At 45.4% G+C, this 124,367-nt stretch overlaps 6 protein-coding genes and 1 long non-coding RNA gene across 8 annotated transcripts; 4 read left to right on the top strand and 3 right to left on the bottom strand.

Moving 5' to 3' along the window:
- Positions 1–9,823: 9,823 nt before the first annotated feature.
- c16hxorf65 (chromosome 16 CXorf65 homolog) lies at positions 9,824–13,497 on the top strand. Its single transcript, XM_036548471.1, has 6 exons — positions 9,824–9,848; positions 10,728–10,814; positions 12,178–12,306; positions 12,587–12,652; positions 13,193–13,290; positions 13,411–13,497. The coding sequence occupies exons 1-6, from the start codon at positions 9,824–9,826 to the stop codon at positions 13,495–13,497; spliced, it is 492 nt and encodes a 163-aa protein (XP_036404364.1).
- A 570-nt stretch (positions 13,498–14,067) lies between these two features.
- On the bottom strand, positions 14,068–17,592 carry LOC118790605. Its single transcript, XR_005005506.1, has 3 exons — positions 17,460–17,592; positions 17,106–17,310; positions 14,068–14,142 (listed from the first exon to the last, which is right to left on the bottom strand). It is a non-coding gene; the product is annotated as an uncharacterized LOC118790605 (long non-coding RNA).
- A 528-nt stretch (positions 17,593–18,120) lies between these two features.
- Positions 18,121–21,507, bottom strand: LOC118791188 (cytokine receptor common subunit gamma-like). The gene is made up of 4 exons (XM_036548470.1): positions 21,428–21,507; positions 19,115–19,205; positions 18,750–18,925; positions 18,121–18,149 (listed from the first exon to the last, which is right to left on the bottom strand). Exons 1-4 carry the CDS (start codon positions 21,501–21,503, stop codon positions 18,121–18,123), a joined length of 372 nt encoding a protein of 123 aa, XP_036404363.1. The 5' UTR covers positions 21,504–21,507.
- Positions 21,508–35,748: 14,241 nt separating this feature from the next.
- On the top strand, positions 35,749–53,919 carry si:zfos-80g12.1 (sestrin-3). Its single transcript, XM_036548509.1, has 9 exons — positions 35,749–35,883; positions 47,705–47,905; positions 48,128–48,310; positions 48,655–48,900; positions 49,022–49,118; positions 49,442–49,563; positions 49,696–49,862; positions 50,551–50,695; positions 50,987–53,919. The coding sequence occupies exons 1-9, from the start codon at positions 35,818–35,820 to the stop codon at positions 51,074–51,076; spliced, it is 1,317 nt and encodes a 438-aa protein (XP_036404402.1). The 5' UTR covers positions 35,749–35,817; the 3' UTR covers positions 51,077–53,919.
- A 10,604-nt stretch (positions 53,920–64,523) lies between these two features.
- Positions 64,524–72,789, bottom strand: foxo4 (forkhead box O4). Its single transcript, XM_036547870.1, has 3 exons — positions 70,204–72,789; positions 66,043–67,560; positions 64,524–65,367 (listed from the first exon to the last, which is right to left on the bottom strand). The coding sequence occupies exons 1-2, from the start codon at positions 70,633–70,635 to the stop codon at positions 66,073–66,075; spliced, it is 1,920 nt and encodes a 639-aa protein (XP_036403763.1). The 5' UTR covers positions 70,636–72,789; the 3' UTR covers positions 64,524–65,367; positions 66,043–66,072.
- Positions 72,790–76,016: 3,227 nt separating this feature from the next.
- On the top strand, positions 76,017–85,536 carry LOC118791312 (sorting nexin-12). 2 transcript variants are annotated; one of them, XM_036548626.1, is made up of 6 exons: positions 76,017–76,256; positions 80,433–80,528; positions 80,926–81,050; positions 81,495–81,585; positions 82,529–82,539; positions 83,555–85,536. In XM_036548626.1, the coding sequence occupies exons 1-5, from the start codon at positions 76,092–76,094 to the stop codon at positions 82,532–82,534; spliced, it is 483 nt and encodes a 160-aa protein (XP_036404519.1). In that variant the 5' UTR covers positions 76,017–76,091; the 3' UTR covers positions 82,535–82,539; positions 83,555–85,536. The 2 variants fall into 2 exon arrangements, with proteins under 2 accessions (XP_036404519.1, XP_036404518.1); XM_036548625.1 differs by lacking the exons at positions 82,529–82,539; positions 83,555–85,536 and having other exon boundaries at positions 81,495–81,597.
- A 17,993-nt stretch (positions 85,537–103,529) lies between these two features.
- slc7a3b (solute carrier family 7 member 3b) lies at positions 103,530–120,964 on the top strand. Its single transcript, XM_036548262.1, has 12 exons — positions 103,530–103,630; positions 112,726–113,153; positions 113,780–113,941; positions 114,277–114,448; positions 114,712–114,830; positions 115,334–115,556; positions 117,073–117,212; positions 117,313–117,415; positions 118,272–118,501; positions 118,994–119,160; positions 119,421–119,529; positions 119,933–120,964. The coding sequence occupies exons 2-12, from the start codon at positions 112,784–112,786 to the stop codon at positions 120,076–120,078; spliced, it is 1,941 nt and encodes a 646-aa protein (XP_036404155.1). The 5' UTR covers positions 103,530–103,630; positions 112,726–112,783; the 3' UTR covers positions 120,079–120,964.
- Positions 120,965–124,367: the final 3,403 nt, after the last annotated feature.

Raw genomic sequence — 124,367 nt, 5'->3', positions numbered from 1 at the left:
CCGCTCTCTGCAAATAAACCTCTACTCAGACATCCGATTGCTTACATGTGAGCATGAAATTGAACACTTTAAATATGACATAGCAGGAGAGAAATGAATAAAATGACCTCGTTTCCATTACTGATATTTCAGAATTAGAAGAAGAGTTGTAATCATGTGGTGCCAATTTGGGGAAAATTATGTGAATGCTGAGAGAAAATGGCAATCAGGCGAATCTCACTAGTCTCAGATGAGGGCTTCATTCCATGTGGAATTCTTTGCATAAAGATGCATTTACAAATTGAAAAGACGCCAGTGACAAATGACTATGCTGTGCAGAACATGTTTTGGCTCAACACTGTTTTCTCTAGAGAAGGATAGTATTTGTTTTTATTTCTTAAGTAGCACACTTGCATAGGCTAAAGTTTTCACAGACTTTTTGTTCATATAACTGAATGGTTAACAATGTAACCTGGGCTAAGTACATTAAACATGAGCACAATGTTGTCCCAGCAAGCATTTGAAAATGTCACCTCGTGATACCAGGTCCAGGTTCATTTGTCACCATACCGCATTGCTGATGTGACATTGCTTCTGCAACATGAACTCTGTTTTCCTTTAATAAAAATTAAATGATGGTTTAATGCACTTGTGTCCCTACCAGCTAGCTTGTACCGTGTCTGGCCAACTATTGAAAATTGGTCATGCAGCACTTCTAATGTTGTGACTCCTTGTATGGCTTTCGCTTGTGTTATACTCTGTCTCACTTGTAAGTCGCTTTGGATAAAAGCGTCTGCCAAATGAATAAATGTAAATGTAAATATGATGTTACATCATGATATATGTCCGTGTGAGAGAGAGTATGTGTTTGTATATGCAATGGTTATTATTGTTATTATTATTATTATTATGGGTCCAAGTCAATTTATATAGCAGCCAGCTGTGCGTTCAGTACTGTGTTAGCTGTAGATACATGACAATATTCAAAACTCATTTGGCCATAGATGTCATATTTACAAGCGTCATCCAGTCTTCTGGAGTAAGATATCAGAATGACATGCATCAGGGCAATTCCTTACCGATTCAAAACAGAAATACATACACCATGATCTAATACATGGAAATTCTACAGGGAAACGAATAATTTTACACATGTTTTGGCTCATGTTATTCACAAATTACAGCTGGAAATAAGTTTAAGAGAGATATGGCATAAAATCAATAAAAGAGAATTAATCCTTCCATCGTCATAATGATAGCAGATCTATGCCCTTGTCACAAACATTTGAGTGCTAAGCTGAATAATAAACATTTCAATTACAGGCAGACAAGTCCTGCCTACTAGAATTGACAAAATAGAGAGCCAAGTAAACAGTTGTTCCTCTGTTTTAACATACCTTCATTTAAAGACAGCAACCCAGTTATTAGAAGTAATTCACAGCTGCCTCATCACCTCATTTAACTAAAAACATTCATTCCAAATTAAGAACAGTGATCACATACCGAGAAACAAGCTTGTACTAGAACATTGGATGCCTTCAAATTCTATCTAGCAAAGGCAATTGAAACTGAATTAAATAATCAAAGTAATGATTTAGGCAAATCTGGAAAGTCCATATATTTTTTTCAGGTAAAGGAAATGCATTTTCACACATCCTCTCCTGCCTCTCAGCTCACTGCTCAGGTTATGGGTGAGTCAGACAAGGTACTGGAAAACCTGTGAACAGTCACAGCATTTTGAGCAAGCAGCCAATGCTAATGGTACATTAGTACATGTGTACCAGACAGCAATACTTATTTATTTATTTGCTTACTTTTATGGGATCATGCCTCCAGATGCACATGGAAGGTAACCCACCATAGCACTAGACAGCCAGCTCCTCAGTTACTTACAGAGTCAATAGTAATTAAATTGGCTTTAAAAAGCTGACTTACTCCTCTTTTTCTTCTGCTTATTCCATCTTTTTCTGTAATTAACTCCTCCTACAGCTTTTTAGCGTTTAAGCTATACTTACAAAACTCAGCCAATACCTTCAGCTAGTTTGGGATTGCATTGCACAGTGTTAATACCTAAAATATTTTCTGAGATATTTACCATTTTACAAAAATTACATACAAAAATTTCCCCTCGACTAACTTGTATAGTACATTCAGAGTCTCAACATTCTAACACATGCAGCTGACGTCACAATGACACTGCTACAACAGCCAAAGGTACAGACCTTCTCTCAAGCAAAGCTTGTAACTAGTAGATACTACCTTGCTAGGCTTTTAGAAGCCAACCTTAAGTTTGTTGTCAAACTTTCTCTTCTAGTCCCCCCTGACAGTGTACTAGTCTACTGTCCGGTTCAGGCCACAAGGCACCTTTCCCCTGCAGTCCCCAGCTGCTTGCCTGCTGATCCCAAGGATTTCTCACCTCCCAGGCAGCGACAGTCACAGCTCCACCCACAAGCCACATATGTCCTGCCGAGTTCCTGAGCTGCACCCTTTCCTGGGCAAAAGAGCTCTCCCTTGCATAAAAAGCTTTTGTGGACATCACCTTGGTCTGTATCCAAATGAACCTGCCCAGTACAGAAGATCTTCACCGCCCGCTGTGTGTAGCATTGACTGCACTGAGCAAAATTTCTTTATAATTCAAGCATAAATCGTTGTGCCTAAAACATTCTGTCAAAATGAATAATGAGTAGGAACAAGAGCCTTAATCCTTAACTGTTGCCATCTTAACCTAAATTTGCATGCATTTTCAAAATTCATTGTTTAAAATGTAATTATACGAAACGCTCTTATGCTGATATTGATGTACATACTGGCATTATTATCCCGGCGATAAATTCCATTATATATTCAGGATTTATATTTTCAGTAAGTGTATGCTTCTAACATACACTGTTGCTTTAAGGAAACTATTGCTGTTTGTATAGACTAGGCTATTTCACAATGAAGTGTGCAAAATGTTGATGAAGAACATTTCAGCTACCCTTTTCTGCTGTCCCATCGTCACACTGGTATTCCCTTTATTATGTCATATGAAGCATGGTTACTTGCGAGAGCCGGGATTTGGCAATGAGGGAGGGGCTTTGGAATGTCACCGTGATCTGTTACTGTGAGACTCACTCCACAGCACCGCTCTCATTCCAGCACAGTCCAGCAAGTCTGTCTGCAGAGACTTTTTTTTTGAGAGCTTTTATTTTTTGGCAGGAAATCGACCAGCACTTTGCATATAGTTTTTACATAGTTTTTCATGATGATTTGGATCAAAAAAGGAAAAACCTGCACAAGTAAGAAATCATTAGTGGTAAAAATAAGCCATAAAGACTTATACATTTTGCCAAGCCACGCTTTGACTTGAAATTGAAATATTTTCGAGCTGTATTCATTCTACTAGAGCCATTAAAATTTAATGTAAATTTTATTTTCCTTACTTTCAATGTTTGCAGGCATGCAAAATGGAATTAGAAAAGGCAGGAGGACACTTTCCCGTGTAAAATGAGGGGTTCCCTCTGGTTATGAGTGCTTATATTTTCTGTGCCAGAGAGTGGTGCTCAAACACTGCCCCCACACTGCCTTTCATTTGAAAAACTGAGTCCTTGACTCTTTCCTGTAAGAACTCAATCAGCCCACCATGTGTATTTTCTAGCAAGAGTCAACATTGCAGCACACAGATAGAAGCAAGGGAATAAATGCTCTTTCCTGTTGTTTTTAATATGTTAATAGAAAACCAGCCGGGAGAAAAGAACCTGTTTGTTTTACAGTGCTAATTATACTGCCACCTAGAAGCAGCATGACAAAGAGCACCCTGTTTTTGACACAAAGTTTATTCACTCTTGTGCTGGAACACTGTTCTGGTATAGTGCCGCTTAGTGGACACTCAGAGTCAATGCAGTTTGTTGATCCCCCCCCCCCCCCCCCCCCCCCCCCCATCCAAGTACTGAAAAACAATTCAATAGGCTCATGATATTTTAGTACAGCGCTCTATGAAACAAATTCAGAATGAATGCCAGTTTAATACTGTGATAAAGAAGTGTGTTATGTAATAATTTCAGATAATAATTAATGACAACAAAAGAAAGTATGCAATGTATACCCATATTATGTGATGGTGGTCAGGAAAAAAAGAATGACACAGTCAGTCAAACATCCTAATTTTTTTTTAATTAATTTTCAATTACACCCCACCATGTAAGAGGAAATGTTCCAGATACATTGCTAAAGCCTTCAGGAGACTTACAGTGGCCTCAGAATAATGTGACCCCAACTTTGACCTTATCCTGCCATTTCTGACCTCTCCACAAGACGAATGGATACCTTTGATGAATGGTTAAACACCATGGAACATCAAAGGTGTGTTCTGGGACAGATTTGCCAATTAGCTTTAAAAAATGTTGCAGTACACTGATCTTATCAGCAGGTGGTACTGTGGTAACAACACTAGAGTCTGACCTACAACAAAGCGATACCATGCTTTCATATCCACCTTTCATATCCATATAAACCTTTGGCTAAAAGAAGTATTCCAACTAAATATATTTTTTATCTATAACCACAACATAAAATAGACTGACAGCTGAGAATCTGAAAAGTTTATGCTGATATATTTCTTAAACTTTGACTCTGAATGCATTAGTAACTCTGGGGTGGTAGCCAATAATACCACTCTTCTATTGTATTCAGGAACCATCATTATCATTATTATTAGTGATAATAGTAGATAGTAGTAAAAGTAGATAGAAGTAGATGCCATTATGTGAAATATCTGAAGCTGATGAAAAAACTGAGTGTTGTTTCATGAAACATTTACTTATAAGCTTGGCTACAAAATAATTCTACCCACAAAACTATTCAAAACAACACAGAGGATGCATTTTAAAGACATTTTTGATAGTTATTGAGACCTCTGGTTTTGAAAACACTGAATTTATTTCTCCCACGTAAAAATATCTGAAGAAATCCTGAAGCATTAAAAAATATATAAATTATGGACCAGAAGTTGTGAGGTCAGATAAAATAAATGGATCTGGCAACATTCTTTCACTCTCACAGTGCAGTTTAAGGAATGAAATGTGTACAAAGGCTATAGGAGACATGCCACTACAGTACCTACACCACAGTGTAATATTGCTGACTGTACTTAGTGATCCTGGGACCCAAAAACACTGTTGACTGTCCTCTCATATACCACAGACTGCAAACATGAATTTCATATGAGGGAAATAAAGTGAGGGGAAAAAATTCAACTCATTAATCATCCTAAAAATACATTTGAAAAACATGGTTGAAGTTTAGCTAGTATCTCTTGAATGCCTGCCTGGAAGCTGTGGTTACAATGAGATTTATGGACCTGAATAGCCACCCAATTAGGCGATAGTGAAAACTGATCTTGTGGCTGAGGTACTAAGCATGTTGCCAGTGTTAATTGTTTGCCAAATTTAATTCTAAGACTTATTGTTAAGCATAATTGCACATTATTTTCTGGGAGGCAATATTGCAACATTAAGAACCAAACATGTACAGTTAATGAAGCAAATCTTTTGGCATTACGTCTTACACAATAAGAGTGTGGCGGGGGAACATCAGACGACATTGTTTGGGCTTGCATGAACGACGTCGGATACTGTATACAGCGTCGTCTTTTTCGAATGGAAAACCTTTTTTGGAATGGCTGTCTCATTGGAACTAATAATAGGGTAGCTACCGATATCTCGATATGTATTTGGTTTATTTATTTAACACAATATATTTTGCATTTACAAGTTCGGGTAGCTTTTTTCTTCTTCACCTCAAGGGTAATTCCTACACAAGCAGTGTGATTATAGCATTTAGGTATCTGTCACCTGGCCTGCAATTTTTTTTCCATCCATGTGAGCACCGTAACCAGACTGAAATATTTAACTAGCTAGGCGAAAGCAGCGTTTTAACGTAAGGTTAATATGTGGCCTGTTAGCCTGGGTTGTACAAACGCTACGTACAGTTTAGCTATCCGAGCACTATGCTGTAAAGAGTCACTTTAGGGCGGGGTTGTGAATCAAAAGCAGTACACACGATTGTATCATATTTAAAAGCAAAATCTATAGGGTTTTTTAAAATATGTATAATGGTCAAAAGCATGATCAAATCTTTATCAAATACTTTTTGATGTTCAACCTCAGTCATAGGAATGCATGTATTTTCACACCTCGGATGACCGGGTTCCAGTTTCTTCCTGTCCATGGCTCCCAATTATGTTGTCTCTTCGTTCATGGCCTTGCATGGTCTGATTGTCTGACTCATTAACGGACCAACACAGGAGCTACCAGGCCAGTGCGGAGCTTGGCTGATAAAGGAATTGTGTGTTGAGCTTTTCTCAGGTAAGAGAACCGATCAGGACACGTGCACATTGCTAAATAATCTATGCTGGTGACTTGCAGCTTTTTTATTTGTACTTCCCGTTACTGATGGGAAACCTAGCTAAACGACATTGTAACGTCCATTTTGGAGTTTTAGGTTAAGGACTAGACAGAAAATGACCCAAACCCAAAAAGAAGAACAACAATTGATTATCTCTCAACATTTTATTCCTCTTAGCAGCAAAATGTAGGCATCTCATTCTCTGTGAACCACTTGATTGGAGTTTGTGCCTTTCCACCTCTATTTATAAATCTGTGTTTTTTTAAACTGAAAAAATATCAGACAATGCCACAGGCATTTACTTCCCTTATGCAGGAGAGGACCGCCCCAGTGGAGAACCCTTCGTAAAGCTGGAGACAGAGTAAGACCTGAAGAGTGGAGTCAAGCAGGACAGAGAAGCTGTGGGTCACAGTGTGTGCCGGTCTGTGTGTAAAGTATTTATGGTGCTTTCAGGCAACGAGTCCTCTGGTACCCTGGCCTACATCGATCGCAGAGACAGTGGATCGGTACGCTTTGATTTCAGAGCCAGCGTTTCAGCCACACCTGGGGTCTGGCACAGAACATCTAGCGCAAATGTAATGCACTCTCAACAACATTTCCCCATTATACTTTGATCTCCTGGCATGGCTAAAAGCCATTCCATTTCCCTTTCGCTCTGCGTTACTCCCCTGCTCACTTTCAAAGTTTTGCCTGTTTGTTTTTTTCTCTTTCCTTTCTCTTTGGTGACGCCCACTGAGGGGAAGAGGAGAAAGTAAGTTCCTTAAGGCACTGAGGTAAACAGAGGGCCCTTGCTCCTTTGAACTTCATCCATTTTGTATGAAATTGCTAGAAAAATATGTCATCCATGACATGAAAATTTGAACAAAAAGTCAATTTATAGTTTTTAAGGAACATTTAAAGTGCGTCACTTCTTTATGAACTATTAAGTGAAAAAATCTGTAGGATGCCTGCAGTTGTGGTTAAAATATAATTAATTTGTATTGTGCTGAGCTACTGTGCTCTTGCTGCTTATAATGTTTTACAGTGGAGGGAATGTCCTGGTTCCTACATATGTCTCCTATGAAATTGGCATCATCCTTAAGGTGGTGACCAGTTATCAATTTCTGGGTCACAGAGCATAGACGACGTAGGAATTGAGTTAAGGACATGATTTAGCACTTATATGTGATAAATCTTTATATATGTCATAATGCCATGTTTTCAGTTTGTTACTGTTCATGTTGTGTCTGATGTGATTTTGCTTCTCTGTCTAAATAAAATAAAATAAATAAAAGTCTTACACGGAATATGTCACACCATGAGCAAGCATCCATACAGAGCATTTGTAAACATTTAAGTGTTAACATTGTGTTTGTATCTAACATGTTATTTCATATTATACGTCTTACATTATTGGGGTTTGTGGGGTAATGTTGAAGATATTTGACATCCTGTTAGATGTGCAGATTCTCAAAAATATGTATTGAGAGTTTTTAGTGTTGATTGATAACTGTATTAATCAATTAAATTGTTGCATTAATAAGCTTTCTCTTTCAAATCCAGTCGCAGCGTTGAAAATATGGGGGTGGGGGGGGGGGGGGGGGGCACATGATTTTGTAGACACCATCTCATCTGTTAGTTCTCTCCGACCGGGTCACCGAAAGCAACTGAAGTTCCTCAAAAAAACGAGGTAAACAATATGTGCAGCGTTTGACTTTGTGGTTGACATCTCTGCCCCCGTATCAGCAGATTTCAGTGAAACAAACAGAGTGTGACCAGTTGTTTGATACAGGATGAATCTGTTCAGGCACTCAGCTACTCCTTCTCTTCCCTCTCTTCCCTCTCTCACTCTCCCTCTCTCATTATTTGTCCTGCCTCTGTCATTGTCTCTCCCTTGTCCTTTGTCTCTGTTTCCCTTATTTTCCATTGGTGTGGTAACTATAGTACATATCTGTTGAAAGGTTTGTAAATGTAGTAAAGTGTCTGTGAAGGAGAGCCTCCACCATTTCTCCCTTAAACCTAATTGTTAATTGTTGATCATTTGTCAATTGTGCTCACCTGTGTTAATTTGTATAAGGACCAGCTCATTGGCTAACGCGCCACACCTGACTAATTAGAAGGCAGTTTAAATACAGGCATGGCTGCAGAGCAGGAGAAGGCTTGTTTTGTCTCTGCTGTTGGTGTAGGCTGGTTTCTTCATCTTGTGTTCATTGTATTTTAAAAATAAATTATTGTTTTGTTCTTCTTGGGCTTGTTTATGGAGAAGTGTCGGCCTGCTTCTCTACAGTGTCTTCATGCACCTTGATTTGTCACGGTGTTGATTTCTGTATGCTGTTGGGTATGCTGTAGGGTCGGACTTCAGTTCGTGTTTGAGGCAGTATTGCTCTGTGGTGAGCTGATTCTCCCTCCTCCCTCCCTCCAGGTTCATGTCTTTCATGTCAGCCTGTCTGAGCATTACAGTACCTCTGTCTTATTGCTTATCATTCTGAATGGCACTGGTTTCTATTTGTGTTCATTTAAAACACGCTCAAAAGACGATAACCTCTGATAGTCAGAATGTCAAAGCTGCGTGAGAAACAATCAAATTTTTTAAGTTAAAACTTTTGGAGATTGAAATAAATGTGGCTTCAAAAGACACATGTATTTGAAGAAGTAGTCTGCATGTCAGGATTCCCCCAAGTTCCCCCAAGAGCTGTTGGGTATATTTTAAGTCTTTCCCCAGCACAGCAGATGTGACAGAAGTTCTCACTAAATGGTTTTTGTCATTCACTCTTGTCAGGAAGCTGCAAGTTCCCTCACAGGAAAGACAGATTTCATTTGGCACAGAAACTGATCTATTGCCTCCCTTTCAGTCACGCATCTGAAGTTACTGCTACTTACTAACACTGTTTAACTTACCGAATGAACACTTGCATTAACATTTAACATGTTAGGGTTAATGTTAACTAATTAAGAATATTTTGTATTGTTGTAATTGTAATGAAGTTCTAATAAATTTACCAGTAACAATCGAACACAAACTGTAATTTTATCTGGAAATGAAACATTGCCCATGAATCCAACTGCTCAGACACATTATCATATCAAGTGACACTTCAGGCTGTTGCCAGTAGCCCAACATGCACCTTTAAAATGGAACTTCAATCAATTTAGGACTATTCAAGTGAACAGTGGATTTGCACGCAGATGTAACAGCTGAATAAAACCATCCCTCTTATGATTATGGTATCCAGAAAAAGGTTTCCTCAATAAAAGGCAAGCCGCAGCTAGACGGAGGGGAAGAGAGGTATGACAGTTTGTCTTGGAAGACCTGCAAAGGCAGCGCCACGTTCTCACATGACAGGCAGCCAGGTAAGACATCGTGGAGATATCCACCTGGTCACACCCACGCAGCGCTGCAAGTAGCCAGCTCCCAGCTCACAGCATCTACAGCCGAGCGCCGAGCCACCGAGGACTCTGACCCTGTGGCCTTCCTTGCGTGATGTTCGTTTACCTCAGACATGGAGGTAAGGACCACATTCAGGCTTCTTGCTTGTGTCTCCATACCAGAGCCGTCCCCTTTTTTTGTCTTTCCCTCTCATTCTCTCCCCCTCTCCTCAGCCTCTGTGACTGCCTTCGGCCTAATTTGTTTACAGAGCTTGTAACCATTGTTTCATCACCACTAGGATGCCCTGCAATGCCACGACCAAGTACTTGGAATATGAATCATTTATTCATTTGATAGGCTTAATTATTCATGGAGGGTTCTTATTGAAACTCACGGCTGAGTTGTCTGTGTGTGTTATCTATCTCCGCTTTTATGGTCATTATCATGCATTAGCTTATTTACTCACTTTAAGCCTTAGAATCTGCGGTTACTGCTTCTGTTTACAGAGGCACAATGGCGTCTATCTTTGTGAAAGCACCAGAGGGGAACTACGTGAGGGCACTGGGCTATGCCTTTGAGGATTGTTGCATGTTTCTGTTTGTGATTTCGTTGGTATGTATGAATGTATGTGTGTATGTATGTGTCCATGTATGAAACTATTAATATTTGTATGTTACTGTTGCATTTCAATTTGCGTGTGCATGTTTGTGTGTGTGTGTGTGTGTGTGTGTGTGTGCACGCATGCATACAAGTCATTTCACATTTGATAAGAGTCTATTACTGCTATGAATACCACTACTAGTAATAACTGTTAGCCATGGAATTACATCCCCGCTCTGTGGCCCCGGGAGAGTATATCATATTGTTGAAATGTTTTCTTTTTTTTTAAGTGAGCCAGCAGTCACTGGCTTTAGTATTATTTATTTATTTGTGTGTGCCACGGGACAGAGCAGGACGTTCTGTTTGCTGTGACGAGATTAGGGTCTTGCTCTCACCCTGTGGCGTCCCACCTTTCCAGACAACCAGCAGTTCCTGGTCAACACCAACTGTCCCATCATCCTACTGCTGCAGCACATCAAGGCAAAGCTGGAGCTGGCCGAGACCGGTGAGAGAGGAGGGGGCAGCCGCGATGTGCCGGGGGGGGGGTGTGGACAGAATAGCCACAAGCTCTGATCCTGGATCAGTCTGCGTTTCACATTAAATGTTCAAGGTTAAAGTAAAAGTAGGTAAGCTGATCCTGGATTGGTTGTTTGTGGGCAGAAACTAATGTACAGGGAGTGCTGTAAGAAAGTTCAGGGGGAAAATGGGTGTAAACAACATAACTTTTACTGAATTTCAATCAATATCCCACTGGTGGCATTTCAAATTTGGGATTTTTTAGAAACTTGCAGGAATAAGCACATATAGTGGACATTTCTACATATGTGCCCATGTATGTAGACTAAACACATTTAATCATTAATCATTTACCTTTGAGATATGGTGGGAGATACCGATGCCCATCTAATCAGTAGCGATGTCATAATTCATGTATACACTCACCAGCAGGGGGCAGTATGCCTCATATACTTGCACTCACATGCAGCACGTAACCCATTGACGGCAGTACTGTGCACCTGGAGCAGACTGCAGAGGAATCAGAGCAGGGGCAGGGGTTGGGTGACCCGGCTGCAGGGCGCTGGTGTGACGGGGCCAGCGCTGGCCAGGACGGGGGCAGGGACGGGCGCAGGGCAGTCGAGCGGGGCGCTAAATATTTCACGCAGCTTCGTGGCGCTCGCCGCCACTGCGGGGTGTCTGCTTACACCTGCGGCGTCCCCGCGGCGGCCGTGGGACGGGAAGAGGGGAATTAGAGCCGCTAATGAAGCCCTCATTACAAGTGTCATCAGCACAGGTTTAATGGAGGACACTTCCATGCACACGCGGGTTTGTGTGTGTGTGTGCGTGTGTGTGTATGTGCGTGTATGTGCGTGCATGAGTGGATGGCACCAGGGGTGACAGCTGAGGGGCGGATGTGCCTCCTCTGACACCTGCCTCAGCCTGCAATCCTATCCCTGTAATGACCCCGACCTCAACCCTAATGTGTGTGCATGACTGGATGGATGTTGGTAGCAGTCATTGGTGTGTCATGGTGTGAATATCCTCCATAGTGTTTATGTGTATAAGTATGGACGTCTGTTGTGTCTGTGTGTAGGAATGTATGCATATTGTCAATATGTACATCTGTGATTGTTTGTATAATGATACTGTTTTGTGTGTGCATGTGTGTGTGAGAGAGAAAGAGAGAGAGAGTTTGGATATTGATATTGTGTGTGCATGAATGTATGAATAATGTGTATCATTAATGTTTGCCTGTGTGTGTGTGTGTGGGTGAGAGAGAGAGAGAGAGCAGTTGGATATTGATATTGATATTGGGAACGTGTGGGGGTGTTGATATTGATAGCACCTGTGTGTGTGTGTGTGTGTTTCAGAGCTGGTGGATCTGTGTGATGACAGCGGGGCCCTGAAGCTGCTCTTCCTGTCCCAGCAGCCTCAGGAGTGCGCCCGGCAACAGCTGCCTCCTCGCTGCTCCTTCACCATCTGCGCTGTCCACCGTGAGTGTGACTGCGCAGACTGCGTATGCAGTACTGTCCACCGTGAGTGTGACTGCGCAGACTGCGTATGCAGTACTGTCCACCGTGAGTGTGACTGCGCAGACAGCGCATGCTGTGCTGTATCATTGTATATATATATATCATATATATATATATATATACACTGGGTTCAGCTGCACTGAAGAGCACTCTGCTGAATGCAATGGCAAATGTTAGCATGTGGATTTACAACACTGACTCTGTCTTTAAGGCACCTACATGTTTTCATTCTGGTGTCTTTCTTTAGGGATGGAGGATGGTGCTTTTGTCTCCATCTCACCCCTACTAGCTGACCCTGAACCTGCACTGCTGGGTAACCTTCTATGTGTGTGTGTGTGTGTGTGTGTGTGTTTTCAGTGATGATAATAGTGTGTGTGTGCATGTGTTTGCACGTGTGTGTATGTGTATTTCCTCTAGTCATGGTGAGAGTGAGTATGTTTGTTTCAGTGATGTTTGCAGTGTCTGATTGTTTCAGCTATGGAGACATGTGTGTTTCAATGATAGTGACATTGTGTGTGTGTTTCGGAGATGACTGTGTGCTTGTGTGTGTTTTAGCGATGATGATTGTGTGTGTGTGTGTGTGTGTGTGTGTTTCAGCGATGATGATTGTGTGTGTGTGTGTGTGTGTGTGTGTGTTTGTTTCATTGATGATGATTGTGTGTGTGTGTGTGTGTGTGTGTGTGTGTTTCATTGATGATGATTGTGTGTGTGTGTTTTTCGGCTAGGATGATTGTGTGTGTGTGTGTGTGTGTATTTCGGCTAGGATGATTGTGTGTGTGTATGTGTGTGTGTGTGTGTGTGTGTGTGTGTATGTGTTTCGGTGATGATGATTGTGTGTGTGTGTGTGTTTCAGAGGCCCTGCAGGCTCAGACAGTCAGTCTGGAGAAGGCTCGGCTGAGGCAGCTCCGCCCTCAGGAGGATCTCAGGGGGCCGGCGGGGAAGGCGCAGAGGGTGAGAGAGCTCAGAGCCACAGAGCCTTTGTGTCTGTGTGCTGAGGTGGTGCAGCAGTGGAGGGGCCAGCATCAGCATGTGAGAGATAACCCCCCCCCCCCCCCTCTCTGTGCTGTCCAGGCCAAGGGGCGTGGCCACGCTCTGCAACCGGACCCCTCAGCAGAGGAGTCACCCCGCAAGACTGGAAGCCGGAAACGGAGGACCTGAGAGACCATACATGTATATATATATACACACAGACACACACACATACACACACACACACTCACACACACACAGACACACACACACACACACTCACACTCACACAGACATACATGCATTTGTATGCACACGCAGACACAGCTTCAGTTCCGTTTTCTGCGCATACCTTTAGTGACATACACACTCAAAGGCAATCTGTCAGTTGTGGCGACAGCACATGACAGTCGTGTGACCTCAAGACCCCCCTCCTTAATGTCACTCAAATACCACTCACACGTATTTAGCATTCTCTCCCACAAGATATGTTCTGCTTTTCGAACAGCAATGTGGCAGTGTCTGCCCCACACAAAGAACAGACATATGTATATTCCAAAATGACATGGATGTACAGTCATATATTATAAACATCTTTGTTTGATTATTATACTGTGCCACAGTGTTTAAAACTGGTTAAATTAACTTCTGTTACAGCATGTACAGCTGTTGATATGCTCTCCAATAAAGCATTGAAAACGTGTTGTAGTCAACATTGACAGCTACAATGCCATCAAAGTGAAGAAGATTCAGCAGGCAGTCAGAGTTCCAGAAACTGCCAAAGCCAGCCAATCCCCAACAGAGTTACAACGGTGAGCTGCTGCGGGCTGGACCCTGCAATAAGACAGACAGAAGCATTGGGTTGACATGCAGTCACCTGCTTTGACAACAGATAGACACCAAAACATGTAACCAGCACCAGGGATTAGATGCTTTTAGCATGGGTATTTAGTCACAAGTAGGGGTGAATGACCAAACGACTAATGAGGTTTTCACGTCAAATGCCATTAATACAGACAGGTACACTGAAGAACACTTCCTGCCCAGGGGCGAGTATGCGGAAGGCACTTAGGTGACAACTGAGGACACCAGTCTCCTCCTGAAACCCAATCCCCTTATCCTCCCTCTCTCTGCAGTTCTAGCCTCATCACAGCAGAAGCAGAGTCCGGAATATTCTACAAGCCCTTAGCTTGGCAAAGAACAAGGCAAGAGTACTGTATATTGCATAACTTTACAGGTTATGGTTGGACATAAACATTTCACTGCCAAAGCACCTGCATTCCCTGCAGTAGGTTTTACTTAATGGCCTTAAAGAGAATGTTAAAAATGAAACTAGGGAAGTGTAAATACCTTTATTAGTCAAACAGGAGGTCTATTATGGATGCTACATGGTAAATGGTATATATCTGTGTGTGTGTGTGTGTGTGTGTGTCTGTCTGTTTGTCTGTTTATCTGTGTCTTTGTCTATGTCTTTGTGTGTGTGTGTGTATGTGTGCGCGCGCGCCTGCAGGTGTGTACACACACTTGCAGTATTTCATGCCTGAATTCTTCCCTTCACATTGTGCTTCCGGATCCCATATTTTGGAAGACAGTACACAGAGGTCCTCGCTGTGGTCATTAAAGTTTACTCAGGGAAATTTGGCAAGTCTTTCTATCCTGGCCAATTTCCCAGTCAAGGTTTTTCAATCCAGACACCTAATCACCCCCCCTGTGGTGAATTGGCTGTGTAATGCCTTCCTTTGCTACCCGAGAGGAGCTGGTGCCTTTAGACACCCCCCAGAGAAAGGAATGGGAGGTCACTCCCAGTCCTCCCAAACACGACCATGAGGATAATGAGCTACGGACCCCCCAGTGAGTCAGACCACTGACCTCACTGACAAGGCGGACTTCAGATATCAATGCTGCCGATGTTCGTTTGAGTAACAGTTTTGAGTTCATAGAATTCTGGCTCTGCCTGAGTGCCGTGTCTAGTGAGCGTGCATATGCATGGGTACAGTGACTTTCAGAGCAGGTAGATTCATGTACAGACATTGACACTGTGGTCTTTATGTTATGCACATGTATTTGGTTGGATACAGATGGTATATGCATGGATCAGTATGTACATGATCTGCTAGTGTGTGGATGGACACGTGTAGCTATTGAGCCAGTCTACAGGTTATATCTGTTCCATGTTATATCTGCGCAGTGGTAGTGAGGGTGTTGGTCTGTGTCTGCGCAGTGGTAGTGAGGGTGTTGGTCTGTATCTGCGCAGTGGTAGTGAGGGTGTTGGTCTGTGTCTGCACAGTGGTAGTGAGGGTGTTGGTCTGTGTCTGCACAGTGGTAGTGAGGGTGTTGGTCTGTGTCTGCGCGGTGGTAATGACCCTGTTGGTCTGTGTCTGCGCAGTGGTAATGACCGTGTTGGTCTGTGTCTGCGCAGTGGTAATGACCGTGTTGGTCTGTGTCTGCGCAGTGGTAGTGACCGTGTTGGTCTGTGTCTGCGCAGTGGTAATGACCGTGTTGGTCTGTGTCTGCGCAGTGGTAGTGAGGGTGTTGGTCTGTATCTGCGCAGTGGTAGTGAGGGTGTTGGTCTGTGTCTGCGCAGTGGTAGTGAGGGTGTTGGTCTGTGTCTGCGCAGTGGTAGTGACCGTGTTGGTCTGTGTCTGCGCAGTGGTAGTGACCGTGTTGGTCTGTATCTGCGCAGTGGTAGTGACCGTGTTGGTCTGTGTCTGCGCAGTGGTAGTGACCGTGTTGGTCTGTGTCTGCGCAGTGGTAGTAACCGTGTTGGTCTGTGTCTGCGCAGTGGTAGTGAGGGTGTTGGTCTGTGTCTGCGCAGTGGTATTGACCGTGTTGGTCTGTGTCTGCGCAGTGGTAGTGAGGGTGTTGGTCTGTGTCTGCGCAGTGGTAGTGACCGTGTTGGTCTGTGTCTGCGCAGTGGTAGTAACCGTGTTGGTCTGTGTCTGCGCAGTGGTAGTGAGGGTGTTGGTCTGTGTCTGCGCAGTGGTAGTGACCGTGTTGGTCTGTGTCTGCGCAGTGGTATTGACCGTGTTGGTCTGTGTCTGCGCAGTGGTAGTGAGGGTGTTGGTCTGTATCTGCGCAGTGGTATTGACCGTGTTGGTCTGTGTCTGCGCAGTGGTAGTGAGGGTGTTGGTCTGTGTCTGCGCAGTGGTAGTGACCGTGTTGGTCTGTGTCTGCGCAGTGGTAGTAACCGTGTTGGTCTGTGTCTGCGCAGTGGTAGTGAGGGTGTTGGTCTGTGTCTGCGCAGTGGTAGTGACCGTGTTGGTCTGTGTCTGCGCAGTGGTAGTGACCGTGTTGGTCTGTATCTGCGCAGTGGTAATGACCGTGTTGGTCTGTGTCTGCGCAGTGGTAATGACTGTGTTGGTCTGTATCTGCGCAGTGGTAGTGAGGGTGTTGGTCTGTGTCTGCGCAGTGGTAATGACCCTGTTGGTCTGTGTCTGCGCAGTGGTAGTGACCGTGTTGGTCTGTGTCTGCGCAGTGGTAATGACCGTGTTGGTCTGTGTCTGCGCAGTGGTAATGACTGTGTTGGTCTGTATCTGCGCAGTGGTAGTGAGGGTGTTGGTCTGTGTCTGCGCAGTGGTAATGACCGTGTTGGTCTGTGTCTGCGCAGTGGTAATGACCGTGTTGGTCTGTGTCTGCGCAGTGGTAGTGACCGTGTTGGTCTGTGTCTGCGCAGTGGTAGTGACCGTGTTGGTCTGTGTCTGCGCAGTGGTAGTGACCGTGTTGGTCTGTGTCTGCGCAGTGGTAGTGAGGGTGTTGGTCTGTGTCTGTGCAGCAGTTATGACCATGCCATGCTTTACCTGTGCAGTGATTGTGACCATGCTGTGCTGGACCTAATCGTTTGGACAGTTGTGGTGGAACCCAGAATAAAGGAGCACTCCAGTCACTCCAGAACCTGGACTGGCCACAGAAATACTCCACTCGTGTCCGCACTTGAAACTCATACGGGAGATCCTCTGAGAAAAACGACATACTGAAAGACTGTCCGGTTATTGGTTTATTGGTCTACAGAGGGAAAGAGAGAAAGACAAAGAGATGACCGATGAGACTGTATTTCACCATCTCCCCCCTCCACCATATTCACATTTAAAACATGGCATCCACTCTGAAGGTTCACGGCACGTCAGCCACGACAAAGATGGCCGCATTCTCACCCTCCAATGGCCTCCTCCCCGCCTGTAGCGCACTGAGCTCTCCACACATTGAGACGGTGTGCTGAAGTTCCAGCTCAGCAACAGCACCGGATGATGGCCATTCGCCTTCACCTGTACCTGCAAGGTGTGAGGAGGGTTCAGCTTCACTGGAAAGAGAGAGAGAAAGGTAGATAAAGAGAGAGAGGGAGAGATGTAGTGTCAGGTGAAAGGACAGGGAAGATGAACTTCTGCCTCAGGTGCACAGACTCTCTGGTTGTTATTTAAAGCAGAATGGTACACCTTTTCTTAGGATGTTCAAACAACATTTGGATGTTAATCTGACAGGATTCTTGTGTCCATTTGCAAACTCCAGTTTAGAATGAACTCCTCAGCAATTTTTTTACATTACATTATTGCCATTTAGCAGACACTCTTAGCCAGAGCAACTTACATCAGTTACAATGTTATCCATTTAAACAGCTGGATATTTACTGAGGCAATTTGGGGGTAAACACCTTGCCCAAGGGTACAACGGCAGTGCCCCAGCAGGGAATTGAACCAGCAACCTTTCGGTTACGAGTCCTGCTCCTTAACCACTATGCTACACAGCCGCCCAGTTGAATATCTCAGGTTTATTATGGGCTTGTGAAGTGTAAATGGGAAAGACTATGGTCATTAAGAATCAGCTCACCATCTTTAAGTACAGGTGAGCTGAAATAATGGGGGGGGGGGTGCACCTGTGGGGTTCAGTAATGGGAAGATTAGCTGTACGTTTTTACTTGCCTGTGTTGTAAAAGTAATTGTGTTTTCGTATACTTAGTGGAACTTAGTATCACTTAGTGATGATCGCACAAGCGCTTGTGATGCACTGTGACTGCTATATAAAGATAAATAGAGACAGATGTACAGGCATGGTGTGTACAGCTACACAGACACATGTATGGGGAAGCAGTATGGAATAGTGGCAAGGAGAACGGCTCATCATTGAAAGGTTGCTGGTTCAATTCCCCACTTGGACACTGTTGCTGTACCCTTGAGCAAGGTAGTCAACCCAGAATTGCCTCAGTAAAACGTCCAGCTGTATAAATGGGTAATGTAAAAATTGTAACCTATGTAAGTCGCTTTGGATAAGGGCATCTACTAAATGCTAGCAATATAAATGTTATGTAATGTATATGCAGCCAGAGAGTATAAAGGTACATAGGGACAGATAAACAGCCACAGTGTGTAAAGCCATATGGAGATGGGGCACAGTGACATTGGAGAAATAAAGCCAGGGGGATAGAGTCACAGTGATGGTTCTGCTCCTACCCAGATCTTTGATATGGATGGCCTGCTCTCTTGCTGAGTGGCTGTTGTTCCGGGACAGTCTGGTATGCAGCGTGCTAAACTTCTCACCCTTCTGATAGGGCATCCTGCAGCCAACACTGAGCCCCCCTTCCAGCAGGTACATGGGACACTCCATGTAGGACCCGCTGACACCAAACCTGGTGGCAAGTACACCATAGCACTGAGTATCCGCACCTCTCAGTTAGTGGCCATACTCTACGTGTCTACGCTACAGGAGGTGGTTATGGCTTTGGACCTCTCTGCACTGGGGTAGGTTCTTTCAGTTAACAGCACCTGTGACAATGTGGCCTTAGGAATGGATTAGAAACTGTTCCTCGGGTGCTCACCTGCTGTGAAAGGTGTAGTTGAACTCAGGGATACAACCTTCAGTCCAGGTGCAGTTTATATATTCCAGGTTTATGATCAGGCAGCTCACATCTGCACAGGTTAAGATATTAAGAAATATACCTGACATCAATACATCATGTTGCAGTCAAACGTAAGTTGAGGTTTAAGACATAGCACGGCTAAACGTTGCTCTCACTATTTCTGTGGGCTTCTGGAAAGACAGTCGTGACACACAAGGCACAGATCATAAATCAAGGAGAGAATCACTTAACCACTTTGAAGTAGAAACCCAGAGAAAGCAGTGGTACAACAATTGTTCAGATTTGTCATAGCTGTGAAAATCATAAACAGCCTTTTGCTCTGGTCACAGTAGTGAAATAATGGGTAGTAAGCTGTGTTTCTGCACTGATGCCTTGTTGTGTGCAGAATTTAGCCTCATTGATCATCGGATTCTTATAAATCGACTAAAAGTATAAGTTGGTATAGCAAGGATGTGTTTTTATGGTTCACAGAATACCTGTCTATACCTATACCTATCGTGCTCACAGGTAAAATCATGTAAGTCACATGGGATCATAACTGCAGTGTACAGGTGTTCTATTCTGATTTTGCATTATTCTTTCTTGCCAGACACCTACATAAGATTATGGATGTGAGTATCCCTGTGAAACTCAGATCATACCAGATCATACCTATCACACAGGTTTCATTTGGTACTAATATGATTTTTCAAGAGGTGAAATATGGAGTCCCACAAACGTCTGGTCTTCTCGCCTTTGGCCTGTGCTTTTCCTTATACAAATTTTACCCTCTGGTAAGTTTATCTATGAACATGGAGTAAATATCCACAGCGGGATATATAGTCATACAACTCTATGAAACTAGATGAAACTTCATCTGTCTAAAAAACACCAGTATGTTTTGGTATCCGGATTACCTTTTGTAACCAAATTCAAACCAGAAATTGTGCATCTTCTGTCACTGATAACAATAGTTTGTCTTAAATATGAATAGTTTCTGAAACTAGGTTAGAGGGGTTAGAGATTAAAGTGTTGTATTGGATCTTTGTCTCTTCATGGCTGAATTACTGAAATACCCTACCATACAGTAATCCAAACTGTGCTTTTTCCACTCCCCTAACAGTCTATAACACTCATACAAGGATTGTAAATGTAACAAACAAAAATCATATGCCACTTATCTGAGTTTCTCTTCTCCCATCCCTCATCAAATATCAAACAGACTTCAGACTGGCTTTAGGTAGAAAGCACTGAATGCATTATTACCACCATACTTATTTAATATTATCCTCATTATTCAGTATAATTCCTATCAATGTTTGTTATTCAGTATATAATCTTATAGGACCCTTACAGTCTGAGGTAGCAGACAGCATTCCAAAAATGCAACAAGTTAAATGGCCTGTCATTTGCAGGGCTCCCAGAATGACCCGACTTACCTGGTGTGGGAATCAGACAGCTTTTGTGTTTACATTCAGACTGAAAACCCATCTCTTGATCCATTTCACAGCTAACCACACTGTTATAGTGCTGCATCAGCTCACACACATCATATATGTGTGGGATGAAATCTGAGACTGAAACTTGCACTTGTTTTCAACTTTCTGTGAAACTGTTTCACTTCAGTTTAAAGCCGTATCTATTTTGATGTTGCTTTTCTATAAGCACTCAGTGACATTTCCTTTGTCCAGTCTTATATTAGGAAAATTTGATTGATTGATTGATTGATTGGCCAGTACTTCCCCCTAGAAATCTCCAATTACATCGTCCTCCATGTCAGAAATAAAATAAAGGATGAACAGGAGGAGGAAGAAGAAGGAGGAAAATATGAAACGGACCACGTTGCACCACAAGCATATTAATATTAATAATAAATATTTAAGCATTAATTTTTTTTACATTGCATGTTACTTTACATTACAGGTTCGACATTATTATTGTCAGTGGGGTAACACTGGAGACATCCTGGTAGATGCAGTGATTCCCTAACGTGTATTCAGAGTTTTTTTCTTTGTTGCTCGGTAACTATTAATCATTCAAATTGCTGCATTCAGACTCTCTCCATAAAATCTATCCTCAGCATTGGAACTCAACATTGATTATAACTCTGTAACATATCAAGAATTCTCCATTGAACTCTTTATCAGCCTGTGAAATATAAATAGCCAACTTACAGAGAACCATTTTCCATGTTCACATCCACTTTAAAGAATAAAATCTGCTTTGTGGAAAAGTAATATTGCCGAATCCTGCCAAACCCACGGAACACTGTGCCCAGATCCCCATACTTACTGAGAGCAGAGAGAGTGCTGTCACTTCCATTCAGTGTTAAAGCCATCACCAGCACGACCACTACCGCCCAGGCCATCTCTCACCCCTCTCTGCCTGTCTCTGTCCCAGTCTGGGGAATGATGAGGTGGGGGGAGAGGATGTCACATGATTTTGTAGACGTCATCTCATCAGTTAGTTCTCTCCAGCCAGGTCACCGAAAGCAACTGAAGTTCCTCAAAAAACGAGGTAAACAATATGTGCAGTGTTTGACTTTGTGGGTGACATCTCTGCCCCCGTATCTCAGGAGGTTTCAGAGAGACAGACAAAGTGTGACCAGCAGTTTGTTACATTATGATTATATACATCTGTCCAGGCAGTCAGCTAGTCGCACTCTTCCCCCTGTCCCTCTCTCTCCCTCCTGCTCTCATCCTCTGCTTCTCTTTCACTCCCTTTCTCCATCTCTGTCCATCTATATTCTTAACTTTACATTCGGTGTCCTCTCTTTCTGAGGGCGGCTTGCCCTCTTACATTTACATTTATTTATTTAGCAGACGCTTTTATCCAAAGCGACTTACAAAAGTGCATACAGCAAGTATAGTGACAGTACGGGGACAGGATGTGTACAGTTCCACAATGAGACAGTTCTCAGCTGAGAGCAAGGTCTGTTTGAGGACACAGTACTATTAGATTTGTACAATTACAGCCTATAGGGCAACTAATACAATACACTTTCAAACGGCAAACTTCAACAACTTCACACGGCGCAATGAGCGTCAGGGTAAAGGCGGCAACAAGAAGCAATTTAAAAAGCACAATTTAAAGAGCAAACAGCAATTTACGACAGCTCTTTGACCGTGTGTGCTTGACTGTGGAGTCTCTCTACATATCCCCCCACACACACCTGCAAAAGCAAAGCACTGTGCATAGAGCTCTTTTCTTATTTCTGCTTCCTTTTTGTAAGTTCTTTTTTTGGGTTTCTAATGTCCTCTGTGAAGCACATACTTTATTGTTCCAGGAAAAGTCAATGACTAATCTTTCTTTATCGGGAGCAAAAAATGCCAGCGTCTGATTTTTACTTTTTTTTTTTTTTTTTTATGAACTTACTTCCCCTTACTTTGCTTTCATTTTGAGGGGCATCTCCAGTTTAAGTGGATTTTTTGAGGCGGATTTGCTGGTTCTCAAGAGGAGCTGTACCCGTTATAACCACAAGGGGGAGATAAGAGATCACTCCACACAAACTTGTTGCAGCAAAGTCTTTGTAGCTCTCAGGGAGCTCCAGTCCAGGTTTGATCCCTCTGCTTTAACTTAACAGTCAAAGTGTCTTTTCATCTGTTCCTACCCTTCAGCTATGTACTCTAAAGTAAGGGTTTTATTGATGCCTCCCAGTACGTTTGAATCGATAGTACAAGGATAAACTTAGGTCACAGACAATCCAAGTGGGACTTTTCATATAGGGAGGAAGGTCAAAATACTAATGAATTCTCTTCCAGTAACAGCATGAAATGATCACTTTTTATGGTTTGCAGAGCAACAAAAAATTATGCATCAACCATGAATCCATTACATTACATTTCAACATAATTTTTGTGTAAAAATCAGAGTTTGTCTTCGATGTCTACCTACATCTTAATGACCGTGTTGCGAACAATTAAATATGCTAATGTTTTCAGTCTGAGTAAATTTGTTTCAACAATTTCCATTTTAAAACCTGTAGAGACCCAAGACTATGATAACATTTAGTCTTATTGATGGGATTTTACGGCTGTTCATGTTTTCCTCTACTGCTTGTGGCTCTGCAAGGGAGAGGAACTTTTCAGATGGCCCCTTGCAATGATGTCATAGATGATGTCACCTCAGGCTGCTCTGATTGGTGGGTATGAATACCTGTTTGTTACCAAGCTTTACACAGCTGTGAAAAATTGGATGGAAAAGTGACAGTAAAGGGATGCATAAATTTAGAAAGGAGTGGGCAATGATGCAAATGTGTCTTCCTGTGTTTGTGTAGATTTCGTCTTATTTTTCAAACTTCTTCGTGTTTTTGCAGTGAGAGCCTGTTGATCCCAATTTGACTCCTCTTTCTTGTTAGTCTCATTTCGATTCTGGCAGAGGGCTCACAAGAAACACTCTCTGTATAGACGGCCTTCTTGAAGCAACCATTTCCTCCAATATCCCAGTCATACTCTCTCACTCTCACGATACTATTCAAAACACCTAAACTTCATGCTTGGGGAAAAACTTAAATGTGAATCCGTTATCCATCTTTCTATCGATATAGTTTGTCTGTTTAAACAAAATGGCCATCACTAAGGAATCTAACTACATTCTATGCACAGTTAGGATTTCTGTTGATGCTCTTTTCAAATGTGTGTCTTTTAATGTTTTATTATAAATTAGGGAGATACATCTAAACGATTTATATCTTGTAGAGACACTGTAGCACATACTGTAGAACTCAGGGCTATTTCTGTGATGGTTGCTTCAGACATACAACTTTCTCTCTCTCTCTCTCTCTCTCTCTTATTTGGTCATGCACTGTCTGTTACCCAATGTCACTGCAGCTCAGCTGGACAGAGAACCAATTCAGTTAACACAGCGGGCAGCAAAGATAACACACCGCCGGCTGTAATCTTGGTTATGGTTCAGCTTGGCACCTGGTAGGTGGATAGTTACAGTTAGACAGGAAGGAGTGGGTGAAATGCCAGCAAATGACTGTGGTTTGCATATACCTTGCTGCACGCTCAGGATGCTATCGCAAGATAGGCTTCCTTCTGAAAAATCTGCCTTTTCAGATGTTTGTCTCATTTCCAAGAATATCTCTGCCATTTACATCGGAGCCTTTTTGTCGGGTGATGCAAACGGAAGCAATGTTACTGCACGGGAAAGGTTGAGAAAGAGACTGCATTGTCCTGTCAGACCACGTCAGCTTCCCTTCACTAACATCATGATTGATCGGTTACCAACAGATCTGGGCCTATCTGCGGTCAGTGAGGAGAGACTAACTTCCCACTCGCCTGGAGCTTCTGGTGTCACTGGGTTCAGCCCTGGCTGTGCCTCTGTCTGACAGACAGGAAGGAAGCTCCAACTGTGAATAAGAACTTTGACCATGGGTCTTTTCTCAGAAATCCCTCCATTACCGCTAGACCACACAAGGCTAGTCTCTATTTGACAGGTGTCTTCTCCAGGCTGGTCATAGCAGGTGCAGGGACCACATGAACCAGTCCCCAGCCCTGTCTAAAGGGACACTGGCTATCTGTCTAAAGGGACACTGGCTACATGTCAGGATTTGCATGCACGCATGGCTGCACACACCGACAGCAATTAGCTGCTGTCCAAGCTGATAGACAGCCAGCATAAATGGAAGACTAATCCATTAAGTAACTCATTCGTCCTTTCATTTCTGGTATTCATTAATCACTGTTGAAGCGTTGCAAGTTTGACTGTGTCCTTACCAATGGTGTGCGTTTCCACATTCTTTCAGCATTTGGGAATGCGTCCTTGAGTCATAGATTCCACATATTCCTCCATTTCTGAGGGACTGTTATGATCAAAGAAACATCCTTCATTTACCACATCTCTATCCCTCTCACTCTGCAGCCTTTCCCAGAAAGCAATGACTCTGTCTGGGGCATTCATAGCCATTCAGTGCTGAGGGGAACAGCTAGAAGCATAACCACAAAGCTAATAATGAATATTTGCAAGCTCACGTTAGAGATACAGAGCCCCTTTCGGAGAAGCCAAGCATGAGCTTTGACGACTCAGCTCCTGTAGCACGAAAATGTCTGACTTATGAATGTGCTCCCGGGACCACATGTCACCCAATCTGTGATCTGTAAAGCCGGGTTTCAAGCCGAGAGGCGACGGATACAATTTGAAAAATTTCTGAAATGTCCCAGTAGAGGCCAAAATCCCATAATATTCTGGACACTACCCTCCAGGCCTCTGGAGCTTAATAGAACATTTATTCAAGCATTACTGGGGGAAAAAAGCCCTTTCAGCTATGGTGTAATGTTATATCACAGGGTAATAATCGATTCTATACAGTCCAGAATGTAGGAATGAATGGGAAGAATGCAGGTGATGTTTTTGGTTACAAAACAGGGGGGGACTTAAAGTGCAAGTTTCCCAAGACTAGACAGTCCTGGAAATTCCAGGAACACCAAAGCCTTGTGAGGAAACAGCTGTAGATTGCTGAGGGGCTTTCTCACTGGACACGGCATCAGACGAGTTCCGCAAAATGGGGAAGTAGGAGAGTCCCTCCGCGGCCTTTGGTGTTTCGCCCTCAATTTTGACAAAGCACATTCTCTAAAATATTTCACATAAACAGTGGTGCCCTTTCCTTCTTTTTTTTAACCAGCACAGATTGGTGCCTGCAACCCAAACGGCAGGTGTGACACTGCTGTCTCCATCACAGAGTTGCTTAGGGTGTCCAGCCACACCGAAATATTCTTTCTATCACTTCCACATATCAGGAAAAATAATTTATGCTCAGCACCCAGTTATTACACTAAATAGATTTATGCTTTGTTGTGGTCACATTTAAAGCAAATCATTCTCAGACCATCACCTGCTATGCTGAGTGGAAAGTCTACCTTATCTTTTATTGTCACAGCGAGTCACTATCCCACTCATGATTTTGAGCTGCGCAGGGCTGGACCGCTGGCTTAAATTTAATCTGATAATGATCCTGAACCTGTTACTCATGATTACTGTTCTTATGCTATCAGCCAGAGAAATTTAATAAAAACAATCACTCTAAGGAATCAGCTGTCGATTGCTTAGAGAGATCATTCTGTCTAATCATTCCGTGGTGTGACCCCAGCTGAAGTTAGCATGCTTATTCATCGAGCAAAATGGTAAAAAGGAGGTTCTGGATATTAATCAAATTAAGGTAAGTTGTCTGCCTCCTCTAATTCCAGCTCATCAGCCAGTACTGGTTTCATGGGAAATTAAAAGAGAAAATGTAATTTACTTCTCAGTTGCCTCAATAACATAAATTGCCCTCCTGTGGTAATTGTGAGGATTGCAGTTGGACACACAGCATGTACATGTTCCACAGAACATTTAGCCTCTTGTCCTTAATTAATTAGTACTGTGTTGACCATGTAAATTCAGACTAATTCAGTAACAAACTAGTTTTAGCTTTTGGGTTTGTGAATGTTTTCCGCTGCAGTTCCTATAAGGAGTAATGCACAACATTGAAACAGCACTGTGACCCATCCACAAACGACCCATCCACAAATGTCTTGGTGAATGACATATCATCTGTAACTAATTCACTTTTTCTATACTCCCAAATGATGAACTTTATGTACTTGTTTATGCCGCCTCTGCTTCTGCAGCGCTCTGAATTAGCTGGATTCAGAATCTCATAAAGCACTCTCTGTTCATTGTTTGGATGAGGGGATCACATGATGTTTGTACGGCTGTTTATTATTCTCATATAAAGAATCTTGAGGAGTTTCCAAATTCATTTCTACTGGCTCAAGCTCCCCCAACAACTCATCTTCTACCTTCACCTCAAAATGCATATATTTAAAAAACCAACATTTTCTGTGCACTAACAATAATTTAATTGACGATAATAGAATTTAAGTGGTTTCCCACCGAGAAGATGTCTTAGCCATTTTCAGGTAAAATATATGTGTAAGGAATAAGGTCTAAAAATATGTGTATAGGGTATAGGGTCTAAGAAACATGTTTAGAGTCCAGCTCTGTTTGTTTAGCCAGAAGATTCATTCAATATCAAATGAAAATAAAGCACTGCATCAAGGGTGTATTTTTTTCAACAGTAATCATCATTAATATTGTTGTCATCACGTCTTGTTTATTTGGTGAACACACTCATCCATGGTAACTGGCTCGCATTGCTTGGTGTGGCACTTATATAAGTGTTATTAAACAGTGCGTGAGAATGTATGATTTCCAGTGTGTTACAATTTCCAGGAACAACGCTCTCTATCATGTCAAATTCTGAATATCAGCAGCAACAATAAACATCAGATCGTGTTGCTTTTGTGAATGCTTGTACTGTGCACACCAGTGTCAGTCATGAGCTCCCAGAGAGCCAGCAATCGGTTCCCCTCTCCCTGTGCAAGGGGAGCCGTAATGGCCGTGCGCGCGGGCAGCTCCTGTGTCCAGCTTCGTCATCACCCTCTACCTCGTTCCCCGCTGCACCCCATCGCATTGTTCCCTCTGTCTGAATCACCCCCGGCCCCCGCCAGGCTTGCGCCTGAGCCAGCCGACTGCTCCAGAGGAGAGGAAAAGCAAAGTAAACTGAAACCTGCTTGTTTGTTCTTTAATAGCTTTCAGCTGCTTACTGCTGCTGAGGGAAAAAAAAAAAGTTACTGACGCCCCCCCCCCCCCCCCCTGCCCCCACCCCCAAACAGATTTGCATGCAGACATTTTGACCAGTAGAGAGTCCACTGCTCCAAAACAGCCACAGCTTACAGGAAGTAGCTCTTCAAGGCTAAACTATACTTCGATTGCCTCGCCTCTCCTTTCTTCCCCAGTCTGGCACAGGCTTTAATGTCTTTCAGAGGAAAATAATTACTGTTTACATAAAGGACTTGGGTTTTATTATATCCCTGTGAACAGTGTAGTTTTTTTTCATTTAGAACTACTACCTACTATGTATTGTTAAAGAATATCAGCAAAGTGGAACTACAAGGCATAAAATGTAAGCATATAATTTAAGAGCATGTGACACACACAGATACACATACACATACGCCAATACATACACACATGTATACATACTTACATACATGCATATACATTTGTACATAGACAGGCACATGTAGAGGTACTCACAGGTAGGGTTGGTCTACCTTGTGTAAGAGACTGTGTAAGGCTTACCACCCATAGCCAGATAAGAGCGTTATAGGTTCTGTGTAACCCTGACTATAGGGTTTGGCATTGACAAGCTTGAGACTGTGATGTGACTCTTTCTTTGTTCATCCAGTAGATGGCCAGGGGTGTTGTATGCATTGGGTTTGGAATCATGGTAAGATCAGGAGGGACAGTGCAGGCTGAGGCGGCTGTGAGTATGTTTCTGCAGCTGTGTGTGTGTGTGTGTGTGTGTGTGTGTGTGTGTGTGTGTGTGTGTGTTTAAATAGGACTTCTCGATCAGTCACCAGGCAAAATAATAATGTGAAAAAACCCTAATAACTATGAGCTCACACGTCGGAACGTATTCAGTAACTAACATTTGTACGTACTGAAGATGTACAGTTATATTCAACAGATTTGACTATGTATGCATTTGGATTTCAGTACGAGTGGATCTATCGACACCCGTGCGACATTCATGTTTATCTGGTTTTGTTTGCCTAACCGGTGTAAGTATGAAAATAAGCCCGAGCACAGAGTTTGTTTACTCTCATTCCTTTAACAAAAACTAAATGCATCAGCACTGTTTTACGCTTTTTTAATATAAAGGGGAAAATCAATGCAAAACTGCATAAGTTAAGTGTACGGTCATTTTACATTTAAAATGTTTATACTTGTAACAGAAGTATTTTAAAAAAATGCTTCTCCTACCTTTTCCTAAAATAATTCCTTCTTTTTACACATTGAGATCATTTTGTTTAAAAGTAATGATAGACGCGTCGCCGGACTCCATCCAAAAGCAAAAAAGGAAGAAAGAAGAGCACTCCTCCCCCTAAATTGGACTAGACCTGCCCGGGGTTACAGTTGAGTCTGCAAGGGTTAATCCGTGATTAACTTCCGGCTGCAGGTACTGCGCAGCTGCAATGAAAGTACCCCTGTGCTCTGATTGGCCCGGATAACCGGCACTACCCTCTGGTTCTCTTGCTGTTACTAGGCGGAACTTGAGTGAATGGACGGCCGCCTGTGGAACCTGCGTCGTTGTATTATCTGCGAGTTTAGCCATCTGATTATCTTCATCAGACCAGTGTTTGGTTTTCTGTCTGTCGATTCTGAGTTGCACGCCTGGGCGTACTGAACGCCCCCCATTCCTGTTACTTACCTTGCGAGCTATTTCTGAGTCACTGGTTTGTTAACCTTATCTGAAGAATTAGAAGGTCGCTAACACAATACAACAGTACAGTAACGTTACGCTAGATAAGAAAAATTGTCATAAGGCGGTATGAGTTTTATCCTTACTGATGATGTGGTTAATTTAGATTTAAGTAGCTAATGAGGCAACTAATCAGCTAATGACAAGAAACACAAAGGTTTAATTAACTAACTTACGCATGCAAGCTGTTAACCGGGAAAGTAACTCAAAAGTTACTGCTTGAGAGTTGCAAATGAGTTTTCAGCTTCTCAGGATCCCTTGTAAATATAATCCACATTTGATCCCGCTCTGATTTACAGCAGTTTTTCCTTAATGGTGTCATCTCTAACATCTATGTAAAAATATTACAATGTTACACACAAAAAAGGCAAGTTGGTTGACTGTACAGTATGACAAATGCTGTTAGAAATATATTTAAAAGTAACGAGCTAGCTAGTACCTTAATTGAACCAATACATGTCAGAGCGCTCATTACATCAGTCCTACGGTATAGGTTCTACTCTGCAGTGAAGCAAACATTTTTACGGGAGAGAAAGTGTTTTCCGTCTGTGTGGACGTGCGCCTTTGTGTGTGCGTCATTAGTTCCCTTTGTGGCAGAGTCAATTTCCCACAATTGCATTGTATTTCAAGCATGGCACTATGCATTCTGTAAATAGGCGGCTAATTGCTTAACCCTAACACAGTTACTTTTTAAAATCTCTCCGGAAAAGAGCGTCTCCCAAATGTATAAACGTAAATGCAGTTTTCCCCCAGTGTACGTTTCACACTCTGAATCAATCGGGGTGTCCTCACAGTAGCATAAGGACGGGAGAGCTTTGCGTGTTTGCTTGGATTTTAATACCCATGGCGAGTTATTATTTGTGTGGCAAAATGAACAGAGACTCCATTGTTAAATGCAAATTGAAACCCGTTCTGACAAGATCAAAATAGGGGGTTAACAACCCCAGCTCAAGTGACAAACGTGGCAGTAAGTAGCAGGGCAGTGTACTGTTAGACTAAAGCAAGGGTAGGGAAGGGGGGGGGGGGACATGGGGGTGTGAGTGCTTTGAACTCAGCAGGATAATTAGTCTCTAATTACTGTTTGTTGCATTGACATACTTGCAAAATATTTGGGCTATTTTTATTCCAGGCCTACTTTCAAACACTACACATTTGGACGCGCAGAGACTGAGGAGATGCCGCAGAAGAGGCAGATGTTCACTGGCAGTTGAAATCAAATGGGACGTCCTTCTACACCTCTCTTTGTTCTGTTCCCTGCCTTCCCCCTCCTCGTCTCTCCCCTCCCCCCTTCAGAACCGTATGCAATGCTATGCTGCTGGACATTGCAGCGTTTTATACTGTGCTGCTGTACGTTTCAGTGTTTTTTTCTTTTAAAGGAAAATTGTGTTATAAGGTTGTTATTACACACTTGGTGGGCTTTTCTTGGAACGCGACCATCTGATTATAATTGGTGACATTAATTTGTTGACAAAATCTGGCAACATTAATTTGGTGACCATAACAGGAAGTAATGTGTAGTGTAGACTGGTAAGAAAGAGAGACTGTGTGTGTGTGTGTGTGTGTTTATTTCTGCAAGCATTTACACATGCAGGACTACTGGGATTGGGGGTGTGGGTTTGTGTGTGTTTTTCTGCAAGCATTCACTTATGCAGGACTGCTGGGATTGGAGGTGTGCGTATGTGTGTGTGTGCATTTTGGGTGGGGGGGTTATGAGTTAAAGAAGTGAGGCATACCAGAAACGTACATAAAGTCTCCACTCTAAAGATTAATCCCACGCTCTCAAAAGCCACGATCACCTCCCTGTACATAAAAAAAGATGGGAGTGGAGTCTCTGGTCCACTGTCCTTTTCAATGGACTGGCTTCTCGGCATTGTCGAAACCATACGAACGAGAAAAGTAAAAGCCTTCAAAGAAAACTTGCCATTTGATTTTAAAAGGCACAAAAAAGCACGTTGATAGAAAATGAAATTAAGTAATAGCCTCTCCCAATCTCATGCCTGGCCCCGTCTCATCCATTAAGTGTATGTCGTGTCTCATGGAAATGATTGAACAGGGCAAAAGTGAACGAGGCACAGATAGTGACTGGTTTCAGAACAAGGACGCTATTCACTTCAGACTAGTGTTGACGGAATTAGTCAATGCAGAATGTAACAAGGGGCAGAAGGTCAATGTTAAAATGGCTCTTTCTGGATGGAGTAAGACTGAGTGAATGTCACATGCTGAAGAGAGTCTGCCACGATATTTTCTAATCTCCAAACAACAGCAATGTGGAACCACCCAGTTAAATAGCACCATTAATAGCTGTAGTGCATTCAGGCACTTGCAACAGCCAAGTGACCCCGACCCCCCCCCCCCCCCCCCCCCCCCCCACACACACACACACACACACACACACACACACACACAAGCACACAGACAACACACTTTTTTCATTACCTGAGTCCAGACCACTACCAGTTGCATGGTCATAGATTGTCTATATTCTTTCCTGTTTTATTGTAATTTTTCAATGGTAATCTTAATCTTAACGGCACTTTCATATCAGCTATCTGGGAGGAGAATAATGCTTTATATTCTGAGGACAGCTATCTGAGAATGTAGCATGGCTGTAGTGTTCAGCAGTGTGCTTCCCCAGAGGCACCACAGTGCTTGTGAAGGGTTTTTTGTGTAATCATGTCATATCACGCACTAAATGGATTACCATGCCCATTGTTTTCTCAGCATGTTTTCCCTGTGCTTGTCTTGAATTTTTGTATTTTACTATCCATTAGGCAGTTCTGGTCAAGGTCTGACTGTTTCTGTGATTTATTATATATTTATCTTGTCATATTATGAATATCCTAGATTAGGCCAGGTGCTTATATGTTTTTTAATATATCTGAAGGTCAGCAACTGTAAATTGATCAGGCAGGTTTACAGAAAAGGGATTTAATGGTTTTCACTTTGTTAATGCATGTATATCACTAACTCTGCCCATAAGACACCTGTGGAAATGAACAGGAGAGGGAAATGTAAATGAGGGAAATGAGAAGGAGAGGCCTGCTGTGGGTGGAGTGTGAATGATTATGCAACAGATATTCTATATTATGACCAGATATTCAGCTCCCCCATTCCCTCCATACTCCTTACAGGGGATTCCAGTTGATAACAGGAGGTTCTAGTACTGTCTGTGTGGCTATGCAAGCCATGAAAATTCTGTTATAGACCATGCCCCTTCAAAAATGTACATACATCAGACATATCAAACATCAAACCAGAACACATATAACTTCAACAAGGACAAAGATAGAACTTTCAATGTGAAGCACACCAAGCTGATTATCTCGCCAATCCACAGAACATCTTTGATCCCGCCATCACTTTCTTTATGGAATGGATTACTTTGCTGTCAATGGACAGAGCAAGATGCTGCAATACTGCTTTCTTCCTTTTCCACACTTGCCCATATTTCAATAAGAAAATAAACAAAAGTTTGTCCCTGTGGAAAATAAATGCTGACAAGTTGCACAACAACTGTATAAGATCAACTTTTAAGATACTGTAAGTATAAACTACTAAGTATAGATGAAGAGGTGTTTAAACTGTAGGTGACTAAACAAGCAAGCTGCTAATGCCTATTAAGGTGAAGGTGCATAACAGAGCAGCTGTAAGTAAATTGTGTTTAAATCAGCCATCTGGTCACACTGAGGGTTGTTTACATCAATGAGACAAACACACTTCATAAAATAGTAATATGTAGCCCTCACCGAACCAAAAACACACCTCCCTCCTGGCCCTCCTCGGCTTCACCTCCACAGCACCCTCCCCCCGCGAGCAGTCCTTGCCTCCTCTGCTCCATCCAGATCAGGGGGTCAGTTACAACTGAATAATTTGTCATTGATATAATTAACAGTCCGGCCGCAGCTTGCGTTAGGGTTCATATTTCATGTTGTGATGAGCATGTGATAACATTGGTCGCTAGGCTGAATGGTGTAAGGAAGGCAGTCACGCGGATTGAGTTTGCTGTTCTGTTTTGAATTTTTTTTTTTTTTTTACCTAACAGCAACGTCATCCACCTCACTGACAATAATTGAGAACATTGACAGGGTGTTGAACTGGACTCCAGGACAGCAATGGACATTGGCTGTATTACTGGTTGCCCTGTCCCCTAACACAAACACACACACACACACACACACACACACACACACCCAGCTAGGCTCTGACCACATATGGCAATCTGAGGACTGCACCTCAGAGATGGGTCCTATGCAAATAGCAAGCTGTAGCAAACAGCTGCTTTGCAAGAGAAAATTCACATTGCTTTTCGCTCTGAGGGGCCTGACACCGCCACTTCACACTGCTTACGAGGCAGGGCATAGAGCTGTCAGAAAAACACTCACTTCATCACGTTCATCAGCACGATTCACCATCACTCTGTCTCTGGCCATGATAACTTATCCATTGCCGCCTGTGTTGGTACATATCTCTTTTTGATCTCTAATTTAACTGACCTGTGTTTCAGAATGCGGCAGTAGCATACATCCTTCTCTGTCTATTAATAGTTTAATTCAGCCCTGCGAATATGGTGTTTACTATCTATTTGGATGAGTTGCATGAGCGTGCCCTGTAGCATGTAGGGCACAATAACAAGGCTAACATGTCCAGGCATGATTCACATATGCTGTCTGTTTTTGTGGGAATGGGCATTTGGCAAACCAATACAGGAATATCCTGAAATGTAATGAGAATAAAAATGTGGCTCTGTCTGGGAGCTATCTGTGTGCGATTTTAAACCATTCTGCAAGCAGCTATTTGTGGTCACATCAGAGAAAATGTTACTGTTCGCTGTGGCGTTGTTGATCAGGGCTGGAGTGTATCTCAACACACCAGAACTTTCTGGAAGATGTTCAAGTGCAACCACAACCACAGAATTTTTGCCCTTCATGGCAAAATCAGAACATTACCACCTAAGAGCAAGGGAAATGCAGAGATTAGCATTTGAAGTGCGCTGTGAAGGGTTGTTTGGACATTTGTTAATTTTTTATTATTGACCTGATTTTTATTGTTAATGTGACTAAATTGCACTAGCATGAAGCTCTGGCTGTTGGAAAAAGCTAAATACATTCAATGCAAATCTAAAAATGATATAGACTTATGCTGCAATTGGGAAGAGGGGAAACAGTCTATTGATTTGACTCTCCCATCTCTGACCAGGGAGGACAGAGGCATATAGTCACCTGTTTTGGATTACTCTGTGTTACTATGCTGTTTTTCTTCTTTCTGGTCTTGTTATTTTCCACTACGAGCCAACAGCAAAAACCTTCCCTGTTGTATGCAGAGGAAGGGGATATTATAAGAACGAGTGTTAAAATAAGTAGTTCCATCTCTCTCTCACATACACACACGTACGTACTTCATTTCCCATTTGTCATGAACAAGCCATTCTGAATGTGTACGTGTTGGTATTCACAAAGGCCAAGCCCTGCTCTGTTCGTGTCTGCTTCCTTTCTGATGTATTGCAGGCATTTTGTCCTCTGTTCTGGAGCTGCATAAAAATGAACTCCTTGCACGCCTTGTATTTCAAGTATATGAGGGGACCAAGTACAATATTTTAGGTGCATAACAATGGACACAGTCACGGTAAAGTTAAGCCTTGGTTGAGATGGTTTGAGGGACTGAGATACTGAGAATGCATAATTCTTGCAGTGATTCTGTGGCTGATGCACAGGTTATGAGGTAGAAATGAAAACAGGTTCTCTGGGTACACAACTACACATGATGTTGAGGACCTTCAGATGCTGCCAATATGAAAAGTAAATAGACTGTGCCCACCTTTGAAAACAAAGAGGTTTGCTTACTTTGTACATCTGGTGAGCTCCTCTCTCTGATGTAACAGGAAGTAAATCAACTTTAAATATATTTTATGTTCCAGTGTGCGTTAAAAATCTATCTAGAGTCAGCCATAGCACTGAAAATCCAAAACAAACAGAATTTGAAGGGTCGGCTAGCTCCAACCTTGGCCTCCACTTTGTAACATGCCAGCAACAAAAAACAGACCAGACTGCAGTGTAGGGGCGGAGGGAACCGTACAAACTGACAGGTAATTTTCCACCAGATGCTGCTGCTGATTGGCTCAGACGGCTGAGAGCTTCTGGACCCTAAAACTACATTTAGGAGAGATGATTGGCTATAATCTTCTCAGAATCCCGCCTCTGAACCCGCCTCTTTTGTGTTCTGATTGGACGTATTGGGACCAGAGCTGTCAGTCTATTTTTCAGTCTTTTTTTCCTGAGCGCTCTGAGTTGTAGATTGCGCAGTGACTCTGCTTTGTTAGCCAGTTGGACATCAAGCGAGACGGAGGAGCTGTATCCATGCACTAACCCAGAGGAAAATGATCATCTGCACGAAAAAAATGGACTACCCTCTCGGAACTCAATGCCAGCGCGTCCAGAACCAGGTATTTAGTTAGCAACCGAAATAACATGCCTGTCGGTATAAAAATGTCAAAGCAGTAAATGTACAATAAATTATCTATTGTGCAGAAGTTGTCCAGTGCTCCGTCTGGAGGCTGTTCATTCATTCGCTGAGTCCGATAAAAACACTTGATGAAATACATTTCGCCCGTTAACATTACCAGTCATTGGTTCCTTACTTATAAAACATTGTTAGAAAATTATTAGACTATTTAACGAAAACTGTCTTTTTTGTCAGTTACTTTTGTTACCTGAAAAGGAGTTTCTAGTTATTCTTCTAGCTTGCTAGCTAAGTAGACAGTTAGCTAGATGTCTAAATGATGTATAACAATAGATAACATTAGCTAACAAGTAGGTATCTGGCTACCGATATAGAATCTGGTGTTGAGAGAGTGTAAAGTACTAAGTTAGCTAGTATTTAGTATCGTCGGTTAGCCTTTTAAAGAAGACCGTTAACCTGCTCTCTAGTTAGCTAAAGGTAGGTAGCTAGCAATTCGCTGACAGAAGGGGGAGGGGATCAATACAGCTATGCTAACAAATTTGGCAGGGAACTTGGCGTTGGGGATAAGTATTTTTTCAGTGTTTTATACAGAATCAACGGTGCATCACTTCTTGACATGAGATGGCTAACTTGGGTAACTTGTTTACTGGCTAGTTATCCAGCTAGTTTATCTATATGTCAAATTATTGACATTTGTACCAGCAGCTAGTTCTCCTTATTTTAGGAGTTGCCTTAACCGGTTAACTTAGATCATGTCATCTAAAGTGGAAAAAGACAGCCAGATAAGGCCAACAGATTGGGTTTTGTGTCCACATTCAGAAAATGTATTCTGGAAATCGTCAAACTTTTACGCTAGCCCCCAGATTATTTTTGCAGCAGTGTCCAAACTCCCACACCGTCTAGTCGATTGCTACCTAGATAGCTAGTCTAGGTACATAAGTAAGCTAACGTTAGGTAGGAAATGAAAAGTTTCGAATAACGTTATGTGGCTACCCACGCAGTGCTAGATTCCAGCTGACTGAGGGTTAAAGTGATTAGCTCCGCTAGCTAGCGTGCCACAAATAGCCAAAGCTAGTTTTTCGATGTTTAGCTAAGGTTAGTTAGTGCAACTCATTCTTACAGGTAGCTCTGCTAAACTAGCTACGATTTACGCCTAGCTAACGTTCGTTGAGTAAACAGCTTTTCTCGACAGTTAGCTAGTTAGCTATTAGCTGGGACCAGCGTATAAACCAACGTATAAACAGATGGATAACATTACATCGAATCGAGAAAGGCAGTGGAACTACTTTGTGTATTGTCCAGACGAAATCTTGACCCTAGACAAATGCATGATTTGAATGTATACACAACTCTTTATGGTACGCTTTGGTTATCTTTGTGAGGCAAAATTCATTTTTCTGTGTGTCAAACAGATAACGGCTTCGTAGGTTGCCAGCTCGATATCTTGCATGTATTATATCGACATTTGTCGTTGAATCTCTTGTCGCGGTGCCAGTATTTTTGTTTGTAATAAACGCAATGGACATTCCAATGCACACATCCTATTTATTGCATACCATCTTGCATTTTTACTGCCACTTAACTGCCAAGTGAGGGTGCAGGGCTCGCATTAATTCTCTGCCCACGTACGCTCATCATTGTGCTTATTGTGTGAAAATACAAAAATGACATCATCTCCATGGATGTGCACGTGCGGGGAAAGTGGGAATGTTGCGTCAATATAAGGTTGTCTAGTCTGTTGATCAAATCGTCTAATATTTTTTCCCCCCTCTTTCCTTTTTCTTGGTGGTTTGGAAAGAGCCGGAGAATCAGACCGAAAGGTCATTGTCGTTTGAGACCCAGGGAAATGACATTCGCATAGGAAACAAGTTATGATTTGCCCATTCGCTGAAGTATGTTGCGTTTTTACACGTTGCGTGGCTGTTGTTGTTTTTTCGTGCTGCTTGGGATTTCTGAGTGACTTTTTCGCTGTAAAGATTCCTGGAGTCTTTTGTGTGCGGTGATGCTGGATATACTGCCAATCAAAGTTGTTTTTCTCCTTTCCGGGGTGTTTTTTCACAGCTGTCCGGCGGGGGGCGCTGCGGACAGGGAAACTTGTTTACTGCAATTTTTAACATCCAGGAGAACAATAGAGGAATGTCATTGGTGATAGATATTCCTTTCTTTTTTACCTGGAACTATGACAGGTTATTTTTTGCTTTGCTCTGGTTCTGAGCGGTTGGTTATTGTTGTTTCCTTATTCTTTCGTTCTTGAAATTTTTTTCTGTCTGTCCTCCATGTTCTCCGTTTCATTCATTCATTCCTGATAAGCTGCGCAGGTCTTGCAGAAAAAGACAGAATGTCAAGTTTGTTTTTAACCTTATAGGAATGGTATGCATTGTATGGGGACCCTTCTCTTTTATCGCCTGGCTTGCCCAGCTTGCAGAACAACCTGAGAGAAAGACAAACAAAGCAGATATGCTAAGCAAGAATCTGGTGGGCAAACAGTGGCATATTTTAATTTTTTTTAAAAGCCTTTTTATTGTATGACTAAAAAACAAGTTCGACTTGAGCCAGAACGGAAAGAAAGGGATGGGGAAAGTGGGACATGAGTGAAAAATGAGTATTGCGTTTTCCTGGGTCATTTTGCATGTGTGCTGGTAGACAGTCTTGTTTTAAGCAGGGAAAGGGGGTGGGGGGGCGTTCTACTTCAGCAGATGGCTGGGGACCGTGTCTTCAGCCTTTGTGGGTGTTGCGTGTGGCTGTGGGGGTGTCGTGTGGGTATTAAGCGTGTAGGCACGAGGCTGTAGTGTGTGTTTGCGGCTGCGGAGATGTAGTGTGTCGGTCCGGGGGCGTCGTGTGTGTGGTTGCGTGTGGTGTGGCTGTGGGGGTGTAGCGTTCGTGGGCCTGTGTGTGTGGGTATGCGGGTTTGGGGGGGGGGTGGGGGGGGTGTAGCGTTTGTGGGTGCGTGTGGTTGTGGGGGCGTTGTCAGACCCCCCCCCCCCCCTCCCCTGTTGAATAGCTCACTACACTCACACAAACAATCTTTCAGCACAGCTCTGAAAGTATAACCTCTCACTCCACCTCCCTCCCTCCCTGCGCGCCTCCCTTTCTGGAGGCCATAAACGAAACACACAGAAATAACGAGTGGTAAAAACACATTCTTATCTGCTGACATAGAAAACAGATACGCCACTGCTCACTGTGCACCTTCTCCTGTGGTGGTGGTGGGGGGGGGTGGTATAGTAAGGAGCTGGGAATTAGCCGTTTGACTGAGCAATAGGAAGTCTTTTATTTCAACTTTCTTTCGGTCGACAACAGCAGAAAGGGGCTCGGTATTGCATAAGCAAATGAATAGTAATGATTTCCGTCAGCTTTTCTCTCTTTTTTTCCCCCACTGCTGTTTACCACACCAGAGCGCCGCCGCAGCATAATAATATGCGGAGCCTGAAACGGACAAAACCGAAAACGCGGATGTGAGTTTTTTTTTTTTTTTTAGAGAACGAAGAAGGGTGGATGCCGTCAGTCCCGAGGTAAACACGCTGCCGCGCTCCAGCGCTTTGCTACGCCGGGAATCGGCAAAACCGCGAAAGGCAGTTTGTAGTACATGGGAAATCAGGTGGTTGTGCCATGAGATTAATGGCATGCAGAAGACAGTGGTCAGGGATCCTGGTCACATCTCATTGGACGCCCGTCGCCCCTGCGTTTCCATATCCCCGCCTACTGATTTGACTTTTTTTTTTTTTTCCCCTCTTGTGTCCTGAAGATCTCCAAGGGTACCTCCCTTAAAAAAAAACATTTGTTTGGTTGGACGTGCCAAGGCTGACAGTTAGTTTCGTGGGGGGTATTGCACTTGTTCTGTGCTCGATGTGCTCGGTTAAAAGGATTGTCCTGGATTTAATTGTCAAACAGGCTGCTTTATTCAGTTTAAATCGAATCACGTTCCAGTTGGAACTTAAACATTATTCCAGAAGCTAAATGGTAATTGTGGAAATCTATTTATCATTTGTAACAGATCGATCTTATGTGTGCTTGAAGTAGACGGTCACCTGTTCCCTAACAAAGCTGTGTCTCTTTAAGGAGATTCAGCAGAACGGTTCTCAGAGCTGGGGTACAGAGAGTTTCAGTGGAATGGTCCTTGGTGTTGAGGGACTGGTAGGATGGATTATGGTGTTTTGGAATAAGGATTCGTCAGCTATGTTCTCTTGCATTTCGGATGACCGTGAGAGTTGTGCTGACGTGGGGCAAGAGATGTATCTGCCAGATTGAAAAGGAACGCGTAGTAAGGACAGGAAGGAAAACGCCAAAAACGGCGCCTATATTCACAGCCGCATTTCATAAGAAGCTCAAGCCCGACATTGAGATTTCGCAATTACTGCTAGTGGTCAGCTACTATACAAGCTCCATGAGCTTGGGCTGAGCAGTATCACTGAGCAGAGAACCATTTTTGGCACTCTGCTTCTAAAGGGACTGAGAACTGCGGTCAGTACTTCCCTTTGCAACCATTCTATGTGTGAACGCGAACGTATTACAAGCAGAAAGGGAGACTCGCAACCATAACTGGGTACTGTGTAAACGAGACCTTGGTCTCTCTGTGTGTGTGTGTGTGTGTGTGTGTGTGTGTGTGTGTGCGTGCGCGTATTTGGGCCGCATGTATGTTTGCGTGTGTTTCAGCGTGCCCCTCCGGACGGCTCTGTGCGTGTCCGTCTCCGCTGATGTCGGGTCCGGGGCCCCGGCGGGTCTCCTCCCCCGGGCTCAGGTTGCACAGCCAAAAGCAGTGTGAGGCGTTTCCGGTGTGGCGGGGCGGCCCGTAACAGTAGCACACGACCCCCCCAAGGCCTTCGGAGAATGCAGATTAAATATCCCCAGCTTCCCCCCCCTTCCTCCCTTTGCAGGGCTCCTCTGGGTGCCCCCACCCCTGCCCCCGCTCCACTCAGCCCCCCCCCCCCCTTCTCTTCACTTACCTGTAAAGCCGGTAAACCCAGGGAAACAGAAGCTATAGAAAACTAACTTGCTAAATCTAGTTTTCTGTTTGTATTTCAGTGTATGTAGTGTGCCCCACTCCCTGAAAGCACAGAGCACTCCTTAATAGCTGCATTGAGTGGATGAAATATTGAAACGTTTGACTTTAAGCGCATGACACTTGTTTTGCGGGTGTGGACCTGAGACTCAGGCACAGGGTGTTGTTTAAAGCTAAACAGGGACAGTGTGTGTCCTAACACAGACAGGGAATGGTTATTCATTTCAATTAGCTATAGCATGACCTGCACCACACATTTTCTCAAATGAGCAGCCTATTTCGGGCTGACCTGTTGCTCTTGAACACTTGACCAGTTGCCTGACATTGCTGCCGCCCTAACCGGTGTTCACGATAACCTGAACACCGCAGCGGTGTAGTCAGCAATGACAAAAGCGTCATTAATTTACCTCCATCGGTTTGCGCGTGTTTAATTTGAAGCTGGCTTCCACACAGACAAGTGCATGTAATTTGCAGGCGCCAAAAATAATTGGAATTTTGCTCGTGTTGCTCTGTTGCACTGAATTACTGGCTGGCATGGAGGGGCAGTCGATCTCGCGGTTACTCCTACGAATGAAAAACGCAAACGGCCATTTTGAGCAGCTCTTGACTTTAACGCGGCGCCGGGTCGGGCACGCCCAAATGTGGCCGGCGGGAACACGACGTGCGTCCCCTCAGGTGCCTCGCCCGGTCTCCGACGCTCCTCCCCTCCTCTGTCGTACTCTCTTTCGTTCTTTCTCCCTCACTCCCTCATCCTCTTCTGCCACCCACTCTCCTCTCTTCCTGTCTGTACTGCGGTGCATTTGACACATACACGTACCTAGCCAGGAGAAACTCATTTATCGACCTTTTATTGAAGAGAATTGGTCCGGGGAGGGGGTTCATAAAGGTTGGCTGGTTTTTTGCATTTCAAACTGTTCATTTTTAGACTAAAGGCAACATGCAGTTTGAATGCATATTAATTCTGCATATATTCATTCTTCTATTGGACGGTTTTTAGCAGTGGAGGCTTCTGTAAGCCAGTTGGTAGGAGAAGCGGTGCTATGGCTCAAGTGTGGGTATGGGGGACAGGTGGAAGCGCAGGCATATTAAATGATCAGCAGTTGCTGTAATCCAGCCTTGTGTCTCTCCCACTCCTGCGTATGGCTACATGCTACACGCTGTGCAGTGCTGAGACCTACTGCAAGCCTTTAGTTACGCGTCTGTCCTGAGCAATAAAGCAGTTCTAGTATGTGACTGTGTCACAGGCATTGTAATGGGAGTGCGTATTGTATTTGGATGAGACATGTGGCTGTTTCTCAGCTTTTGCAGTTGGTTTTCACGGCCCCAGGTGAGCTCCTACGCTGAAGCAGGTCTAGACTGGGTCCATATAGTGCCTTTCAGCTGGGGTCGCAGAGCTTCAGACAGTGGGGGGGGAAGAGTCGCCGCTCCCGGGAAAAGAGTGATGTAATGTCCACCGCCACACTGCGGTCCCGCCGCGGCGGTGCACAGCGGCTCCCCACATCAAAGCGGAGAGAGGCGAGCACTTCAGAGCCAAAACGGACTGGCTTCAGAAAGCCGCCCCAGTTCAGAGTTCCAGGTTTGGGGGGTTTGCACACCGGGGGTCGTAGTCATTCAGGTCACACTCGCATAAAAAATGCCCTTGTATTCCACAGTCGATGTTCACGGGTGAGCTCTCGCCTGTCTCTGAGGAAGGCGTTTGCCAAACCGCCGCTGGGTTCAGGTACGACCTGCGGCCCGTACGATGCGCTGTCTCTGCGGGGGCGTTAGCTGCAGGCCGCACCCGCGGCCGAACGCGGACCCTACCAAAAAAAATCCCTCTTTGTCTCGCCACATTTCCTTCCACATTCTCTGATTACGGACACCGATGGTTAGATTGACACATCCACGTATCATAAAGGCTCACGGAGGAGAAACAGCTGGTAGGACGAACTGGAAAAAGTTGGCACTACCCATCTCGAACGAGCCGCTGGCATACAGCTGAGAACTTCCTGCCTTGTATGTGTATTCCCAGAATCTGAACGGAAAGCAGCCAGTTTTTAAGTCAAAGGTGCTTTCCCAGCTGTTTTGGACCATCGGTGGATGTCTCCACGCAGAATTTGAAGACAGGAAAATAGCTGGCCTTCCATTCCATTTCCAAGAGCTGGTCAGGAGTCAGGCAGAACATCCGCTCTATGTTTGGTGTGAGATATGGCACCTCCTGCAGGTCAGTAAGTGTAATGGGTCCGGGAAGAGAAGTGGCAGTACTGCTGCTGGAGAGGCCGTGATGTCACTTCCTGTGGCGAGATGACTGTTGTCTAGAGCCAACATGCCCTCACATGTTCCAGGGGAGAGCCCTGGAGAGCTAAAAGCTAGCGGCTTGAGAACTCCCTCCTCAGACAGGAGCCCCGTGCCGTGGGAACCAGCAGCACACCCCATGAAGATTTGGGTTTTGGATTAGAGGGTCCTCTCTCAAATTGTGTGAGTATGGAGAAGTGTTTGGACGGCTGTGCACGTGGGTGTCAATGTTGGGGTCAGTTCGATTTCATTTCATTCGATTCAGGGATTGAATTGAAACGGAAAACTCATTAATTGGGATATTATTGCATTATTCTTTTTTATTGTTCTCCATATTTTTTTTTTAATTTTTTAATTCATCAATTGATTTTCATTCCCTGAATTGACTTGACTGAAATGGACCTGACCTTGGCTCTGGTGTGTGTGTGTGTGTGTGTGTGTGTGTGTGTGTGTGTGTGTGTGTGTGTGTGTGTGTGTGTGCATAGGGGTTTGGTTTTTTAAAAGCACTTTACCACACACCTTGCTTTGCTTTTGCATCTGGCGAAAGCAGAATGCCTATGTGCCCAGCTTGTTTGAGTCACAGGATCTGCAGTAAACAGCTGAAAACCAGCTGATCCTGAAATGCGGTGTTGACATTAGCTGACGTTAGCTAAGGCGCTGACGCTAACGTCAGGTGTGGGAAGACGGGGAGGTTGTGGCTGTCGTCCGTGGCGGCGCTCGGAACCATTTCTGGGTCACCGTCAAAACGAGGGGGGGGGGGGGGGGGGGGGGTGCAGGAGGAGCTGTGAAAGGGAAGATGGAGCCGTGCCGTCGGTAAGCACCCGAGTGCTGCTTGGGACGTGCAAGTCATCCTTTTATTCCAGGCCTTCTCCTCGCAGCCATGCTACCGAAGGGTATAGGTTTTGCCTTGTATTGTGGTGGCCATGGACAAAACGGGTGCTGTTGTGTTGAAGTCAAAGTTCACAAAGACTGTGGCTGTTAATGCCTTTAATTTCCCTCTGTATGGCGAGCATGTTCATCACAGGGTAACTGTAACGTGGAGTGTCAGAGTGGTTGGGGCATCCAGCGCGGATTCGGGGGGGGGGGGATATGGGGATTGGGGTCAGAACCCCTGCAGAGACACGCCCACCTGTAGTGTCAGCCGAAACCCCCCACCCCCCTTCCCCACTCAAGGGTATCACCAGGGCAAACTCCCTGAGCTCAGAGGGGTCACCCTGCATACATTCCACAGCCAGTGAAAAATGCCTATCAGCACTTCTAAAGCTGCCCAGTAAACTGGCTATTTTAAACAACCACCGCTCTTGTTTAACTTCCACAGTTTCCACATGGCGAGCTCATTCTAGTAATACTGCTACGCCCAATCTGTTTTGTAATGATTATAAGGTGGAAACACTGCACTTCGATTTGAAATGATTACGACTTCATAAAACTCCACATCGGTCGGATATGTCAGGCTAGTTGCTAGTTTGGATCACTGATTAGAATGAAAAAGTATTGTAATTAGTTTAATTACATTAGTAATTATGTTAAGCAACACAAAGCATGTTGCTACCCGAGGTACCCTGCAGCTAAATAAATCAATTGGCTGTAGGGGGGCTTTAACGTGACACTTTCTATAATCCCAACTCCTGTAGCAGCCGTCACTCCACAGATATGTGAAAGTGACCCGCACTGCTCTAAACCAGGACCAGGTTTACTGTTCCTCCAAAAGGAAATGAGTCTGACACCAAAGATGCAGTGCTTAATGACACTGCTCTATCTGCAGTGGGGGGTGTGAGATGTGCATAGGGGTACATACATACACTGCATTGTGGGCGTGAGATTCATATCTGACACACACACTCACTCTCTCTCCCACGTGAGTGTGGCTTATCTGCTCCTACCAGGCAGACTAGTTTTGTCCGGGCTTTCCCTGGAAGCCGTAGGTCCATGCTGGCTCGCACGTGCGCTCTACCACTGACTAAATGGGGCCTGAGGAGGGACGGCAGCACCGCAGGTGCCCGGACCAGGTGCGCCGCGCTGCCGTGATCGCCTCACCTGTGAAGGAGCGTCCGCGCCCCCCCCGTGCGTTCCCTCAGGATCGGCAGCGCCCGGAGTGCCCCGCCCAGAACCCACGGCGCGGGAGCAGGGCGGGCGACGGACACCTGTTCCAGAAGGATTGATGTCACGAAGGGGGGGTGGGGGGGGTGGGGGTGGGGGCGCTGTATTCCTTGACAGACGAAAGTGGGTCAAGGCCGTCTTACCTCCTGCGTTTTTGGAGACTACTCCAACACTCACCCCTCCCCCCCCCAATCTCTCAGCCTCTCTCTTTCTCTCCTCTCTCTCTCCCTCCTTCCGGTGAGATGGCAGACAAGGGCCAAAAGCCTCACCGCATGCAACAGTAACCCATATCTGTCCCAGTGTGCTGCAGAGCTGGGGTCCGTTCCGACCTGGGTCAGTCATTTCTGAGTCTGTTTCTTCTTCTGAATTGATGTGGCATCAACCCCCGCTGTGTTGTGCCATAGTAACATAACGCAATGTAAGGTAGTCCCACTCGTGTCCCGCACAGTCACGGTCAAGGCCTTTAGACCTCAGAGGCCAGTTTCTACTGGTTCCTGTCAGTAAGGAAGTGTATTAAAGGATGTGAGAGTGGGACTTTTTCAGCAAAATGTCACGTGTAAAGTAAGGAGCACCCCTTAGTGGAAGGGGAAGCACCAGCTGAGTTTTGTAGGGAGATTTACCGAAGGTGTTTATTAATTGCTAATTGTGTAAATTTTGGAGGGCCTGGTTACTGGCATCTCGTCCACTCTTGCAAAGATAGTGTTTATGTGCCTTATGTGTATAACTGCTCTCCCAGCTGTCTGCCCCGGCTATTTATAGCCCTCACCCTTGGATCTGTGTGGGCGGGGCCCCCTGCTGGCAGGAGTTGTGAATTTCATGTCTTAATGTGTGGTAATATTCCATTCCAGTCCATTCCATTCCACAGATGTGTCGAGACAGGGATAGTTTGGCCTGAAGTGTCATCCAAAGGCAGAGTGTCAAAGGGGGCAGGGGTGGTGAGGGGGGGGGGCTTGTGTGGCAAAGTATCTGTGACATACAGTTACTCCATCCCTCCCTTCTCGCACACACACCCGCACACACGCACACACGCACACACATGCAGACACACAATATCCCCTGAGCCCCCAGTTACAGAGGTGGCTTGTTCAAAGGAAGACTTCTGCTAGACCACTCCCCTCACGGAGAAAGACATTTATCTGTGTTCTTATTCTCATATTTCAAATATGAACGACTTTGGTGATACGAAATATAACAGAGCGAAGAACCATATAATATTAAGTGCTGATGAATAAATCAGGACATGAACAGGCTTCATTTCATTTCACAGTAAACGGCGATAAATAATGCTGGCTAGACTTAGTGATCAATATTTCCTTTTCTCTCTCTCTCTCTCCTCTCTCGCTCTCTCTCCTCTCTCTCCTCTCTCTCTCTCTCTCTCGCAGTGTCTTTCCCTCAGTATTTTCTTCAATCCTTCCTCTTATTCTCTCCTCTTTTTATTCTCGTCTTTCTCCTCCCCCTCTCTCTTGTTCGGGATTCTCTCCCTTTTCCTAATCTCGGAACGTCTGAGAGGCGAGAGCTAGATGGGGTTAGACAGAGATTTGTGGGGTGAGACCTGGGGGGCGGGGCATGGTTGCTGCTGATCCCTCATTGGGGAACGCAGTGTAGGCTTGAAGGCACAGTCTCCTCTTGGGCCGTCTCTGCGTGAGGAGTATGTGGGGAAAGGGGAGACGAGGGCACGCATGTCTGCAGATAACTTGGTCCTTTACGACTTGGTCTCAGGTGTGTGAAACGGTGTAGGAGTACGGCTTGGGTATGAGCAACATCGGATTTCAGGCGAAGAAATGGAGTTTCGCTTGAGATACCCCTCAAGGCCAGGCAGGGCACTCTCAGCTTTTGACTGCGGCCGTCACGGTCCTCGAAATGGTATCTGTGAACGCCTTTTGGAGCCGAATCTCCCGAAAACCGCAGCCCGACAGGAAGCCCCGGGACCGGGGTGCGAGGGAAGAGGCTCCGGCCTGGACGCCGGCCTCCTCTCTGAGCGCCCGGCTTGGCCCTGCGCCTCCGGCGTCGAGTCCAGCCCTTGTTTGTTTGTGTTTGCGAGTGAATTATTTGAAGAATGCTGCTAGCGGTATCGCTGCTGTTGTTTTAAGAGCGGTTCCCCAGAGACGGACGGCGGCTCTCTCTGTAACCGGGAGCAAAGTCACGGCCCGCCTGCTTTCTAAACTGCACTGCATAGTCCAAGGCTGTACAAAACTCAGATTCACATCGGTGGGCGAACGACTGAATCGGGGGAAATAAACTTGTGCTAATTAGTCAGGCCAGCGCCGGGCGCCGATGTCTAACTTCATGAGCCGATTCCATGGTGGGGATTGGCTATTAAGATGAGGAGACGGAAACTAATTTAGGTTCTGACGTGTCATCATTAATTACACTGTTAGCAGTCCACTCAACCCGCTCTCCACCCCCACCCCCGCCCCCTTGTCCTCCACAGGTGATGAAGGTGAACTCTGAGAAGGAGCGTGCCTCGTTGCTGTGCATGAAGGCTCTGGCCAGCAGGGGGCGCCTGGACGCGGTGTCGCAGCAGATGGCGTGGCACCCGCAGTACCTGGAGAGCTTCCTGCGCAGCCAACACTACATCCTGCACATGGACGGGCCGCTGCCTCTGCAGTACCGCCACTACATCGCCATCATGGTGAGTTCACACCGCCGCGCGTTCGGCTCGGACGGAGGCGGAGACACACACACACACACACAGGCGTGCGTAGACTCAGACATGCGCACATGCCCTTTCTCCATTCCTGCTGGGTCTCTGTCCTCTTTCCTGCCAGTAGCCGAACACAGCCCCACTGTATTGACCGTGACGTGAGGTGACTGTGATTGACCCTGACCTCTGACCTCTGACACCCCCCTCCAGGCAGCGGCGCGGCACCACTGCGGCTACCTGGTGTCCCTGCACGCGGCGCAGTTCCTGCGTGTGGGCGGCGACCCGCTGTGGCTGCAGGGCCTGGAGGCCGCCCCGCCCCGCCTGCGCCACCTCGACCACATCAACAAGGTCCTCGCCCACCGGCCCTGGCTCACCGCCCGCTCCCACATCCAGGTACGCCCCACAGGGGGCAGCTGTAGAACCCGCGTGAATTAAAACTGACCTGCTTTAGCAGATATCCAGCTGTTTAAATGAATGCTATGTATGAATTGACACAAGCTGCTTGCGTTTGATGGTCTGACATTTCCTGTATGTGCTGTTGTCCTTGTGGACTCATTATATTCACTGATGTACCATTGTGTTGTAAGCTGCTCTGGGTGAGAGCATCAGCCAGATGATTAAATGTGAATGTAGAGGGGTAAGGGCATCTGCCCAGGGTATAGATATCTGCTGTAGTGCTGGTAGGAGGTGCAGTGGTGTGATCTTCCTCCTCCCTCTCCCCCCTCTCGCGCCGCCAGGCCCTGCTGAAGACGGGCGAGCAGTGCTGGTCGCTGGCGGAGCTGGTGCAGGCCGTGGTGCTGCTGGCCCACTGCCACGCCCTCTGCAGCTTCGTCTTCGGCTCTGGCTCGGACGTGGACCCCCCGCAGACACCCAGGGTCCCCCTCGGCACTCCCCCCGGGTACTGCTACTGCGACGCCGCCAACGGCAACGCAGCCGTGCCCCCGCCCCTCACCAACCCTTCCGACAGGACGCCCCGACGGCGGGTGAGTCACGGGGGTGTTCCGACGCTAGCGGGGGTGGGTGGTTTTTCGGGGTGAGGTCATTGGGTGAAACAGGACGCGGGGTGTGCCGTTTTGTGACCGTGTCGCCTCTGTCTCCCGGCAGTCTCTGGACTCCAGCTGTGAAGTGGCGTGTCTCAGGGAGAGGATTCAGAAAGCACAGGAGGAGAAGGAGAGGAGGGGAGAACGCCTGCTCTACACAGGTACCTGCCCCACGCTGCTGCACACACATAGCTACCGCTGTGAATGGATATCCACATGCCTACCGCTGTGAATGGATATCCACACGCCTACTGCTGTGAATGGATATCCACACGCCTACTGCGGTGAATGGATATTCACACGCCTACTGCGGTGAATGGATATTCACACGCCTACTGTGGTGAATGGACATCCACGTAACTGCTATTGTGGATCGATGTCTTGGGCTCATAGCTGTGAACACTGTTCTGTCTATAAGTTTTTCGACCTCTCTCACTGTTTTTCTGTCTCTCTCTCTTTCTCTTTGTCTTTCCGTCTCTCTCAGACGTAGAGGAGGAGGAAGAGATAGTGTGCGCAGCAGACCCCTCTCGTTTTGACTCCGACCCCGAATTCGGCTACCAGGAGTTCGCCCGCCGTGAGGAGGACTTCCAGGTCTTCAGAGTGCAGGTGAGTGGGGGGGGGGGGGGGGCTACGGTCACCGCCCGGCGTGCTATCCCGCGGCTGGCTTACCCCAGTCCGGCCAGCTGTGGAGCGTCATGCGCACGGCTCACTAACACAATGTCTGTCCTCCTTTGGCAGGACTACTCGTGGGAGGACCACGGCTTCTCACTGGTCAACCGGCTCTACTCGGACATCGGGCACCTGCTGGACGAGCGCTTCCGCAGGGTGGCGGCCCTCCCCTCCAGCCGCGGGCCCGACCTCAAGCGGGCCATCTGGAACTACATCCACTGCATGTTCGGCATACGGTGAGGAGAGACCCCCCCTGCACCCGGCATGCGACAGCACTGCCGAAACCGGCCCACCATGCACTGCACACGGTCCACGGTTCTGTCCCGAGTTACTCTCAGGACTGTGTTCTTCCAGTGCGTCTGTGACGTGCCTGAGAAGTTTCCCCCTCAGAGAAAGAGCGGGGTTTATTTGCAAGGTGCAGCCCCCCACTGTTCCAGCTGCGCCCCGCTCCAGCTGACGCCAGAGTGAAGGCTTTAAAGCCGTTGTCCGTTTTTAAAACGGTCAGCGCACCTGGGAAGGCGACCGCAGCGTGACCTTCAGTCGCACGCGTGTCCTAATCGGAGCCTGGGAGCGGTCGCTGCTCCCAGCTCCCCCCACCGCATCTGTGCTTTCATCTCAAAGGGGCCAAGACTCAGCAACAGATAGTCAGATGTGGCCTGGCTTACAGTCAACCACTGCGCTTACTGGCGATTGGTTGTTGGGTGTAAGTCACAGAGACAGTTCTATCATTGTTCCCCTTGCTTTGGAGATATCTGCATTTGAATAAATGCTCTGTCTTGTTCCGGACGGAATATATTCACTGTAACACCATCTTGATCTTGAGCGGAGGGAGAGTGGATAAAGGCAGTTGTAGAGATTAAAGGGAAGTTTTGTGCCTGTTTTCTGATTTTGCCTGTGTGTGTTGGTGTGTGTGTGTGCCCGCAGGTACGACGACTATGACTACGGTGAGGTGAACCAGCTGCTGGAGCGTGGGCTAAAGCTTTACATCAAGAGCGTCACCTGCTTCCCCGACGCCACCAAGGGCCCGCTGTGCCCCCTGCCCTGGGCACCGCTCAAACCCGCCGAGAAGGTGAGGGAGGCCCCCACCTATCCGCACACCCTACCCTCATTCCCTCACCCTCTCCTCGTTCACTCATCCCTTCCTCTTTCACTGAGTCCCCCTTATTCACTTATCTCCCCCTTGTCCACTCTGTCTCTCACCCCTCACTCAGTTCTTTGCTGACCTTCATTTAAACAGAGCTATTTTTGTTTCAGACGTGATTTAGCTGTTAATTTCACATCTACACTACTCAAATGAGTGAGTATATTACTGTATTTGAAATGTGTGCTGACAGCTCCTCATCTTCTTTCTTTCTTGCAGGTCCATGTTAACCTCCTCATCATGGAGGCCAGACTGCAGGCCGAACTGCTATATGCACTGAGAGCTATCACCCAGTATATGATAGCCTAGGTGGCTCGGGGGATGAGGAAGCAAGGGAGGGAGAGGAGGAGTGAAGAGATCAGAGAGACGGAGAGGCAGAGCCCCCAACGGCGCAGAGAGCCCGCTGAGGGAGAGGAAGGAGGGCAAAAAAAAAAAAAAAGTACTTTGAAAGGCGGAGCGCGCGGGAGGGGGGGAGAGAGAGAAAAAGAGAGACAGACGCCGAGGATGACATCAGCGGCATCTGAGAGCGAGAGGAGGGAGAGGAGGAGAAGCGGCGAGCGGCACGTCGCCGTCACGGCCGCTCCGTCACCGATTACACTCTCTCACTCCCTCTCTCTCTCTCTCTCTCTCCCCGATTCGACGGCGTGACAGAGGCAGGCGCGCTCCGGCCAAAGCCGTTTGCCAAAACGCTCGAGTGTGACACAGTCTGCTCTGTGTCTCCGTGTCCCTCTCCACCCTCACGCCTCCCTCCCCCACGCCGCTCTCTCCGCCATCTTTATTTCCCAGCCCTTTCTGTTTCGCAGCAGCTCCGATGCTGACGGTTAATGTGCAATTATTAATATCATTATTGTTATTGTTATTATTATTGTTATTATTGCAATTCTTTAGACTGTGACGGAGGCAAAGGTTGGAACAGAGAGAGAACCGCTCACCTGACAGAACGTTCCCTCTCGTGGTTGTTTTTTGTTTTTTTTTTTCTTTAGGTTTTTTGTATTTTTTTTTATTTTGGTTTCATATCATTGTTCCTTTATTGTGTGAAAGGGGGCAGAGTATTTGGGAGGTTCAAGTCATTCATATTTTTGTTGTTAATTTTTTTTATCTTGTCGTCGACCTCCCGGGTGTCTCGTTTGAGTCAAGCCGCGGTGTTTGTGGGGTGAAAGGTTGCAAAGCGGCGATGCGCTCGGCGCAGCTTCCGAAATGTTCCTTTCCGTTTCCGAAATGTGAACATAAAACGCCAGAACAATGCCAGAACAAAAGTGTCTTTAACCGCACCTTAAAAAAAAAACAAACAAAAGAAAAAAAAACGTATTTATAGAGTAAAGACAAGGGTGTAAGGATGGGTAAAGATCTCGTCTGATCTGACGTTTCGCCGTCCCTCTGGGCCCCTCAGAGCCTCGGATACCCAGAGCAACCTAAAAATGGGTTTGATTCCAAATCCCTCCCGGTAACACTGATCCAGGAACAGGGTTAGGGATATGCAGAGGAGAAAATGATCGGTCTACTTGCAGAGTACTGATTGGAGATCAGTATAGGGAGAAGGAGGTGGGGAGAGGAAGGAGCAATATGCAGTCTTCCCTGTTGTGAGGAAGGTACAGGTTGATTCTGAAGGTGCATTCAACCCTGATTGGGTCCAGGCTCAAAATGAAGGCAATTGTATTGCAACATACATGCCCTCCAGCCAAACTGGATCACTGTTTTTACAGTTTTACTGTGTACAGCATAAAGGATTGCCCTGTTCAGTTCTGTAGAGGAAGGGATCGCTTTAGTTACACGCCAGGCTTGCTGGTGTTATTTTAATGAGCTCTGACTCGGATCAAATGAAGGAATTTCCAAACCAGGCAGACCTCATCTGAGATGGTTCTAAAAGACAGCTGCAGGGTCATAGTTCTCATATCAAGCTCCGCAAATGGAGGGTCATACGGTCTCCACTAACTTTGCATCGTGCACAGGGTTTGACACAAACTGGACTGGGGGAAAAAGTCCTACCTTGGAAAAGTGCTACCATAACCGAGACTTACTGCAAATGCCTGCAGTACAAAATCATTGGTTTATCAAATAGGCACTGATGGTCTGGCGTGATCTGGGGTCTGTATCTGTTTTGAGATCAGAACCAGGTGTCTGGACGGTTTGTATTTAATCAAACAAAATAAGAGCGGTCAACACGCTTTATTCGTATGTGTATACTGAAAGCCCAGGTAGCCTGAAAAAAATGAGCCAACCAACATTTTTTTCAGTTGAGGTACAATTGTTATTGCTGAACAACACTGGTACCGCCAACTAGTAACATTTCATTTCTCTTTATTTTTTCTTTCTTTTTTTTTTACTTTTTTACTTTACATTTTTATGATTGTTTTCTCATTGTTTCTTTTCTTCTTTTGGGTTTGCTGCTAAATTTCCACCCACGGTGCTGCGCCCTGAGTGTATCAGAGGCAGTGAGGTTGGAAGAGCCCCCTAGCGGGTTATCATTGTTGAAAAATGGCTAACTGTGCATATCAGAAGCAATGTATGTATCTGTGTGAGGAACAGAATGATTGATGAATCCCCCGAGGTTCGAGTTTTGTCTGAATTGCACCGCCATAAGCGCTTAGAACGGGTGCCTTTGAGTCGGGGAGGTGTAGACCATGCCGATTTAGACTGGTCTTTTGAGGGACTGGATTTAACTCTACAAACTGTAGACTGGGCTGGACTCAACTGTATGGTGCCGGGGCCATGTTACATCTGAAACTGCAAGCTCCGCCAACGGACTCTTACCATTGTGAGCTCCTCTGCATGTCCGAACCTGAGCACCTGCTTGCCCCTCTGTCCTGCTTTGAGGACAGGGACAGCCGGTTCCCCCCAGCCTGAACGGGGTGAGCAAGTTACCCTGGAAGGCAGTGAGCTTTGGGGGGTGGGGAACATGCGTAAAGGCACTGGCTGATCATCGGCACCTCTTTGTGACATCACTACAACGTCGCCCAATTGGGAATGTCTTCCCTGACGGGCGGAAGATCACAGAAGAAACCCGCCCAAAGACGAGGTCTCCAGCCCCAGGTTCTGAAGGACAGTCCTACCAACACAGACTAACGGGACATGGCGATAGCCCAGGTGTTCGATATTTACCACGTAAATGTATGGACAAATAAAAATAAAAAAAAAATGTTGAAAACATGTGAAACAGGAAAAAAAGGCAAAAAATGTTTTTGGAAACCTGGAAAAGACTTATTTTTTCTATAAAGATAAATATGTTCTATTAATGTCTGTGTGGGTGTGTGCTTTTTAATGAATCTGGTATTCTCATGTGCTCATCCCAAGGTATAGTTTGAACAGAAAAATCATCCAGTGTTTTTCTTTTTGGTGAAGTTGGTGGAGTTGTCACCTCACCTGCTATAAGACTAGATGGGCAAGTGAATTAACATTATCACTACAGTGCACGAATAGCACAGAAGGCACTAACAGTTTTAGGTTTCAGTCCTGTTTATACATTTTAATTCAACGTTATGAATGAAACGTTGCGACCTTTCACACCAAACCGTAACAAAAGAACCTTAAGATTTAGTCTCCAGCCGCACTGTGCTATTTGGCAAGTATGACTGCATTGTTTAAACAAGTGTCCAACCTGCGCTGAAGGCGATATGCAGTAGTGTAGTAATACTCCGAGGGAGATTACTAGTAGAAGTAGAATGTCATATTAAGAAATAGGGCAGCTGGTAGGATGATTACTCACTTGCGAACACATCAGAAATGGACACGTATATCACGTACTCCGACGCCAATTCAGGTTTCGTTCCCGATCCAACGTCGCCCACGGCTCAGTTTACCATTCTTGGAAGTCCAGCCTTGGCCCATGTTGCACAACATGTGGCTAGCTCACTTACATGCGTACAGGCGCGTACTCAGTTCGAGCAGCAGAATGCCGTTTTATTCGCATCTTGAAGGTCGTGGTGAGTCTATTTAAAGAAACATCTTGAGTAATTGGTTGATGTGTGTTTATTTTCTTGGTGGGGGCTGTGTCGCGAATAGCTTGTTACACTCTCAGCGATGAAGCCTAGCACGCTTGTTAGCTGAGATAAATGTGAGCACAATTTCACAACTAAATACAGCTAGAGTGTTGATTGGCGCGTCTAAGTTTATCCCCCGTGTGATACAAATTAATGTGACACTTGAAGCCTGAATAACTTCTGCAACTACCCATGTAAATTCAAACCTGTTCAGTCTATTTCCCTTCGTTACGAGAAAACGATCGTCTGTAAACTTTTATGCAACGCAGATATTTTAGTCGACATTCAATAAGTAAATTTTTAGCGATGAATTTTAGCGATAAATATCAGCGATGTCTAAAAACTTCCACTAACATCAAATCAAACTTCAGCGCATTGCTTCCATTTCCTTAAGCTAGCACGCCCTCTAGTCGCAATAATGAGTGACTGCAGTATCATTACTTTTATAAACGAACTATAAATAACGGGACTCTCAACTATAAATTGTCACTATATACACACAGTTGCAATTGGAAATATTCAACCCCCCAAAGATTGTAAGGATTTACAAACTTTTGATGAAAGTTTTTTCAAAGAGCTAGATTTTGCTTTGGATGACTTCTTTATCAGTTGAGTGATGCATGAAATCAACCAAGAAAATGTATGCTGTAGTATTCGTGAGTAACAGGATATTTCGTTACAGTTATCCAACCCCTATATAATATTGCTGTTTCTAAAACCTTCTGCTAGTTCTTATGGCCTAAAGTGGAGTTAAAACATAATTAAGCCATTGGGAGCTCTATAATGATCCTTAATTTGCATCAGCTGTGATGCATATATAAACCCCACCCATGAAGGTGTTCAAGGTGAGTTGCAATCATGGGTAAGGCTAAGGAGCTTTCACAAAAGCTGAGAGAGGAAATTATTTCATTGCACCTGAAGGGCATTGGGTATAACAAGATTTCCCAAACATTTAACATTCCAAGAGAGCATTATAAGGAAGTTATAATTTATATAAGTTATAAAACTTATGGCACAGCTGCAAACCTGCCTGGCCGTGGGAAAAGCCCAGAATTTCATCAAGAGCCCTTAGCAACTTAACCAGGACAACTAATAAAAACCCCCTGTGTTACTGCAAAACACCTACAGGATGACCTGATGAAAGCCGGGACAAGTGCTTCAATGGCAACTATAAGATGAGCACTGAATAAACAAGGACTTCAAGGCTGGACTCCAAGATACGCCCCACTCTTGACCACGTGGAACATCAAAGGGCGACTAGAATGTGCCAGGAGGAATTTGGATAGGACTGCAGAGTTTTGGGAGACAGTTCTATGGACTGATGAAACTAAACTGGAACTGTTTGGACACATGGACCAGCGGTATGTCTGGCGTGTGGAAGTACCAGGCTCATGACCAGAAGAATACCATTCTCACGGTCAAGCAGCGAGGTGGGTCATTGATGATGCGGGGGTGTTTTTCTGCTGCAAGAACTGGCAGTCTTGACCGTATAACTGGCATCATGGATTCCCAGAAATACCAGGACATTTTAAAGAGGAACGTGATGCCTTCTGTTGGGAAATTGAACCTTGGTGATCATTGGACTCTCCAGCAGGATAATGATCCCAAGCACACCTCCAAGTCAACCAAAGCATGGTTGAGAAATAGATCCTGGAATGTCCTGGAGTGGCCCTCTCAGTCCCCGGATTTAAATCCCGTTGAAAATCTTTGGTGGGATTTAAAAAAGGCAGTTGCAGCACGGAAGCCGTCAGAGATCAATGAGCTAGAGGCTTTTGCACGTGAAGAATCTGCAAAAATTCCAACAGAGAGGTGTGAGAAGCTTGTCAGCACTTACAGAAAAGGTTGACTAGAAGTTATAAAGGCGAAATTAAGTCAAATTATGTTCTCAAAATAACTGAAATATGTAACCTCGATTCACATCACTGTAACGTCTTTTGAAGTGAGGGGGTTGAATATTTCTGATTGCAACTGTGTATGTGTGTGTGTATAATATATATTCATATTCATACACACAACGGCTGAACAACACAGCATGGGGCATTCTTGGCTTTCAAAGGGGCATCAGTATACACAGGCTGCTGCTTGTGTAATTGCTGATTTATGGTGCTGTGTTACGCAGATGGAAGCGTGTCTCGTGTCTTTGTATCCCACCCGTTCTCTCCCTTCGGCTTGTTTTGCAGCAGTTTTTCTCCCTCTGTTTGACAGTGCCGCCCTCCCCCTCGTTCTGTACCCCAGTGCTGTACTGAATGCTTGTATTGTGGAGGAAGTGTCTCACTCCAGTGGTTTGTCACTGTCTCCTTGGCTCCTCTAACCCTATAGCCCCTTGGCCTCCTTTCTTTTTTTCCCCCCAATCCCCTCCTTTCACCCCCCCACACCCTAGCCATGAACCCAGTGACCCTGTGAAGGAAGATGGGTCAGATTACAGCCAGACCTCACAAGAAGGTCAACCTGAAGAAAGTGTCTGAAAGATTATGCCTCTACGCACAGCAGTGGATTTGTGAAGCAGACAGCTTATTCCACAGTAGTGACCTGCGCGGTTGCTGTGTTTATTTAAATAAAAGCTGTTTGTAGTGAATGGGTTTTGGAAGAGCTGGAAAAAAGTCCCTGGATTGAGAGTGAAGGCTACTCTATCCCTTTAATGCATTTAATAGGCTTTAAAGGTGTGATTTGTGGAGCGATGCAGTGAGCGGAAAGCCTTCTGGCCGAGGCATGCAAAGCTGGGTCATGTGGCAATCCGACCAAGGAAAGTTCCATAAACCTCTGTGTTTCAAGCGACTGCTCTCTCGCGAAACTGTGAAACTCTCTGCAGCGGTACCCCCCCCCCCCAAGCCCCCTTTTGATCCCCCCCCAACCACTCCAGCCCACCCCCCTCGGCTTGTCCTTATTGTCTGAAAGCAGAAAAACAGGCCTTCTCCCCCCACAGTTTCTCCCCCGGTCTCTGTGTCCGTACAAAGGATCACACAGGCCGTTCTCATCCTCAGCGGCAGCAAGCGGGGCTGTTACCACGGTCCTGAGGTGGAGTGAGGGTCTGCAGCCCATCTTCATCTCTCCCCCCCCCCCCCCCCCCCCCGGTGTTGTTGTTGGAGTTTGCCTGAAGTTTCTCCGGGTTTCCACGGCAACCCCGTGGAACACCGAGTGCGCTTCCCACCGAAGTGCGCCCCGCACAAAAAAACAGCCAACGCATAACATTACATACACCATCCCGCCAAAGGTCGTCGTGAATGCCGTAGTTATGAATAAAACATGCCTTTGTTCCAAGAAATGAAGAGCATGTTGGCCTGCCTGTAGCCTTAATGACCGTTTCGATGCGTTGTGGAACACTGTGTACTCATTTCTGGTATACAGCTGGTGGGATTGTGCTCCACTCCCTCTTTAAAGCATTAGTAAGCTCCACCACTGAAGAGGGCCGTATTGGACTTGCCCCAGTTCTGCATTCCAGCTCATAACAAAGATGTTGCATCAGGTTAAGGTCATGGCTCTGCGCTGGCCACTGCAATGTTCCTGTGTTATTCTCTTCAAACCACAAGCAGCCATACCCGTTCTCACACCTATTTTTGTATAGTCAGATAATGGGGCCCATGACTTTTGATAGGACAGTATAAATACACAGGCAATAATTACAATTCAGTGAACGTGGAGGGGTCTTTTAACCCCTGGACGGGTAAATGTTGTATATACATACAGTTTAGTTAATTCTTTTGTTTGGAAACCTCAGTGGTCAAATTTATTCACGACCCTCCAGTATGTCTTTTGTGGATCCTCCTGTGACTTTGAAGATGTTTCCTGTAGTCTGCTACGAGACACAGGCCTTTCTCAGGAGCTGTGTTTGGCTACTTGCTCTGGCAGGATTCCACCTTCAGAGTTTTTGGTTTGCACTTGTGAACTGCCTTCTTGATCTTGGACCGCAAATTTATTGTCAGTGTGGTTGAGCGTTCTGGTGCGAAATGGCTGACGTGCAACTCTCAGGTGGATGCTACACATTAGCAGTGGTCAAGGTGAGTACTGTGAAGTGCTTTAAGAAACTTGCCAGGCTGAGAGGCATGATGGCCAGCCCAGCATATGGCGTTTATCTTCACATAATCATTTCTTTGTAGACTTTGTTGCCAGCTTCAGCCAGTTATCACACCAGAATACCTAGGAGCTTGAAGCTTTTCAGGTGAACCATGTGCTTTTAGCTTTAAATGTCCTGGTTTATGTTTGAATCCATCTACCCCTCAGATCTGACAAGGACACCAGAAACAAAAGATGTAATCAGCCCCAAAGCAAAACAGATCCACCTACACAAAGCACAGGGGTGGTAGTGATCTTCTTACTATGAGCTTGGTCTATCCAGAACTAAATGTACCGCTGATGAGCACATCTCTTTTGATCAGTTTTTGTTTAGTGTCAGTCCAGGCCCTAGTGGGAGCAACATACAGTTTGAACAAGTTTGCATCATATCTTAATCAGAGCTGAAGATTGACATTTAAAGCGAGAATCAAATTTTTATGTTTACCCGCAAATTGTTTTACATTTAACAGTTTTACATAGTACTATTGAGTTTTACATGCAGTAGTGATGTAAGATGCTTCTTTGATATGACTCTCTCATGAACATGCAGATATCATGTTTGATAACGAGTGCTAAGTTGGAACCTGGTAGAAATTTAGGCTAAAATACTCAGACCACTCTCACAATAAAAATGGATGCTACACAGTGATTTCTCATACCTGTGTATGACCTCGTTTAGTACTCAATATACGTCCTGTGAAGTCACAAAAGCTTCTGCCGTAACACAGACCACAGCAATTTGGTGCAGATTGCAGGATTTGCAGGAATTTATTAATTATTTTATTGATTTTATAATTAGAAGGTATAAATAAATTCAGTTATAGTGTTTCATTTTGAATGTTTGAGCTCTGTGCAGATTTCTTTTCTTTGTGCAAAATTGATGACTGTGGACTCGCATTTCTTCTGTTCTTTTTGTGTTTTTTATCAGGGTGTGTCAACAGCTTTTCAGGCCTGTGTCTGTGCAAGGTTAACACAAGATTCATTGCAAAGCATGATGTAAAGATCTGCTCTGTGTGCAGAAGTGTACCCCCACCTCAGCATCAGCAGATCTAAGGCCCTGCTCCCTGTTTTCCTGTGAGCAACAGTCCGCTGTGGCATGATGGAATGCTATTTCATCCTGCCTTTGAGCATGAGCATAGAAGTCATCTCATGTCATTATGCGTAAGTGCAGTGGAGAAAAAAATGTAGTCAAAGAACCTTCACCCTGGTGTGGTGCCAAACATGAATGTGTGGTGCAAAGCTCATGTGTGAACACTGTTTGAATATATGAACTGGGCGGTATCAAGGCATGAATTGCTGCCACCTGAATTTGCATTGAATTTTGCACATGAATTTAATGTTTTCTTCCCCCTGAGGTAGGCTCAGTTGATTTCTACTAAATCTCTACATTAGAAATGGCTGGCAGTAATTTTTACCGGAATAATTATGGTTATGCACTTAAGCTTCCATTGCCCTGACCCCATTTTTCCGAGGGTGAAAAGAAAAGAAGAATAACATGACAAATTTCAATAATAAAAAACACTTTAATTTGTTAAACAGATTTTAGTTTATTGTCCTTTCTCTGGAGCTGATTTCAGAGCTGTCACCTCCAATTAACTTTACAATATGTAAAGCCAGTCCAGGAGAGGAAAAAAAAAAATCCAAAATGGAAAAAAAAATCAGAATTAATCAAAACTTACACATGTAATGGCTATGCACAATTCACCTATCCCTGACCCCTATACCCCTCCCCTCATCAAAAAAAAAAACAAAAAACAAAACTCCACCCTCAAGTACTACAATAATGAAATATCAAATGGGATGCTTACCAATTACTTTTTAGATAAAAACTACATGCTACTTTTCAACTTCGGAGATAATGAGAATTAATGAACATACAAAAAACAACAAGAAAGGTAAAATTAAGCCATAAGGAAAGGGAAAAAAAAAAAGAACGAGAGCCACTGGCTTTTTGTGAAGGTGGTGGTGAAAAAGCTCCCGCCGAGGCTTTGAGGGAGCTGCCCAGAGAACGCTGTCTGAGGGGGAGCTTCTCTCTCTCCCAGCTCCTTTTCACACTCGCACACAGTCACGCTCACGCAGACTCTCCAGCGCTCAGACTGTCAGTCTTTACACAGCCACTCTCACACGGACTCTTAAACACTCACACAGTCACTCTTTACACTGATAATCTCACACGCACTCCGGCAATCAGATTGTCAGTCTTTACACAGCCACCCTAACACGGACTCTCCAACACTCAGACTGTCACTCTCACACGGACTCTCCAACACTCAGATTGTCACTCTCACACGGACTCTCCAACACTCAGATTGTCACTCTCACACGGACTCTCCAACACTCAGATTGTCACTCTCACACATACTCTCCAACACTCAGATTGTCACTCTCACACGGACTCTCCAACACTCAGATTGTCACTCTCACACGGACTCTCCAACACTCAGATTGTCACTCTCACACGGACTCTTCAACACCCAGCTTGTCACACTTTCCACTGTCGCTCCCAGACTCACTCTTTAACACTCGCATGCAATCACTTTTCAGCGTAACTGTTGTCAGATTCGGTCAGCACTCACGACTGCACTTCAAAGCGGTCACTCCCACACACCGGGTCACTCTTCGATGCTCTTGCACTCACTGATTTTAGTATCAAAACACAGCAATGTGCACTCATGCAATCACCCATCCACACATGCACACGATGTAGCACCAGAGCACAACACAGCTAAAACAATCACAAACTCACGCTCTACCTCTATCACACACACACACACACACACACTGCAGTAAGCCTGAAGAGAAGAACACCCAAAACGACATGGGCTACAACGTAAACAAGTCTGGTTCATCGACATTTAAAATTCATCTCAAAATCATTCACTAATACAAAGCCATCAGTTCTATTTCTTGAAATATAATTGCAAATATATATTATACATATACATACTGTATTAAATGGTAGACTGTTCTGCATTCACAGTTTTACTGTATTTGAATCTTTTTAAGTGACAATGTTTGGGGACAACTATGCTTTTTCTTTTCTTTCTTTTGCTCTAACCACTACAATTAAACGTTATAAAATCACTAAAATATTCCCAGCGTTTTTTTTTTTTTTTTTTTAAATAACTGAAGGCCCTGAATGATGTCAATGGAAGATGCATCAATAGTTCACTCGTCCTGTAAAATTGCATGTTGGACAACATCGAGCTTGAGTCAGTATAAGAAGCCATTTCGGAAAGAACACGTTATGATTTGGTTTTCTGTGTTGACATAGTTACAGCGGAGCTATGAATGACTTTTAGCTTTCATCCTCTCTTCCTGCTGAAAATGCACAGGGATGGTCATATTCAGCAGCAGCTGAGCCGAATGCCAGATTAAAGGCTAGGTAACACGGCGTTCCAAAAGAAAAAAAAAAATTCCATGCACAACGTGAGGAAGAGCAGAAAAGATGCAAAACATTCTGCTACAATCTCATAATTAAATAGGAACATCCTCCCTCCAACATCAAAATGCACATGTAAGTTGTTGATAGGAGAAAAAAAAAAAGAGAGAGTATGTCATGTCTTCGATCTGATACAGCTTGAAACATGTGATAGTGTTCACTGGCAGTTTTCCAACCTGGAAACTAATTATTTTTGTTTAAAACAAACAAGCAGAATCGTATCCCGGAGCTCATCCTGGGATGCTATGATCGTTAGGGACGTCTGCCTCTCTCTCTGTAAATCTCGGCAGGATCTGAGCATGTCCCAATGGCAAATGACCTTTTAATCAGATTCAGATCGCCATGGGAACGTGTCAGGGCTACCAGCGAGACAAGAGGGGCTTGTGTTCCTCCCCGGGCCACCGGGCCGAACGGCCAGAGGGCAGGCGCGCACGGGGGGGGGGGGCGTTCGATCTCATTACCGCCCGCCTTTTCGGAGGCACCGCCCGGCCATCCCCTCTGAACCGCCCCCGCGAGCTGAAACCATCGCGAGTCATTAGCTGCATCTCTTCCAGACGGTTCTCCCTGGACGAGGATTTTGCTCGGGGAGCGGAGAGGCGGTGTGCAGTAAATCAGAAGATGGGTCGCGGTGAGGGAGCGTTCGAGGATCCGCGGCGCTTTTAACAGCACGAAACGCATTCCTGATATTCAACAGTCTGGTTCAAACTTTAAGTGCCAAAATGAACGTTCGTATTTGTGAGGGGAGGTTTCACCTACGCTGAATGACAGACTGTTGGCTCTCCCTCATCCCGAAATAAAAATAGCTCTAGCCTCGTTAGCCTCTGGACCATGGACAACACAAAAGGGTTGGGCAGAACAACCTCCGGGCCGGAGAGTTCCCAAACTCTCTTGTTCTGGCCTCTTAGCCCAGAAACTCGAACTGAGCAGAGATTTTTTCCAGATGAATTATTATTATTATTTTCCCTGACTGTAAAATTGGCGATTTCCGTCTCATCAGCTCTGTCCTGCTTTGCAGACTCTCCTCAGAGACCCCGCAAAATTAAAGTAAACAAACTGATTTGCCCCTAAACTGATCTGACAGCGTTCCTCCATTTGGTTTGTGTTCTTCATTTGCTTGAATGTGCCATTTCATAAACAAATTCCTGTAGTGAAGTTAAACTACGCTGAAATGCCTCCTGCCTGTTACTGTCAACCAACAAGCTGTTTCTTAGTGTTCCTTTGGTTATGTATAAAATCTACATGCATTTCATCTCTTATAAAAAATAGTATATATAGAAAATGACTGTTAAAAATGATCTGAAATTAATTTTATCTCCTCTGATTAAAAAAAGACGAATACATTTTTATTCATTTTTTGCTTACAGTAGTAATATATTTTTAATCTGTTAATGACGCTCATCTAATAACTTCCATTTGAATTGTATATTAAAACTATATTCAAATATACTTTTTGCTTTTTTTCCTCCTTTTACACTGAATTATTTTTTTTACAAAAAGGGTTAGCATATGAAAATCTAATCAGGAATAGAAAAAATCAGTTTCTATTCTCAGCCTCTGCGGCCCCAGGTTATGGGGACAGAAAGAGAGCTGCGTGTATTTCTCATTTAAAAATTACAAAAAAAAAAAAACATCTTCAAAAAAAGAGCGGTACCTTTTCCATGATTCTTCTTTCGTTGTGTTTAGCTTAGAGGAATATTTACATATTGTGTGTCGCAATGATGATGCAACCTAATGCCTTTTCATTTTGTTTAAAAAAAAAAAAAACAAAAAAAAAGACAGTCATCGGTACTGTCTGCTCCTTTTTTTTCTGAAAAGAATCACCGAGGGTAAATTCTAGAACCATTTCATGTCCCCTGTGAAAGTTCCAGCATCCTCAGGTCTACACGGTCACAAAGCACTGCCTATCCACTCTGAAATAAAGCGTACTGTATCCTGGAACAAGAGCACAAGGCCAACTCGATCCATTAGCTGACTCGACGCTGAGGGGAAAGCACACCATGCCAGAATGCCCTTCATTGGTAAACTGTTAGCTTGACTGCGCACATAAGTTCAACAGAAGGAAAACCCTTGCACAGAAACCAGCCACAAACATGCCGAGGAAGCCTCTTTGCTGAGTGGCAGTCAGAAATACCAGACAGGAAATGCATATTAAACAGTCATATTCTTACAAAACTGTTAAATATTTCAGCCGGGCTGAAAAGAAAAAAAAAATTTCGTACCATTAATGCAATATCAATTCGCCCCCCCCCCCCCCACCCCCCACCCCCTTCCTCCCCTACCCCTCTACTATCCACATGACCATACAGCCTCATAACTGAGCTTTCTCTCAGGGCCCAATGCTGAGTTCATGATCTCAGTCTGTGCACTGTAAGGTACAGCTTAACACAGCCACTGCCGCCGCGCAGTGTAATTCTGAACCTAGCCAGGTCGACGGGGTCTACAAACGGCGGCGTCCTCCCGAGAGTCTTTCAAAAACCTAACTGGCCAGAGGTTAGTTTCTGTACGTGTCACTGGTTTTCTCCTTCAAAAGGAAAGAGAGAAAGAAAGAGGGAAGAGGAACGTCATTCGCAACCCTACCGCTACGTTAACGACAATGACAACAATAGTACACATAAGCACCGTCGGTGTTGTGCTCCTCTTTGACACCAAAAACATTCTCCTTCTATGGTCTTATTATTATCAATTAGCCCTGTTAAAATCAAAATAAAAAAAACACAGATAGCCATTCCCACAAAAAACAACATTGTTTACAAAGTAATCTGAGTCCAAAGTGTTTTAGAAAAGAATCCAGCATGGATCTGCGGAGTCCTCGTTTTTCCATCAGAGTGAAACCCTTCCCATTGGCACGTGACGTAGATGAGGTCTGCTTTCGTTTTTTTTCAAAGTAATAATAATAAAAAAACAGGATATGAACAAAATTATACAAAAAAGAAAAACCTTGTACAAGACTTGGCCAAGTCCAGGTGTCCAGTCTTCAGCCATGTGTAGACTGTGGAGTTGGTGTGCTGGAGGTATGGTGGTCACGGTGTGGGAAGAGCACAGAGAGCACCCCCATAGGGGGTCTGGCCTCTGTATTTGGGGGGCGGGGGGACTTGGTGAGGCTGTGGTGAGGTTGGGTAGTGGATCCTACCCTGCAGCGACAGAAATAAATAAAACACAACGGCCATTGTAATGAGTGATTTTTGCATGCATATCTTTCAGTTCACTGTGCAACAACACGAGGGAGGGAAGGGGGGGGGGGACGACACAGGGAGCGAAGGAGTGAAGGAGTGAAAGAGGAGGATGTGGGAGGGGCTGAAGGGAGGGAGGAGACGACCCCACAGGGGAGAAGGAGAGGAAACACGAGGACGGTGGGGGTGGGGAGGAAGGAGGGAACACGGGGGGGGAGAGAGAGAGGGACTGGTGCGATACAGGAGCGCCTGAGCGTTGCATGCATTAGGGAGATGTGAGGCGTGCTTTTTTGCCCCTCTTAACACTCATTTGTTGCTCAGCAACCCTCCTCGTTGAATTCTTTTTTTGGGAATTAAATTAGTCCGGAAATATTTATATAAAGCCCGTCCACTACAATGATCAAATCTTGCTCATATATTCAAATGGCTCCCTCAGTAAAAAACACATATTCGGAATTAAGAGCACTAAGAAATAAATAAATTTGTTGTATTTTAAGCCCCCTCTTTGCCCTTTAATGAAAGAGCCAAAGCTACGAGAAATTGAAACCCGATGGGAGTTTGTATAGGTTAGTATAGTTTCTATGCTACTGCTAAGTGTTGAGGGAGGCAGACTGAACGTCCTGTGTTAAGTTGTACCTGGCTACTGCTGTAAGTGGTACTGACGAGTTAGCTGGGCACCCAGTTGTGGGAGGAGCTCTGTGTGGTGGCAGGGCCGGGGTAGCCCTGACCCGCAGGCAGTATGGGGTCGAAGTTGAAATCGATGCCCTCTCCGTCCATGAGGTCGCTGTTGATGATGTAATCCACGTCACAGTCCAGGTTCTCCGTGAACATCTCGATGTCCAGGTCGGTGGGCAGCCGGTCCTGGCCGGGCAGGAAGCAGCCGGGACCACCGAACGGGCCCATCCCCTGGAGGCCCTGGAGGCCCCCGCCGCCGCCGCCCCCCGCGGAGACGCCCCCGCCCAGCAGCATCCCCGCCCCGCCGGGGCCGGCCGAGCCCTGGGCGAGGTGAGCCTTCAGCGCCGTCATCTGGGGCGGGTCCTGGGTCATGGTCGGCAGCAGCATGCCCAAGCCCAGCTGGGACTGCTGCTGTTGCTGCTGCTGTTGCTGCTGCTGCAGTGTCATGGCCGCCACTGGGTTCGGCTCCAGGCTCTTTCCCAGCAGCAGTTGGCTGGGCTTGCCCCGCCCCTCCGTCATGGCCCCGCCCAGTCCCAGCAGCCCCGCCCCGCCCTGGCTGGGCATCAGCGGGTCGACCTGAGTCATCATGACGTCGCTGGGCGGCGGCGAGTCGGAGGTGAGCAGGGCCTCCAGGCTGGAGGGAACACGGGCCCCGAAAGGAGCGCCGCGGGACCCGGGCCCGGGCAAGGGGTTGAAGAGGGAGTTACCGAAGTTGGAGGAGCTGGGCGTGGAGCCGGCGCCCTGCGACACCGAGGCATTCGCCCCGGCCTGGGGGGAGGGCTGGGGGGGCTTGGCGGGGAGCAGGGGCCGGAATGAGGGGAAGCCGGACCCTCGGGGCAGCAGGGTGGCCGCGGAGGGCAGCGGCGTGGGCGGGGCCGGGGGCGCGGTGCTGGGGCTCGCCCCTCCCGGCTGGCCGCTCATCAGGGTGAGCCCGTCGATGAGGTCCAGCTCCTCCATGAGGGTCTCGGTGAGGGTGGGGGGCACGCTGCCCGCCGAGTACCCCCCCAGCAGCCCGTCCTCGCGCAGCTCGTCCTCGTCCTCCTGGCCCGGCGCGATGGGCGACAGCCGGCCGCTCAGGGTGCTGGCGTTGGAGCTGGTGCGCGGCCGGAAGCTGGTCCACATGTCCGGGTCGTCCAGGCTGCCGCGGGACGACGGGCTGCTGCTGTTCACCCCCCATTTGGGGAACTGCTGGGAAGAGCCGGGGCTGTCGGCGCCCCCGGCCCCGGCCCCGCCCTCGCCCTGCAGGGCCCCGCCCGCCCCGCCGGGCCCCGCGGCCCCCGCCTGCTTCTTGGTCTGCTTGGCGCGCATGCGGCTCTTCAGCAGCTTGCTGCTGTTGTCCATGGAGGCGGCGCGGCGGCGCGGCGCCTTGCCCGTCTTCCCCCCCTCGGGGTTGAGCATCCACCACGAGCTCTTCCCCGTCGACTCGTTGTGCACCCGCAGGAACTTGTTGTGCAGGGACAGGTTGTGGCGGATTGAGTTCTGAGGGGAACAGAACACAACATTTGCAGCTGTGTTACCCATTACAAAGCCTTCAGCTTGCAGTGCATACCTGTACAAGCACCTGAAGTGTAATTATAAGGCTACGAATGCATCAAAGAGATCCTGGATCTGGAGAATCCAAAAGCATTACAAAACAGAGAGAAGGCATAACATGGAAAACACACTGGATAATCGCTGTTTATCTTTCTGCTGAGTTATGAATGTTAACTCACGCAAGGCGGGCCTGAACTCTCTGCATGTGCAGAGGTGCCCATGTGAGCTGCTGTTGTGTGAATGCACTGGTCTGGGATCAGCAGGATGCACCGTGTGGCTTAATGAACTGTGCTGGAGGCACACAGCACATGCTCTGAAGTCCCGCGTGAAAGCGCTCACGGTCAGCGGACGTCATTCAGGGCTGGTGCTGTAGCTGATGACCGAAGGCACAACCCCTGCGTGTGTGAGAGTTCTTGAAGGGGTGTGGCCTAAAACAACATCCCTTAGCCAACATGGGAAAATTCACAGCAGTCACAAGAGGATGTCTGCGGAGCGAACCTCCCATGTCCTCATTCCGCACCTCCCGCCTGTCTCTGCCTGAGGCTGGAACCACCCTTAAAGTAGCCCTCACCCAACGGCTTACCCTCACTCAGAAGTGCCGAGATGAAGTGCCGGCGAGAATGCCACATAACAATTAAATGTAGGGTCTCTTGCACAGCGCGATAAAAGAATTCACTGGAACTGATACCGGGTGTAAACATGTGCTTGCATACAGACGGATTCAATGCCATTTCTTTTAACTAATCTTTAGAAATGACACATCTTCAGTCAAAAGTCTGACTGGTGAGAATGGTAATTATTTACATTTACATTTATTTATTTATTATGATCTAACTGAGTGTGTGAATCCTGTCTATATGTTGTGGATTATTTGATAACTGTAACGTCTACCATCTCTATAGGCCTCCAGGGAAATAGCTCAGTTTTACCATGTGGGAACAGTATGCATATTTGCATGCGCACAGGAGTGCCTTAAATTATGGCTTAGGGGGCACATGTGCTACTTGGAGGTATTAATCTTAGCGGTGAGTCACCGAAACTCCCTTCTGCCTTCTCACACCAAGCTGCTGAAGTTACACAAGTCCAGGTTTGGGCAGCGCTCAGATGGAGGACACATGAGGGAAAATCAAGCTGGAGATGGACAGTATTCTGATGGGCCAGAGGGGGGGCGCACTTTTCTCTATACATTACGAAACAACATATTTAGGGCGCTCTACTCTGAAAGGTTCCATGTTTTAGTTGACACAACACAAACGCCCTGGACTAACTGTGGTTATTAAAAGATTCTCGGGTGCTTACTGCACAGAGCAAGGTTGTTGCCCCAGAGTCCAGAAATCAGTGAGTTGTTTGTCCAAGCCCCCCCTTTACTGTGGCATGTGGTGGGGTTTTGCGGGGCAGGAATGAGCAAGCCCCAGTCGGGTGGGTAGAGCACAATAGAGGCAGACATGGGGGAGCTGCTGAGATGCGTTTCACGAGTCCTTGCCACCGCTATTACAGCGAGTCTGGCTGGGCCTTGCGCACTCCATTCCCCATTACTGACACATTTTTACATTTACATTTTGTCATTTAGCAAACGCTCCGGTCCAGAGCGACTTCCAACACATTGCATTACACTACACTGTCATTTAGCAGACGCTCTTAACTCAGAGTGACTTCCAAATAATTGTATCGCTATGCTAAGAGTAGCAATCGAGCAGTCAGATACTGAGTTAAGTGCTAAACTAGTGTAGAGTGCTTGTTTTTTTTTAACAGAAAATGGGGATAGATAGGACAGAGAGAGATAGAGAGGAAGGTAGACTAGAGATACAGCTTGAAAAGAGGAGTTTTCAGCCATCTCTTGAAGGCACCCAGGTGTTCTTATTAGGGAAGCTCCGCAGCTTTCCGAAGCTGCTGCTCAGTGAAACAGTGCAGCTGCCTGTAGAGTCGTGTTTAAAATACGTGTTCCTTGTGGGTGTGAGCGCTGCGAAGGTACATGTGGACACAGGCCAAGGTAATGAGTGATGCTAACAGTGACACCAATAACAACTGCAATAAGTCGCCGTGAAGCAAAGTGTTTTTTTTCTCCGCGGTGGGATGAACTTTACTCCCGGTGCAGGTGTAATTTCAGCACAGGTGTGACCTTGAGCGCTATGGTGACAGGGTAGGGGTGTGACACACTGACCTAAGGTGACTTGGGAAGGGGGTGGGACCTTACAGCACACACCCCCAATGGGCTGATGTGGGAAGGCCCCTGACACACCAATCAGTTAGCCTTAAAACACACCCTCACACTTATGTACAAACAGTGCTGTGGGTGTATGGCTCATGTCCAGCTAGTGGCTATTACTTTAAACCATGCAGCATGTATAGCAAAAGCTTTCATAGTTTCTGCCATGCTATATGTTTAGAGACACCCATTTACCGCATGAGTGGCCTTGCTTACAGAATGCTTTATAGTTACAAAGATGAATCAATGCAATAAAACTTGAATATAGGGCATGATATGAGCCATTCATCTTAATCTAAGCGAATCTATTGAGTCTTCAGTGTAGCATAGGAAGTTACAGGACTTGGGTATTTTTACCAGCTGAACGACTATAAACGTTTTACCTTCCACCCAGCCGAACTATTGCTGTCTCCTTTATCCTTGAAGTAAGGTACAGTTTTCACCATCCAGTCGTATATCTGCGCCAGAGTGAGCCGCTTCTCGGGGGAGTTCTCGATGGCCTGGCTGATCAGGTCTGCATAGGACTGGCTCCCCCAGGCGTTGCGCCGCGAGGATCCCTTTCGCGGCGTGGCTCCTCCCGCTCCGGCCGCGACCCCTCCCTCGGAGACGGCCGCCTTCTCCGGCTCCGACGTGATTTGCGGAGGCTCCTGCTTATCCTCTTCGGCGGGGGGTGTCCCCGCGGCGGATTCCGCACCGTCCGCCCCCTCCTGTTTGACAGCTGAGATGTCGGGCCTAGGCAGCGGCCATGTGCACGATCTCGGTCTGCTCTGGGGCTCAAAGTCAGGGTCAATTGGGGGTACCTTTTCTTCCTCCATTTTCAGTTTTTGTTTTTCCTTTTGTTTTAGTTTTTTTTATCACAAAGGTTCGTTACGTAGCAGTATGTTTGCCAGCAGTACAAAAGCTTCGGATATGGCTAGGCTATTTTTTAAAAATTCAGTTTAAAAAAAAAAAATCACAAAACTATTGTGGTATCAATAAAGAAGAAAAAACACATACACACCACAAAAACAAACTCGGTCATTTAAGAATTATTGTATCAAATATTGATTAGTGTTGAACACGTGCTTGCTGAGAAATGTGGCGGCCGCCCACGTCGTTAGTCCACTGTTTCTCATGGGACAGAAGCTGATAAATTCTCGTTTCTCCTCGTTTTTCTAAATTGTTACAGTTCACAAAAAGTCAAGTTCATTCTCAGCGTAGTCCCTTACAATAGCGGTATGCCGTTATAAACAATAACCGGCGAATGGTAGAAAAGAATCGCAATAATCTGACTCCACCAATATAGCGTCAGTTAATCCTCCGATTGGAGATTAAAAGGACCAAATAATCTCCTTAATAGTAGCTAGCTAAAACCTCCTGATTTACACTGGCCAAAGAGGCTGGAACGGGTTTGTTTTGTTTACATACAAAGAACAAAGGAAATTCGAAGAGGAATGCAAATCAAACCAACTGGACTACCATCAGCAAGCAATAGATACAATTATCAGAGGAAAAAAATAGCTAAGTGATCTTGTAACTATGGCAATGCCGATACTGTACTGTCTCCGCTTTAATATAACGCATTAAATACGATCTTACTTGTTTGTTCACGACTCAGTTCTGCTTTCAACAAAAGTTAAAAAAAAGCTTGCATTTGTTTATAAACGGGATGTATCATAAAATATGCATAATCTGTGTTCGTTATGTTTACTTGTGGTCGTTTAGTAAAAATATTTAAAAATCATTATTTTCAGACCGATCTCTGTTAAAAATGTGCATCGGGTAATATGAAACAAATATAAGGATTACCGGAGTAGGTCAGTATTACAAAGGAGCGACGTGACAGACAAGCTTCAGTCCACACCGAGTTGTAAACAAGGTTCCGTCTCCCTCACACACTCTCAATCCCCCTCCCTATTCCATGGAAGACCGCCCGACTGCTACGCGCAAATGTGTCTTCAGGTTATTGACACTTACGTAAATGAAGTCTGGGGCTGCACAACTGTATCTGCTATCTCGCCCGCAATAATAGAAAACTCAGCTCTTCAAAGTCCCTTTCCCTTCTTGTGAAATGTAGTAATCCATTAATTTGTCTTTTGTACTAAAACGAGCAATCAGCCACAGTTAATCTAAGAAAAATGGTAGGTAGCAAACAAGCAAGATCTCAGTATTTCGGCTTCAACTCATATTGCAAAGGAGGCTATCCTTTCCAGAATTTCTTCATTCGGGATTCTGCGTGCGGCTCGTCCACTGAAAACGCGTAGCCGTCGGAAATCGACAACAAAACATCGCTCGCAAACGAGAAAAAAATACCGGTTAAATCTGCCAGCAGGCTGTATTAATGATCTACAGATGTATAAATTCAGTCAGCGATCGCGAATAGCAGCGCTGGGGTGGAAATCTCCGCCGTGTTCATGCTGGTCAGTAACAGGTGTGATGTGGAATAATGGGGAGGGAATCCGTGTGCTTCCCCCCCGTTTCAGAGGCGCAGGCTCTTCCACGCTGCGGGCGAGCGCGTGCCACCAACTGCCATGTTTCCTCGAGACGCTGGGAAGAAAAGCGAAATAGTGCGCCCGGTCCCGATCCGGCACCAGCGTGCCTGCGCGCCGCTCTCCGCCCGCGGTCTCCCGCACGCTCCCGCGACCGACGCGGGCTCCTTCGCCCCCCGAGCTCACTTATTCACTTTGCGGTAACTCGCGCAAAAAAAAAAAAAAACTCCACCGCGGCGCTTCCAGCATGACAAATAGCTGGCCAGCTAGCACAACTGTTCGCTAGTTAACTCCAGTTATTTGAGTGGCGCGGGGGGGGAGAAAAAAATCAAGAAAGTTGAAGAAAATCCTCCGGTGTCCCCTTCAAAGCTTGTCTTTTTGGCGCTTGGTGTTGTTTCTCTCCAAATCTGTACATCCAAATACTCATTACACGCAGATCTTTTTTGTTTTGTTTTGACTCGACTCGAAGCCTCCCTTCTGACGTCTGTTTACCACAGTAGGACGGTGGGTTCTGCGCTTGCGTGTAGTGGGTTGCTGGGAAATGCAGTCATGTGATACCTAAGCGCTCTAGTTTAGTTTTAGCGAGTATAAATTAGGACGAAAGGACAGTAAGCCAATTTATGTGTGTCGAAAATCACCATTATGTAACAGTCTCGCACGGTATATACCTAGATGTCTGCTTTGCGGTCCCGGTGTCTTGAACTAAAGTTGGCTAGACACTTCATGACATAATAAATTAGATTTCCTTAATAGCTAGCCTACTTAGGTAGGACTTAAACGTCTAGCGAACTTGTGACTATCACAGGTTAGAAGTCCCTGTGCAAAGACATGTTTATTTTATCACATATTATTTAAAACCTTTGACGAACTGACTGTTTTGTGACTGAAAAAGAATGTGAATGATTTTGAAATACTTGAAATGTGAAAACATTAGCTTGGCACCAGTCTACTCCGTGATGTTTATGTATTCTCAAAATAGCGTTTCACCCTTGGGACACATAGGTGTGGTGGATTCTGTCAGATCTCCAGCAAATAAGAAATAACTGGGTTCCTCGCATCCAGCTGCAAGAGAATTGCACCATAAACATAAGAAAAACACATGGTTAATTTTACCTGCGACCCATCGCGTAATTAGTGCAGTTATATTTTGAGAACACGGGGATTTCAAATTCACACACATCAATATTTTCTGGGAAAATGAGCCCTTTAAGTTTTTTTTTTATAAAGTGTATAACGTGTATTATAAAGTAATAATAACAGTAAGCATTTATAAAGTAATAACTAAGCCTATAAGCTTATTGGAAACTTAATGGACAACGTCTTCGATGAAAAAAAAAAAAAAAAAAACACAACTCCCCTAATGCAATTCATGCCGTTGAACTTTGAACTGGGGAGGGAGAATGAGTGGCGGAAGCACAGCCGCATGATGCAACTCCTAAGCCACAACACGAGAATGGCTTACTTGGAACTCCCTTGACCGGTGTGAGGCGGAATATGATCGAGTGAAGTCTGAAAGCCTGCTTATTGCATCATACGGCGTCGGCTGTATGCAAACGACATTGCCAGTACAGTATTAAGAGTAGCTGTTAGCTACATGCCATATAATGATTAATCAACAAGCGCAGCTGTTCGCGTTTTCATATACACGTGCACTGAGGTGAACCCTTTTCCGGCCATCTAGTGTACCATTTTGCATCTGATCCAGGATCAGTTGTGGAGAGGAAAAGTCAGATCAGTGGTAAAGGTGCACAGTTAGAGGGCGGTCATGAAGCGGAGTTTACGAAGTTTGAACTAACCAGATTAGAGACAGTGGAAGGAATCCTAAATTGTAAATTCTTTGTTAAAGTGACTCCACCTGAAAAGTGAGTAAAATTTCAGTTTACTAACAGTAGTAAGGCAGACTGTGTTTAACGTCTATTTTTGATATAATCAATTCAACTTCTGTGTTAACTACATAAATACTTAACTATGTGTAAGGTTAAATTGTGTATCTAGGTAGCTTTCCAGATCTGGCTAAAGTGGTATTTTTGGCAACTTGTTCACCTAGCTAGCACAAGCTAATTATTTATGATATGCAATGGGCTTATATTTAAATTTGTAATAATTTAATCATAGTTTTTACCTGTCTTTTCAGCTTTTTATATTAGATCACGAGGCTTTTACCTCGTTTAGGGAGTCACCATATCACACCTTTTCTCATCATTAGAAATTCCAAAATAAAAAATGTTTCTCTAGATAAAGATAAGCTTTTAAAAAAATGTGCATATGTTCACAGGCAATCATTCATGAGCTGGTCACCTCTTAACGTGTTCTTAACATACAGAATATGTATTATATGCTACAGTGGAGATATCAGTTATAGAAACAGAAATGTTACTTTGGACCAGTGGTTTTGTAATTAATCTTCCTTATCAACCAGTTTATTACTACAGACATTAATTACACAAATACCCTAAATTCTTGTATAAATATATTTTCCTCTCACCTGAAAAACATGGTTGCCAGGTTTTTTCCTCCCTGCAATAAGTCGTAGTGTGTATTTGTATATAGTATGCACAGTGTGTATTTATTTTTTTATTTATAGTGTGTATTCTTCTATTTTTTATATATATACAGGTGGTTCTTTTCTTATTTCATATTTTGCTGCTATTTTTTGTTTAATTTGCCTTTATTTGTCTGTTGTTTTACAAAAAAGCTGACTCAGGGAGCCACGCACAAAAATTCCAATGCACCTGTACTCTCCTGTACCTGTGCAAATGGCAATAAAATCTCTTGAATCTTTAATCTTGATGCCAAGATGCAAGTTTATTGTACCCCTGTATGGAAGCAGGTTTATATACTCAATGATATGAGTAACTATATGCTGATTAGAAATGATAAGGTTTTTCATAGTGTTAATGTAGTATTATTACAGGACATTCGCTAGTTACAATAGCTAAAGTAACTATTGGTGTGTGTGTGTGTGTGTGTGTGTGTGTGTGTGTGTGTGTGTGTGTGTGTGGGTGGGGGAGGGGGGACTGGCTGGCCAGTACAGCATAGGATACTGTAATAATATAGTATATTAAAATGAGCAATTAGTAGTTACCTGTTTTTCCCCCAGTTCAAAACCTTGGACACAAACAAATGGAAAAAGTAAGTGGCAGTGGTACAACCAGGATATATGTATGCCCAGAGTTGACTTTGGCTCTGTACATGCATCTGTGGCCTGCCTATTTGCCTGTCAGAGTTTAGTGAGTTAGGTACCTAGCTAAGTGATGAATAGTTGTGCAAAGTGTATTAAGATGTTTTTTATCCATTAGTTAGCCAATCAATGACAGATTATTTGTATTATTACTATCTTTCTGAAATGTCTATGTGTTGAAACATATGTGCTGTTGATATTTTTTGGAGATATACAACACAGCTAGGTGTTAATTAGATACCAGTTTTTGAACCGTTGAACAAGTTTTTCACACAAATGTCTAGGGGGCATACTTTCAGGTAGGGACTAATTGGTTGCCAAGTGTTACCTCAAATGGTTCCACTAGTACAAATGTCAACATTGGTAAAAAAACAAAACAAAGACCCTGACAGACTTCAATTGTACATAATAATAATAATAATAATAATAATACATAGCTAGTTATTATTGGCTAAGATGTGTTTGATACTGTCAGCAACTATTGGTTGACATATTCTTTTGTCAGAAAAGGGGACGGGGAAAAACTAGTGCGGTTGCACAATTTCTATTGGCTGTGGAAGGTGCACCTTGAATTCGCCGTCTGGATTCCGACGTTGACTCAAGGCAGATCGGAGGGTGAAAAATGTCTGAAGCCACTGTTGCCGACACTCGCCGGTTGAACTCAAAACCCCAGGACCTAACAGATGCTTATGGTCCCCCCAGTAATTTCCTCGAAATCGATGTGTACGACCCACAGACTATCGGAGTTGGCCGGAACCGATTTACAACATACGAAGTGCGAATGCGGGTGAGTGGTGGAGAAATCAAGGCCGAGGATTTAGGTCGGGCCTGAATACGGGGGAAAGAAGAGAGTAGGTATAAAACGGTCAGGAAAACAAGGGCAGGGACTGGGAGTGGTTTCATGAAAAAGTCCAAGTGTTCATTGAGCTATTCCTGAAAAAAGCAAATGATATGACGATCGTATGTCATCTGTTGTAAATGTACAGCTAGCAAGCTAATGTAGTTGACATTAACGTAAAAAATAAGAATGAAGGAATTGGCTAGCGAGCTGGCTTGTTTTCGATGGCTAATGTTAGCTGGCTAGCAGCTAATGACGCTTCTAGATCGCTATCTGGCTGGTCGGTAATGAAGTTAGCGAGCTAACGCCATGGGCTCTGAATCAGGAACTCCGTTTATCAATATGAGAATGAATGACTGCGCTATTGATGGCTGTTATGTTAGCTAGTTAGCAAGCGGGACACCGCCGGAGGAATCTAGAAAGATCTTTCTGAGCGAGGTAGCTAGGACGTGAGGTCTAGATCGTAACACTAACTTGTTTGCGGTCGTCTGTGGTGAGGGTAGTTGAGGTGAATGTTGACATAATTAGCAGTCTTACAAGCAAGATAAATCCTTTATAGGTGGCTATGCCGATTTCCTGGTTTCCGATTCATGACAAATTTTGGGAGCACTGATTTGCTAGCTAGCTAGTTATCTTATGGAAAACATGGTTGCCAGGTCAAGTTATATTAAAACTGCGTTGACTGAAGTTATTGTCTGTATAGCCGGGTAGCTAATATTGGTGTGATCATATTTGCCAGATAGTAGTAGTTAGCAAGCTGGCCATATTTACCTAGCTACCTAACTTACTAGCTAATGGTGTAGATTAATCTTGAGTGATGGTGTTTTGCACATCTTTGGAGATACGTCCTCGGTGAAAAGCCGCAAGAACTAGCTACCTGCTATGTTTTCCTTGCCTAACGTTAACACTGTTTACTTAACTATCTGAATCAGAATATATTGGTTATTTTGATGGAAACATGCGATATGTCAAATATGACATGTAAATGTAACATTTTCTGTGCTTAGATTCGCTCTGTGCTTAGCTGACTAGCATAAGGCCTGATAGTGCTGTAGCGAGCTGACAACGGTAGCTGTCGAGCTAGCTAGTTAATGTGCAGATTTTTGGCAATCCATTCTTGTACGTAGTAATAGTGAAGGGGTATTTAGCTACACAACTTGTTAAATTAGAGATATTGAGCCCATGTAAACAGTTTCCATTGAGATCTTACTTGAGTGAAAGCTCAACTTCCGGGGTATTCTTTCATCCCGTGGTCTTTCGTGAAAAAGATTAAAGACAGAGCTGAGATTTGAACAACTTTTTCCAGTTAAGGCATATCTCTTTCCTAGTGCTTCATGTGTTGGGCTAGGTGAATATCTGTAAGAGGTTTGCCGAGGTTTGTCAAAACGTGCATGCATTTAATTTTAATGTAAGTTGTAAGTGTAGGTGCGTACGAGATCCAGTGCCCGTTATTTTGGGCTGGTGGGGGCTGCGATGCAGGAGAAGCAGTGCTAGAGAGGTGTTCGTTTGAACCGACATTCAGAGACAGTCGTGGGCTGTGTCAAAAAGCTGATTACTTTTAACTACAGCCCTTTATTACCTCCCAGTTTTTCCTGGGGGACGTAACGGGGATGGAGCCGTACTGTAGGAGGTGGTACCTCAAGAGCGAGAGTAGGGTGAAAGTCTCATACGCACTTCCTTCGCTCAGGGTTTAGGGAGGAGGAATGTCGTCGGCTTCTGCTTACACACGTATCATTTCCCTGCCGGGTTCCATGTCAGCACTCAACAACGTGGGTTGTTACGTGAAAATTGTGAGCAATTTTGGCGTGACCCTGTCGGATTTTTTTTTTAAAACGATGGCACATACATTTGTCACAGTGCAATGTGGTGGGGGAAAGGGGGTTTGGCTGTGTGCTGGAATGTTTTCCGGAAAACTTCAGCTTCCTGCATCTAGCAGGAACAGATCAGTCGTTCTCGTCCAAGAATTGATGACACAGTATTCTCTTCGGAGAACCTTCCACCATTGTAATAAGCACAGTATCTCTGAGTGAAGGAGGTCCAACTCTGAAATGTTCTGTGTCCATACACTAGTTTGTTGAATACCTTGCAAATATTTACAGTATTGTGTAAATATTCATAATCGTATATATATGAAATTTTCATATATACATGTTCAAGAAACCTCAAAAACAAAACATATATTTTGGGCAAACCAAGAGCTTTAATTTGATGCTAGGACTGACTGTGCCATGTTTTGGGTTTTTGTCTGTGTAGTCACGAAAGTGAATACTTCAGTTAACCGTATCTCAAAAGTGATAGGTGATGTTACTTGTAACCCTAGGACATATTGGAATCTCCACATGACACATGCCCTGCCAAAGTATGCCCATTATCACACGGAATGATTCACTTGCTCCCGGAAACTGTGTTTTGACATAAACTGTAAGTACCTCTGCTTTGGCAGTGCTCCCTAGATGACATGGGCAACGGCGTGACCAAATGGTGAAGGAACTCAGTTCGTACACAGGGCTGCAAGTTTGAAGCCTACAGGTGCCACTGCTATTTTTCCTTTGCGCAAGGTGCTCAACATCAGAACATACGTAGCCATGTAAATGAATAATATGTACGTGGCAAGGTAGGTTACACACAGGATGACAGTTGAGTGGAGTAAAGGAGTGATTTAGATCGAGGGGAGCAGGACCAAGTCAACTTGTGGTGCAGTGGAGACACCCACAGCATCAGCAGGAACATGCCCGAGGCCTGGGGAATGAGGAAGTGGCCTTGTTACATGTGCACCTTGTGCTACATCTGCAAGTAAATGTAGATAGGGGCTTTCTGAGGTTATTTTAAGACATCCAGCAGTGTGCTTTTGGTAACCGCGTTATCCTGAGGGGCCGCAGCAAGGCGGAGCCACATCCCTGCAGGCGCAAAGCGGGACTGCGTCACATACAAGATGTTAGCCTGTTCCTGCGAACATGCAGACGTACCTGTACACACATGCACACGCATGCTCGCTCGCACACGCACTCACACTTGCACACATTCATGTACATTTAGTCCTTTCGCTGGTGCCCTTTTCCAGCAATTTAATGTCTTTGTATTGTGGGCTGAAACCAGGGTACCCGGTAGAAAGTGACACAGGCACACTCACTGCAGCGAGCCGAGACATTCTATCAACCGTTATATGCATGGTATTCTTTACAATCAGTAATGGTGCAGCACATTACTAGTGGAGCATTGCCATTACATTACATTGCATGCATTTAGCAGACGCTCTTATCCAGAGCGACTTCCAACATAATAGAACATATGTGTATCCATTCAATTTAAATGAGTAACAGTGTCAGACCAGGCTAACAACGCTCCCAGGCCAGTCATTGTAACATTAAATAAAAATAGTGTCAGTAATGTTAATGCATTTAAATTACCATGCACTTTTCTATAAACTCTGTAAGCGCTAAGCGCTGTAGCGTCAGTTGTGACAATCCCCATCCAGTGCCATTCCTTCTTAATGTAAAGGAGACCTTGGTCAGAAATTAAATGTAGTGTGATTCATGATACGTATTAAAGAGCAACGTGTGTGGACTGAGTGTTCAGAACTGCTGAGGAATTCTGGAACCTAGTCCTCCACGTCCAGTCAGTGATGCCAATGGGCCTTACTACCATCCAGCACTTTCATTTGAGTGAATGGGGAAATCGAAAACCCTTTTGCGGGGCAGAAGCTGTGGTACCGCAGACCATGAGGCTATCGAAGTGCATCTGGTGCACAAGGATGATTTCAGTGTGTAGAAATAGGGGGAAATGCAAGATGTGTCAGCAAATCTTTCTCCATGGGGTTTGTGAAGACCACTTTTTTGGTTTTAGCCTTGTAAGCAAGCTTTGCCATTCTGTTACAGTGTGGCCAGTAGCGTGGCTTTATTTTCCTCCTTGAATATTGCATTTGTGGGAATAACCCTGACTGCTCGCTTGTAGATAAGGCCTTGTCGGTGATGTGCAGTTTAATTACTCAATCAGAAAAGCCTCTGTGAGTTGCACTAGTGGTTCCATGATTGTGCTCTTTGTACCAAGTTCTTGGTTATGTAATTAAAGGGGAAGTGTAACAGGGAAGTATTTATTATTGATTTGTTTTTGCTTTTTGATTTGCAGACAAATCTTCCCATCTTCAAGCTGAAAGAGTCGTGTGTGCGGAGAAGGTACAGTGACTTTGAATGGCTAAAGAATGAGCTGGAGAGAGATAGCAAGGTAAGAGACTTACAAAATGCAATGCAACAATGCGAAGATTAAAGAAAACTTTTAAAGAAAGGTCTTACTGTCAGTCTCTGTTAGTGTCCTGAATGTTTGAATTCTAGACCAGCACACCCTGGTGAAAAATAACATGGGTACAGGCACATGGGCACATATGAAAATGGCAGAAACAATGTTTAGTTAATAACCCATGTTGAGAAATACATTTGGAATATATGATATGGCTTGTCATAGCAGTCAGAGAGAAAAACATTTGGAAATGCTTGACTCTCGTGGTAAGCTGGTATGAAAAGGAGTCCTCCGTCAGTTGCCTGTCTCCTTCATGCCCGAAATAGTGTGCGAGGGAGGTCGTGGTGATGGCACGCCTAAGACTGCTGTTTGTCTCTGTCCGCAGATCGTGGTGCCCCCCCTCCCTGGGAAAGCCCTGAAGAGGCAGCTGCCCTTCCGAGGAGACGAGGGCATCTTCGAAGAGTCCTTCATCGAGGAGCGGCGGGTCGGCCTGGAGCAGTTCATCAACAGGTAAGGCTCGGCCCGGCCCCGCCCTGCCCTGCTTTACACCCGCACTCAGCTGCGGAAGCCCCTCACCCCGTCCCTGAGGGCACCCAGGAAAGTTCAGCTCTGTGAGGAGCAGCTGCACGCGTTGCGGGGAATCACAGGAGTTTGAAACTTTACCACAGCCCCCACTTGGCCAGTCAAGCGGAACCATGTTTGCATGGTGATGCCGTCTGCATTGTTGGGGTTCCAGCACTCCGTGGCCCAGCTCAGCCGCACCATTCACAAGGAAGCAAGGTCGCGGTCCCTGTTCTGCTGCCCCACGCGCTGTGCTTTGCTACTTAGCAAACATGGGGAAGCTCGACCACTCCCGGGTTTAGGGGTGGCGGTTCCCCGCCTGCCCATTGGGTGTTGAGTGTGGCTCTGACCTGAACGGATGCGCCCCCTCTCTCTGTTCTCGCCCCCGTACAGGATTGCAGGTCACCCATTGGCCCAGAACGAACGCTGCTTGCACATGTTCCTACAGGAGGAGAGCATCGACCGAAACTACATCCCTGGAAAAGTACGCCAGTAGGGGTTGGGGGGGGAGGGGCGTCGCCCAAGGGGAGGGGTGGGGCTCATGGGGGGGAGGGAGGGAGGGAGGGGGGGGGGTTGTTCTTTTGCCGTTTTCATCCAAGCCACCCTTCCACCACTGAAAGGAGAATAACATTTATTTTTACACTAAGAAATATAAATATAAATATATATGTCTATATCGCTGCGTGAAGCATAGAGACTGCTTTCATTTCTAGACTTTTTGAAGTTCTTTTTTTTTAATTTGAATTAATGTTTTCGTCTGCTTATCAGAAACATTACCTTGGGGTGTGTATGTATACTGAGAGGCTTTAGAAATGCAACCACAATTATTCTGGGCCCCATACATGTATACCTGGATTCTATGAATGGCATTTGGATCAACAACCACATGCTCTTGCTGATCTGAATGCAGCTCTTCTCACTGAGTGAAAGATGATTTCACTGAGAGAGATTACTGTTGTTGTGCTGAGGCCATGTTGGGTGTGAGCATTACTGGTACCAACACATTGAAGTTGTTCTCAAGAAAAAAATGTAGCCCCCTTGTATTTAGCAGTCTATAATTTCACAATGGTTAGAAAATGAATGTTATGTTCATTTTTTTTCTGCCTAGAAGTCGGTCTGTTTTTATTTATATTCAAGAAAAATCGGACCAAAATTATTTGCTGTATTTTTAATGTCTCTCAGTTTGTATGTGTACAAATATGTGTATGATATGTTTCTGTATATAAGATTGTAAAAAAAAAAAAAAAAAAAGAAAGAAAGAAAATGAAAAATAGTGTGTGGCTGGGTGCAGTGGGGGCGATTGGAGTGCATGACCAAATTAGGAAAGCGTTGTGACCTCACAATGCAGTGATTGGAAAGGGGAAGGGCGCTTGTTTCTGTATCACTGGTTACTTGATCACATATCTTCTTCCCACCTTTTTTTTTAGGTATGATTGAAGTAAGTTTGTGTTTTTTTATTATCATTATATTAATAAGCTCTGGCAGCCCTACTGTTGCATGGACAGTAATTTCAGATTTGGGGATAGGGGTACATTTTTGGGAATCATACATTCACTTAACTTTGTTTGTCTTCCTTTGCTTTGCCTTTACACTGGTTCTCCTTGCTCCTGTTGGCATCTCCCTTCTTTCTCCATTTCTTGCCAGTACATGTACTGGAAATGTAGCGGCTGGCATGCCTTGGCTGCATGTTCGGTCAAATCTCTGCCAGTTGGTGATGATTTTGATTGGTTAACCCCTGCCTTGTGGCGTAAGGGACTACCTCTATACTGCGGGGTACAGATCAACCTTGCACATGGGGAGCCCCTTCAAGCCTGTACTGTTGTTCATGTTGTCTTCACCATCTTCATCATCATCATCATCATCATTTCTGAGGTCACGTCATGGCAAATGTTTTAGGAACTTAAGTTTCTGCCAGAATTTAGAGCCATATTTTATTCACCTATGGCAAAAACAATCTGTGCAAAGCTAGTATAGTATAGTATAGGTTCAGGCGTTGTGGATAAAAATGGCTCATGTGTGAGAGGTTCAGAGGCATCATGAATAATGATGATAGTGATGATGAAAAAAAATCTTCAGGAAAATCTACCAAACTGTTTTATTGGCCTTGAGGATATCCAGTGAACAGTGCTCAGTCAAGGGCTAACCATAAATGATCATATCTGAGTGTCCCACAAGCTTCTTACAGCAGCATTTTTGCGTTTTTCAGTCATAACAGATGACAGAAAAAAATTAATACCCGTGATCTGCAAAGCAGAAGCAGTTGGTTGGTTCTGACTGAGCGATTTGCTGGTCATCGCTTAAATCTCAGCTTGTAGTCCATCATTTTCCAATGTCTAAAGAATTGATTTGCATGGGAAAGGGGGGCGGGGACTAACCCAGTAACCCAGCTCTGATTCAGATCAGGTGAAAGTGTGAACTCCCTTTTACAATTTGATTTCGTTTTGTGAATCTAGCGCCAGTGATGCGGAGACGCGGGACACGCTCCACCCACGCCCCCGCCCCCCCTCCGGCTGCCGGTTTTATCGTCCCGCTACGATAAAGCCACGCTGCCACAGCCCCAGATGACCCCACCAGCTGCACCCAGCTCCCTCCCGCTCCCTCTCACGCTCTCTCTCTCTCTCTCTCTCTCTCTCTCTCTGTACCCTCATGTAAATAACGTGTACATATATATCTATATTTCTGGGGATGCAGCAGCAGAGCGCATGTGCCACCGTGGCAGACCTGCAGCTTGAACCGGTGCCTCCCGACTTGCCAGCTGTGCACTGGCTAGGAAAAGTTGCATTCTGTTGGATGGGTGGGGTGGGGGGGGGAGAACATTCTGCTGACTTGATCTTTTTTTCCCCCTTTGTCATTATTATTCCGAGACTGTTAGTTTGCATCAAGTCAGGTTTCCACATTGTTGAGTCACCCTCCGTGCCCCCCACCTTTCTGGCGGTTCTCCTCTCTTCTCTCTGACAGTTTGCCACTCCCTTATCCTGCTCTGTTTGTGCGCGTGTCCACGGTCAGTTACACAGGCCGGCTCTGGGCACCCGGGCGATCGAGTTTGTCCTGACTTTGGAGTAGAATATACTCGTGTGTGCGCACTACGCCACATCTACTCACAGCACCTGTACCTTAAGCGGCGCTGTTTGCTAATCCTCCGCCTCATTTCTCTGTAGAGCAAATTAGCCACCAGCGACGTGTGAAAAGCAATGCACAGCTCAAATGACTGCCCAGCCGATTTGCATCACGTTAGGTTATCTGCTTATCAGACACGCTTCTGTTTGGCCAATTGCGTAGGTCGTCTTGTGCGTATTATCCACATTATCCATTTATTCTGGCTGATAGTTACTGTAGTAGTTCTGGGTAAGCACCTGGCCTAAGGGTACCGCTGCTGTGCTTCACCTAGCAATGAAAACTGCAGCCTTTGGTTTAGAAGTCTGGCTTCTTAACCACAACACCACACTGCCACCTAAATTATGGTAACACATAACAGGAGTTAAGTGGGCTAAATAACCACAGATGGAAAGAGGCCAAACCATGTCTCTGTGTTTCTAGTTGGATTAATGTACCTTAGATTGAACTTGCATATCTATCTTGTACCTATTTGGAGGAAGGGGGGGAGGTATCAGGACACTGTCTCCATCTGTTTGCTTTCTGTACATTCCGTTTGACATCCCGCCTTTGAACATCGCAAAGCCTCGTCAATGTTTTAAAACAGGACCTGATAATAATCGAAACCACTCATCGTATTAAAGACCCCGCTCAGTTCTGAGGCATCCATTGCCAAGTCTCGATTGTGGAACATCTGCTTACCTCCAGCAGTTGAAATTGGTACCAGTCCCAAATGCCACTAAAAGGTTAGCCGTGCACACCCACATCTGTTTTTCCCCAGTCACAGGGGTAGCTTAAAATTTGCCCTTTGGTGCCGACACAGGCACACTTGTGAGCCCTCGCCCACATTTGGGACAGTGCTGTTAATGTGGGGATAACCATAGAAAAAACTCCAGTAAATGGACCATGTCTTCCTGAACCTTCCCATCCACTTTTCTGCATTTACTCTCAAATAGCAAAAGTGAATATTTTATATTAATATGCTTTTACCATATTATTATTTTTTTATAATTGTTTTGCATCTTTACATGTATGTAACTGCTGTAAATTGTAGTCTGGGCTTTGTTTCAGATCTGCTGTCAGATATCCATGTTCATTTTAAACCACTGTGAAAACCAATAAAGAGCTGGTTGTCCCTGTCTTAAGGAAAAAAAAAACGTTTAAATTGTGCTTGGTTAATCTCTGCATTCTTTGTACTGCATGTTTCTTCCATGTTAACTTTTTTATGATGCTCCTTCAAGACCTTGTTTACTCGTCAACTTGTATGATTCTTCTTCTGGTTTGAGTGTCTGAAAATTTGCTTTGCTGTGTCAGATCCCACCAATAAAATTGTTGCAGTCTGCACGGTGTGTTACCATTTCTGTGATGCACTGAAATGTATTGAGGAAATAAATGAATTACTCAAACAGTTCTTGGAGAGGCTATTTTAACTGCCATGTTTGGATTCCATTCATGACCCTGATAATTATGTGATAACTGAAAATCTGGGCTCTGAACTATAGTTTGTTTGCTCTTAGAATGGATGTTCTCTGTTCTGTTAATTCAAAAGGTGTGCTTTTTCTTCACACATAACCTGGTGCCATGATCAGCCCGTGAAATTGTATGGTAGCAGATCTGTGGGGTTGCTATGATTGAAACCTCACACTTCACCGTTGGTGCCTTTCTGCTAAGGAAATCATACTGTTTCTGACATTCAATTATGGCTGGCACAGTGTAGCATAGTGGTTAAGGAGCAGGACCCGTAACCGAAAGGTTGCCGGTTCGATCCCCGCTGGGACATTGCTGCTGTACCCTTGGGCAAGGTACTTAACCCACAATTGCCTCAATAAATATCCAGCTGTATAAATGGATAACATTGTAAAATACTGTAACCTATGTAAGTCGCTTTGGATAAAAGCGTCTGCCAAATGAATAAATGTAAATGTAAAATAAATACTCAACCTAAATTATATGTGTTTGGGGTGGTAGCTCCAAGCAGCCAAGACACCTAGTGGGTGTGATTATTTCGCAAAGCAGGACTACAGAATAGGCAGGCTAGCTTTCCAAAATATTTTTAGCAAATTGACTGTGGTTTCGTGAAATTTCACCAAATTGTAGCCCATCTCTTTGCCATGACAACAAATCCTATATCTTAAAACCTCTCCAGAGCAGGCAAGTGGTAAAGTGCATCTGTTGTGCACGAGTTGTTTTAGGCTAACCATATCACGCACATCTCTGTTGGAAAACAGAGATCGCCTTGGTAGAGTTTCTTTATAGCACCAGAGTGATGGCACCATTGCCAAACGTTTTTGGTGCTGGAAGCCTTTTTCAGTGCATTTTTCCACAGGAGTGTAGAAAATCTATGACACCCAAGAAAAATTAAGGAACTGTGTTTTTTTTCCATATAATATATGTATTCCTCTACCAACCAGTTTAAGGTAAAGTAGCAAAGATACAACAGAGGACTCATTGATTAATCAATGTACATTTCAGCACATGGATGACACATTTGTTGCCATAGGACAACCGTGAGGAACATGTGGAAAGCCATCCACAAACGTCACAAAGGCTGTCTGTGCTCTGCGTGGGGTGCTTAGTGCTCCAGTGGGTTGCTTAGTGTCCAGTTCTCCAATGTAGAGAACTGTTTGAAGCCAACAGAGGGTATTTGTGATCTTGCTGTAAATTGGCACAAGCAGTGACAAGACCACAAGCTGTTCAAAGAAGAGCATTATAACAATCTCCGAGAAGTCAGCAGAATTAACAAAATTAAAGCAGAAAATTAAAACAATCTTAACATTCAACAACAAAAATGATTTTGATTATCTGTGTAAGCATTTTGGTTACAAATTTCTTAAGGTAATACACTTTATATTACCAATATATCAACAATAGAGCGATTTATATGTCATACTCATGCCCAAGTATTGTTCCGCGGTCACGCCCCCTTCATTCTCATTTGTAAATTGCGCCCAGGAAAGTAACATGTCACATATTTCACAGGTGGTCTATCATTAACACTGCAACGAGATGCTCTAATGAACGCATCACATCTTCCAGAATCCCTCTCAGTCATTGACACCTTTTTTTTCAACTATTTTGTCCATATTTGTCTTCAGAGGCGAGGTCGTCATTCGCGTTTCAGATCTGGTGTGACGTAATGCTGCTTGTCGTCGCAGGCAACATGACTGTTCCTTTGCACAGTTAGATGGCAAGTAAATCACTCCAGGACTGACCCCAGTTTTGCATTCCAAGTGAATTTCACACCAGAAACAATCCTCAACCAGCTAGTTCAGCGAGTTTGAACATATAACGCTGACATTGAACATATAACGCCAATGTATACAATATACAATCTATAGAGGGACAATTTTGACAGGTCGCAGCAGAAAAAAAAATGTCAATGTCAGTAACAATGCCAAATGTGCATTGTTACTGGCCACTACGTCTCCGATCGAGGATTTATTAAATCACCCGTTAACTGTTTGGAACAGGTCGGCGTTATTACCTTGACCGGCTGTGGCCAATCCCTATTCTCTAATAGGCGAATGAACGGGCAGAGTTTTTAAACTCACCGGTCGTGGCTTACTTTATCAAACTTAGCCTATGCTGAGCTGGCAGATGTCGTTCCCCAAACAAATATAGGCACTTTGTTTCTACGCTCGGAAATTTGACATCTGGTAGATAAAACTTTTCAATGCAATAGCTACTGTTGACACAATTAAGTATTATCTATCTACCTAATATTTAGTATTTCCCTTCTGTTGAAAGCATTTTTACTAGCTAGCTGCTGGCTACTTAGCCGAGGAGAGGTGTGGTTGGTGGATGGATGCGCTAGCAAGGGAGTTGGTTGGAGGTGTCTCACAAACCAAAGCAACTTCTTTAGTCACCTAGCTGACAAACGGTAAACGTCCACAAGCTGTACCAATTCACTGATGGGTTTTATACTTTTCTGGCTGTCTTCAGTGAAACCTGATCTGAGAAGCTCCAGGGCGTTTGTGTCAAGTTGGCTAACATTTTTATAATCCGTTGTCTGTAACGAAATAATGCAGACGTTTTAAAACACTTCATTTTTGAAACTAAAGAGGTGGTAAGTTCTGCTCTCGACATGTACTCTCACTGATAATTGGTTTCGCTTGTTTGCTAGCAATGTCTTAAGATTTAGTGAGGTCCATTTTGGTTACACAAACGAGAAACCGCTGTATTCAGTTCAGCTGTCCATCCTGTTCCGCTAACGGATAGTGAATATCTCTATATAGATGCATTTTCATTTGCTCAGCTGGGTTTGATCTGAATGTGACGGTCAGTTCATCGCTTAGCCACAAGCTAGTCTAGGATATAAATGTGTTAAGATTGTAACAGTATCTTTATTCTCATTTCGAACAATCTCTCATAGTGAACAATTTGGTGACAAGTAGTGAATCGAGTCTTAAACCCACTAAGCAAACTTATGGCTCTTTGACTGTAGAAGGAACCAGTTTAACGATACTGTGGGACAGAGGAATCAAAAATACTTGGAAATGTATGTGCATAAAGCATTACTGTAAACCCACATATAATTGACCTTTAATGTTTTCTGTCCCATCTCCTAGGCTGCCTAGGAGGAGAGCTTGCAGTATCCTGACTCCAGCACAGCACAGCTCAGGTCTTGCTCTGAAACAACAGCAGTTCCTTTCAGCAGTTAAGCAGGGACACTCAGTCCCACCAGATTTGTAGGGCTCTGAGAGGCTCCAGGAACCTTTGGCAGTTTCTTGTTGTACTGCGTCCAACACTCCTGCAAGGACAGTGGCCAAGGTGAAATGCCTCTGAGTTCAAGTGTGACCGTGAACAGGGACTCGGGCCCGCTGACTTGTCGGCCCACTTGCAGGCCCGTGCCTGGGCTGTATTCGCCTGGGAATGCGGGCGGAGTTCAGCCTGGAGTAGATGGGGAGGGAGGGGCTGCTGAAAGTCAAAGCCCTGCTGCAAAAAAGGCTCCCTGGTGTGGACTGCTGCGTGTCCCTGTGCAGGCACGGGGCGGCACCGAGGGCTCCCTGCGCCCGCCGGGCCAGGTGAAGCTGACGACAGGAACGAGTGTGGCTACGGGAGAACACCTGCGCCTGGGTGGCAACCGGGGTCTGTCCCCTCTACTGGAGCTGTCCCCCAACGTAGAAAGACAGAGGAAATTTCTCACTAATCCAGGGTCCTTTGTCGAAAAGTGCACCAATATGATTAACAATATCCACAGGTACCATTGTGAAAAATCCTCGCGAGCCGTAGAAGGCGCTGGTTCTGGGCAAAGCGCGAGCCCCATGGCCAAGTACAGCATTGAGGCAGAGCCCCCACCTGACTGGAACAGCCTGGATTTCACCATGGAGTTTTCCTGCCCTGAGGCAGAGGTGGAGCTCTCGGTGGGGTCTGTGGTCGGCCTACCCTGTCTGCCCCTGGAGAGAGATGCAGCAGAGGTGCAGAGCGCCAAGGCAGAGAAGGGCAAGGGTTCCAAAGCAAGCTCGAGGGCTTCACTTGACCGCATGTATGATGTTTCATGCCCCCACGGGAGTGAGGTTACTCGGGGTTTGGCAGAGACCTTTTCTTATGTTGCAGATGCAACAGAAGATTCGGCGTCTAGGCTGGGCCCAAATATAACAGCAGGGTCCTTGCCTGAGGCAGATGCACTCAAGTCCAGGCTAATCACTGACTTGGAAGCGTGTGCTGCCCAGACGTGGGATGGCTCGGAGGGGATCGAGTCGAAGAGCGGTGCCTTCAAGCTGCAGACAGGCCAGCCTATGGCTGCTTCCAATCTGACCGTGGACCTGACGAAGTCCGCTACCTCTTCATCCGAAACGGGATTGAGCACAGGAGGACTGCAGGAGTCACAGAACGGAACTTTCGAGATCGGGCCGGTCCGGGCAGGTGAACCAGCATCCAGGCTGAATTCAACGTTTCAGGAAGGCGATTGGCGCTCTGCCGAACCTGAGGCGGAGGCCAGCGCAAAGGCGAACGTGACGAACCACACCTTTGATAAACAGCCCAGCCAGGAGGCCAACCCCGTCTGTATCGGGGAGGGTGGAGACGGGGCGCAGGGACGGATGATGGAAGGTTCCGAGAGCTTGCTCAGCCACAGCGTGATAAAGGAGCCGAGCGGAAGCCTGGAATCGTGGAGCCTGGACAGCACATTCGAAATGAAGGGTAAGGTTCCCGGGACCTCCACCCCGCTCATCGAGCTCAAGGTCTTCAACTTTTCCCGTGAGGGCTTGTCCATCTTGGACGAGCAGAGAAGGCTCTCCATGATAAGCGCCATATCCACGTGCTCTGAAGAGGATGCGGTCAGCGCGAGCGGGGCCAACTCTGGTGCTACTGCTTCCCGAGACCGGCAGCCGCCTCGCATTGACCACAAGCTGCCCAACAGATCTCTCCTGAAACCTCGCCCACTGCCACTGGGGCAGGGCACCAGCTCCCACCCCTCAAATATAGCAAGCAGGAAATCCCTTTTGACCTCCTTTAGCTGCCCCAATGCCAAATTACAGCTCCCCACTCCGAGGCCCTCCACGTCTCGTCTGTCTTTGGGCCCCCGCACAAAGGTCCCGGTGGCCCCCAGGGGCATCACAGCTACCGTCCTCCCATCCTCTGCTCTGACTGGCAACTGCAGGAAGACGGGCGGGGCCCCCAAGAGCGCAACGTTGTCCTGCTCGCAGGAGGTAATGTGCACAAGCTGTAAACCTGACAACTGTCAAACTCTGGTTTGACAATTTCACCCTCTGTGATTTGACAAACAAGCATTCAAATGTTTAATTCATTTGACTCATCTTGCAGGCCCAGCCCTGTAGCTAGTGGACTAGAACAAAGTACCTGTTTATCACTTGATGCAAAATGTATGAAATTGACCGCAAGCTTGTAAATATTATGCTGTGTAATCCTGCTTTTTAATTTTTTTTTTTTTTTTCTTTCTTTCTAAAGGCCTCTGTTAGTTCAACATCAAGACTTGGACGTCATTCACTTGCAGGTGAGCGCATCTTAAGGGTAAATAGCTATAGGAATGACATGCAAGGACAAAGTGAAGTCCTCGGTGGGCATTCAAGGGAAAGTGCAGTCAGTCTAGCTGCCTCTCACCCGCTACCTTGCACATTCCTCTTCTCAGTTGGGAGTAAGTATTAGTATTCTAAGTATCTGGCATATGTGTGACTAACTGTCTTACCCTCTTGCAGAAGCCAAACTGCCAGGCTCTGCCCTGCCAAGGGCTCGGGCCTCTGGCCTGGGGCAGTCGTCCTCCTGCAGGCCCTCTCTGAGCCTACGGCCTCCGGGTGCGGCAGCCTCCACGTCACAGAGCGTCGGGGCCAGCGGTGGGCTGTTAGGAGCGGGGAGTGCCTGAATGTCATGTTACCCACACTTGACTGTATTAAAAAAAATTAGGTTTTTGAATGATAAAAATGTTTGCACTGCTTAAACATTTTAAACTATTTAGTTTAGTCTGTCCATGGTCAGATGGAAGGAATTTGATATTTCTTTGGCAGTGAAGAAATATTTGAATTTTGTTCTGGTTCTTGTCTTGGTCTGGCCTCCATCATGTGAGACAGAAACTAACATTTTTGGCTGATTAGAGGATTTTTAGTTGTTGGTTGATGTTAAAGTGAGTTTCAACATTATGAACTTTAACAGGCTGTGCACAGAGGTGTGATGTCCCAGGGCCAAAGGGAAAGGGTTCCCAACTACGCACCCTGTCCCAAAAACCGCTGCGGGGCCACGCCGATGACACGCTGCCATTCCCGAAAAGGAAAAAAGTCGGTATGAGAAATTTTCCTTGTGTTTGGAAGAAACATGGTGCAGAGCCCTATGTGGCGCCATTTTCAATAAATATTGACAAAAGGGCAAGAACAAAGATCCTAGCAGCAATCGCTACGCACTCAACCAAATCTGTCCCACCACTGCTCCAATTTAGTAGTTTTGATCTGATGACCATTTATAAGCAGCATGCTCTTCGTGAGAATCTGTACATAATGCCAGTAGGCACCTCGCTGGGAGATTGCCTCATCATACAAATATTGACAGAACAGCACAGGTTTAAAAAAAAAAGAGAGAAAAAACAAAGGGGCCAGAATCATGCATCCTTGTTCCTTGAATTAGAATATACTGAAATGGACTGTATAGATCACCCTGAAGGGTGAACAGCTTTGCCTGTTGCCCCCCAGAGTGCTCCTAGGGTACCCAATCCCCTTGAAGGGCTCTACCAGGGTATTTTACTACTATGGACGTGTCATGATCTTTACTAGAACCCACCTGTAATCTTGTGAACACAAGAAGAATTGGACATAATGGATGTAGCTGTGCACATTAGAAGAACAGTGGAATACCAGCCACACATCGTTTTGCTTTTCACTGACTTTTAGATGCCCTGGTCCCAGCCAGACGAGTCCCAGTCCCAGCAAGGCGAGGCCCACTCCCAAAGCCACAGAGTGCCGGTAAGGAGCTTACCCCGAAATGGTGGGCGGCTCTCCAAAACCCTTGCTTTTCGCCATAACATTCGGGAAGCGCATGTGCCCCTTTTAATCTTTTTCGCAAGCCTGTTGCGCCTCGTGAAACCCTTTTGCGAAACGTCTTTCACAAGCATGCCAAAGAGGGGGAGCTGATTGCTTGAATACCCCCCCCCCCCCCCCCATTCTGTTCACCTTCTAGGAGTGAAAAAGCTCAGTGAGACGATCACCGCTCGGACTTCAGGTAAGATGAGCTCACCTTGGCTCCACTCTTTGAATAAGTGACTTGGCTTTCCTTGCGTTCCTTTCTGTATTAGCAGAAGGGCCCTTTGTGAAAGGGTGATGGGTGACAGGGCATAAGGAAGTCAAATACGACACAACATACACACCTCCCCGGCCTAGCCCATGCATACATTCACACATACACACCCACACTGCAACCAACTGTGCAATGGAATGGAACTGACATTGCATCAACATTGCACATTCTACACTGCACTGATGTCCTTTTTTGCACATTTAATTTATATATCCTTTATTTTTTTTCTTACACTCTGACCTTTTTTATATTTTTTCTCTCTTAAATTCTTGTGTTTTCTTGTGTTCTACTCCTAACGGCACTCATAAGTGGAAGGCAAAGGAAGAATTTCATTGTACAGGGAACGTGTTTCTTTACTGTGCATATGACAATAAAACTTTGATTCTGATTCTGAACAGGAGAGAGGTAAAGTGTTATAGCACTAATGCATTGCGGTGTAGTGTTGTGGTGAGGAGCAGGGCTTGTAATCCCAGAGGTTATTGGATTGATTGTCAGATGTGCCACTGATGTTGTACCCTTGCCCAGGGCTACTTATCCAGAATGGCTTATTTATACAGCTGGACATTTAGGTACAGCTCAATTCAGGTTGAGAACATCCACTAAATAAAAGTAATGTAATATAATTTCCTTTTTCTGTTTTGGAAGTGTGTCCCTTTAATAAGCTGTTCTTCTTAGCCTCAGTCTCTGAAGGCACTGTGTCTGGCTTACCACCTGCCGTGCAGTCGGCTTCTGCCTGGATGGCAAGCGACTCATGGTGTGGATGAGAAGGCTACAGAGCTTCTCCGAAAGGCTGTTAGGGATGAACAGAACCGGAAGCAAGCCAAACGGGTCAAAATAATGCCATTTCTGACTATGGTTCGTGTCAAACCCTTGGGCCCAGGCCCTCAGAGTGCAAAGGAGAAAGTGACATCCATTGTGGATTAGGTTAATGCCACGATTTCTAAAGTTAAATGTGGTTAGTGCGAAATATTTGTACGTGCCGTTACTTCATCAACAAACATGAGGGTGCTCTTGAGTTAGGGGTGTAAGATTATTGCTTCTAACTTCTGACCAGACGTGGTTCAGAATCAGAGAACTGTTAACCTGATGGCCTTATTACAGATACAAAGGAAGCTCCACACCTCTTGGTGCCACGTTACAGTTGGAGCCAAGAGCAATTGATTAAGGCAGGCAACAGCCATCAAGTCTAGCATACAACCGGGAGTGGGCAATTGGCAACCATCACCACACAAAGGGGCGGTCAGCATCAAAGAATCCCGCTTTGCATTTGGGAACATACCATTGTTTCATGGTATAAAAGGCCGATCACGGTAACAGTTCTCTTGAGTTAAAGCTTCGCAGGCAGAGATGCTGCCGGATTCCATCACCAAATAAAGCTTTTTCTCCAAGCGCGCTTTTGGTCCGGTTCGTTTACTTTTAAAATTAGGACAAAATCCAACAGGGGTGTGTCCCTGCTATCTCCTCAGAGGTGGAAAACCAGCAGCAGTGCAATGCACTTTTAGGAAAATGACCATCCTGTGACCTGTCAAATGTATACATGTTCAACAGTTCTCAGTATAATTAATAAATCAGAGATCAGCCTTTGCTGTAGCCTTTTGACAATAACTGGTAAATTTTAGCTCATACGCTTGACTCTTTCTAAAAGTGAAATGTCTTTTCACTGTGTCTGTCTGTCTGTGTGTGGAAAAAGAGGTAAAGAGAGAGAGAGAGAGACGGAGGGAAAATATAACCAACTCATTAATTTTTGTGCACTTTAGCCCCCCCCTCTGATGTGACCAGGGATTGTGATGGTGACTCTCAGCTACCTGACAGAAGTGCAGGAGGTCAGGCCACAGGTACAACTTACCCTCTCATCCTTACAGGATTACTGCTTTAAATTCTGTAAATGTATCACCTGTACAGACTTGTCTCACTGTTTCTCTGTCTGTCTGTCCAGTCTCTCTCACCCTCACCTTTACAATCCTCTCTGACTATCAAAATTCAGTCAAAATAGTCAAAATTCAGACTGACTTTAAGGCCAACAAAATGCATTGTGTCTGTCTGTGTAGCCACAGCCATCCTCAGCTCTTCCAAACTTGTTTCTTTCAGACTGCGAGAACTGTGCAAAGTATCGACAAGAAATCGAGAGACTACGAGCAGGTATCCTCCCCTTCTCTGCTCGCATGGCATTCCCCAAAAGCAGATGATTAATATCTCAGGATAATTTTTGATCATTTTTAATTATTATGATTTTAATTATGATGTTAATTATGATTCCGGGTTCTGAGAGCCTGAGTCAGTCGTGTCTCTTCCAAACATCCTAAGAATAATGTCCAAAAACTATAGCTCTAACTTATTACTGATCACCTTTCGTAAAACCTTAAGCGGACGCTGTAAAGTTGTTCATAAATTGTGAAGCAAAGGACTAAATATAAGAAATAAGATGCCAGTAGTACATTTTCAAATAATAAACCAATCCTAAATTTTAGCAGCGCCTGGGCTGCATTAGACATTGTTCCGTGGTTTTGGAGACCTGCCGTGCATGCTGCCTATGCTCCAGCCAAGCTTTCTATTCATTAGGTTTGATTGAGCCATGCGCTGAATATGGATCTTTATTTAGCACCTCTACATTTTCTCTGATTGTTGTTCTTGGAGAAATAAGTGCACTGTTTGCTGGGTCTTTTTGCCAATGAAAGGAGCATTCTGTATTCAGATTTTTTTTGTTAATGTATGTCCTTTGAACAAATTCAGTGCGGCTGCACTAAGGTGGATTAGCCGCTGAATTGCTTGTTTGCGGCCCCACTGAACAACACATTATTTTTAATGAAAGCATGAATACCTTTTTGTGGCGCTTATTTGTTCAGGGGGCTCAGATGAATTGTAAACTTGCAGAAACACCTGCATCCTTCTGTTACTAACAGCCAATATTTAATAACGTAGTGATGTCAATTTTGGATGGAATTCAGATGACGGCACAATCCAAGCTAAATGATCAAGAGCTCAACTCCTCGGCTTTGGCTTTTTTCCACCATTTCCAGGTGTACTGTTTCCTTGGGGCTCAAGTCTAATAACAAACTCCACTTTGACTCTCTCTCTCTCTCTCTCTCTCTCTCTCTCTCTCTCTCTCTCTCTCTCTCTCTCAGAACTGGAGCGGGACAAGATGGACAATTAGAGAGGGCCACATTCATACACAGGGATAGCGGGGAGAGGTAAAGAGGCAGGCTCATCTCTGCCAGATGCTGCTATGCCGCACTCCTCTCTCAGGATGCTGTGAGGCACACACTTCCACAGCACTGAGGAGGTGCAGGACTGGGAAAATTAGAAGAAAAAGACTGAACGTCGTGCACTGGGGGCTATTCTGACCAGTAACCTTTTGAGTATTGTTATTTGTCACATGTATGCATCTCTTAAAGTTGGGGTATTTTCCCTCTGTGTCAATGTTTATAATATTAATAAACTTTATGAAAAAATGTTCTTTTTTGTGGGCTCTGACAATGCTCAATTAACACACAGTGAAATGATTGAGGCTCTCCAACAAAGTTTCTCCATCTGTTCCAAGTCTGAGTTAAATCAACATTATCTGACATTCTTGGATGGATTGGGCGCGCTGGCATACATGTAAAGTCTATGCTATCATAAGTATGATCACAGTCAAGAATTCTTATGTCACTGGGAACTGCCGAAGGGCCATCTGTCACTGCTAAGAGCTTCAGTATTCAAGTGTGTGGAGTTTGATTTTTTTTCTAGTGCTATCACAGTATCCTGAATACTACTGCTGGTTGTATTGGAATACACAATAGTACGCCATCCTCAAGTGAAACGGTAACGGCTCTGAACAGTGAAGATGGGCATATGCATGTGATCGCGAGACCACAGAGCGGGTTTGTTTTCTAATGGGGTTAGCGCTCTCTGTCCTGTGCTTTCTGTGAGGGAGGAGCAGGTGTAAAAGGATTTCTCATTGCGGTTTAATTTGGTTAATCTGGGGAAACCAAGGTGAGGCCAGAGGGGCCCTGGAACCAGCACACACAAACAAAATGCAAGATGGAAGTAACTGAGCAGGTCCGTGTTCCTCAAAGACATTTCCCTGTGTGGACCTGCAATTTTGATGTGTTCTGCACTGAAATGAATGACCCCCTGAAGTGGCTTGATTTCACTTATTTACAATGAGAAGTGCAGACTAATTCTCTGTGTCAAGGAGTGGATTGCTGTATCATCCAATGCCGCCTTTGACCCATTACAAAAGAAGGAAGGAACCTGACTGACCCCAGCATCCATTTGCAAGCTGAATTTGGATGTGTCTTTGTAGTCATTAAAAGGAGGCCAAGATGGAGGGTGTCTTGGCAAGACTTGCCTTTGCTTCTGAGCAGTGGCTGTTATTTCTCTGGAAAAGTATAACAGGATTAAAGAGGATTTTTGCGGAAACTGGCTGACGAGCATCTGAACTTTGCTGTGTTGCCAGCTTTCTCAGGCGATCAGATAAGCCAGTCTTTCACATACTGATGTGAGCACTGCATTGGCACGTACGTTGCTTCTGGTCATATGTTGGAAAAATGGCCACATCTGGAAAAAGTCTGCAAATTTCTGCCCGAGTTAGATTTTATTTTCTTAAGAACTGTCATACAGACAAAGCTAATTTTGAGCCAGCCAGGGGTTTTTGTCCAAAATGCAAAACTTAATCTTGATTTATAGACATCTAAGACAACAATAACTAGAGCTAATGTAACTTGTGGACGTGTTGCTTCAGCTACATGTTTGTAGGCATTTTGAAATGGCCTAGAGCAGTGTTTTCCAAACCTCTCCTGGTGGCCCACTGTCCTGCGTATCTTCTATATATCCTTGCTGCTTGATTAAATCAGGTGTGCTCAGCTAATCAAAAGTGCCACTGATGAGTTCAGTCAGGTAGGTAGAGCAAGGATAGACAGAAGATATGCAGGACAGTGGGCTGCCAGGAGTAGGATTGAGAAACACTGGTCTAGAGATTTAACATGCTAACAGATTTTAAATGCAAACGAATATAATAAAGCTAAGAGCTTAAGAATAAAGCTCTTATCTGAAAGGTTTCTCTGTGTATCCTTGCCCAAACATCTCTATAAAGCGAAAACATGACTTGGTGTCATACCTTTAATCGTCAACATTGTCAGGGGTTGACTTTCTCTGCCAGAATATTTAAAGAAGGTTTGATCTGCTCCTTCTACCTATTACATGTCCTGCATACGTGTTCCCTGTTGTGATGGGGGCAGACCCTTAACATGGAGACTGGGGTAAGGATGTACCCTGCAGTATTTTCCACCACTTTCAAATTGCCACATTTGCAGCCAACTCTGTCTGAGCGGGACTGCATTGGGTCAGGAGGGGATTTTGCATCTCTTGACTTTGGCCGTGTTGTCCCACAGTTGGGCCAGTAGAAGGCACTGTGTCCACGCAGTCCACTTTCCACAAACGGACGTTCTTCCTTTTGCTCGGTGTCATGGAAACTGCAGGATCTGTTAGTGGCGATTGCAATCCATAAAGCTCCTTTCTCCCCTCAGCCCTGCTTCCACGTACACCCTCTCTCCCTGAGCTGAGATCAGTGTATCGAAGAAAAGGCAGGTTATGAATGTAATGTTTCCCTCACTTTTTCCTGCTTTTCTGTCAGGACTTGGGGGTGGAATTGATGAAGAGAACACTACTAACTTTTCAATATTTTAGAAAGCAAAAGGGCCAATAAATATATGTGAAAAATGTATCCAAAGAGATGTTTGATTTTAAGTGTTGCTATCTGCATACTTTACAGGAAGTGTAATTTTCACCATGCTCAGCATGCAGTTACTGTGGCAATGTTAAATGATGGCTGGATTATGAGCGTGGCAAGGCTTCTGATTATCTCCTTTGTTATGGCAGCAAAATGACTAAAGAAGTGCTCTGTAGAGAGACAAAGGGCAAAACTGAAGTTTTTTTGATATAATTGTAATTGTCCTTATCTTTTCAACAGCACAATTGTGTTTGGTTTAGATGTGAATCGGACATTTTCAGAATGACCAGGTGATTTATTTTTTGCTAGGGCTGACTGTCAGGATTCATTAAAAATCCCACAGGGAGAAGTACAGTATATTGAATAGAACACCAAATACACATACACACATATACAGTGGCTATAAAAAGTCTACACACCCTTATGAAACTGCAGGTTTTTGAAATGTAAAGACAGAAATAACAATGCAAATGTCACTTTTTCCATCTGTAATGTGATCTTCCAACAAACAAAAAATCCAGAGAAAAAACATTAAGTTAAAAAAAAAAAAAAAAACACCCTGATTGCATAAGTCGGCACATCCCACCCAACTAATACTTTGTGGAAACACCTTTTGTATTATTGCATATTACAGCAGCAAGTCTTTGTGAATAAGTCTCTATTGACTTTGCACATCTAGACTTTGGAATTTCATTCCACTCTTCTTTGCAAAAAAGTTCAAGTTCCTTCAAATTGCAAGGATCTCCTGTGTACAGCTCTCTTTAGGTCATTCCACAGGTTTTTCGATGGGATTGAGGTCTGGGCTCTAACTGGGCCATTCCAAGACTTTTATTTTCCTTTTCTGAAGCCATGCCTTGGTCAACTTGGATGTGCGCTTTGGGTCATTGTCATACTGGAATGTGAAATTCCTCTTGATCCTCAGCTTTCTGACAGAGAAAAGCATGTTTTGTGCCAAAATATCTTAATATTTGGAGCTATTCATTATCCCCATCTACCTTGACAAGTGCCCCTGACCCAGCTGAAGAGAAACATCCCCAAAGCATGATGCTACCACCACCATGCTTCAAAGCTGATTATGGTGTTCCTTGGAAGATGAGCTTTATCGGCTTTGCGCCAAACATATCTTTTACAATTTAGGCCGAAATGTTCAACCTTTGTCTCGTCAGACCATAGCACATTTTCCCACATTTTGTTGCTGTTGGCCTCTTGGTAGCCTCCCTGATAAGTTTTCTCCTCGTCCTCTCATCAACTTTGGAGGGTCATCCTGATCTTTGCAATGTGTCTGTGGTGCCACATTTTCTCCATTATTGATGATGGTTTTGACAGTGCTGCATGGTACATCCAGTGCCTTTGATATTCTGTTATATCCCTCTCCTGATTGGTACTTTTCAACAATTAGCTCTCACAGTTTCTTTGGCAACTCTTTGCGGACCATGGCTCTCCCAGTAGGATGAAACCCCAAACATTCAAGCAAATCCTACAGCAACAACTGACTTTATGCATGCTATTTACCTACAGGCATGATTTTGAATGTGATTGGTTAACTTTGAACACAGCTAGAGCCCCCATTACGAAAGTGTGTGCAGACTTATGCAATCAGGGTGTTTTAGTTTTTTTTATTTAAAATATTCCTAATAATTAACTATTTGTTTTCCTCTGGATTCTTGTTTGTTGGAAGATCACATTACAGATGGAAAAGGTCTGACATTTACATTGTTATTTCTGTCTTTACATTTCAAAAACCTGCAATTTCATAAGGGTGTGTAGACTTTTTATATCCACTGTGCAATATTTATTCATTGACATAGTTACTGATCTTTCAAACATTTACTCATGTAAATATCATGGATCCAGTAATACTATTAGTGGTCAGGAGGGGCAGCTACTGGTCAAGAGTTACATGTAAAAATGTATGACAACACAAAAGCCTCCAAAGGCTAGGCTGAAGTTTATACTCTTTTGAGTGTGGACTCTTTTTCTTACTTGGCAGTCATGTGATCACGTGATTTTTTAGAGAGCCAATAAAAGGGAGGGATTCAGTCTACGGATGAGGGAAACGTGACGAGGTGGACAAGTGAACACCTACTGGATTGTTCTTTAATGGGGCCAGTCTTGTGCTTTGAGAAGGACCCTGGGTGCAAAAATTCCTCCCTGGTGTTATTCTGCTAATCAGAGATACAAAGCTCCGATTAAAACTGCGCTGAAATCTCCCGAGGCCTTTGCCAGTCAGTATTTGTGTGTGTAAGCCTCTTTCTGTGGACAAGGGTGATGGCACTCTGCCCAGCAGACACACACACGCGCACACAGCCATACATTTTAGTCCATCTTACATGGGACATGTCAGCATCATCAAGAATGTGTGGCTTTTTAAGTTGATCTTTCTCAACAGCCCCCAGCAAGAGGCATTTTTTCAGTGTCTAGCTCATTAATAGTTACAATAAAATGTTCTTGTGATACAGAAATAGAAGGAGGGGTGGGGATGTCAGAATTTTTTTTTTCCATTCAGATTTGTTTTTTAAAAAAACATGATTTACTGTGAAACATATTTCAAAATGTTTTGTTCCAACAAGCATACACACTACTAAACCGTCTCTCAAAAGATCTCAAACTAGCTGACCATTCACACAATTTTTGCATCCCTGCTTTCAAAGATCATGCCTGAGTCCTCTTCAGACTTGAAGGAGAAAACTTTGTCTTGCCCCCCCCTTTTCTACTTCACCTATAAAATCAATGCCGGTTAATAAATCAAAAAATCAAAAATCGGGCAGACGGAACACAACACTACACAATAATGACAGAGGCCAAAAACTTTTGCTGCAGATCTGCAGGAGACAGTCTCACAGATGCACACTCGGCAGCATCAGGGAGAGTATCTCAAAAAACATGAGGCACTAAGCAGTCTTTTGTATAGCTCTGAACAAAGAGCCCCAACATTTTCAATTCCCTCCTCACAGAGTCCAATCATTTTTATCTTACACTCAAGGTCCATCTTCTGGGCAGTGTCCGGACAGTGTCTAACTCCCATTTTCCTCCCCAACAACAGGCCTTACTTTGTAACTTACGGCACACCTGTAGAATTGTTTTCTTCTCTACTCCCTCTCGGTTCTACTTTGTGAGGGTTGGGAGGGTTACTTTTAATATGTATTCCACTCCAGATTACAGAATACTTGCCCTAAAATGTAATTGGTAACATATTCTGTTAGATTACTCAAGGTAAGTAACATAATCTAAATACTTTGGATTACTTTCTGAACACTGTTTTTGATTTTTAAAAGTATGTGAGTAAAAGTGTGAATGTGGCATGTACTTTTTGGGTGATTCTCACGAACTATGTCCAAGTGTTGTCAAAATCTAAACAGCTAAACTTGGTTGATTTTTTTTTACTGCAATACATAAAATACAGACTATATTTTTAAAATTATGATAACATTTCACATGGAAAAAAAAACATTTAAACCATTTTATGAATGTTTTATAAGGACATGTACCAGTATAATTATTTTTAGAATGTTAACTTGGTCTTGTGAGTCAAGCAGGCTGCGTGCTTTTTTCTTTTTCTTTTTTTTTCGTGAGGGGCATATGGGAGATACACCCCAGAACTGCCTATCATTGGATAGAGCTTCCAACTGAATAAACATTGAATGAAAAAAAAAGAAATTAAATGGGAGAAAAAATCCAGTGTAATCCCTTCAGTAATCTAAATTTTTTTTTAAAATGTAACTAATTTGATTACCATCAATTTAAATGGTTACTGTAAGGAAACACAGTTACTCATATTTTGTATGTTAAATACGTAAGGCTGTTACATGCATTCTGTCACTCCCCAACCCTGGTCTCACAGCTGCATACCTTCCCACCGTCTCCTGTACAGTTCTGACCCTTCTTTTTTAGTCTCTGCTCACATGCACACAAAGTATGTATATATATTGTTTAAGGCTAACATATTGGATTGTCTGGTACCCTTATACAATTCCAGACCTCCACATGCATAGTAGAGATAGAGTAAATGCCTGATAGACCAATAATTTCAGTTAATATGTCAATAACTGTGGTTAATATAACAGTAATCATGATTAATATGATAATAACTGTGATTAGTGTATAAAAACATTAAAAGCGGTTAAATTACCTCAACATATTGTCCTTCTGTTGAAGGTGACACCATTGTTTTAAGACACGACTCTTACTGGCCCTCATTTCTGATTGTGCAGCTTCTTCTTGCTCTTGCTTCTTATATTTTGGGGGTTGTTTTTGATACTGTTAATCTGTCCATTCTCACAGCCTTGTAGTTCTAACTTCTAACCAGAGGTCACATTTGCTGAAAGGGGACGACAGGGTGGAACAAATCTGTGGGAAATAACTGTGAGCATTCTCTTGCACTGAATTTATGACATGAAATATTACTATTTATATTAATATTATCCAATAGCGTTTAAGACGGTATAATACAAAAAATATACCTCGACATAGGCCTACTCAAGCGCCAATGGCTGCTGTAGCAAACTGTTGTTACATAAGATAAATGGATATTTCTAAAAGTAGAAAGTCAGTTTTTTCAAGCTACGTCTGGCATGACCTGTCAGCAGATGGATTAATTTCAATAAATCGTGTTCATTCCCCTCGCCGTTTTGTAACTCCTTCTGATAGGCGTAAGAGTTACAAAATGCTAAAGCAAGTTCGAAGCAGAGCTCACCGGTTGCGCAACACACAGGTTGCGTTCCGCTAATGTAAATACTTGAGGAGTAGTCTGGATACTATAACAACAAACGCCTTTGTCCCCGCCTTTGACGCACCTGGCTCGGCTTGCCAAATATGGAGCTGCTTTCCGGCGCGGTGTCCTGTGACAAGTTTCCGAGACGCATAATCGCAGTGTGAATCAAACCGCTTCACCTTCGCCGGCGAACTGTAGTGGAACGCTAACATCTGAAGCATCGCCGTCTGCTTGCCGATACTGCCTGGATCCCTGGTTCGCTCAGAAGCTAAAGAGGTAACGCTATCCGTTTAACATAATTGCATTGGCGTATCTGGTTACTTAAATAACAGCGCATCTCATTGCCGATATGTCGGTCCAGCAATTTCGTGCTTTATTTTCAGTGGCTGATTATAAAGGTAGCTCGGTAATGTTAACTAGATGCCGATCGATAGCAATTAGATGATAACTTCAGAAATCACCAGGGATATGTGTTAACTAACGTTAGTTAGTTCGCGATCTAGCTAGTGTCATAGCTCGCGAGTATTTGGTTTATTTAGGTAGCTAGCTGTTGCATTTGTTCTCGATGTCAGGAACGTTTGGTTTTGGGTAGCGACACACGTGGCGAGTGAATTTAATCTTGTTAGCTAGCCAGCTAGATTAGTCGCTAGCCAGTTAGAATTGCTTGTTAAAATGAAAGAATTATTCGAGTCGGCATCCCGAGCCAGAAACGGGCGATAAAATATTCAACATGTGTTAAGCAAGCTATGTGCAAGTCAGCTGACATGCTTTCCCAGCGAGCTAGAAGTGGGTCATCATCTGCTAGCTAATTAAGAGCCTGATATCTAATTTAAATTGTCTTGAGATTTTGACATGGTGACTGGGTTTCCATAAACCGTATTCGTGCTGGTTGAGTTACTTTCGTAGTTCTTGTTTCAGCAGCCGATGAGCTGTGATGCTCATATTACAATAACTACGTTAGCTAATACTGAGTATTTCCCCTGTTTTTGGCGGTCTGTTGTGTGTTGATATGGAAAGAAATGATGTACAGTGTCAGTGCTGACTGTCCGCATTATCAAGATACGGACTCTCCTTAGACGCTGAAATAAACCACACTAACTATCCACATCGCTTACTACCTAAAGCCGGTTATTGTATACTAACTGGGCTGTCTAGTCTGGAACTAACTAGTTGCAGTGGTGGCTACGGTAACAATGCAAAAGGATCAAAACAAACGAACCCACTTACAGTCACCCCGCGTAGGCGCCAAGGCACACGACTCGGATTTGTTTAGCTAGCTAGCCAGCCAGCATCAATAATGAATGGCGTGGTTGTTTTAAAGTACTGTGTAAACAGCTAGTTGAGAAATGTACAGGGGAACTATATTTTATGTAACGTTAACGGTAACTAGCTAGTTCGGTGTGTGTTTAGCAGCAATGCAAGTTTTTTTAAACTTTCCCGCCTAAATCGTTACTTTTACTTTTAAAGCATCGGGCGTTAGTCATGTTTGTGTCGGGATTAGCGCGCCAACGTTCTTCGTTCAGGTGGCTTTATTCACTAGCTACCTGGCTACCTAACGTTTGTGTTGTTGCTTAGTTGCTAGCTAGCTGCCGTCGTTTGTTCATAAAAATGCTAGCACGAAAAGCTGCCAGCAAGGTCCTCTACACGTCTGCACTTAGTCGGCGAGCTACCACCTCACTGGAAGCATTTAATCAAATGTTCTGAAGCAAGTCCTTAGATCTTTACATCAGAGTCAACTGTTGCACAGGTACGGCTTCCACAATGTTGAAGTAGGCTATATCTGGTGTCTTAATTAGCCTACGTGAAATTCACGATAATGCCCATGGTTGTTCAGATGCATTTTTTATATTAGAGCACTGGTTTTATTGCATTTTATCTGCGTGCTTCGGGACCTAACTGTCGAGATTAAGCGGTTATCAGATACATTTCCGAGGAGAGTAAAAACCACGAAAGAATCTCAAAAAATTGAGGGGATGCGGTAGCAGGAGAAGAAACGGCCAATAACCTTTCGATGAGATATATGGTTTTAGCATCGCAAAGCATTAAATAATAAATTTTACGGGCTCCCCAAGGATTTGTATATTTTGTAGAAAGTGCCATTTGAAAAATAGCCAATCCCGAGTGCGTCTAAGGTGTCCTTGAAAAATCTGAAGTGTGGGAAAGGAAGAACGTTGTGACGCGTTTGGCAAGTTTGCCCCTCTTTTGCAGTGTCATTGGCGATGGGTCTGGCAGCCTGTGCGCTTGCTGTCTGTTGGCACTCCAAGGGTGCTGCTAGGCTACAGATCTCCAGGAATAAGGGGCGTTTAAACGCCAATGCCAGCCAGTTCAAGTTATATAACAGCGCTGGAAACATTTAAGAACAAGAGTGAAATTCAAGGCCTGTTGCGGTTTAATTCTGGCACCGGTACTGGTGTGCCTGGCTGCGGGATGTTATGCGTGTGTTCCCTGCTCCTTAATAAATGCAAAGAACGGAATGCACCGATTTTTGTAATTGTTGGATTTGGAGCAGTCTCATGCGTTGTTGTTTTAAACTAATCGTGCTTGCTCTTGATATAATTAAAGAATATCCATGCCCTGCAGTTAAAAGAATATTCTCGAATTGCTTAAAATTGAGAATTACCTGTATTCCCTTATCTGTGTGTATTGTAAGTCACGTGTCAGCATTGAGTTTAAGGTGTTTGTAGGATCAGGACAGTGGTGTACAAAGCAGTAGTTTTCTTTGGTGTATATGCTCTTTGCACCTTATGGAGGGAATGTGAAAAATATTTGTTGTGCAGGTGGGGCAAGATTCTGAGTCATACATCCATACATCTTAATATCCAGCCATGGAAGTACAAAATGAGTACGTGTACAAATATCAGAGCCCATGGGTTAACCTTAAGGAATGAATCGGCAGCTGTTACTCCAGTTCATAATGACTGAAGTACTTCTGCTCCGCAATAGAAGGCTTGGAGGTGATTGTTTTCCCCAGAGATTTGGTTCCTTTATGTTCCTATTCCTGTCTGTCATTGCCACCTGCAGCATGCAACCTCTTGCCTGTAGCCCCTGCTTGTATGCGTCAGGTTATGGCACCGTGCAGTTGGCTCAGTAAACGCTTTCCAGGGTTGGAAGGCGTACCGTCCGTCTGCCTGGCATTGCAGTCTCTGAGCAGCGGGTGTGATCAGGTGGTGTGCAGCAGCCGTAGGTCAGAGGACTCTCAGATAACTGTCCTTTCTGGACGCACGCGTCCGCCCCTGTCACCTGACCAGTCCGCCGCCCTACCCTGCTGGATCCGGTTCAGGGTGTACGAATGCAAGTTACATCTGTGACCCAACAGCTGGGAGGAGTGTTTGCTCAAGCGAGTGCGTAATGCACACATTAGATGCCCATCTGCACATATTGTGTAAGTGGTGCTCTTCTGCGTGCATGGTCAAAGTTGCACGGTCACACTTCTCCATTTCATTCTTATGTTGTTGGTTGTTAAAAGCACTGTAAACTTGCACTGTGATGGCTGTTTTACTTTGTTCATTTGAGACTAGTGTTTTAGAGACTAGTGTTTTAGAGATATTTTACTATATGGTTCCTCAAACAGAGGGATGGTGTAACTGCCATCATGGTTCATCCTGACTTGTATCATTTATTTTTATTACATTTTTTTGTCTTTTTGGCAGTGGTTCCAAGGTGTCCTGTAATTCAATGCATTGAGACAAGGGAGATACAGTATCCTGTCTCAGTACGGTGTCAGTGAGCTGCAGTTTGATTGGCGGGGAGGGTATAACTCTTTATGAATAATTTTTTTTTTGCTGATGCCAGTCTTTGACCTGGGTTTATTAATATTGGTAGAGAACACCCTCATTAATTCCCAGAACATTTTGATCAAAACAAAACAAACCGAGCCCCCCCCCCCCCCCCCCCCCCCCCAAAAAAAAAGAAAAAAACTAGAACGGGAACAGCAGCATCCTATGAAACGGCAGCTGGTGTGTGCGTGCGTGCAAGCAAGGCATTTATTAGCAGCTGAGTCATCGTCGCCGGACCGACACCTCAATCTCGCGCCGCACTCTCTCCCTGCGTACTCAGCGGCCGACTGGGACGCCGCTGATATTGGCCATGCGAGCGAATTGGATCGGCTGAGTCAAGCTGGGGTCTCTGGGGGTCTGAGTCACACTGAGAGAGCCATCTGCAAGGGGTCGCGAGTGGGTGTCCTTGTCACCCGGCCAGCGTTTTCTCGGGCGCCCACGAGCACACTCGGCTCCCCGCCGTCCCCGCGCGTCCCCACCCCCTCCGTCTGCGTCCACCGATCACGAGAGGAGGGAAGCTCCGGGGACGAGGCCCGCGGGGCAGGGTTAATCTGTGGGGCTGCTGTTCCTGCAAGCCCAATTTAAGCGCCACTTGGAGGCATTACGCCGTCGGGCGTCTGGCTAATAAAAGCCGGGCCCGCTGGTGGGAGCCGGGGGTATGTGTGTCCAATCTCTGAGCGTGTGTGTTGTCGCCGCGGCAGCCTTAATGAGATTGGCCTTTTCGCGGCGCGCATTCTCTGGATAGCGATGGTGAGTGCGCGGCGGCTGGAGTTCAGAAGAAGCCCGGGCGAGGTAACCATGGCAACCGGAGCCCCAGATTCAGCGAGCTGCTGTTTTGAGCCGAGCAGACCGCGTGCACGCAGACGGTTCTCTCCCGCCCTCCCGTGTTCCTTGCTTGTTGCAGGAACATGAGCACTGTTGATACGGAGGTGGCTGTGAGTGTGAGTAGTTGAGCAGCGCTTGGCAGTGAGCAAAACTTTTCCTAGTGGTATTTTTTTTCCATTTGTTTTACTCGCGCCTTCAACTCAGTGAGATCATTAAGAACGTATTGGTCGTTGAGAAAGCACACACTAAGGTAAATATGCATGCATGTTTTAGATGAGACCAGATGGTTGAAAATTTTCCCAGATCCACTTTGTTGCAGACTGTGTGGCCCAACTGAAATGAGATTTTCCCAGGTCAGTGCTGATGTCTAGGTCTGTAACCTCGCAGGCGGCAGAAATTGCGCACCTTGAGCTGAAAAATGGCAGTTGGTATTTAAACTTTCCTGCGTCTCAGCTGTGGGAGGTAATCTGCACAATATCACTGAAGCTCCTTTCATCAGCCTCTTTTTGCCATTCAGGCTGGGCCATGCAGTTTTTGGAGCCTTGTGTGTTCTCCCCTATGTCGAATGTAGGTCATCACTTCCGCTTGTCAGAGGTTACTCACTTCAGCAGAAAGGAGACTCAGCACAGCATTTACAGGTGTGACGTGGGGAAAAAAAACAAACCAAAACAAAAGTAATACTGTTAAAGCTGTTGCTTTGGAGCCCCATGACTACCTTAGGTAAGCATGAAGTGGTTATTCGTGGCCAAGCGGAAGCCGCAGCCAAAACAAAAACCGGCTTGAATGAGTTGTGGAAGCACCTGTAAGAGGGTTATCTGGATTGTGTAATGTGCTGTAATCCTCTTTCGCCTTTGCTGAGAACCACGAGACCCCCTGTTCCTCCTCCCGAGACACGGACCTCGAAATATGGTGCCATTCTCATTATTCCTCCATCAACGGGAGGTCCATAGGTGTCACTGTTGCCTTCCTGTCAGACCCTGACTGTGTGGGGGGGGAAAAATAGCCCTGAAGATCACTTCTGCCACGTAGGACGTGGATTAAAGTACGCAAATCCCTGTGGCCCTCCAGTCGTTAATCCCCTGAGCCCACGGCCTCTGTTACCTCAGCAACGGGTGCAAGTGTTCCAGAGCGCTTGTGACAGTCCTCCGAGTGGTCTGTCCAACACAAAACCACACACCACTTCCTGGCCCCCTTCTTTTAGAGGGGACTCATTTTACCCTCTTACCATGTTATATTCTATATTGTACCCTTTTCGGTTGAGGTTAGGTTTTTCCTCAAGGTTTTTTTGAGGTGAGGAGCAGACAGGAGAGGTGGAGGGGGCGGAAGCGGAGGCGGAGGCGTTCGGGAGCACTTCCTGAGTCCGCATGAGCCGTCCTTGGCGCTTTCCCGTGGGAGAGCGCGGGCGTGCAGATCAGCGAGGCCGTGGCCGCAGGGGATTAGACGCGTTCTCCGCCGAGCGTCCGTCCCGCCCAATCACGCCGCCCCGTTTGAGGCTTTGAGAGGTTTATCGCATTCCGCCCCCGGAGCACGTAGCTCCCCAGACGGGCGACCCCGGTCACCTGAACGGACCGCACCATTCTCTGGCGCGGGGGGGTTGTGGGGTGCGGCCTGCATAGTGGGTTCTACCAAGAGTAGTCAGACATAGCTACACTCCAGCCCACCCCCCATTAATGTAGTTCTGTGTTCCTCTGCTCCTTTTGTAAAGAAATTGAATTAATTGGTTTAATTCTTTTTGGCAGACAGCTTCTCAGAGGATGACTTAAATGGCATCAGCCTGAGAAATGCTTTCCGTCAAAATGGAAGTCACCTGCACTGCAGAAGCGGCTGGTGAACAGGGTGCCTCCGGCCCTCTTCAGGACCTGGGCCGGCACCAGCGACTTTTCATGTAACCGGATTCACATGCTGCCCTTTCCCTACACTAAGGAGCAGACGCCATCTTGCCTGTCCCAGCTCTTTAACCCAGATCATTGGCTGGAACCTACAAGCACAGGAACTCGGTTGTAGTGTTTGGTGGGTGGGCACACTGAAGGTCTGCTCTCATTTCGCAGGATTACTGATCGTAAAATGAAACCTTATGAAGCCACTGAGAGCGATAACCCTCTAAGCCTGGTTTCAGACCTGGTTTTGCCCCAGCTCGTCAGGGCTTCAGGTTGTTTGAAAACGAAGCCATAATCGCCCCTTTGTCTGACTGATTGTCAGGGTGCATTGTCCTCAGGATCGCGGTGACCTTTCAGTCTTAAATCCTCTGCACCTGACTTGGTGGATTCTTTTTCGCCCTTCTTTCCCATCCCATTGATGCTGAGATCATGGGACCGGTTACATAACCGGCCGCGTCTTTGTGAGGAGCTTGCTTTCATATCTGGCAGGGGAAGCTGCCACGGTTGGGTAAAGGTGCTGCAGGAAGCCTGCGCTAAAGTTGATAACGAAGCAGATAAAGACAGCCGGTTTGATCTCGGCGATTCTGCCTTTTTTGGCCCCTTTGAACTTCGGCAGAACGCTAGCGCCGGAAATATAATAATGATAATAATAATATTGCTGTTACTAGAATGGGGAGAAATGAAAACAAATGAGGCCTGTAGGCTGTTTGTTGACGTGTCTGAAAGAAGGGGCCACGTCAGGTGAGGTCACGCAAAGATATGTCCCGAACGGGAAGCGGGGGGCCTGTCTGCACAGGAACACTCCTTCCTTTTGCTTTCATCCACTTCACGTTTGAGGGCACGCCTGCGGAACAAGCCGTGACCCTCGAGCCGTCGACCTGAGAGGACCTCCCCCACTCAGGTGCGCGGCTCTCGGCGACTGCCCAGTGGGCAGAGCCGGCTCGGGCATGAATGAAGCTGTCAAAGAGCCTGTAGGGGACGAGTGGGAGTGCTGGAACGCGATTGGCCGTCGCGCCGGTACGCCTTGGCAGACGCGAGCAGAGGCGCAGTCAGCCTGGTCAAACGGGCGCAGTTTCTCGGGTCGCCGACCGCAGAGAAACCCGATGCCCCGCCGTCAGGATGCGGGGGGCGGGGGTGGGGGTCGGGCAGGGGGGACGGCATCCGCGCCGGACGCTCCGTCTGCCTCTCCGTGACTCGGCGTTCATTGTTCGGGGCGTGTTTGTTCCGCTCCCCATCGAGCGGCGGGAGAGTCCTGCGCGTTCTGTTTTTTCCTGTCTTTCTTGCCTTTGATGATTGTGATCGCACCTCCATTGTATCGCCTCGCCTCCCCCATCAAAGATTAATCGGCTTCCGCGCGGCTCCCCTGTCCCGGCATTTTCCATTCCCTCTCTCTCTCCCACGCCGCTCGGGGCACGTCTGCCACTCCTCACTTTCCCCCCTTCTTTTTTTTTTTTACCCTCCCTCCCTCTGGTTTTCTTTTCACCCACCGCCTCTGTTGGCCAGAATTGTCCCTCAGAGCTGGGTCCTCGGCTGCTCCGCTGCTGCGGGGGGGGGGGGAGTCGCCCGTGTCCCCCGTTGTTACCATGGCACCAGTCTGCCCTCTGTGGGGGAATATTAATTGACGATGGGGGCGGGAGGGTGCACTTATCTCGGGTGTCTCGGCGAGGTGGCCTTCTCCCTGGAGCAGGCCGTTGGGAGTCAATGCCCGAGCGGCACCTGAATCACCGGTGAAGAGGGCGTACTTGGGTGGGCTCGTGCGATTTGGGAAAAGAACCTCTTGGCTGTTGGACCTCAAAGAGGGCTGCCGTCATGCAGTCCCTGTCCCTGACCCGTGCAGCCCCCGGGCACACAGAAGCCGTCAGCCGTGCGTATGCACCAGCGGGAGACTTTGGCCACTTCATCACGCCCTGACGTCACACTCCCAGGTTATGTAAAGAGGGACTCCGGCACACTTTCAGGCCTTGGCCTGCTTACAAGGCAGCCATCTTTCTAATCTTGGTTTCGTTCGCTCCTAGTTATCTCGACTCATTGCATATAGGTAACAGCAGTCACTACATTTAGTCATTTAGTGGTCGTCTTCTCTTGTGACCTCCAGCTCTCTACCGACACACCTCTATGCAGAATGACTATAGACTGGCACAGTAGTGGTATCACTGAATGTATTTTAGCCTGTATGATTATCTTTTCAGTCTAATCAGGTGACAAAACTTTCATACTTTCTTACTCAGTTGTAATCCCTGCTCATTAATGCCTTGGATCACTTCAGAGACTCAAAAAGGAATTAGGTGTGTGTGTATGTGTGTATATATATGTGTGTGTGTGTGTGTGTGTATATATGTTACATAACTGCATAGTTGTGCAAATATGTGCGTGCGTTGTGAGCCGCTTCAGGTTAGGGTCAGCCAGCACGCCCATTGCAAAACTGGCCCACTTACACACGGTTATGAAAACGAAAAGCATGCCAAAGAGGTCGTCTTTCAAGAAGTCATAATAAAAAGTATCTCCCTTAGTGGTAGTTTGTACGTTTCTTGTCTTCGTTTTCAGGGTGTGGCGTTATAGTAGGGTGGATGAAAGGAATGTCCAAATTCAGGCTTACGATAGCATTACAGTACAAAAGCTTTCAGCTTGTGTTTGGCCTTCAGTTTGAATGTTCTTTTTTCATTCACAGGAAATGTGCTTGTATATCATCTTTGCAATTTTAGCACAGACTGAACTCTAGAAGCATCCAGCAACCTGTCTGGTTATGCATTCCTCTTCTTCTTCTTGTCTCCTACTCACTTCCTCATTCCTGTGTTTATAGTTGTCTCTGATTGGTAGGTTAGTGAAAGAATTGTGACCTCCCATCTCATTGTGTAACCGTGTCCTTTTCCCTCCCAAACTCTCCTCCCTCTAGACACTTGGACTCGCTCTCTTTTCCTCTACACTTGCTCCGAACTGAAAGACGTCCCGCCATGGCCAACAAAAAGCTGGCCTCGTTCGGCAAGGTGCTCCTTCGTCGCCGCATGCTGGACTGCAGCCAGGAGGAGACCCGCTTCGCCCGGTGCCTGTCCACGCTCGACCTCGTCGCCCTGGGCGTGGGGGCCACGCTGGGGGCGGGCGTCTACGTGCTGGCGGGCGAGGTGGCCCGGGACAAGGCGGGCCCCGCCATCGTGCTCTGCTTCCTCATCGCCGCCCTCTCGTCGGTCCTGGCGGGGCTCTGCTACGCCGAGTTCGGCGCCCGCGTGCCCAAGACGGGCTCCGCCTACCTCTACAGCTACGTGACGGTGGGCGAGATCTGGGCCTTTATCACGGGCTGGAACCTCATCCTCTCCTACGTCATTGGTGAGTCGGGGGACAGGGGACAGAGAGAGGCTTGCGGTTTTGTTCAGGGATGCACACGTGCCAGCTCATGCAAACCAACACAATGGTGACAAATGCAAAGAACACCGGGACACAGCGAGATGAGAACACGTGCATATCCGATACCGCGGTAGCAGGCATATTGCATGTATCATATAACAAAAGGAAGCAAAGGTCAGGCGTTCGGTATCTCACCAAAGCAGTTCCTTTCTCCAGGAAATGTACGCTGAATAGGAATTTGATGAAAGCATGCACGACGTGCATAAAGGATGCTCATAATATATTGGGAACACGAGGTGATGACACTAATACTTGAACGTTGCTTTGACTTGCAAATTCCATGCAGGTCTGATGAAAGCACTGCAGATTTCAGGAGGTATGTCATTAGATACGGGAAGGAGGGTTGAACTGAAGTGGGTCTGAAGAACAGTGAAGGGTCTCTTCCAGAGGAGGGGACAGGCAGTGCTCTCCTCCGCTGAAGAGCCCTAGAGTAAAGGATGAAGCCTGCTCAAGCTCATCTTAGCATCCTATTTTGAGCTCTCTCTTTCTCTCTCTCTCCCTCCCTCCCTCTCTCTCTTTCCCTCTCTCCCTCTCCTTCCATTCCTCAGGCACAGCCAGTGTGGCACGAGCCTGGAGCTCCACCTTCGATAACCTGGTGGAGCAGAAGATCTCCAGCTTCTTCAAGGCCTTCATGGCGATGAGGGACTCAGGGGACATCCTGGCCGAGTACCCGGACCTCTTCGCCCTCATCCTGGTCATGCTGCTCACTGGTGAGGACCCTCCTTCCCTACAGCCACAGCATAGAAGTCCCCCAACAACAAAGCATTGAATCACAGCTCAGACCTCAAGCCAAGCATCTATTTTCCATAGCCGGTCAGGGCAAACCCTGATAATATCCCAGCCCACTTAATGTCACTCAAAATGTACTGTAAGGTTCCCGTGCTGCTGTCTTGAACTCCACCTTTTTGTTTGAAAACCCAGTAGTTTTGCAGCACAGATTGGGGAGGGAAAGAGACTTTGTTTTCGTGTTGTTGATCTCGCGGGCACCATCTGGCCTGGCAGAACAATGCTGACGGCGACGGCGCATCTCTCTCGCCTCTCACAGGGCTGCTGGCGTTCGGTGTGAGCGAGTCGGCGCTGGTCAACAAGATCTTCACGGGGATCAACCTAGTGGTGCTGGGCTTCGTCATCATCGCGGGCTTTGTGAAGGGGGACACCAGAAACTGGAGCCTCACCGTGGAGGACTACGTCAACAGCACCAACGTCACCTCGCCAGAGTGAGTCACAAGGAGGCTGCCACAGTCACCCGCTCCTGTGGTGGTGATGGGTTTGCCAGAGCCGAGAAGCTGGGTTTTAGGATGGTTACAGACTGTGGTGTTAATTATTTAATTGGTTATATAATTGTCAAGCTTTCGAATTTTGGCTCAGACTATGGAACGGAACGTGTTTGCTTAATCAGGACCGTTTTTAAATTTCTTTTCTGTGTGAGCACAGTGCACTGACTTCACACGTGATTGACCCTCCACCTCCCCTCCCTCAGGCAAATTGAGAACATGTTTGGCACGGGTGGGTTTGCTCCGTTCGGGTTCAGCGGCATCCTGTCCGGCGCTGCCACCTGCTTCTACGCTTTTGTCGGCTTCGACTGCATCGCCACCACAAGTACGTCCCTCCCTCTCTCCCAGAGTGATTGGCACACTCACATTGTGTCGAAAATATTACATCAAACATGTACAGTACCAGTCAAAAGTTTGGACACACCTGATTAAGATAATGACAAACATGCATTCAAAGACAGTTTTATTAAAAGACTTATGCTTAAATACTTGATATTTGTTTCCTAGACAAATATAAATCAGAAAGTTGATGCCTATGTATGAATTTCTTTCAAAAATATTTTTTGCCTATTTTGAAGAATGTAAAACATAAGAGTTTTGATTTGTTTGTAACACTTTTTGGTCAGCGCATAATTCCATTTGTGTTGTTTCATCATTTTCATGTTTCATGTCTTTAGTATTATTCTAAAGTGTGGGAAATGGTAAAACTAAATAAAGAAAGGTGTGTCCAGACTTTTGACTGGTACTGTATTTTGCTCTCTTGCGGTCGGGCTGAGTAGCACACCGCAGAGGCACTGACCCTCTGTCCCGCTGGTGTTTCCGTCGCAGGCGAGGAGGCCAAGAACCCCATGCGCTCCATCCCCATCGGCATCGTGGCCTCCCTGCTCATCTGCTTCTTTGCCTACTTCGGCGTGTCGGCCGCCCTCACCCTCATGATGCCCTACTACACCCTCAACACCCAGAGCCCGCTGCCCGAGGCCTTCAGCTACGTGGGCTGGGCGCCGGCCCGCTACATTGTGGCCGTGGGGTCGCTCTGTGCGCTCTCCACCAGGTGAGGGCGCTGTTCGCCACAGCGGCCCAGAGGCCAGAATAAAAAATGGAGTCGTGGAGGTAGAAGCAAACCAAAACGTGGCCAAATGGCATGCATTTTCCCCACGTTATGCTTCCAGAAATAATAAGCAACAGCACACACAAAGAAAGTGGTGCAGAGAATTATTGAATTGGAGTTTTGAGAATTTTGCCACGAGTATGATAAAATATATGTCCATGCACATGATAGACATTAGCTTTGCATGTAAGTGTTTTACTTTTACTTCTGTGAGTGGAATCCACCCATGACGGATTTGTGGTATTTGATGGAATTTGACAAGAATGAGAGAGTGGCCTATTTGCACTAACTGGTCTGGCAAGCGCTATGCTGGAATGTAGCTTCTTGCCATTAATCAGGCATGCTTGCCATTTTCTGTCAGTTAGGCATGTCAAAGTCATCCTACCTGAATTTGTTTCCTCCCCTGGTTGACAGGAGGTGTGTTCCAGATGTTGAAGTTGTGTTTAACTAACACAACATCTCCGGCCCCACGCTGGAAATACGGCGTGCTGAGATTTTAGATCAGGCAATGAATTATTACTAGCGTATACGGGCTCTCACAGGAACGCAAATTTTATTACAACCAATCATTGACGTGGTGTTTTTTCGGATGAGTTTAAACCAGCGGTAGCCTGTTTAGGCGACGTACTGGCACTGTTCTTATCCAATCTGCAACTAGTTTCAACTTTCTGTGAGGCGGTGCCAGGAAGTATTTGTGGGGATTACTGCACAATAGGCTAGCATGCATTGAAATAGATGGAGCATAGAAGCGAAACTTTGTGAAGGTTGGCACAGACACAAGCACAATAGAACGGGGGGTGAAAAATAAATGGCAGTAGGCTTGGTTAAATGAAAACGGTAATGACAGACAAACATTCAGTGTATTTTTTCACAAATTATTTAATTTAATTCACAAATTAAATGAGCCCGGGAGCTGCTTTGCACCATGTGTTCGAAAAAAATACAGTATGGGACAAGCGGCAAAAGGTATTGACCGGGCATGATACAGATTCCTCACGCAAAGCAGCTGTTCGGGCTCTTCGGTATACGTCATCATTGCCGGGAGCTGTGGCCCCTGTAGCTGCTGCCACTTTATGATTGCACACGCGGTCTTGGATGGATAAAGTCCGCATTTGTCTTTCAGGATAGCAGTAGCGCTAGTTGACCTGTGCAAAACATCACAGGACAGAACTGCACTCTCCAAACTTAACGTGTCAAATACACAGGCCAGCTACCTATCCACTCACAACATTGCCTGTCAAATTAGGCATGTTTAGCATATAAGCGGTCAAAACAGATGTCCCCCCCCCCCAAAAAAAAAAAAAAACAACAACATTTCAGGCTCAGAAAAATGTGTTGCTTTAAGCCCTGAATTAATCGTATGCGCCTCCGCATCCCTTGCGTTCTGGCGTTGGGTAGCTAGCTTTGCGGATGTAGTGACTCTGATCTCTGTCTCTCTGTCTCCCCCTGCTGGCCGCAGTCTGCTGGGCTCCATGTTCCCCATGCCGCGGGTGATCTACGCCATGGCCGAGGACGGCCTGCTCTTCCGCTTCCTCTCCCGCATGAACAAGAAGACCAAGACGCCCCTGCTGGCCACCATCGTGTCCGGCATCGTGGCGGGTGAGTGGCCGAACGGCCCCGGTTATTCCTCGCTGCTCTCGCGCGCGGTGGCGGTGTCAGCGGAGAGGTAATGGTGTGTCTCCCCCCCTCCCCCCCGCAGCTCTGATGGCCTTCCTGTTCGACCTGGCCGCCCTGGTGGACCTCATGTCCATCGGAACCCTGCTGGCCTACACCCTGGTGGCTGTGTGTGTGCTCATCCTCCGGTGAGTGGAGTGACACGCGCATAGAGGATCACTGAAACACACACACACACACACACACACACACAGAGGCGCCGTTACCGAAATGCACGCACGCTATTTCTGAAATACTCCTGCAGGCACACGCCTACCATCACTGAAATACACATGCCCACAGAGACACTGTTTCTGAAATATGCGTGCGCACACACCATCACCGACATACAAACACACACACAGACCATCCCTGAAATACACACGGGAACACGCACACACACATCACTGAAATATGCCTGCACACACACAGAATGAGAGACTGTAATTGCCTGGAACTGATGAAGTGAGCAGGCATCTGCAATGTCAAAACAGGACTGATTGTCCTGCTAACGGACACGGGACATAAATGACGGTGAAATCCTTATTAGTCCGATGTCCTTGAGTAACCCAGAATTAGCAGTGAAACCACGGCTGGCACAAAATATCTCTGTCCTTCAGGGAATCTTTATTACATTTTCATTATGAACAGATGTGCGTTTTAATGAGGTCCAGCACACATGATAGATGTGTAAATGGAATCTCTGCCACTCCGCTGGAAAGGAAGTGTATGAGAAGAGATAATTTAATGAGGATTCTCTCTTTCTCTGTCTCTTTCTCTCTCTCCCTCTTTTATCCTTATTTCTCTCGATTTCACACCCCTCTCACTATATCTCTCTCCCTCATCCTCTCTGTCTCTGTCTCTGTCTCTGTCCCTCCCCCTCTCTCCCTCCCCCTCTCTCCCTCTGTCTCTGTCCCTCCCCCTCTCCCCCTCTCTCCCTCTGTCTCTGTCTCTGTCTCTGTCCCTCTTTCTACCCCCGTCCCTGTCCCGTCTCTGTATGCGCAGGTACCAGCCGGGCAGCCTGAGCTCGGCCAACCACAGCGAGAAGCTGGAGGAGCTGGCGGGGGCGGAGAAGGCGGCCATGACGGAGGGGGACAGCGGCGACGAGTACGGCCAGGAGCTGGAGACGCGGCCCCTGAAGGAGCGCTTCTCCCTGCGGCTGCTGCTGTCGCCCAGCTGCGACTCTCCCACCAAGACCTCTGGCACCATCGTCTACGTCACCACGGCCGTCATCTGTGAGTGACACCATGACCCCCCCACCCCCATCACTCCATCAGCCCATTTTCTCTGTTTCATATCTGATTCGTTTTTAAAAGTGGACCCCTCAGTGCCTCAGCCTAAACTAACTGCCATCGACCACCGTGTCACACGGTGACTACACTGCAGTCATAAGCTACGTCGTTGAAATGTCCTCACTGCAAGTCCAATCTCTGAGATCGGATACACAAGACTTTGGACACGCAAGATGGCTGAACGGGTGTTCCTTAACTGGCTGGCTCATCTTACCTGCCAGGAAATGGTGCATTGCAGAAGTATCCAATATTGTGTATATGCATTCTTTATGGGTGGTTTTATGGCACGCCATAAAGTTGTACAAACTTGTGCTTTGAAAAAGGAAGCAAACTGATAGCAGTTTGCTGTTTAGCTCCAGTCGTAGCCTACAGGAGCTGTGAGGTGTGTGCTCTGTTGTGATTGGTGTGTAACCGTGCCTTCCCTCTCGTTTGCAGCCGTGCTGTTCACCCTGCTCTGTGTGGTGCTGGCGGTGTGGGGCACCGAGGTGGTGGAGGGCCAGCCCCTGTGGTTGACCCTGTGTGGGATACTCGCCCTCCTCTCCTCCCTCTGCGTGGTCGTCATCTGGAGACAGCCGCAGAGCAAGGAGGCGCTCACCTTCAAGGTACGAGGCCTCTCACAGCCTGAGCGCCGTGTGCTCGCCCTCTGTCCCTGCTTCTTACCTGTTCTTTTTCTTTCCTTTCCCTCTGACTTTATTTATTTATTTGGGGGCTTAAGTTTCTTTGTGGGTCTCTGCTTTCGCATTTCTCTCTCCTCTCTTTCTCCTCTTTCTGCCTGCTGTTATCATCTGTGCCATCTCTGAAGGTTCCTTCACTGTTTCACATTTTGTCTTTTTTGTTCCTCCCCCACACAAAACTTCTCCAGGTGCCCCTGCTCCCTGTTCTGCCATTAGTCAGCATCTTTGTCAACGTCTACCTCATGATGCAGCTGGACGCGGCCACCTGGTGTCGCTTCGCCGTGTGGATGGCCATCGGTGAGTGGGACCGCGCTCTTCTACTGACTGCTTTTATTTATGTCCCCTGATTCTTGTCCGGGTCAGCTGGCTGTGCTCAAAGTTGGCTTAAGATGAAATGCCATAATATCCAATAATGCAATGGCGAAATGTTTGTGGCCCTGAGAACATACTGCAAAGTGAAATTACCACAAATTCAAATCATCAATTCAAATGTCAAATTAGAAAATTACCAAAGAGTACTTGTTCAGTCGTGGTATATTTTTGTTTCCCTATCAGAATTATTTCTCAGGAGAATATTGTTTCATGATATTTTTGTATTGTGAATTGCATTTTGTGAAACGTATCGTAACTGATTGTATCATCTCATGCCTACTCCTAACCCCTCTGTACCCTTCTTCCCTCTCTATCGTCCCCCTCTTAGGGTTCCTCATCTATTTTGCCTACGGAGTGCGGCACAGTTCAGAGGCCACCAGCGGGTCAACCGAGAAGTTCGAACCCGCCCTCCGAGCAAAGAGCCCCATCTACCTGGCGGGGGATGACAGCGAGGCTGAGGCAATGACCCCCTGAGGGAGGCGGGAGGGGTGGGGAACACGCCCCCAGGCCTGGCCCCACCCCTCACTTCCCACAGCAGGAACCCCCAGAGATCAACAGGGACCATCTGTATCGTCCGACCACTTCTAGAAAGATTTCTCTGTAGAACTCTGTCCACCACTACTTAAAGTCTCTTCTTTTTTTTCCCAACCTGCGGGTTGACCCCAGTAATATTTTAACACTGGCCTCTGAGTTGCCAAGTATTTAGATGGTTTTAAGAACAAGGCCTGTTCTGCTCAATTATCATGTGCTTTTTGTGTATTACCAATGTTTTTGCGAGCTGGTATGAAGCGTCCGTGACGGAGCCGCGAAGCGATTCGAGCGAATTGAAGGATGTTTCCTTCTTGGCGCGCTGGCGGCAGTAGAAAGGGAGGGGTTGCCCGTGACGGGAACACAGTGCAAGCAAAGAACGAACAAACGGTTGTGTCGTCAGCAGCCGCCCCCCCACCCATTCGCCGGCGGTGGCGGTGCCGTGCTACAATTGCCTTAACAGCTGTGGCCTCTTCAGGTCGTGTGGTCCTCGGAGGAACCTCCGGGCTGCAGCGGCCACCGCTGTCGGTCGGGACCAATAGCGTGCAAACAGGGTATCGGTGTGCCTGCCAGACCGGTCCCTCAGCGCTAGACGTGAGGCTGCCTGAACCCCGTAGCGGGTGGAGCTCCCAGCTGACTCGCGTGAACCAATCGCCAGACTTTCCCCTGTGTAGCAAAACACTACGATTGGTTCGAAGCAAGCGAGTTGTTGATGGCGCATGACGGTTCCACTTGTTTTGGGGTACAGGATGTCTCACTCCCCCCTTACCAGTCTGGCAGCACCCAGGAGTGGATCCTACTACTACTGTCCCCTGCATTTCAGTGTGCAAGGGCATCATTTTAGGAGCTTGACAATCTTGACTTGATGAAGGTTCTATTTTTATCTTGTTGAGAAGAATGGCTATTTAAAAAGTAATCCGTTAAAAAATATATATAATATACATTTTGATGTATTTTAACAGTGTCCTTATTCATAAAGATACATACATGTATATTTTTGTTAAATACATAGATATTTGTATGTATGGGGAAAACATATGAATTAATTCATGAATATGAAATTGAGGAGGGAGACTCAAATGGGCCAGCCCATTTTTTTTTTTTTTTTGTAGTTTAAAAATGAGAGCTGTGCACACGCTGTTACTGGACTTGTTTGTTGTTTTGGGGGGGGGGGCTTCTAGAAAAAATTGAATATTTATTTTTGTACCTTGACAGATAATCATTAAAAATGTCAACCAGTGTATATATATATCCAGACCTGGTGCAATTAATAGAAATGCATGAAGCATCTGTGGGGGGAGAAGGGGGGTTGGGGTGTTAACAGCTGGGACGGGAGAAATTTTTAGTTTTTTCTTTTTTCTTTTTTTGTATTAGGGCATGGGGGTTGATGGAAAGAGGCCATTTTGCTGTATGCAGTTTTGAGGTCAGGGTTCCATTGGCTGGCATTGTCCACTAGTCTGTGTATGCTTGATGCTTGTTCTCTTTCAACCGAGCTCCGTTAATTAGTCTCATTTGAGCTGTTAATTGGCCGCGGGTATGGATTTAGTATCTCGTGATGGTTATTTAGCTGTTACACCCTTTTTATGTTTGTTTTTGAGAGGTTTGTCTGTGTTGCATAACAAAATACACATGATAGCATTTATTCAGCTTTTTTGTTAATATCTGGCCCTAAAACAAATCTAGGGCAACCATCTCATTTAAGCTCCATTGGTTGTTGAGTGAATTGTTCTCGTACCTAAAACAGTCAGTTGAAACGGCTCCTTGTGCTCAGTTAATCACTCAGTCAGACCTAATTAATTGAAAGCTCTGTTGGAACAAAATCAGGATAGAATTTAGGCCATCAGGACTGACAATGAGGGAAAAAAACAGGAACAGCAAAACAAAACTTGACTGAAGGACTTGTGGCTGTAAAAGATGTCGACTGAGCTGTCATAAGTTACCTGACTGATGGTGCATGCCTGCTTTTGTAAACCAGTCGCAATTTAATTTCAGTTTTTCTGAATCTGTTTTTTTTCTTCTTTCAAAGATTCAGTTTGTTTTGCATGCCTATAACCAAAAGGCAACCCAACATTTGTACAACGGTAGTGACTGGGCTCTTCAAAAATGGCAGAATTGTCTGTCAGCTTACATTTATTTATTTAGCAGACGCTTTTATCCAAAGCGACTTACAGAAGTGCATACAGCAAGTATAGCGACAGTACGGGGACAGGATGTGTACAGTTCCACAATGAGACAGTTCTCAGCTGAGAGCAAGGTCTGTTTGAGGACACAGTACTATCAGATTTGTACAAGTGAGATTTGTACAAGTGAGATTTGTACAAGTGAGATTTGTGAATTTAGGGTCCTGAGTGAAATGCACTGGGCAGCTCGGCCAGTCGGGGCACAGGGCCTGATGCAGTGTATCAGTGCCCCTGGTTTCATATCTTTATCCATCAGCGTTGTTTCACTTTCAGGGAACCCTGACATTTTCACCTGGATCTGACACAGCGCAGCATGCTGCATTTAACACAGGAGGAGTAACAAACCACTCAAACAGGTTTCAAGCTAAACCGGTTTTCAGTGGTGCGGGTTAGAACAGACAGATATTGTCAAACCTCCTATCCCAGAAAATGTGTACAATTTAAGCCAGAGAAGCTTCAGCAATTTTGAGCGAGCAGGGGAATGGCCTCTCGCTGTCTTGGAATTGGGTGCCTTTATTTTCCCCCCTAGAGAGTCTGTGGAACCCGTGAGGAGGGTTGTTTAAGAGAGGGCTTGTCTCAGTGCGAAGCTAAACATGCAGTGTGTCTTAGTCTTTCAGTGTTAACTTGTTTTTTCAGCCTCCAAAACGCACTCAAATTAGCCGTGAGGTGAAGCTGCAGTGGCTATTTCAGTGGTGTTTTTCCAGACAGTTTTTTTTTCTCTTCAGAGACAGTGGTTTTGAATAGATGAACACAGCAGTAACCCTTTCTGTTCCAGGTGGCGTGCTCGAAGTGTTAAGCTTCACCCCAACGTGAAGTACCGCAGTATCCATCTTCATCTCCCGGCCTCCCTAAAACGATCTCTCCTGCTTGTCTTTTACGATCAGTATTTCAGACCCTGGACCATTTCCGTTTTGCTAAATGTATATAAATATTTACAGATGTGTCTCATTTTTATTATTTTTTTTCAATATACAGTTAAATGTGTATTATATTTTGCCTTTGTTTCTAGTGCTGTCTGGTGATTTTTTTTTTCTCTGAACACTTGTGAATATTTTCTCAGGCTTTATACTGTAAAGCAAGAGCAAAACACATTACTGTGACTTGGTGTGTCGGTGTCTGACACAGATATGTGCAGCAGAATCCAAGTCCATGTTACACTACTGAAGTCCTGAGGTGATTTACAAAGCTTAGGATGTTGTGTTCACATGCGTCTCTTGTGGTTTTGATAACCCTACACATGTCCCGTGCTTCACATTGTACTTCAGTTACGTGGCAGCAGCAAAAATGAAAAAATACTAAAAAGGTCAGGACTTATGATGTATTCCAAAAGCTGTTAGATAACCATATACCTTTACTTTTTAATGTATATATTTTGTTCTTGATTCTGTTTTTTTTTTGCTTTATTTTTTCCTTTCTGTAAATATGTGTTATGTATTATTTGAACTTTAAATTAATTTTCTTTTAAACCAAATGATATAATTTTAAATGAGAAATGTAATCTTGTCATCTTAAATATAAACTGTTTATATTTGAAACCAGCTATGTCTTTGTGTGCGTCATTTGTATTCTAATACATCATATTTCAGTATGCTTACATACAGTACATTAGGCTAATATATAATCAACAGTTACTGGTATTCCTGTGTTATGAAATGAAAGGATGGGCCCTTGTCAGTCCTGCAGCATTAAGCACTTGAAATAAATGGTGTTTTGTACACATTTTGCCATTCATGCATTATAGTGTGTACTGTGTTGGAGCGTATAAGATATAGATGATTGCTAGAATGTCAAAATTTATTGCAGAGAGGGGAAAAAATTACCCTCCCATAACTTCACATGTTACACATCTTGCATAGGAGGAGTTGATTTTATGTCCTGCTTTCTCTCAGTCAAGTTTCCCCACTGCAGAAGATGGCACTACAGTTAAAGAAAAGCCTGTCGCAAGTCCCATTCCCAGGCCACTCTCCCAGGCACCCCTGTAATGGCCGCTTTTCCCTGGAGGGCATGGATAGCAGGTGTGAGTATGCAGAGAGAGAAGGAATGTCAGCCTACTTG

Source organism: Megalops cyprinoides, chromosome 16 (genome assembly GCF_013368585.1).
Source record: "Megalops cyprinoides isolate fMegCyp1 chromosome 16, fMegCyp1.pri, whole genome shotgun sequence".
Classification (NCBI taxonomy): domain Eukaryota; kingdom Metazoa; phylum Chordata; class Actinopteri; order Elopiformes; family Megalopidae; genus Megalops; species Megalops cyprinoides.
The sequence above is the reverse complement of the archived record's forward strand: the minus strand, read 5'-3'. Positions and strand labels throughout refer to the sequence as shown.

Coding starts and splice junctions, on each gene's coding strand:
- si:zfos-80g12.1 (XM_036548509.1), top strand. CDS start 35,818: ATGATCATCTGCACGAAAAAAATGGACTACCCTCTCGGAACTCAATGC. Junction 47,906..48,127: donor GCCACTACATCGCCATCATG/GTGAGTTCACAC, acceptor ACCCCCCTCCAG/GCAGCGGCGCGGCACCACTG. Junction 49,119..49,441: donor AGAACGCCTGCTCTACACAG/GTACCTGCCCCA, acceptor CGTCTCTCTCAG/ACGTAGAGGAGGAGGAAGAG.
- c16hxorf65 (XM_036548471.1), top strand. CDS start 9,824: ATGTTCGTTTACCTCAGACATGGAG. Junction 9,849..10,727: donor CGTTTACCTCAGACATGGAG/GTAAGGACCACA, acceptor CCACCTTTCCAG/ACAACCAGCAGTTCCTGGTC. Junction 10,815..12,177: donor GCTGGAGCTGGCCGAGACCG/GTGAGAGAGGAG, acceptor TGTGTGTTTCAG/AGCTGGTGGATCTGTGTGAT.
- LOC118791188 (XM_036548470.1), bottom strand. CDS start 21,503: ATGGCCTGGGCGGTAGTGGTCGTGCTGGTGATGGCTTTAACACTGAAT. Junction 18,926..19,114: donor AACTACACCTTTCACAGCAG/GTGAGCACCCGA, acceptor ACTTGCCACCAG/GTTTGGTGTCAGCGGGTCCT. Junction 18,150..18,749: donor CATCCATATCAAAGATCTGG/GTAGGAGCAGAA, acceptor CCATTATTTCAG/CTCACCTGTACTTAAAGATG.
- foxo4 (XM_036547870.1), bottom strand. CDS start 70,635: ATGGAGGAAGAAAAGGTACCCCCAATTGACCCTGACTTTGAGCCCCAG. Junction 67,561..70,203: donor ATAGTTCGGCTGGGTGGAAG/GTAAAACGTTTA, acceptor TGTTCCCCTCAG/AACTCAATCCGCCACAACCT.
- LOC118791312 (XM_036548625.1), top strand. CDS start 76,092: ATGTCTGAAGCCACTGTTGCCGACACTCGCCGGTTGAACTCAAAACCC. Junction 76,257..80,432: donor CATACGAAGTGCGAATGCGG/GTGAGTGGTGGA, acceptor TTTGATTTGCAG/ACAAATCTTCCCATCTTCAA. Junction 81,051..81,494: donor CTGGAGCAGTTCATCAACAG/GTAAGGCTCGGC, acceptor GCCCCCGTACAG/GATTGCAGGTCACCCATTGG.
- slc7a3b (XM_036548262.1), top strand. CDS start 112,784: ATGGCCAACAAAAAGCTGGCCTCGTTCGGCAAGGTGCTCCTTCGTCGC. Junction 119,161..119,420: donor AGGAGGCGCTCACCTTCAAG/GTACGAGGCCTC, acceptor AAACTTCTCCAG/GTGCCCCTGCTCCCTGTTCT. Junction 119,530..119,932: donor CGCCGTGTGGATGGCCATCG/GTGAGTGGGACC, acceptor TCCCCCTCTTAG/GGTTCCTCATCTATTTTGCC.